A 124,468-nucleotide genomic window follows, 5' to 3' on the forward strand; every position below is an offset into this window, starting at 1 on the left:
TCTGCCGGACTAGGTACAACTATAAGTTTGAATTTTTTACTGTCGAGTTATAAAACTGTTAAAACCAAGAAAAAAGTTAGTCAAAAGATTGAGTCGGGTCAGGTTACGAGATAAAATTATAGAACAGTATGTTTGAATGTGAACGAAGCAAGGAGCGTGTGCCGAGACTTATGGCAGTCTATCCTCTCTGCCTATCTCTGCGAGGAAACGGTGCAATGGTTAGACAATGGTAAACCTATGAGGAACATATTAAATTATTTTGATTTGAATACCGAACAAAAGTTCTAACTGACCTGCATATTGTTAGTATTACTGTAAATGATTTGTTCATATTAATAACATATTTTTTTTTAATATCATATGAATAATATATTTTTTATCTGAATAAAATTACCACTAGCATTTAGTCTCTTTACGAAAGTGGAAATCATAAGTATAACACAAATAACAAACAAGTGGTTTACACGAGAAATTAAAATAATGATTGACAAAAACGTTAGCTAAACGTTAAAATATATATTTTTATAAATAGTCTTGTCTTCATGTGATAAGACTACATTTAATCGACAGTTAATCCATCAACTACTTATATAATGTATAAAATATAAAGAAAAAATATGTAAGAAGTGCTGTAGGAGAAAAAAAGTATTCGATACTTGGGATAACAGCAATTATATTTTCACTTTTCTGCCATGTTTAACAAGATATTTCTGCATCACGCTTCCCAATTTTGGAATTTTACAATTCCACTGGCTCCGATAGTACTGTCGTCATAAGCAAAAAGGCATCGAGAAATTTTCAAAAGCCGCATTCTGACATACAAGACTATTCACCTGTTATAATAAAAAGTACATCAGCATGCAACTTTTGTAAAATCTTAGCTGCCTTTTTGCTTTGTGACGGCAGAGTAGCCGCTCTATCCTACCGACTTATTTCGGATGTGCTCGGAATGAACCATCTACGGGTCAGGAGGGAAGAACACATTGGTACACATTCTTTCAGACTGATTCGTGGATTGTTTGAAAACTCGGTAATAATAAAAGGCATTCATTTCTATGGTTATCTCCGTCACCCACAGCATAGAGTGTTCTATCTCTCAGCCTACAGGACAAACTTGCCAATGGTCATACCGGTGCGGAGAGCAATCTTACTGTTGATCAGAATTGTTAGATCTGTATTGGGTAAGGCACACTGTAGGAATTTTTTTAAGAACCACTAATACTGAATTACCATTTTTAAGTTTGTTATAGTTAAGCGCACTTGAAGTGAAATGACACTAAACTGCGCTATATAAATGTAATTTTATTATTATTATTATTCGTACAAACAGGTCTCCAACTCGTCTTGGAAGGAGTTTATAAATAAATGGTTCTTTTAAATTAATCCGGGATTTATTATTACACCGCGTAATATAATGGTGACTCGATAGTCGACCTAACTAGAAGCTGGCTAATTGGAATCTAAAAAAGTAAGTTTCTCTGAGAGCCTTCCCACTGGCCCTGGCGACTACTAGCCACAGGCTCCATCTTGCGGACTTCCACGCAAGCTCTATGCACTGCCATCTGTGCGTGCATCTATGAAGCTCTTACTTTCCAACAAAAAATCAATTCCGATATCGACATGTAGGCATCAATGAAGCTTCCTTTTAAAGGCAAGCTCTGTTATTATTAGTATATTTGATCTATTTACTAATAGTAATAATTACTAATTTACTCACCTGTCTATATTTATTGAGAATTTTCCTTAACAAATGTATTTACAAACTGATTATAATGATCAATTTTGTTATGTTTGTAAAATTAGTAAATAAATGAATTGAATTAAGAACTCAAGCAGTTTTGAATATATTTGAAAATTAAAGTTGAGTATTTCATACGACTAAAATTGAACTTTTTATTGCAATATCTGATAAAATAATAATTGCAATAAGATTATAAGATTTGTTTTACACGGTACTATTCGTAAAATATCACCTCCTTAGGTTCTTTAAAGACAAAAAAAAACTTTTTTAAATAAATTAATAGTTTAACAAACGCATCGCGTATATTATGACTTTCTATCGTTGTTTTTTTTTATCGTAAGCGGTCTGATAGTTCTAAAAGTGCCTTTTCAGTAGTTTTAAGCACATATAAGACACAGGAATATTGTTTTAGTGATCACTTGTATTTTTAACATATATGCCCCGTTGTTGCGATTTTTTACAAAAACACACATGTTAAAACGCTCCGAATATTTATCAGTATTATTATTTTAAATCGAGTGTTTCGATTATAATGTGTGATAACGCGCGACATCACTAGACGAATCGCAAATGGCCGCCGAGCGAGACGGGTGATGGCATTGTTGCGCGTGCGAGCGAGACAGAGAGAGCGCGCCGTGAATTATGGCCCCTGCTCCCGTGTCATGAGAAGTGGGCATTCTTTCAGACCGTTTTACAGAGCGCTAATTCTATCAATAATAATATTAATAATACACGTAGATTATTCCGTGATATCTGCCCGAACAGCGCACAATCCGGCGGGCGGCAAACGTGGCAGAATAACCGCAAATGTACGATATATAAGGTGGAATATTATTGCAAAACGACAAACGAAAAGTGTTTCGAGTCCGTATCAGCAGTGCTGAAACGCCGCTAAGTGTAGGCTTTATATTTGTTAAAACGCCGCTAAATTCAGTGTTTTACCGTTCGTAAATAAGTTTTTCGCGATAAACCGTCTTTTATCTACGATAATCATGTAAAAACATCAGTGTTTTTATTGAATTTTGTTTGGTTTCGATCGATTTTGTACGCGAGTGTTTTTTTCGTGGGGCAAATTTTTCATCGATTTTTTGTGTTCTGTGTGACAAGTGTTTTTTGAAAAATATTATTGTGTTTGTGGGTTTTTTTTTGGTTTGATGGGGCCCCGGGCCGCGGGAGCCCTGCGAAGCGGCGGGAGACAGCACTAGAGGTGGGCCCCCCTTACTTCCAATTGTATTAATGTGTTTATTTCATCTAATCACTGAGGGAAAACCTAACCTCAAATGCTGTACTGATATGGCCGCCTTTTTGACAGTGTTACCAATTGAAGGGTATACATAGTTTATTATTACTAATTATACTCTCAAGAATCGCCCTTTTCATGTGAATATGGCTCAGGAGTCAACTGTCTGGAACCACTGGGTCTATGACATACCCAATTCGGGTATATTGTGAGCTGAAGGCAAAAATATGGAAAAATGAATATTTGATCGCTGAACACCGATCATTTTTAGCAACGTTTCGAGTCGAATGGTATTCTTTCACCAGGGCTACCGCTCTGTTATGATATTGTTCAAATCATTTAAATAACTATGTCTGGAACTGGTAAATCTTACATTGTTTATCGTTAATATTTTTATAAAAAAATTACACTCTTAACTGTAATAATCCTGGTTGTATGACGATTTGGATAGTAAAAATCATTTTTGAACAATAATTGTCATAAGAAGCGAAGCTAGCAGTCCATAATGGTCTGGAGTGCCGGTACCTACCCTGAAGTACGGCAGTGAGGTCATGGAACTGACTAGATGCTGTAGGAATAAGATCCCTAAGGCGTACGTAACGTAAAACCATGCATATAGGATCCTGCGAGAAATGTGCAGATGGGATACTGGGGGCACATAAGGTGGGGAAGTACCTGGCTATATCTGGTCACCAAACACAGCCAAAGTCATTTCAAGCAATGTTTCAATTCTGAATGTCAGCGTAATGAGGAGTAAGATTATGAAAGGGACGCTTAGATGGTTTGGGCATGTAGAGCAAATGAACGAAGAGAGGAGTGACACGATCAAGTGAACCAAATATTTATGTCGGGTCAGTAAAAGAAGGGTATCTGTGAGACGATGTATGAATGTGAATGAATGAGGACTTGTGTCACATCCTCTCTGCCCATCCCTGCGGGGAAAGGGCGTGAATGTTAGTTGGTCAGTGCATCTGACACTTCAAATATTGCGAATTCTAACGGAGTTAACTTATGATACTTTCAGTATTGCCCATGTGAAACACCACCATTCCATATTATTATCATCACCCAAACGATGTTTTATTGAAATACTGGAAAGACATATACACAATAAATGCCTTCCTTGAAGATTTGAATGGAAATCAATGTCGCCACTGTTTTAATACCTGTTGGTTGTTGCCCATTTAACGCGCGCTCTTTAACTTGTCTGACATCGTATATCACCACCATGATAAAGCACGGTACGTATTTGTGTATTGGAAATTTAAGGCCCGATTGACCAGAGATTTCGATGACAAAACTCGCCCACTTTTGCATTTCTTGTGTTATTATAAGTGTTGAAATTTGTTAAAAAATGTTCTTAAATGTACTCCCTTTTTGGAGAATTGTTGGAGAACTCCAGAAGTTGACGTGTATCTTTAAATATTATATGCATCAAATGTTGGGCTGCCTCCCCGTTCTTACTTGCATTGAAGGCGATTCAGATGTTGGCCTGCTCCCCTCTTTAAACTTGCACACAAGGCGCATTAAATGTTGGCTTGCCTCCCCGCTCAAACTTGCACTCAATGCCCATCAAATGTTTGCTGCCCCCCTGTCAAAACTTGCTCTGAAGGTGGATCCGATGTTTGCCTGCCTCCCCGTTCAAACTTGCAGTCAAGGCGCATTCGATGTTTGCCTGCCTCCCCGTTCAAACTTGCACTCAATGCCCATCAAATGTTTGCCTGCCTCCCCGTTCAAGCATGCATTCGAGGCCCATCAAATGTTTGCCTGCCTCCATATTGAAACTTGCTCTGACGGCGCATCCGATGTTTGCCTGCCTACCCGTTCAAACTTGCACTCGAGACCCATCAAATGTTTGTCTGCCTCCCTGTTAAAACTTGCTCTGAAGGCGGATCCGATGTTTGCCTGCCTCCCCATTAAAACTAGCACTCAATGCCCATCAAACGTTTGCCTGCCTCTCCATTCAAACTTGCACTCAAGGCCCATCAAATGTTTGCCTGCCTCCCCGTTCAAACTTGCACTCAATGCCCATCAAACGTTTGCCTGCCTCTCCATTCAAACTTGCACTCAAGGCCCATCAAATGTTTGCCTGCCTCCCCGTTCAAACTTGCACTCAATGCCCATCAAATGTTTGCTGCCCCCCTGTCAAAACTTGCTCTGAAGGTGGATCCGATGTTTGCCTGCCTCCCCGTTCAAACTTGCAGTCAAGGCGCATTCGATGTTTGCCTGCCTCCCCGTTCAAACTTGCACTCAATGCCCATCAAATGTTTGCCTGCCTCCCCGTTCAAGCATGCACTCGAGGCCCATCAAATGTTTGCCTGCCTCCATATTGAAACTTGCTCTGACGGCGCATCCGATGTTTGCCTGCCTACCCGTTCAAACTTGCACTCGAGACCCATCAAATGTTTGTCTGCCTCCCTGTTAAAACTTGCTCTGAAGGCGGATCCGATGTTTGCCTGCCTCCCCATTAAAACTAGCACTCAATGCCCATCAAACGTTTGCCTGCCTCTCCATTCAAACTTGCACTCAAGGCCCATCAAATGTTTGCCTGCCTCCCCGTTCAAACTTGCACTCAATGCCCATCAAACGTTTGCCTGCCTCTCCATTCAAACTTGCACTCAAGGCCCATCAAATGTTTGCCTGCCTCCCCGTTCAAACATGCACTCAATGCGCATTCATTGTTGGCCTGCTTCCCCGCTCAAACTTGCACTCAATACCCATCAAATGTTTGCATGCCTCCCTTTTAAAACTTGCTCTGAAGGCGTATCCGATGTTTGCTTGCCTCCCCGTTCAAACTTGCACTCAAGGCGCATCAGATGTTGGCTTGCCTCACCGTTCAAACTTGTACTGAAGGCCCATCAAACGTTTGCTTGCCTCTCCTTTCAAACTTGCATTGAAGGCGCGTCAGATGTTGGCATAACCCCCCGTTCAAACATACACTCGAGGCCCATCAAATATTTGCCTGCCTCCCTGTTAAAAGTTGCACTCGAGGCACATCAAATGTTGGCCTGCCTCTCCGTTAAAACATGCTCTCAATCGAAGCGTCAATGACGCAAATTGACGTTACTGATTGACGGTGTTTTAGCAGGGTGATGCTCAGTCTGGGATTGTGTATGTCGTAAGGCTGAATAGAGTTGGGAGGGGAAGGAGATAAGTATGAGGAAAGTTAGGAATTCTTGACTATTTTTTAAACATATTTCTAAAGCCAATTCAAGCCATGTTACGATTCTGATTGGTAGTCCGTCACCAGGGCTATACTGCGAGTCTACCACTGTGCTATCAATCTATGTCGATTCACCGACATGCTAGTGTCGATTTTTATAAATGTTTTTTGCGGCGTACCGCAGAGATCGTGGTGGAGCGATATCGTTCGAAAATAGCGTTATTGTATAAACATCACCACTCAAATGCTAAACACGGCTTTTGTACAACAGAATCATTATAAGTGTGTCAATAATTATCCTTGAAAACACAGAGAGGATAGACTGACAGGAACGTTAACAAATCCCATGATAATGCATGAAAACAAACCGCTTTTTTCTCTTTTTTTTTGGCACCGCACTGCTCCTAAATTGTTGGAGACAGTGAGACTAAGGCATCCCCAATTGGGGTGTGTCGTTAGGTAGAAGTTAGGTAGCCGGGTGGGGTAGGAGATGCATAGAGGGAGGTGGAAGGATCTAGCTATTCAAATTTGATCAACAAGTAGGGCTGAATCTCTACAAATGTTATCTGTACCAGGGGTAATAGATTCTAGGTCTGTAGCCAGTAAAACTAAGGCATCAGGGACTAAGTCATAACTCCGGTAAACCACGAATGAATGTGAATAAAGCAAGAAGTGTGTGCTAAGACGGTGTTGTGACTATGAAGACTTGGTCAATCATCTCTGGCTACTTATCTGTTAGTTAGTCTCCGAACCACGAGTCTGAGCAGTAAAATAAGAGAACGAACTATTTAGATACATACAATATACAAGTATCTCTTTAAGGCGATGCCATAGTCGTGTAATATTTTGAATCGAGCCGCCATCAATAACACTCCTTACGTAGATGGCGATAAGGTTTAAATTCCCGCTTAACACCATCCAGCTGTTTTGATTTAGGCAAGAAAAAAACATGGCCAAAAAGTGCCTTTTATTTTATTTTGTGGTTGTTCAGGCATAAATATTTAAATGTTTTCCGATAATTTTATAAATAACTTAATTTGCCACATTATACAATAAAATCATAACCGAAAATGGGTTCGTAAGTAGGAGATTTTGAACTTTAAAGCAGTTTTCATAGGCCTTTACATTATTTTTTTCTGGGCTTATAAAAAGACTTATCTAAAAAATACTCGATTATTTCAAAGGCCAAGATGTATTCTACTCGCAGTATTTAATTAAAGCATCTGAAACATTTCTAGGCGACCAAATTTTCAAACCAAAAACACATGATTTTGCATTACTACGTAGTGCATCGCCTTAAACATTTTATTTATGAACTTTTACAGGTTAATAACAATACATTTTACTGCCTCCGTGGTCGAGGGGTAAGGCTCTCGATTAGCAAGCCGGAGGTCGCGGGTTAAATTTTATTTGACTAATTTGTGTTATTTAAAAAATTTATTCATTTTAAATAATGTATTTGCGGCATGTTTCAGAGTGGAATATACTCTCAGTATCGCCCTTGTGTAAGACCACCATTCAGAATTGAAACGTCGCTTGAAATGGCTTTAGCCGTGTTTGGGTGACGAGATCTGAATAGAATTCCTCTTACCTTATCTCTTCCCTTTCTCACTAACTTCAGCCTCGCAACATACCACAACTGGGGATGCCATAGTCTCACTGGCTCCAGACTATTGGGAGCAGTTGGGACTCTTGTGCGGTATTCACATTAAAACAGAAAATTATAATAATTACGTTATACCTATCTATAAATATTTAATATTTATGTAGGTTTTAGAAACACTACATAAACGTACATTTATCTATTTGAAATACTTTTTTGTTTTCTTGAATGAAGCAAATCTTTAAAGCGGTAAATAACCCACTTCCCGACGTCCGATTGAGCTGAAACTTCTCAGATAGACTCGTTGTCGATGACAATGCATTCTTGCCAATTTTGGTGGTATTCACGCATATACACGCGGAGATATACGCATTTCTATGAAATGGGATGACATTACAGCAGTTAATTTATGAAACATATGTCGGTCCTACCCAATTGGGATTAGGCTGAGTTGTTAGAGCAGTTGATTTCAGTCCATGGGGAGGGAGGTTCGATCCTCATTCAAACCATTTTTAATTTTTTTTAAATACATCCATTAATAAAAATAAGTTTATTACAGTAAACAAAATCTTTGTTTTTTCGTGTTGATTTTTTTAATAGCGAATTTAATTATTATAAAGCTTTATAAACAAAATTAATAATAAATTAATAACAATCTTAGTGATACGTATTTTTTAAATCGTCGATCGGCTTGAAGACAATAATCGTACTTCGCGAATTTCTTAAAATTAAAGACGTTTTAGTAGCAACGAGTGACAGTGATAGTAGAGTAGGTTCGACGGACCAAAGAACTGTGTCGCGCCCCAAATAGTAAAGTTGTAAAGTATATCGCGTTTGTTGACGAACTTTCTTCAGCGTTGTTACTTACTCTACATTTTCAAAACGTCTTGGGTTTTGTGCATTATGCGGTAGACATTGAAGTGGCTTTAGAGGTGAATGGGCTGGTACTCCGACTGATGGAGGATGCCGTGGTTCCATGGTTCCTGCCAGGTCGGAATTCTTGCAATATTCGGTATGATACTATTTTACCGACGTTTTTTTTTTAAATATCGCAGTTTGCTTTTCAAAAGAAACTTCTAAAAAGATCTTAATCATGTTACAAACATAAATATTCCACACATCTAAATAAAAATATTCATTTTTTTTTTTGTTATTTGTTTTTGGGGTGTTATGCCGTGTCGCGCTAACTCCTACTTTAGCCAACGTTTCGGACAGCATTGCAGTGTCCATCATCAGGCAGGACACCTCTGCCCTTATGATGGACACTGCAATGCTGTCCGAAACGTTGGCTAAATACCCACTTTACATTCCAAATTATCTTCAAATATCCCACTTTTCATTGCAAATATCCCACTCTATTCTGAATATCCCGCTTATATTCTAAATTATCCTGAAATATCCCACTTTACAATTCAAATTATCTTCAAATATCCCACTCCTCATTCCAAATATCCCACTCTATTCTGAATATCCCACGTATATTCTAAATTATCTTGAAATATCCCACTTTACATTCCAAATTATCTTCAAATATCCCACTTTACATTTTAAATTATCTTCAAATATCCCACTTAACATTCCAAATTATCTTCAAATATCCCACTCTATTCTGAATATCCCGCGTATATTCTAAATTATCTTGAAATATCCCACTTTACATTCCAAATTATCTTCAAATATCCCACTTTACATTCCAAATTATCTTCAAATATCCCACTTTACATCCCAAATTATCTTCAAATATCCCTCTTGACATTGCAAATTATCTTCAAATATCCCACTTTACATTCCAAATTATCTTCCAATATCCCACTTTACGTTACAAATTATCTCAAATATCCCACTTTACATTCCAAATTATCTTCAAATATCCCACTTGTCATTTCAAATTATCGTCAAATATCCCATTTTACATTCCAAATTATCTTCAAATATCCCACTATATTCCGAAAATCCTACTTATATTCTAAATTATCCTCAAATATCCCTCTTTATTCCGAATTGCCTCCGAAAATCCCACTTTACATTTCAAATTATCTTCAAATATCCAACTCTATTCAGAAAATCCTACTTATATTCTAAATTATCCTCAAATATCCCACTCTATTCCGAATTGCTTCCGAATATCCCACTTATATTCTAAATTATCCTCAAATATCCCACTCTATTCCGAATTGCCTCCGAATATCCCACTTATATTCTAAATTATCCTCAAATATCCCACTCTATTCCGAATTGCCTCCGAATATCTCACTAATATTGTAAATTATCCTCAAATATCCCACTCTATTCCAAATTGCTTCCAAATATCCCACTTATATTTTAAATTACCCTCAAATATCCCACTCATACTCCAAGCAACTTATTTTTAAAATCCTCAATATTTACAAGCTGTTCGTAATTTGGTTCAGACCTAAATGCACCAAACCAAGCGACGTTCGGTTTGCATTATAAATGATACACTAACATAATTATAGTTATATGATAGCTATTCGCAAGCATTCTCCAAATAACTATGCGAATGCAAGGCGCTGCACTCTCTACTTACCAACTATATACTTTATTATACCAGACACGGTGACTCCGAAAGGGTACGCAGTACGCAAATGTGAGAAAACGCCAAAAGATATTTGCAATACGGACTAAATCACCATTTGTTTTTAATCTCACGGTTTTCCAGAGGTTTATGAGAAACCTGTGTTCAAAATTTTTGATTTCCGGACACCCTAAGGAGGAAAAAGTCACGAAACGTTCCAAGGAGATATTTAAGAAAGGGACTCTTAGATGGTTACGTATTGGAGTGATTTTGTATGTTATATAAGTCCCAGCTTCCCGGAGCTAATGGGACTATGGTATCCTCGATTGAAGGAGACGAAGGGGGAAGGTTGGGAAGTGCGTGCATATTCAGATCCGGTCACTAAACACGGCTAAAGACATTTCAAGCAGATTTTGAGATTATTTGCCGCTCTGACGGAGGAACAAGTGGGGGAATTGAAATGTTGCTCAAATGGCTTTAACCGTGTTTGGTGACCAGATTTGAATGGCCAGGCCAACACCTTCATCTTCCCCATTTCCTTCACTTACCCACTACCTACAGCCTCACAACATACCCCAATTGGGGTCTCATTGGCTCCATTCGGCTGGAAACAGATGCTACTCTTATGCCAGTATTAAAAATAAAGATACCCCAGGATGGCGTGATCAGGCAGAAATTATAAAATAATTGTAAGCAACACTTACAAAGAAATGTTTGTCAGGAGTCAAGGTGCGCGAGGTAATGGTAAAAATAGTCGGGGACGCACTAGTAGAAGTACTTTAATTATATTTTTCACAGGTAAAATAAACATGTTTGCGAGTGACGAAACAACAAGTTAGAATGATATCAAGATACGTTACTTCCTTGCCAAGGGAATTAAATATATTTTAGTATGCCGGGAACATTTTATATTCATCTGTTTTATCATTGAAGGAGAAGATAAACGTGAAATAGAACAAGACACAGAAAAATAAAAAGAGAACGGTCACAACTAGTAGGAATTGAACCCAGGATCTCTTGTTACATGTTTAGTTTAGATTTGTTAGCATTATCTTCATGTTCAATGATATACAGGGTGTACTTCCAAAGCTAGTGCACTTTACCCCCGGACACCCTGTATTGCATTGATGGGTAATATTGATGGATAATTCAAAAAAAGATATAACATATTTTAATTTAGATTTTGTTTTCTTGAATACATACATAAAATTAAATCTTTGAAGTGGAAATTAACCCTCTTTCCGACAACCGATGGAGCTGAAAGTCGGCAGATAGACTCGTTGTCGATGTCAATCCATTCAATCAAATCACTCACTGAAATTGGATGACATCATAGACATATGAATATTAGTAGACCTGCCCTAAGTGATTAAAAGCGTATTATTACCCACTCCCCATACCGGTTCCATTGGAGCCGGCTGGGCTCGCGTATGGCTTCCCGTGAATCTTGAGAATGTGACGTCATCATTCTTGTTCGAACTAGCGTCGAGCTATGGTCGAGGCATTTTACGAAATAACACGGCAAAATGGTTGCTTGTGATATGAAAACTTGTAAAAATAGATGTGAAAAAGAGAATAAACCCAATTGTCGTATTACATTCCATAAGTAAGCATTATTTTACTTTATTTTAAGCTTATTCACACCGTATTATATGGATCAGTTTTAGAAACATATACTATCACATCACAATGTAGCGATTCTCAAGTGTGCTCATCGTTGTTTACTGGGGTAAGTAAATTATGAAACATTTGTAAAAGTGTCTTAACTAAATACTCTGAAACTAACTACGACTCTGAAAATAGAAGATATTTACTTTGCCGAATTTGGACTTCGCAAATTAGTTCATAACGTGGCGAGTAATTTGCGCTCCCATGTAAAAATGTCTATTCATTCAAAAGCAGATTTTACTTTTAAGAACTAAATGGTGATATTATAATGCGAGATGCCTATTTACTGTCAGATTGATTTATTGACGAATCACAGTCAGCTTTACCCCCTTCGTTCTTCAACAGTTGATTTTACCCCTCACCTTTAATTTCTAGTCTATAATATTCTTATGTCTGTGGATGACATTATACAAAGTTACAGCAGTTAATATACGAAATAAATCTCGATACCATCCAATTAGGATTTGGCGATAATGATAGCGCGATTCACTCATTTTAGTCAGTCCCTGGGGAGGAAGATTCAATTCTCAGTCGAATCTAATTTTTATGTTTTAAAAGTTCACAGCAAATAACTTTGTTTATGTTTCAAAATGTTGAATCGAGGCAAGTGTGGTGAGCAACTAGAAAATCCACAAGCAATTTTGAATGTAAAGTAGAATATTTGAAGATAATTTGGAATGTAAAGTGGGATATTTGAAGATAATTTAATAATAATAATAATTGGATGACTTGTATAGCACAGTTTTTGTGCAAAATCACCTCAAGGGCGCTGTACAAACTTATAATACATTTCTACCACAGACATAGGAATTAATAGACGAGAAGATAATGGCGAGGGGTAAAATCAACTGTTGAAGAACGAAGGGAGTAAGGCTGACTGTGATTCGTCAATAAATCAATCTGACAGTAAATAGGCATCTCGCATTATAATATCACCATTTACTTCTTAAAAGTAAAATCTGCGTTTGAATGAAAAGACATTTTTACATGGGAGCGCAAATTACTCGCCACGTTATGAACTAATTTGCGAAGTCCAAATTCGGCAAAGTAAGGCAGCTTCTATTTTCAGAGTCGTAGTTAGTTTCAGAGTATTTAGTTAAGACACTTTTACAAATGTCTCATAATTTACTTACCCCAGTAAACAACGATGAGCACACTTGAGAATCGCTACATTGTGATGTGATAGTATATGTTTCTAAAACTGATACATATAATACGGTGTGAATAAGCTTAAAATAAAGTAAAATAATGCTTACTTATGGAATGTAATACGACAATTGGGTTTATTCTCTTTTTCACATCTATTTTTACAAGTTTTCATATCAAAAGTCAACATTTTGCCGTGTTATTTCGTAAAATGAACCGATGATGCCTCGACCATAGTTCGCACAAGAATGATGACGTCACGTTTTCAAATTTCACTTGAGGCCATATGCGAGCCCAGCCGGCTCAATGGAACCGGTATGGGGAGTGGGGATAATACGCTTTTAATCACTTAGGGCAGGTCTACTAATATTCATATGTCTATGATTTCTACAGTGATCTATGTTATTACTTAACTATTTATGGAGATAATATACAGTACAATACTTACCTGGTAGGTCACTTGAGATTAACACTTAATTAACACTATCTAATTGTTTATTAGCGAAATTTAGATACAGGATTTAGGACATAATTGTAAAATTGGATAAAGTGGACTTTATCTCAGGAATGGTATATTTAATTTAAGGGTATGACAGCTTAAAAAGGTATGTTTTTAGTTTAGACCTGAATTCTGTTGGACTTGTTATGGATCTTAGTTCCGGAGGGAGTTTATTCCAAGCCTTCGGCCCAGATACTCTGAAAGCGCGATCACTAAACTTAGTATTTGGCTTGCGCTTAGGTTCTATCAGTTTGCCTACAGTTGAATTTGGAATGTAAAGTGGGATATTTGAAGATAATTTAGAATGCAAAGTGAGATATTTGAAGATAATTTGGAATATAAAGTGGGATATTTGAAGATAATTTGGAACGTAAAGTGGGATATTTGAAGATAATTTGGAGTGAGCAACTAGAAAATCCACGATGGATTCTAGGGGTGGCACTTTAGGGGTTAATTAGTAATGAGTACGGAGGGATGGAAGCCTAAACAAATAGGCAAATAATAATACTTTGCTTTTATAAACGGCTTCTTACCAACCCTCACCGAGTGACGTCAAACTGCCTTGTAATACAAATTGTATAATTATTTAATTACGTTAACTAATTGATTTAATAAACCGAATCGTATCAATTGATTGCTAGTACTAGACGCCCTTAATACATACGTATATATTTGGAACAGGTGAATTTAGTTTGTTTATTTGAGAAGTTTTAATTTATTTTTATAGTTACTACTAGCAGACTTGTACCCGGCGTTGCCTTGGGTTATCCTTATGAGATAGACATATACCATCAAGGACTTTTTTATAGTCCTTTTTAAGATGTACAATTCCGTAGTACATTATTTTGATGTATCTCTTAAGGTTTAGCCAGCGTTAGCAATGTAAGCGCACGAAAATAATTTTTTTACAACTTGATTACAAAACCTCGAATTTTCTCTACTTTTTATAACTATAATAAACATGTATTGTATATGTAAACCTTCCGAAAGAAATTCTCTAAATGATAGTGAAAACCATATCAAAATCCGTCGTATAGTTTAGAAGAACTAAGCGCACAAACAGATAGAGGATATATTTAGAGATTTAAACATTGTACATACAAAATATGATAAGTGAATTTATGCATAATAAATTGTATTTCTTAGGCCCGGTTTAAAACTCGGCTTGGTTGAAATGTAGAGCTTAGCGCGGCTTGGAAGATGATGTATTTTCTATGCTGCGTGAGACATATATTGGAAGTATATTATATCATACCTTCTGTTAATTATTATTTGATTAATTGGAACGTGGCATGTCTGCCATTTTCATATATTATGTGTTTTCCTTATACTCCGTTCTTCGCCTATCCGCTCTTCGTTTACAAATCAACTAAGTGTCATATTCTTAGTCTTGTTCATTGCGCTTTCTTCAGTCATGCATTCTTTGATCTCCACATTAATTTGTAATACGGTCATACATGGTTGTACACACATGAAAATGTATTTCCATAACTGAAAGAAAAACAATTTAGATAGAAAACTGTGTATGTCTACACCTGAAAGATAAACATGTATTTCTATATCTGAAATAAACTAACTAACCGTCACGCCGTTTCCGCAGGGGTAGGCAGAGAGGATGGACCGCCGAATAACTGTATATTGCCACACACTCCTTGCCTCATTCACATTCATATACCGTCTCGTACATACTCTTCTGTTATTCTAACCTTTTTACATGACACAACTTTGTCATCAAGTATTTAGTATCAATTATCTGAGAGAAAAAACTATGTACGTATATTTCTGCATCTGACAAAAAACTGTGCATTTCTATATCTGTAAGAAAAACTATGTACATATATTTCTGCATCTGACAGAAAACTGTGTATTTCTATATCTGAAAAAAAAAATGTACACACATTCCTGCATCTGACACAAAACTGTGTATTTCTATATCTGAAAGAAAAAATATGTGCATATATTTCTGAATCTGACAGAAAACTGTGTATTTATATCTGAAAAAAAAAACTATGTACACACATTTCTGCATCTGACAGAAAACTGTGCATTTAATTGCATCTGTAAGAAAAACTATTTACATATATTTCTGCATCTGACAGAAATCTGTGCATTTCTATACCTGAAAGAAAAACTATGTACACACATTCCTGCATCGGATACAAAACTGTGTATTTCTATATCTGAAAGAAAAACTATGTACATATATTTCTGCATCTGACAGAAAAAAAAACTATGTATGTCCATATCTTTTTTTTTATGTTCTTTATTCAGTAAAGTTTATACATTACAGTAAACGGGTAAATTTTTGGCCACCACACTAGGCACATGCCCGTGTTGTAGTGGTCAATTTTATGTTAAGTATAATAATACAAATTGAAAGAAAAATCTTAGTAGATATTTCCTTATCTGACAGAAAACTGTGAAAAAATAACCTATATTTGTGCATCGAAAAAAGCTATGTTATATCTATTTAAAAAAAAACTTAAGTATTTCCGTACGTACCTAAATGATTTTAAAAGTTCTTTTCGTCGACTGGCCACAAATTATTGTTAAATTGTACTAGCTATGAAAATAATACAACACCTGCAAAGTTATTCCCGTCAAGTTGCAAAATGACCGCATGAAAAATAAAAATTTTCTATCTGAAAATTTTGGCGCCAGGATAGTCCTACTACCCTGTCTTGTAAATGTGACGTTTCGCCCGAACTTCAAACACAGATCGCGTCGGCAACGAAGATTTCCCCGTCGGTAAAACAGCTGGCCCAGTCGGCAAAGCAGATTATGACCACAAAACCGGCCGCGCGCGGCGCTAGTGTTCCAAACTGACGCTTAAAATTTCAGTTTCAAAAACTGCTCTCGCGGAGCGGACGCTTGTGCTCGCCGTGAATACCTAACCTAACCAAAGCAATACTTTAAACTCGCGTACGCAACTAATGTGCCGGATAAGTGCTCAAAAACTATCACAAATTACTTAGTAAAGTGTGTACTTGTTCTTTAATCTATAATTTGTTCAGTTCCGTTTGTTTGAATAGTGTTTTTTTGTTGTTATTGTTGGTTCGCCGGCTTGTGAAGTAAACTTGGCTGTGATATTATTTATTGTATTGTAAAGAATGAACGCGGGAACGAAACTATGAGGCAAGGACGAGGTGGACAACGCAAAACCAAATGTAAACGTTTTTTTCTCCGATTTTTACACATTGAATGCATGATATGTATAAGCTGTATTTTACTAATTGCAACCATGATTAATACCAGGCCTAGGAAATTTTGGGTAAATTCGTGATAAAAGTTATGTCCCAAAGTCTTGTAAAATGTCTTTTTTATTCAAGTTTATTTGTGGATATTTACGTCGATTTTTACACAAATCGCGTTGTAGTATAACTGAATTTACGAAATTAGTTGCTGTATTTTTATAATGATGCAAATTACAAACATGTCTGAAATGTTGAGTTACAACCGTGTAAAATTCTCGTCTTTTCTCCGGGTAAATCATTCATATGTCTATGGGGTAAATTCATGTAAAAAGTTCTCTGAACAATCTTTCAAAATATGTTGGATATTTTCTTTGATTTTTAAACATTAAATGCGTGAAAGTATAAAATTATTTACTGTATTTTTTTATAATAATACAAACACGTCTGGAATATTTTGTTAATTTCGTGTGAAATTTTTGTCCTTTTCTCCGTGTATTACAATATTGAAATTATGAAAATTTTAGCGAAGTCTTAATGTTAAAAGATGTCTAAAATATTTGGTGAAATTCGTAAAAAAATAATCGATATTTGTTTATTTTTGTTTGTTTGTGGATATTTTTTGAGCCATTTAATTCAACGGTTTTTACACATCCAACCCACGATATTGTAAATTATGTTTTACACACAAACTGTAAGCTAGTGAGAATTCATAAATTTTTGAATATTTGGTACAATTCGTGTAAAAACTCTCAGAACGAAAATAATTATTTTTGTGTGTGCATAAATATACTGTCGTTTTTTTTCTCTAATCGAATACGTGATTTTGTAAACTATGTTTTGACGTTTGTGTAAAAGATATCTGAACAGAAGTTTTGTAAAATTGTTGGTAAAGATATTTATTTGTAATTTTTTCTCTACTTTTTACAAATATTTATTTTTGTTTTGACCATTGAGAGTAGGATAACGTAAATACAATTAGACTTATACTTAGCGCCCTTGAGGTGATTTTGCACAAAAACGCGCTATGCAAATCATCCAAATATTATTATTTTATTACGTCCCTGACATATTACATAAACTTTGTTTAACCCTTCAAGCTAATGTTTATCTCTAAAGAGTACAAAACAAAATCACTATCCGCGTCTGTCTGTTTGTGCGCTTAGTTCTTCTAACCTATGCGACGGATTTTGATATGGTTTTCACTATCATTTAAAGAATTTCTTCCGGAATGTTTATATATATAAAACATGCGTATTATATTTAATGAAAGTGGATAAAAGTTGTGCAACTCCGGGAACACATCACCTAGTTTCTAAAAAATAATAAAACTCAAAAATAATGTTCAATTTTCGGATACGTTCAGAAATAATCCGACCTTCCGACAAATATGTCCTAGAATATGAGAAGTTTAAACAACTCTAAAATGAAGACTTGTAATAATGATGATAAAATATGGCTAATTTATATAGCGCCGTTTTCGTTCAAAATCACCTCAAGGGCCGTGTTAAGAGGAAGCTACAAGCCAAAAATGTGTATATTCTTGGTATACCTAATATTGTAAGTAATAAGCATTAAAATCGCGTGACAAAGGGAGTCTAGAAACGTTCGATTTCAAACACAAAACTGGATTTTATTTATTTTGTAAATAATTTTATAAGAAAGCAAAAAAGTTAGTCAAGTGAAACTGTGACAGATAATCTTAGCTATAATACTGTATTTTTAAAAAGTTGTTTCCTTTACGCGTTCACACTTTTCTATTGAAAAAATATTTTTTTAGTAGTTTGCATTTATATTTTTTATTGAGTAATTTATTATTTTATTTGTATTCTACTCAAGCGAAACGATAGGAAAACCTTCAATTTATCTAAAGCATATTTTTTGGTATTCATATTGTGCACCAATTCGTTATAAAGATTAATCAAAATAGTGATTTAGCATTAAGTTTCGCCTTAACCCCTGTGACCGGCCGTCCGTATTTTATAAAAGTATTTTTTTCTTTCTATGATGCGGAAATGCGTAATTTTTTTGACGTTAGAAAGAGAAATAATAATTCTTTCCAGTTTGCCTCGAATATTTATACTCGATGCCATTAATAAAATCCTAAAAATAGTCAAATTTAATAATAATTCATATTTCGCGTTGCTATTGTAACAATCGGTTTGACTTTAGATAAAATATTTAGATTTTTTTTTATTATATGAACGAGATAAAAGTGAAGATACAGTTTTCTTACGATGCACTTCGTAGTAATGCATAATCATGTGTTTTTGGTTTGAAAATTTGGTCGCCTAGAAATGTTTCAGATGCTTTAATTAAATACTGCGAGTAGAATACATCTTGGCCTTTGAAATAATCGAGTATTTTTTTGGATAAGTGTTTTTATAAGCCCAGAAAAAAATAATGTATAAGGCCTATGAATACAGCTTTAAAGTTCAAAATCTCCTACTTACGAATCCATTTTGGGTTATGGTTTTATTGTATAATGTGGCAAATTAAGTTATTTATAAAATGATCGAAAAACATTTAAATATTTGTGCCTGAACATCCACAAAATAAAATAAAAGACACTTTTTGGCCATGTTTTTTTCTTGCATAAATCAAAACAGGTGGATGGTGTTAAGCGGGAATTTAAGCCTTATCGCCATCTACGTAAGGTGTGTTATTGATAGCGGCTCAATTTAAAATATTACACGACGTAGTGCATCGCCTTAAAAATTCCCCAAACAAAAAGAATGTGTTTTCGAAATATCGAGTTCTCTCTATTTTTCTACGATTGGAGTAAAAAAATTATGTAAAAATGTGGTTAGTGTTTTTGACAAGTTTGACCTAATTATTTTTTATATGTCATTTTTACAATGATCTATGTTATTACTAACTATATATAGAGATAATATACAGTACCATACTTACCTGGTAGGTCACTTGAGATTAACACTTAATTAACATTAACTAATTGTTTATTAGCGAAATTTAGATACAAGATTTAGGAAATAATTAGATATAACTGGACTTTCTCTCAGGAATGTTATATTTAATTTAAGGGTATGACAGCTTAAAAAGGTAAGTTTTTAGTTTAGACCTGAATTCTGTTGGACTTGTTATGGATCTTAGTTCCGGAGGGAGTTTATTCCAAGCCTTCGGCCCAGATACTCCGAAAGCGCGATCACCAAACTTAGTATTTGGCTTGCGCTTAGGTTCCATCAGTCTGCCTACAGCTGATGATGTTATTGTTGGAAACTTGCAGTGAAACGTATAAGTAACGGGATGTTATGCTCAAAAATAGGTACAAACTTGATGTATAGAGTTGATGTACTTTGAAATTTTGCATTTATCGTAATGGTTCAACAATTTTACGTGTATTCGTTCTTGCATCTATCGATAAAGGTTTTAAAATTTCGGTTAACTCGTCATCGTTCCCGAGCACGACTGCAGATCGACAAAGAACAGACGAGTTCGCATCGACTAAATAACATGTCTGCATGCTTAATTTAGTTGATTTGTTAACGTATGTTAAAAATCCAACCATTCAGAATTGAAACTTTGCTTGAAATGTCGCGTTTGGTGACCAGAACTGAATAGCCAGGTACTTCCCAACCTTCTTATTTCCCGTCTCCTTCCATTAAACCTTACAACACGTGCCAATCGTGGATGACATTGTCACTGGGATCTCGTGAAAGACCATCACTCAGAATAGAGACGATGCTTGAGATGGCTTTCTCAGTGTGTTTGGTCATTAGATCTGACTGTCCAGGTACTTCCCAACCTTCCTATTTCCCATCTCCTTCATCTCCAACTATCTTTCGCCTCGCAGCATACCCGAATCGAGGATGCCAAAGGCCAACTGGTTCCGGGCAGCTGTGAATCTTGCGCGGGATTCATATTAAAGTAAGTTAGTTTGGTGATTTAGTGAGCCCATCTAGTATACGTTTATCCCGTGGTGGGAAGTAATTGCCTGGTATGAATGGCCAGTCGCTTGCAGGAACAATGCATACGGAGTGTATTATGTATCAAGGTGGACCCGACAAAGTTAAACCCCTCGGGTATTTTGTCGGGTTCGCCTTGATGCATCCAGGGCGTGTATCAAGGTGAACCCGTCAGATTTAATCCCCTCGGTTATTTTGTCGGGTTCGCCTTGATGCATCCTGGGCGTGTATCAAGGTGAACCCGACAGATTTAAACCCCTCGGGTATTTTGTCGGGTTCGCCTTGATGCATTCTGGGCTTGTATCAAGGTGAACGCGACATACTTAAACATACAATTAGTTTTCACTGCTTTTGATTTTTTAATGTTCCTCTTCTACAGAAGCTGGCGCTTGTGTCTAGAAGAGTGGTGAGCATCAAGATTAAAAATATTTAGTGTTTGTAATTATGGATATTAAAATTTATAATTAATTACAAAGATAGTTTCTTCATTTTGGTATTTTTACATTGAACTTCTCTTTGATTGTTTTTAGTAGGTGTTTATCGTTTTCTATTGTTCTGATATTTTCAGGTAGGCTGTTGAAGTTTTTTTTTCCCTAGATATATGTAATGATGTTGAGCAAAAGTGGTGTTAAACCCCTCGGGTATTTTGTCGGGTTCGCCTTGATGCATCCAGGTTGTATGTATCAAGGCGAACCCGACAAACTTAAACATCTCGGGTATTTTGTCGGGTTCGCCTTGATGCATCCAGGGTGTGTATCAAGGTGAACCCAACAGACTTAAACATCTCGGGTATTTTGTCGGGTTCGCCTTGATGCATAGAAGCTGACATAGGTCCCGCGTTAGGTTGTAAATCTAAAAATTAAATTAGTTGTCATTAAACTAACTGACAAACATACAATACTGATGTATATATAAATACATATTTCTACGTTAGGGATTATAAGGGATTTCTGGGAAGAACAGCGGTTTATTGGAAATATGTTTAGAATCGGATTAAAAGATAAATGTAAATTAATATTTTATAAACAGCATTTTAAATCACTTTTTAAATGTGTGTTGAATTGCCACCGGTCGAGTTGTCATATATCCGTGTCAGATTTTTGTTGATGTTCTTTTGAAAAAAATAATTCAATTTGGCTCACAAATATCGATACACCCTGTATATCTTAAATTATATTACCGCTTGGAATGGTTGACGTTCGCACCGGAGAATTCTCGGCGGGTTTCGCGCGCTTTTCTGACAGCCGCTGTCAGAACCACGTGGCACGTGGCCGCGATTGCGGAACAAATAAATAAATATACAATTCGAGATAGATTATCGGGATATTTTATTGATTTATTGTTTTTATTATTAGACCTGCTGTACCCCGCCACGCGTTTCTGCGGCTCACTCTGTCTGGGCGGGTAGAGCAACAATAGCGCGTTTTGCTTGTATGTTATTTATTTATTACACGCCCCCCTATTGGGCTTTTCTTTAAAAAAAATACAAGCATTTTGTATCAGAGTAAACACTTAAAAATTAATACAATTAAGAAGAATGTAAACATAATGGCAAAAATGAATCCTCACGCATATAATTGAATTTAAAAGATTTAACAAAACAAAATAGTAGAAGCGGATAAGTTATATGGGTACATAGGTCTATTTGTGTCTAGAAGAATAAAAGTGATAGAATATACAACATTTATACTGATTAGTTTTCAAATGAAATATATCACCCAGATCAGAAAGACTGTGAAGTCTCGGAATCGGAGAATTTTGGTAAGCTTGTGTCCCGGTGTTATTGAAGTAAAAAGGTAAGAAATGTCAGCATAATTTTTTGGGAACATGGATATTGATACATTGAAGTAATTCAGGACAGTCAATTTTAAAATGTAGTATTCTTTGTAACAGTATTAAATCTGTGCTTAATCTTCTTTCTGAATGTTTCAATAGAGACATTTTATCCAAGAGGTAATTGTAATTTATGTTTGGTATAGGAATATGCAATTTATAATTTATAAACCTTGTAAACTTCCGTTGAATCTTTTCAATGTTATCGAATGAATATTGAAAAATGGAGACCATAACAGATTTCAATAAAATCCTGTTTTTAATTGTCACATGTGACATCTATATAATATAGGTATATAAAAACACACGCGTATTCGAATGCAACATTGTGTCAAAATTTCAAAGCAATCGATGAAGAACTTTTGGAGATTTTTAACAAATGAACATTTACAATTTTGTTTATATATATATATATGTTTAGTTACCCGGCTTTGAACGAGTTTTATTACTGTTTTTCTTATTGAAGAAACTAACTGATTCCCAGCAGGATGGATATCCAAACAAGTCGGTCTTGGCACAAACTCCTTGTCTCATTCACATTCATGTATATTCTTACGTTATTATAACTATTAAAATGTCCCGACTCTATATACAGGGTGTATCGGCACGTACCCGACAAACTTTAACCAGCTATTCCTTGGCACATTTGGAGTAAAAAATGTTATGGTCACTTTGCTGTCTGGTAACATTTTTTTTTAATAAAAAATTTATTATTCATATTTTCACCACATGTCACCAATGTTTTATCCTTTGTCAAAGTTTGAAAACCCATCTATTTATTATTATTATTTATTGGATGATTTTTATAGCGCCGCTTTTGCGAAATATCACCTCATCTGGCAATATTTTGTTCGTGTTTCGTTGAATAATGTACGTACGTACCTACGTTGGCGCGCTTTTACAATCACAACGAAATGGCACGGCACCATTCGTCTCATTTTTAACTATTATTATTTAGTGTGTACGAAAGAGTGAGGACGCTTTTTGACACACTTGCTAATAACAGCTACTGAACACGAGAAACAATGCAAATGACAGTGACGGAGTGTGGATTTTTTATTTATTTTTTGTTTTTAATGGGAAAAAAATGTTACCGGACAGCAAAGCGCCCATAACATTTTTTACTCCAAATGTGCTAAGGAATAGCTGGTTAAAGTTTGTCGGGTTAGTGCCGATACATCCTGTATATGGTTCACTCGATCGTGCCACGTCTTCCTAAGGCTTCCCTGACTTTAAAACCATTTACTTTGTCGTCTCCGTGGTCGAGCAGTAAGTGAGGCTCTCGTCTAGCAAGTCGAAGGACGCGGTTTCAAATTCCGGCGAGCACAAGTTAATTTTTGTTGTTTCACAATAATATACACAGAATTCAAACGTTGCTTCAAATCAGAGGTTCCCAAAGTGGTCTATATAGACCCCCAGGGGTCGATATCGGCTTGCTGGGGGTCTATGTCAGCGAGAAAAAATTTTGGGGGTCCACGAGATTCAAATGGGGGTACATACGAGTGGACCCCCATTTACTTCAAGTCAACATTTAGGAGTTCCGTAAATGACACAATAGACCTAACGCAGATATAATAGACTGAGAAATTACTTATTTGATATTTGTATTTTTATATTTCGTGAAGTTGTTTATTGAGGTTTATAAATAGAGTCTACGTTCCTTTTCTCGTCAGAATTAATATATTCAAGCAAAACATTGCACATTGGAAGCCGCGAATTTTCCTAGTTCCCCGACTTGTTTTCGAATCGGATATCATGTGACAAGAAGAACTGACCGGAATAAGCACTGACAAAGAACTTAAGGGGCAGTTCTGTAGGGCCAGCTACAGAAAGAAACTCCCGTTGCTTATCCTGCTCCATTTTCATTTGGTGTAATACTTCACAAGGGTGCCCCTGTCTGCACAATGTAAAGACAGAGGAACTATACCGCCACCCGGTTGTTGGACAGGCAAGGGAAGGGAATCTTTTTACGAAAAAAAATAAATGATTATCACATGGGACGTTAATAGTTTTAGGGAAATTCAAAAGAACCTCTGCTTTAAATGGCTTTAGCCGTGTTTCCTTCCCCTCCCCACTAACTTCTTCCTTACAAGATACCCCATATAGGGATGCCATAGTCTCACTGGCTGGGAGCAGTTAGAACTCTTGTGCGGTATTCGCATTAAATTATTATTTAAAGAATATTATTTATTAACTTGGCGTTATTGAGGATTTAGCGCCCGGTTTCGCACACGTCTTTTTGCCTGAGAATTTGTGAATACATCGAACGCCTTTTACAATAAATTGGCAGTTCTTTTCTCTCTTTATGCTAGCCTAGACTCGTGAAAAATCACGGGATCAGAATTTAAAAAATTAAAATGGTTACAACCAACTGCTTGGTAGGCAACTATATTGAACGGCACATAATATTTCAAGAACGGCGGCATGTATTCATTTATGCACTGAGAATAATAATAACAATTCATTTTTGTTTTGTTTGACTCCTCCAGCATTTTAGGGTCATATATGACCGGGCGTCCATATTTTATATGGTCATATATGACCGGGCGTCCATATTTTATAAGGTCATATATGACCGGGTGTCCATATTTTATAGGGTCATATATGACCGGGCGTCCATATTTTATAGCGTCATATATGACCGGGCGTCCATATTTTATAAGGTCATATATGACCGGGTGTCCATATTTTATATGGTCATATATGACCGGGCGTCCATATTTTATAAGGTCATATATGACCGGGTGTCCATATTTTATAGGGTCATATATGACCGGGCGTCCATATTTTATAGCGTCATATATGACCGGGCGTCCATATTTTATAGCGTCATATATGACCGGGCGTCCATATTTTATAGCGTCATATATGACCGGGCGTCCATATTTTATAGCGTCATATATGACCGGGCGTCCATATTTTATAGCGTCATATATGACCGGGCGTCCATATGTTATAGCGTCATATATGACCGGGCGTCCATATTTTAGTGGGTCATATATGACCGGGCGTCCATATTTTATAGCGTCATATATGACCGGGCGTCCATATTTTATAGCGTCATATATGACCGGGCGTCCATATGTTATAGCGTCATATATGACCGGGCGTCCATATTTTAGTGGGTCATATATGACCGGGCGTCCATATTTTAGTGGGTCATATATGATCGGGCGTCCATATTTTATAGCGTCATATATGACCGGGCGTCCATATTTTAGTGGGTCATATATGACCGGGCGTCCATATTTTATAGCGTCATATATGACCGGGCGTCCATATGTTATTGCGTCATATATGACCGGGCGTCCATATTTTAGTGGGTCATATATAACCGGGCGTCCATATTTTAGTGGGTCATATATGACCGGGCGTCCATATTTTATAGCGTCATATATGACCGGGCGTCCATATTTTATAGCGTCATATATGACCGGGCGTCCATATGTTATAGCGTCATATATGACCGGGCGTCCATATTTTAGTGGGTCATATATGACCGGGCGTCCATATTTTAGTGGGTCATATATGACCAGGCGTCCATATTTTATAGCGTCATATATGACCGGGCGTCCATATTTTATAGCGTCATATATGACCGGGCGTCCATATTTTATAGCGTCATATATGACCGGGCGTCCATATTTTATAGCGTCATATATGACCGGGCGTCCATATGTTATAGCGTCAGATATGACCGGGCGTCCACATATTAGTGGGTCATATATGACCGGGCGTCCATATTTTAGTGGGTCATATATGACCAGGCGTCCATATTTTATAGCGTCATATATGACCGGGCGTCCATATTTTATAGCGTCATATATGACCGGGCGTCCATATTTTATAGCGTCATATATGACCGGGCGTCCATATTTTATAGCGTCATATATGACCGGGCGTCCATATTTTATAGCGTCATATATGACCGGGCGTCCTTATTTTATAGGGTCCTATATGACCGGGCGACCATATTTTATAGGGTCATATATGACCGGGCGTCCATATTTTATAAAAATATTTTAATCTTTTTTTCTACCATTCGGAAAAATGTTAATTTTTTGACATTAGAAAAAGTATGCCATTGATAAAATCATAAATATTGCCAAAATGAATAATAAATCATATTTCGCGTCGCCATTGTAACAATCAGTTCAACTACAAAGTAATTGGATCACAAACAGACCGCACGTCAAATTTCGCTCTTCTGAAATCACCTTAATTAAACTATACAATACACAGTTATCCAAGCAATTCACCGGTAAACGTGTTCCTAAAAACCAATAAAGTGAATTTTCTACTTTAGTGAACTATAAAAATTCGGTTTTACTCTCATTTTAAGTGTTTTAATATTTTGTGTTGTGACAGAAGTGTTGTTGCCTAAAACAAAAAATCATCATTATCGGATTCACCAAATAATAACAAGAGTGAGCAAGTTAATATTACTCTTAGTTGTCGAGTAGCTGTAACCGGTTCGTGGTCTAGTGGTTAGAACGCTCGGATAGCTACCAGTCTATATTGCATTCGCCCAGACATCCGAAGGACCCCGGAACGATCCCAACTGCCGCCAAAGATTTTTATTTTTATATTATTTATTTTTCCTTGTGCACAACTGAAATTAATAACAAGAAAGAGAACGGGATACCATTACTCAGACGCAAGACAAAAATAAATCGAACTACAATGAATTGTGAAGCCTGCTTGAACATTATCTCCAAAAATGACCATGCACTTACGTGCGCCATCTGCAACATTGCCTTTCATATTAACTGCCTAAATATCTCTGATACCAGCTTTAAAAAAATGGCATCTAAAAATAAACAAACATGGAAATGCCCAAAATGTAAAAGCCGGCCGAGCTCACCTGCTCCGTCGGCCTCAACATTAGGTTCAGAAGCCGATATATTATTTGATCGCCTCACTAAACATTTTGACAACAAAATAAGTGAAATGAAAAAACTGTTTGAGGTAGAAATCAGCGATCTTAAGAAAAGCACTAACTTTATTTGCAACCAGTATGATGACCTGATCACACGCTTTAAAGATTTGGAGGAGGGCCTCAAAGGTATAAAATTATTAAAAGAAGAGAATGAAAAAAAAAACACAAGAATCTCATCCCTGGAAAGCCGTCTTGCAGATCTAGAGCAAGTGAAGCTCTCCGACAGCTTGGAAATGGCGGGCGTGGAATTGCGGCCGGGAGAACAAGCCTCGGAAGCAGTACTTCGAGTAGCCAACTCACTGGGACTGCCCTTGCAACCACAAGATATACGCATGGTGACCAGGACTCAAGATCGAAGACAAAACACCCCAGACAAACTCCACATCACCTTCTATAATCAAAAAACAAGGGAATCTATGCTCTCAAAAAAAAATGCGGCCAAAACCATAGACTCAAATTCTCCCATTTTCATCAGCGAGGTGCTCTCACCGTACTTTAAGGAACTTCTGTGGAAAACTAAGCAGACGGCTAAAGAAACCCACTACCAATACGTGTGGTTTAAATCAAATAAATTGCTTGTCCGCAAAGCAACTGGCGATAAAATCTTCCAAATAAAACACGAAAATGACCTAAAAAAAATGGGGAAACAAACTTAGACGACTTATCCACCTAAAGTAAATTAAATACATTGCTAATAATTTAATATGGCCGAATTACTAAATACTATCCACTCAACTAGCACTCACTCACATTATTCAACCAATAATACAAAACTATGCGATTCAATATTTAGCACCCCAGGCACCCTTACTCTATTAAACCAAAACATAAGATCCCTTAACAAAAACTACGACGAACTAGACATACTCTTGTCTTCCTTTAAAATAGACTTCAATATTATTATACTAACAGAATGCTGGATCCCAACCTCTTTTACTGTAAAACACAAAAATAACTACTCCTCATATTTCACAACAAAATACCAAAACCAAAATGATGGAGTTGTCGTTTACATAAAAGATAATCTTAACGTATCTGTCTCAGAATTCACCCTAGAAAACTCAAATTGTTTACAAATAATCGCTGACCCAGATACGTGCATACTCGCTATTTACAGATCACCTTCATCACACAACATTACGCCCTTTCTAACAGCTCTCGACACTCATATAAAAAAAATTACCCACTTCAAAAACATCATCGTAACTGGTGACCTCAACATAAATATACTTCCACAAGGCCATCCCCAGAATATCGAATACCAACTGATGCTCCTGGAACATGGCATAATAAGCGCCATCAACACTCCAACCAGAGTTACCAGAGACTCGGAATCATGCTTAGACCACATAATGATCAAATCCAAAAACAAATTCTGTAGCGTAGTATTTGAATCCACAATCACAGACCACTACACAACAATGATAGGACTGACCACACAGACATTGAACCCAACAATTCAAAACAATATCACAAAATTTGAAACTGACTACGTGAACCTAAAAAAATGCCTAGAAAAACAAACGTGGGAACACCTTAAAAAAATTAACAACACTGAAGAAGCCTGGAATTACTTAATAACATACCTACAAACGCTCATCACTCAAAACACCACAAAAACATTCAAATCTTTCACGCACCGCAAAATAAGACTAAAAAAATGGATTACTCAAAGCATAATAAATTGCATTAAAAAACGGGATAAACTACACAAACAAGTCACACGCAACCCAAATGATACTTTTCTGAACTCTTTCTATAAAAGGTACAGAAATACTTGTTCTCTAATTATACGAAAAGCCAAAGAATTGTATTACAGAAACAAACTGATTACTGCTAACTTTGACCCGAAAAGCGTTTGGTCTATTCTGAGGGAAAGTACAAATACACAAAAAAACAAAGATGATGAAATAAAAAAAATACTTATCAACGACGAAGAAGTCGACTTCCACAAAAATCCTACACTTATCCTTAATTACATAAACAGACATTACACAAATATCGGAGCAAGCCTAGCCGAAAATATAAAACAAAAGTCGTCTAGTAACGATAATCAAGAACCTCAAAAAATTCCGACTCAGTGCAAACACAAAAATAGTGTCAGTCTTTTCAAATTACATAGAGTAACTCTGGAAGACACCAAAAAATTAATACATTCCCTAAAGAATAACACAACATCAGGTCCTGACGGAATAGACTCTAAAACAATAATAACACTAAGCGAACAACTACTTACTCCACTAACATACGTTATTAATCTTAGCCTGAAAGAAGGAATTTTTCCGAGCATCCTAAAAAAGGGTCTGGTTATTCCTATTCATAAATCAGGACCTAAAAATAGTGTAAACAACTTTAGACCCATTACACTATTAAACACGTTGTCAAAAATTCTTGAAAAAGCAATAAAAGAACAGCTGCAACATTATCTGGAAAACATGCAAATACTCTCAGTTAACCAACACGGCTTTAGAAAAAATAGGAATACAGAAAACGCAATTGCCACTGTAACCGAGTTTATTACACATAATTTAGATGCCAAAAAAAAAGTAATTTCAATCTATTTGGACTTATCTAAAGCCTTCGATACAATTTCGCACAAACAACTTTTCAAGAAGCTAAAAAACATTGGCATTAATGGAGTAGAATTGGAATTAATGAAAAGTTTCATGTCTGACAGAACACAACAAGTCAAAATTGACAACAAGACAAGTGAACCACTTTTAATCACGTACGGAGTCCCACAGGGGAGTGTACTTGGCCCACTAATATTCCTCATATACATTAACGAATTATGTGACATTGAAATTGATGGTAAAATCGTGACCTTCGCTGACGATACAGTTCTTCTGTGTCAAGCAGCCACATGGAAAGATTTATTCACAACAGCTGAAAAAAGTTTGTCAATTGTCATAAAATGGCTAAACAGAAATACTCTTACCGTTAACACAGTCAAAACAAAATACATCACACATAGTATAACACAAAGAGGTCAACCTCCTTCTAACTTGAACTTGTTTTTGCATGACTGTAAACAAACATCATCCTATTGCCTATGCGAACACATCGAAAGGGTAAAACAAATAAAATACCTAGGAGTTATTATTGATACACACTTACAATGGACTGAACACATTAATTTTATCACGAATAAACTAAAACGAGTCTTGCACCTAATAAAATCCATCAAAAACATTTTTCCACTAACAATACTCAGATCAATATATTTTGCACTGTGTCAATCCATTGCCACTTATGGAATATTAGCTTGGGGAAGCGCTACAAACATAACAATTGACCCAATTCAAAAAGTTCAGAAGGCAATAATAAAACTCATACTGCAAGTACCATTCTACACAGACTCAAACAAAATTTTCAAAACTCTAGACGTCATGTCAATAAGACAACTTTACGCCAAAACTGCTCTCCTACATCTCATCCATAATAATCTTCATATTACAAATCAACCAAAAGCCATAATAAAAACCAGGTCATCAACAAATAAAACACTGAACATTCCGATAACACACACCACACACGGACAAAGACACTTTCAATACTACGCAACCAAACTTTTTAACAGTATGCCCATTACTTTGAAACAACTAATGACTACAAATACATCTACAAACTTTCTCAAAAAACATATCGTAGCCTGGATAAAAAATCAAGATATTCACTTTATTCAAAAGATTATAATTCCAAACCAAACATAACCAAAATATGATAAATAAAATTAAATATTATACACGTTCTTTAAGAATTATCCAAAAATTACATACACGCACATATATATGTGTGTTTTCATGTTTCAATATGTCTGTGAAAAAAATAAAATAAATAAATAACTTTCTACCACAACACATAAATACCTGTCACACTTAATCACAAACACGTAAACACCTCAGCACAGGTTCTCCTAGTGAGGTGTTCACGTAACATACAATATCAACCACACACAGTTTTACCTACATCAACCTATGTTCTTTATTTTTTATACCTATTTTTCTGTACTACAATATAAACCACTGTAAAAAATTGTAAAATGTGTATTCAAGAATAGACATAAATAAATAAATAAATAAATAAAAATAAACTTTAAAAAATAATTCCCCAAACAAAATTTGTTTACGATTGGAGTAAAAAATTGAGTAAAAATGTGTTAACGTTTTTGACAACATTTTTCATGTTTATTTTATTACAAATTATTATAAGCATTTATTACTCGCCTGAAATATCTATATAAATTGAATATTTATCTATATTAGTATCTTTATTTTTATCTCGACGCCATCTAGAGGGAAATTCAGCACTAACAAAGCCATTGTTACAAAAATAAAGTTGGTTGTTTACAGGTGGAAAAAATATAAAAAGCAATAATTGTCGATTGAAGTACTAGTACATATTGAACTATTTGGCTTGTTGGAAATAAGCCGATGTGGCTCAGTGGTCCAGAGCACCTGACCGGACATCAGAAGGCGCGGGTTCAATTCGGGAGATATTTTCAATTTGTATAGATATTTCAGGCGACTAATTATTGCTTATAATAATTTGTTATCCTTTGTGCTATGCATAAAAAACCTTGCCTTATAAACATTACTTTATCATTAAGGCGAAGCTTAATGCCAAATCACTATTTTGATTAATCTTTATAACGAATTGGTGTACATTATGAAAACCAAAAAATATGCTTTAGATAAATTGAAGGTTTTCCTATCGTTTCGCTTGAGTAGAATACAAATAAAATAAAAATACTCAATAAAAAATATAAATGCAAACTACTAAAAAAATATTTTTTCAATAGAAATGTATGAACGCATAAAGGAAACAACTTTTAAAAAATACAGTTTTATAGCTAAGAATATCTGTGACAGTTTCACTTGATTAACTTTTTTGCTTTCTTATAAAATTATTTACAAAATAAATAATAACCAGTTTTTTGCTTGAAATCGAACGTTTCTAGACTCTGTTTTTCAAGCGATTTGTATGCCTATTACCTACAATATAAGGTATACCAAGTATATACACATTTTGGCTTGTAGCTTCCTCTTAAAAAATAATAAAATGTTGTTATTTAGAAATAGTAATGTTTATTTTAAATGCATATTTAAAATTCATTTTCATTTTAATTGCATGAAAATTAGAAAATCAGATGTATATAGCGCATTTGAGATTTGCGTAATATTTAAGACACGTTTATTAGTAAAGCCCTCAGAATGCTATGTAAGCAGAACTGAAATGATAGTGTTATATGTTTAATTTTAATATTTGTTTTTTTTCTTTATACTGAAATACAAAAAAAAATGCAAAGAATTATAATAATTTCCATTTAAAAAAAAAAATATCTCCTTAAGGGCGCTGTACAATTTTTACTTAGTAGGCTTTATCTTATCGTGTACAAACAATCATGTCGAACCTTCCCAAACTTATTCACTGCTGGGAATACAGCTAGATGCAAATATAAACTGGAAAGAACATGTATCTAAAGTTGTTGCAAAAATCAGTAGCTTTTCTTTTGTTCTAGGCACCCTTAAAAATATCTTAAACATCGAGTCAGTAATCACCGCATACTATGGATACGTATAGTCAATGATAAAATACGGAATAGTTTTTTGGGGAAACTCAGTAAACGCCAAAGATGTTTTTATCATCCAAAAGAGGTGCCTACGAAAAATTACAAACTTCTAGTGACGGACATATACAGGGTGTATCGGCACGTACCCGACAAACTTTAACCAGCTATTACTTAGCACATTTGGAGTAAAAAATGTTATGGGCACTTTGCTGTCCGGTAACATTTTTTTTTTTAATAAAAAAATTATCATTCATATTTTCACCACATGTCATCACTGTTTTATCCTTTGTCAAAGTTTGAAAACCCATCTGGCAATATTTTATTCGAGTTTCGTTGAATAATGCACGCGTGTACCTATATTGGCGCACTTTTACAATTACAACGAAATAGCACGGCACCATTCGTCTCATTTTTAACTATTATTATTTAGTGTGTACGAAAGAGCGAGGACGCTTTTTGACACAATTGCTAATAACAGCTGTTGAACGCGAGAAACAACGCAAATGTTTTTTTTTGTTTTTAATGGAAAAAAAATGTTACCGGACAGCAAAGTGCCCATAACATTTTTTACTCCAAATGTGCTCAGGAATAGCTGGTTAAAGTTTGTAGGGTACGTGCCGATACACCCTGTATACACACACGCGTAATTTAACTCTCGTAAAGGTTATATATCGTATAAATATGTATATGTGTTTTACAGTGTTTTAATCAATGTTGCAGGCATAATTACTCATGATTATGTTACATATGTATGTATACAAAAACTAATAAAAAAAATAAAAAACGTAAAAAAAAAAAAAAATATATATACAGGGTGTATCGGCACTAACCCGACAAACTTTAACCAGCTATTCCTTAGCACATTTGGAGTAAAAAATGTTATGGGCACTTTGCTGTCCGGTAGCATTTTTTTTTCAATTAAAAACAAAAAAATTTAAAATTTCCACACTACATCACTGTCATTGGCATTGCGTTTCTTGTTAAACAGCTGTTATAAGCAAGTATGTCAAAAAGTGTCTTCGCTCTTTCGCACACACTAAATAATAATAGTTAAAAATGAGACGAATGGTGCCGTGCTATTTCGTTGTGACTGTAAACGTGCGCCAATATAGGTACACACGTGCATTATTCAACGGAATTCGAATAAAATATTTGCCAGATGGGTTTTCAAACATTGTCAAAGGATAAAACAGTGGTGACATGTGGTGAAAATATGAATAATAAAATTTTTATTAAAAAAAAACGTTACCGGACAGCAAAGTGCACATAAGATTTTTTACTCCAAATATGCTAAGGAATAGCTGGTTAAAGTTTGTCGGGTACGTGCCGATACACCCTGTATATATATATAATGAAGTTATGCCTGTTAGTACGATCATCTCCAGAAAAGTTCCCACAAAAAAACCCAACACATAAATTCTCGTTTTCTCGTTTCCCGCAAAGAATGTGTTAAATTGATTTTAATCTGTTTTTTGTGCTTGTTGTATATGTATAATAATTCAATGTCTGTATTGGGAATATTCCAAAGCATGTATGTATTGTTTGATGGGCAGACATGAATTAACCTGTACAGATGTCCGTAGGCCTGAGCCGCCGGGGGGCCGCCGCCCTGGAGGAGCCGGCCGCCTGGAAAGGCGCCGTGGCGGCCGCCGCCCAGGCCGCCCAGCAGGCCGCCGCCGCCGCCAGCCAGCAGCAGCCCCCGTCCGAGGGGGCCGGGCTCCTCGCGCAGGCCGCGGCGCCCTACGGCAGCCCGGCGGCCGCCTACAGCCCGGCGCCCAGCGGGGCCAGTACGCCGGGCCCCCCGCCCCAGCAGCAGCCCTACCACCAGCCCTTCGGCCGTCCCGCTAGTGGTGAGCACACTCAAACAACACAACTTCATTCAATACATACACTTGATCATCAGCATCAGCGAAAGAAAGTATTGTAAGCCGAACTGCCGCACAGTGGGCCGAAAATATTCACTAGAATCACTGACTTCAAAAACGTAAATACCCTTAGAACTCTTTACTGCTCCTTGGTTCGCCCCCATCTTGAATATGCTTGTGTTATTTGGTCTCCTTTTTATGCTGTTCACATTCGACGCATTGAATCTGTTCAACGTCGGTTCTTAAGAGGGATTGCTAGGAGGCTAGGTTTAGAAAAAGGCAAATACTCATATGATGAAATTGAACTAACTCTAAACCTCTCTCCTTTGGAAGTCCGTCGGGAAAGAAATGACCTCATTTGCTTCTTCAAAATTATAAATGGTATTATTGATTCACCTACTCTACTGCAACTCATTCCCTTCAATATCCCCTCGCACAGACTCAGAAATAATGAACTGCTCTTCCTCAAACATCATTCGACAAATTATGGATATTATTCACCATTGTCCAGAATGTGTAGACTGGTCAACTCAAGTCAAAACCTTAACTTTTTTGGGATAAGTCTGAATGATTTTTGCCAGTCGCTAAACAAGTGACGGAATATTATAAGTGTCCTGTGGTCCTGACCCACGGCGTATTCTTGACTTGATTCGACTTGTCACTTTATTTTCTTATATTATATCTGCCATATGTCTTTGCCTTCATGTACCTTTGTCTACTCCTGTATTTTTATTTTTACTTTATTCGTGTTATTATTTTGTAATTTGGACGATGTCCGTTAATAAAAAAATAAAATCGCCTTTCATAGACATAGAGCCTTGAATTTTCAATGGTATTTTTTTTGGCTAGAAATGGATTCTGCTGATCATTCATATGCTATAAAATTTCGAAGCAATTGCGTGTACAAATAAAGGAGTTATCATTTTTTTAAGAAAAATTGTATGGCACTGACATTAAAAAATTAAATTTAAAGCAGCTTTATCAATCTTAGTTAAACAGGGTAATATTTCTCACTAAACATCTTTTCACATTAGGTAAATTGATTATAGTAATAAATAAATATTGTTTTTTTCTTTGGTGTGCCTCTAAAATTTCTTGATTTGATAGGTGTACCTTGAACACAAAAAGTTTGCGGAACACTGGTGTAAACAAGGACAGGACAATGAACCAACTGGATGGAATTTCTCCACTGGATGGTGTCTGACCGTCACACAGTGGGCTGAAAATCGCCTTTCATAGACATAGAGACTTGAATTTTCAATGGTATTTTTTTTGGCTAGAAATGGATTCTGCTGATTATTACTATGCTATAAAATTTCGTATGAAGCAATACAATATTTTATTTACACTGCAAGCCTACTTACATGTAAAGCTTTTAAGCATTAAAATGAATCATCAACATTAATAAGTGTTTTTTTCAAATTTGAAGATTTAAAATTAAAAAAAATCGCAAGTTGCGCCACAATACGAAGTATGTCAAAAAATACAAATAAATAGTGGTATATCTGTGTGTAAGGATATAATGGCCAACCTTATGATTCCAGAGATAGCCTCATTTTTAATGTCAGTGCCATACAATGCAGCAGAATCCATTTCTAGCCAAAAAAATACCCTTGAAAATTCAAGTCTCTATGTCTATGAAAGGCGATATTCAGCCCACTGTGCGGTACACCAGTGTGCCGCGGCACACGCTTTGCGGAACACTGGTTTACACCATGACAATGCGCCCGGAGCTGGAACAAAACAGTATTGAACTATCCTCTTGTGTTTCCTGCATTAAAGATGGTCATCCGTGTTGCTTTCAGCTCGTCGCAATGATAACCAGATTTTAGGTTAGGGCGCTACGCAACTCTGTGCGTGATGTGCGCGTGATCCCCTCTCACTCTGTCAGTCTGTTACCCCCCAGGCGGGCAGCCGTACGGGCCGCCGCCCCCGCACTACGGAGGGGGCTACCCGCCCCACGGGGGCCCCAGCCCGCACCCCCAGCAGCACGGACAGCCGCCGCAGCAGCAGCACGGGCCCCCGCATCACCAGTTCGCGATGCCGCCCTTCGGACAGCCTGGACACGGGCCCCCGCACGGACATCCCCACCTGCTGCCACCACCCCCACAAGACCGAATGGTGGATCGGATGGTTGACCAGGGGTAAGTCAACTAACTTAACATAGTATAGTGTACCTAAATATCTTCACAATAAGGAAGTTGAGTCCATTTTTTTTTTAAATATATTTGATAAACCCACAGACATAGGAATTAATAGACGAGAAGATAAAGGCGAGGGGTAAAATCAACTGTTGAAGAACGAAGGGAGTGAAGATGACTGTGATTCGTCAATAAATCAATCTGACAGTAAATAGGCATCTCGCATTATAATATCACCATTTACTTCTTAAAAGTAAAATCTGCTTTGAATGAATAGACATTTTTACATGGGAGCGCAAATTACTTGCCACGTTATGAACAAATTTGCGAAGTCCAAATTCGGCAAAAAAATTCGGTTGCATTCTCAGAGTCGAATATTTCGTTTAAGTATTTAGTTAAGACACTTTTATAAATGTTCATAATTTACTTCCCAGCAACCAACCAGCTTTGTGATTCGCGTCCAGACGTTTCTCGATGTGATAGTAACAACTGATTCATATTATACGATGTGAATATGCTTAAAATAAAATAAAATAATGCTTATATATGGAATGTAATACGACAATTGGGTTTATTCTCTTTTTTCGCATCTATTTTTACCAGTTTTCATAGTACAAGTAAACATTTTGCCGTGTTATTTCGTAAAATGAACCGATGATGCCTCGACCATAGTTCGCACAAGAATGATGACGTCACGTTTTCAAATATCACTTGAGGCCATACGCGAGCCCAGCCGGCTCAATGGAACCGGTATGGGGAGTGGGGATAATACGCTTTTAATCACTTAGGGCAGGTCTACTAATATTCATATGTCTATGGATAAACCCAAATAAACGTTTGGCCTATACACCTCTCTCATCTAAACCGACCATCTCTCATGTAATGGAAAGAGATGCACCATAGGTGTTCCGTTGTACGTACAAGTCACGACACATGTGACGTCAGAATTCTTTCGACCAATCGTGGAGCGTATACACTCTATTGCTATTGAATGCTTTTTCAAGAACGTTTAACTAATTCTAAGAATAATAATATAGAAATATATTTATATATTTAGAATCGATATTTTTTGATCTACATGAACATATTATAAGTCAAAATATTTTTCACTCAACTTCCTTATTGTATTATTGACTGACCGGTGCTTCGGTTAAGAGGAAGCTACAAGCCAAAAATGTGTAAATTCTTGGTATACCTTATATTGTAGGTAATAGGCATTCAAATCACTTGACAAACGGAGTCTAGAAACGTTCGATTTCAAGCACAAAACCTGTTTTTATTTATTTTGTAAATAATTTTATAAGAAAGCAAAAAAGTTATTCAAGTGAAATTGTCACAGATAATCTTAGCTATAATGCTGTATTTTTTAAAGTTGTTTACTTTACGCGTTCATACATCTCTATTGAATAAATATTTTTTATAGGAGTTTACATTTATATTTTTTATTTAGTAATTTAATTTTTCATTTGTCTTTTACTGAACGATAGGAAAACCTTCAATTTAATATGTTTTGGGCATGAAAAAATCACAGTGTATCTTTAAATGCAAGTAAATCATTTGTCTAGAGATTTTTTGCTGTATTTCAAACGAGTCGTGTTTTATCAAATATTTACACCATTTTCGCTTAATTATTACCATTTTTTTTATATTAACGCTCTCAATCTGACATTCGTATTAAGAGGAAGCTACAAGCCAAAAATGTGTATATTCTTTGTATACCTTATATTGTAGGTAATAGGCATTAAAATCGCTTGACAAACCGAGTCTAAAAACGTTCGATGTCAAGCAAAAAACTGTTTTTTTATTTATTTTCTAAATATTTTTATAAGAAAGCAAATAAGTTAATCAAGTGAAACTGTCACAAATAATCTAAGCTATAATACTGTATTTTTTAAAAGTTGTTTCCTTTACGCGTTCATACATTTCTATTGAAAAAATATTTTTTTTTGTTGTTTACATTTATATTTTTTATTACGTAATTAATATTTTTATTTGTATTCTACTCAAGCGAAACGATAGGAAAACCTTCAATTTGTCTAAAGCATATTTTTTGGTTTTCATAATGTACACCGATTCGTTATAAAGATTAATCAAAATAGTATATAAATTTGGATTGTTTTTCAAAATGTATTCATTTAATTTTGCATAGTGAAAGATTCTCTCAATTGGCTGGCGCTATGGTGAAAGACCAACCACCATTCAGAATTTAAACGTTACTTGAAATGGCTTTAGCCATGTTTGGTGACCAGATCTGAATAGCTAGCTACTTTCCCACCTTCCTTTTCCCCATATCCTCAACACATCCAATTAAGGATGCCATAGTTGTTTGGAAGCAGTTGGGACTCTTGTGCTATTTCAAATATTTTTTCCTAGTTTATTTTTCCTCTCCCCTCGTGAAAGTTCGCCTATCTGTTAAGTTTAAAAAAAAAATGAACACGTTTTTCGTTGTACCAGTGTTAATAGATCAATTAGAATATCATTTTTATCTTAAATATGTTTGTCGGTCTATCCACTCCGCCTACCCCTGCGGAGAAACGGTGTGACGTTTAGTTAGATAGTTAAAATTATACGTTAAAACACTACTAAACTTCATTTTTGACAAAAAAAAAATTTCAACATACAAAAAATAACACCAACAGACCAGTTAGACAAGCGTACAAAGAAAACATAAAAACTCCGACAGTAAATTCAAGCTTTGGATAAAGACACTACCAATACCATGTTATAAAAGCTTTCAACAGTGTAAAACTTGAAATTAAAATTGAGGAAAGTAAAAATAAATTCACACACAAAATTACAAAATGGATTAAAGAACAAAAAAAGACAATATTACCAAAATGTCATAGCATAAAATAAAAATAAAACTTACACGTAACACACAAAACTAATATAAACACACAAGATTATATTTTAAATGTATTATTTTCTCTTTAAATGTATTATGTAGATTATATTTTCATATTATAAAATGAAGGCCTCAGCACTGGCAAGCCACCCAGTGAGGCCAACATTACTGGAAAACTGTGAAATGTAAAAATTATTGTACCAAATAAAAAATAAAAAAAATAGTTTCACTTTTAAATTCAACGCACTTATAATAATACACAGCCGAACATTTGTCAATCTCTTATAATATAGCTACACTTGTATGATAGCCACCCCCTCCCCATCCCCTGTTAACATCCCCCCACCTCCCCACGTCCTCTGCATGCCCCCACGGGGTCCCCGCTCGAGTAAGGCAGCTACAGAGAATTGATTTTTCATTTGCATAAGAACTACCGCTGGAAACACTGGTAACTCGTGGATTCAATTAGATTAAAAATTTAATAGGAATCATTTGATGACGCATCTAACATACTTACGTACATCCAAATTTAGGAGAAAAGTTACTGATATAAAAAACTAACTGATGTGTACCCGGAGTTCTTGGGGGTTATCCTATAATTTTTAAGATACCCAATTCCGTAGTACAGGATTTTCCAATAAGAGGTGTTATTTTGATATTCAATCGTAAAAGATCAAATGGTTTCGTTGCTTGTGTGGCACGCAGCGTCGTCTTGTTGAAAGTAAACGTTGTCCAGATCAATACCATCCAATTCCGGCCATAAAAAATCATCAATCATCTCTCGATAGCGCAATCCATTCACCGTAACTGTTGCTCCAGCCTCAGTTTCGAAAAATAAGGTCCAATGACTCCGCCGGATCATAAACCGCACCAAACAGTCACACGTTGAGAATAGAGAGGCTTTTCAACAATAAGTTTTGGGTTTTCCGAGCCCCAGATGCGACAATTTTGTTTGTTGACGAAGCCACCGAGGTGGAAATGGGCCTCATCACTCAAGATGATTTGCATTTGATTCACTCAAGTGAATTTTAATAATTTCAATGCGTTGTTGAAGCGTGTATCGTTCCATTTTTATTAATGGCGCAGTTTCTACTTGTCAAATGTCAAAAAATGACAGCTTCAAAAGTAACATCTACCGAAATAGCGGGCTTTTCAAAAATAACACCTCTTATTGGAAAACCCTGTACATCATTTTGGTGTATCTCATAAGGTTTAGCCAGCGTTAACAATGTAAGCGCCCAAAAATATAATTTTTACCATTTTGATTACAAAACATCTACTTTTCTCTACTTTCTGTAAATATAATATGCATGTATTATATATGTAAACCTTCGGGATGAAATTTTCTAAATGATAGTGAAAACCATATCAAAATCAGTTGCGTAGTTTAGAAGAACTAAGCGCACAAACACACGGACACGGATAGTGACTTTATTTTATGCTATTATTGCAGACCCTTGACGAATGGAATTTTTTATCTTACGTGTACTTAAAAATCCTAATATTTTCGCATTTCGTCATTATATATAACTAGCCTACGTGTACCCGGCGTAGCTCGGGGTTGTGAATGCTTTGAATTTAAGTTTACTGTTAACTCTTTAAGTTCCAAAAAAAAGTTATTTTCAAGATAATATCTATACATTTGTTATTCCCTCTATAGAAAAACATCGCAAAGTAAGCTCCGAAAATGCATGAAAAAATTCACAGTGTATCTTTAAATGCAACTAAAACATTTGTCGATAGATTTTTGCTCTATTTGAAACGAGTCTATCTCTATCATATATCTTCATATCCCCCTTTCAAACCATCTTTGAACGCTTCCTATGGGATCTCTCTTGAAACATTTGAGATTTTTCGTAATACGTTCATCAGAAATAATTAAAACAAACCCCGCGGAAAGATCGATTTTCTAGGCCTGCTAGGGCAAAGTCGACCGTAGGTCCATACATTACGAACACCGCGCGCCAAATATTGATTTTACACGACTTCATCACTTACGCCGTTAAGATTCCCACTTAAATTTAAAGATTTGATGAGGCAAACTCAATCGCAGATCTGTCCAATGCACCAGGGTGACGCATAGCATATTTTTGTACACGGTTGCTTCACTTACGTCGTTAAGATACTGGATTTATATTATTAATTTTCGGGAAATCGACAGTTTACATTTATTTCAGTTTGTACAAAAGTATTATGTTTTTTATTTTTGAATTACAAACAATACAAAACAAAATGAACCTTTGTCTGTCCAACTGGGAAGGATTCCCGTTTCAGGACAGCCAAATTGTGTATTTAGTACATAATATTCTAACAATGGAATGGCGATGCTGTCAAAACAAATTTTGAGAACATTGTTGATTGCATTCGAAGTGACAGGATGGTTTCTTTATCCTTGAAAGAATTGCAAAGATGTAATTTATTACAAGGATCAATTTGGATAACATTAGTAATTGCATTCAGAACAGATGAATGGTTTCTTTCGGGATATCACAAGTCTGAGATTCTTTCCAGGGCATTTTGGAGAACATTTACAATTGTATAGTTAGAATTTCCACATTTATAAATCAGTATAAGACATATGAATCCATATGTCTTATACTGATAACATATGTATAGCCAAAACCAATTATGGATTTCCTCCTGTGACTTCACCTCTACTGAGACAGAATATGAATTGAAAAAATTATACACAATACATTTATAGCCATGGAGAGAGGTTGTAGATATAAATCAAATCATAATAAACAATATAGACAACATTATTCACAAACTATCAGAGAAATAATCTTTTATGGACCTCTTGTATTTGTGTAAGTTCGCAACTGAAAATATCAACCTTGGATAATTCGCTTTGGAATTATTGCATAGTCTGTTCAGGCAAGAATTCTGCTTAGAGTTCGTTTTGCATTGATCCACCCTGAACAGGACAGTATATACAGAGAGAAGAATGAATTTGTTTAGTACGTTTTCTGATTAGTCCCGTTTGACTACGCCACTGGTCGGATTGTCTCCCCTCGGCACATTGAGGGGGTTATTAGCGTCGGGGGGTGTCTCTTCCCCCGGTGGGGTCGGGCCGGGAGGGGGGTTGGGGAGGTGCGCGCGCAGGCCGCAGCACGTGTTCTGGGATCATTACCGAGCCGTCATCGGAGATCGGACCCGTGACCCAACTTAATACACACTGGTGGGAGATATACTCGAGGTATCACCATTGGTGAAATATCACAACCTTTGGGGTTGCTGTGTGAGGGGTATTTTTGACAAGAGGATGGACTGATCATACCGGGTCCTTGAGAACACCCGTGTTGTATGAGGGAGGATAAAACAGAGGCCTGCAAATCGTTCCACAGCCGAGCTGTTAAACTTAAGAACGAATCGTAAAAGCGACCTGTTCTCATGTACATAAAATCAAACTTGTACAAAAGTTGACGATGTCACCGATGACGCTCGATGCATCTTCCATTGAAATACCGGTAAAACAACTTTAACCGTGTTAGGTCTGAATATCCAGATACCAGCCAACCATCCTCTTCTCTCTCTCCGTCCCTTCCCCACTACCTTCAGCCTCACAATACACCCCAATAATCAGGAATGCCATAGAACCACTGGCTTTCAGATTGTAACGAGCAGTTGGTACTCTTGTGCTGTATTCACATAGGAAGATAATTTTTTGGTTTTTTTGACTCGTTCAAAGTTTCTAAATCAATCGTGGAATTTAGATACTGTCATTTTAAAAATTGGAACTGATTGTGTCAAGAATTCAGACAAGCGATAAACTACTCAAACTTAGTACTGGTTGGTTTACAGAATTTGAAACTATTCATCAGTTTTGTGTAAGTCCTTTTCAAGTTCTGTTATTATCAAACTACTGTGAAAACGGCCCATGGTGAAATATTAACAGAACTTGAAATTCGATGAATTGTTCAAATTCTGCGATATGACCCGTCGTATACTATAATATATTAAGAGGAAGCTACAAGCCAAAAATGTGTATATTCTTGGTATACCTTATATTGTAGGTAATAGACATTAAAATCACTTGCCAAGCGGAGTCTAGAAACGTTCGATTTTAAGCAAAAAACTGGTTTTTATTTATTTTGTAAATAATTTTAAAAGAAAGCAAAAAAGTTAATCAAGTGAAACTGTCACATATAATTTTAGTTAAAAAGTTGTTTCCTTCACGCGTTCATACATTTCTATTGAAAAAATATTTTTTATTGAGTAATTTATTTTTTTATTTGTATTCTACTCAAGCGAAACGATAGGAAAACCTTCAATTTACCTAAAGCATATTTTTTGGTATTCATAATGTACACCAATTCGTTATAAAGATTAATCAAAATAGTGATTTGGCGTTAAGCCTTTAGAAAATTCGTCTCGACTAGCAATCGCCAAATTTAATTTGATGAATTTTTGTTATGTCACAACTTATTCATTCAAAGTAATATATATTATACTTGCGGCAAGTTCCAGACTGGAAGTTACTCTCAGTATCGCCATGGTGTAAGAACACCATTCAGAATTGTAATGTCGCTTGGAATGTCACTTTTCTCTTCCCCTCCCACAAAATACACAAATTGAGGATGCCATAGTCTCACTGGCTCCAGACGGCTGAGAGCAGTTCGGACTCTCGTGCTGTATTGACATTTAAAAAAATTGGAACTGATTTTTCGAGAATTTAGACCAACTATAGACGGATCCGCGCTAGTACATAATGTATCAATATTTGTCAAACCTAAAGTGTAACTTTAATATGACACGCAATATACAGCGCCCTTGAGGTGATTTTTCACAAAAACGGCGCTCTACAAATTATCCAATTATTATTATTATTATTGAAAAAGTCAGAGACGCTCGAAGAAGACATGGCACGAACAAGTGAATCGAATAAAAGCAGTATTGGGATGGGTGTTTCATATAATTTGAACAATTTATCAAAATTTAACGTTCATTTGCGAGTTCTGTGAATGTTCTATTCAAGTTCTGTTATCATATGATTATAGAAATCTTTCTACAGAAGCAACAAAACTACTTATCAACTCTTACGTAGTCTCACGTCTCGATTACTGCAACGGCATTTATGCCAGCCTTCCAAAATATCAAATTGACAAACTTCAATCAGTGTTTAATGCAGCAGCACGGCTCATAACCATATATAACACCTTCGTAACCTTCACTGGCTCAAGTGCCCTGAAAGAATCCAGTACAAACTGTGCTGGATGGTGTTTAAATCCATCAATGAAATGGCCCCACCCTACATCTCTGAACTATGCGTCCCGGAAAACACTGGTCTGAGGCAGTCAACTCTTAGATCAGCAACATCATCAGCTGTAGGCAGACTGATGGAACCTAAGCGCAAGCCAAATACTAAGTTTGGTGATCGCGCTTTCGGAGTATCTGGGCCGAAGGCTTGGAATAAACTCCCTCCGGAACTAAGATCCATAACAAGTCCAACAGAATTCAGGTCTAAACTAAAAACTTACCTTTTTAAGCTGTCATACCCTTAAATTAAATATACCATTCCTGAGAGAAAGTCCAGTTATATCAAATTTTTAAATTTTGTCCTAAATCCTGTATCTAAATTTCGCTAATAAACAATTAGTTAATGTTAATTAAGTGTTAATCTCAAGTGACCTACCAGGTAAGTATTGTCCTGTATATTATCTCCATATATAGTTAGTAATAACCAGAGATGTACTTTATTTCAAATAAATCCATTTCAAATGGAAATGCAAAATGCAAAATGGGTATTTTCCATTTTGCATTTTAAATGCTTTTCTAAAAACCATTTTGCATTTTAAATGCTTTTCTCAATGCATTTCCATTTTAAATGCTTTTTTGCAACATTATTCCTACTATCTCCACTCATCTTTTTTTCATAAGCCCCAAATATCAGTTGGTCGTCAACCTCGCTATGAGAGATAATTTACATTTGTCAAGTTGCTCCCTGGTAGGAGCCCTGGCAATTGAGTGATACCATTACAAAAAATACTGAACATGGGGCCATGACGCTGTAATATTAAATGTAAGATAGCAGTTTCTATGTTTTTACGTTGGCAACATTTGTCCCGCGCAAATTTTTTGTGCTTCATAATCCGTAGTCGTGGCATTTTTTGATTTACTATCATGTAATATGTTTGTTCTACATTGATGTCCATTATTAAATGACAAAACTGTTTGATTGACCTGAGAAACCATTTTGCATTTTCAATGCATTTTGAAAATAGGTATTTTGCATTTGAAATGCTTTTCTAAAAACCATTTTGCATTTTCAAATGGAAAAGTTTTGACCCATTTCCATTTTGCATTTCAAATGGTTTTGGGTACCCATTATGCACATCTCTGGTAATAACATAGATCATAGTAAAGTGTATTATTGTATATTTGTACAGCGCCCTTGAGGTGATTCTGCACAAAAACGGCGCTATACAAATCATCTAATTATTACTATTATTATAAGCTAGTTGCTTGAAAGAACTGATATAATAACAGAACTTGAAAATTAACTTTGAAATTTTAAAAATTGTTCAACCCCATTCCTTTAAGAAACAAATTACGAAATGGATCCTTACACACGGAATACATTACAACTACAATACCCATTCATTTTACACTCTATCAATTTAATCACCTTTCAGACAAAACATAATATATATCCTTATTCCCTAACTTAGCGGTATAGTATGCACATAATTAATTAGTGTGATCTATTTACTAATAATTTATAATTTTTTTATAATTCTCTAACTTCTCCATCTTTCTTGCAACCCAAACTAGTTATACATCATTTTTCTTTTTTATATTATAGTAATGTATAGATTCTATGTCCGCTAACTGTAAAATTCACCCGCCATAACAGAGGGTCATCCCTAGCATGGAGGGTGAAATATCACAAAAAACCACATCTCTAAATCATGTATCAAAAAAATAAAATTAAATATTATTTCAATCAGAGAAAACACTCAAGATTTCACGACCTCAAAACTTCCTTCAACACATCCATGAGATGGTGTATAATATATTTTTAATAATATTTCTCGAACATGCGGCCTGTCAAAAATCACGTGGATGTCCTGCACTGTCATGTTTAAAGCAGGTACACTGTCTGCACACGCTCAAAAACTACGAAACCGGCTGGTAAAATCAACACGCAACCTTATAAAAAGTTCCTCACGTTTGTACGTATACGATTTTTTCATTGCTTCAACGATTGTACCACATTTTTACTAAGGTGATTATTACTGGAATTTTTTATACTACATCGAAATTCTTTAAAACTGCTAGCAAATTTTACACGCAGCTTGTAAAAAAGTCGTCGCATTTGTGTAAACATCGTAAAATTACTACAGTTATTTTGACTACGTGCCAAAATTGCTAGAATTTTATACCATCTTTTCGGGACGCTTTTGTATACTGAGTGCAAATGCTTAAAATCTATACAAACTGGTAGCAATTTTTACACACATTTATAAAAAAAGGTAGTACTATTTGTATGTACGCTGTTTATTTTTGTTGTATCGATTGTAAAACCTTGTTACTAAGTGCCGAAGTTGCTTGTAATTTTGTTTGTAATTCTGCAGACGATTTTTTATCTAGTAAGGAAGGTTCGACTGTGTTGAAAAATGAACATCGTTTTTCTCTTTGATAAAAAGGTATTATGCATTTGTTTGAAGGAGTTTCTCTTTTTGTGTTTTGTTGCAACGCTTTTTAACAATGTTGCAAGTTTTATAAGCAGCTTGTAAGCATTTGAAGGTAATAATACACTCTCATACGTTCGGCGGTTGCATGAAAAAAAATTAGTTTGTACCGCGACGTTGCCGGATGTTTTTGATAATTATTATTTATTAATCGTAGCGTACGTGTGTGACATTTTCAAAATTGGAACTGATGTTGTGGCACAACATCCTTACTTCATTCACAATCATACCTCTCGAGGGATTTTAATTTCTACTGTATACAGACTCTGTATAGTCCCAATGAAAGACCTGTATTCAGAATCGAAATGTTTCTTTAAATGCTCTTTGGTGATCATATCTGAATAGCCAGGTACTGCCCCACCTTCATCTTCCAAAGCTACCTAATAAAAATTACGCGTAGCATTATTTTGGCGGGAAAATTCACGCCTTTAAATTTTGAATGTAATTTCAATCCGAAACAATATATTTTGAGAGACCGGACGTCCCTAATTTACTAAAACTAATATAACAAGAAATATCTAGGGATTCTCTGAATTATAAACGTGTCAGTTCCAATTTTTAAAATGAAAATTAATACACATTTCTCTTAAAACAATGTATTATAAATTGGTTCTTTGTCGCTCGTCTGAAGTTTTGGCACAATCAGTTCCAATTTTTAAAATGCTGAAAAAAATATTTGTATCACTGATATATCGCTTTTTTGATTTCTTCACACAGTCAGTAGCTCCAATTTTGATAGCAAAATCATGTATTTTTGGTTTGAAAATTTGGTCGCCTAGAAATGTTTCAGATGCTTTAATTAAATACTGCGAGTAGAATACATCTTGGCCTTTGAAATTATCGAGTATTTTTTAGATAAGTCTTTTAATAAGCCCAGAAAAAAATAATGTATAGGTCTATGAAAACTGCTTTAAAGTTAAAAATCTTCCTACTTACGAACCCATTTTCTGTTATGATTTTATTGTATAATGTGGCAAATTAAGTTATTTATAAAATGATCGGAAAAAAAATTAATATTTGTGCCTGAACATCCACAAAATAAAATAAAAGGCACTTTTTGGCCATGTTTTTTTCTTGCATAAATCAAAACAGGCGGATGGTGTTAAGCGGGAATTTAAACCTTATCGCCATCTACGTAAGGGGTGTTATTGATAGCGGCTCAATTTAAAATATTACACGACGTAGTGCATCGCCTTGAGAAAAAAAATCATTGTTTCATTGTTAGGTCGGAAACTTTTCAGACCACCCTCGCAGTGTCAGCCGGTTAACGGAGGGTCATTGGCATTTATAACTCCCAGCATCCTAAGGGTTAAAATTATATTATTATTTTTCATTGTAATTTTTATTTGACAAGTTTGTCACGCGAGAATTTACACAAACTCTGTGCTATCTGATTGTATTATTTACTATCGTGTTATCTGTTTGTGTGTAGTTCGTGTGATAGAGACTTGCGATAACGTTTATCTAGTGCCACAATCACAATCTCGTACCCGAATGGATATGCAGATAATATTAGTAGTAATACTGTCACAATCAAACATAGGTTACGGGTCTGTTTGTGAGTTATTGTAACTAACAACAATACTCCTTATGCAAGGTTCAAATAACCCGCCTAAGGTTAAATGTAACGTACGTTATAATCAACGTATTACTAGATGGCGTTATTTTTTTTATTAAAATACACTTTTTAAATATTTTTTAGAATATATGACGCAAATGTGAAAGGTAGCAGTAGTCGGGGGCGCCTGGTGAAGACAACGCACGTCCAAGTGAATCACATACTTGAGTCGGGCCATGTATGATTGTGAATGAGGCAATGAGTGTGTGGTGTGATCGAGTTGTTTGGCCGTCCGTCCTCTCTGCCTACCCGTGCGGTGAAAAGGCGTGATGGTTAGTTAGTTAAGAGGATGCTACAAGCCAAAAATGTGTATATTCTTGGTATACCTTATATCGTAGGTAATAGGCATTAAATCGCTTGACAAACGCAATCTAGAAACGTTCGATTTCAAGTACAAAACTGGTTTTTATTTATTTTGTAAACAATTTTATAAGAAAGCAAAAAAGTTAATCAAGTGAAACTGTCACAGATAATCTTAGCTATAACACTGTACTTTTTAAAAGTTGTTTCCTTTACGCGTTCATACATTTCTATTGAAAAAAATTTTTTTTTTGTACTTTACATTTATATATTTTATTGAGTAACAATTTTTTTAATGTATATTCTACTCAAGGAAAACGATAGGAAAACCTTCAATTTATCTAAAGCATATTTTTTGGTAATCATAATGTACACCAATTCGTTATAAAGATTAATCAAAATAGTGATTTAGCATTAAGCTTCGCATTAAGGCGATGCACTACGTAGTAATGCAAAATCGTGTGTTTTTGGTTTGAAAATTTGGTCGCCTTGAAATGTTTCAGATGCTTTAATTAAATACTGCGAGTAGAATACATCTTGCCCTTTGAAATAATCGAGTATTTTTTAGATAAGTCTTTTTATAAGCCCAGAAAAAAATAATGTATAAGGCCTATGAAAACTGCTTTAAAGTTCAAAATCTCCTACTTACGAACCCATTTTCGGTTATAGTTTTATTGTATAATGTGGCAAATTAATTTATTTAAAAAATGTTCATGCATAAATATTTATGCATGAACATCCACAAAATAAAATAAATGGCACTTTTTGGCCATGTTTTTTTCTTCCATAAATCAAAACAGGCGGATGGTGTTAAGCGGGAATTCAAACCTTATCGCCATCCACGTAAGGTGTGTTATTGATAGCGGCTCGATTCAAAATATTACACGACGTAGTGCATCGCCTTAAACGCATTTCTCTGAAATCGAATGATATTACAGTATTTGTCAACGCGGTTTATCCCACTTCCCAGGGAAGAAGGTTCAATCCTCAGTCAAATAAAAAAATATAAATTAAATAACAATAGATTTTTAAATTTTAATTTTTTTTTTCTTACGAATTTATCAGCGACCAGCTTTCATACTGGGTACCTATATTAATTAATAATTTATTTAATTATATAAGAATATTGTTATTTCAAATGGCAATATCGCATCAGGTTTGTCTTTTTATAACCTGCGATAGCAACGTTGCCGGCTGCGTTCCGTTCGCAGCTTTATCTCAGCACTGTACAATTATTATTATTGTAGGCTCTCACTCTCTCTCGAAGAAGAAAGTACACCTGTATACTATCTCACTTGCAAGTAATGCGTTCCAAACGAAGCTGCCAGCAAAATTATTGGTTATTATCAAAAAAAAGGTTTTAAAATTGAATTTTAAATTGTGGAAGTTAACCCACTTCCCGACGTCCGATCGGGCTGAAACTCTGCAAATATACTCGTTGTCGATCACAATGCATTCTATCAAGTTTTGGTGACAATCACGCATACACACGCGGAAATATAAGCATTTCTCTTAAATTGTATGACGATTTAAATGTAGGTCCTACCCAATTGAGATTTGGCCCAGTTGTTAGCGCGGTTGATTCCAGTCCCTGGGGAGAAAACTTTAATCCTCAAATTTATCCTCTATTTAAAAAAAATTAAAAGACATTTTTAAAGTTCGCAGCAGTTTAAGAGCCAGTCCCTGGGGAGGTAGGTTCAATACTGGGTCTAACCGTTTTTGTTTTAAAAGACATTTTAAAAGTTCACAGAAATTTAGGATTCTGTCCTTGGGAGGAAATTATTATATATAATATAACTAAAAAAGTTGTTTTTTTTTTCTCCTTGGTTCATACATATAATATACTATCGCAAACCCTTGAAAAATCACGAGATATTTGTGAAGCTGAAAATATGTGCCTTTAAAAATAACTTAATTTCCCCATTAGTCCAGTCAGTGGGGGATAAAAAAGGGCTCCACCTTGCAAAAGGTTAGGTAGTAGCGATTTTCACATATGTTGTTAAGATTGGGACTCTAAAGAAAAAAAAAAGTTTTCGACCTTGGGGGGGTCGAGCTCGATCCGCCATCTTGGATTGAAGGTGCCAAAATTTGGTTTTTTCAAAATAATTATGAATTGGTTGATTTTACAACCAAATTGTTGAAGGCAAACTTAAAGACAACTAAATTACCTACATTTTTTGAATTAAGTTTTTTTTTGTAAGTTTAATAAGTAACGAGTTACAGCGGTTGAAAGAAGAAAATTTTGACAAAAAATTGTAAAATCCCAATTTTCTTTATAAATTTTGTACAAACAAATTACACAATATCATTTTAACGTATTTCTACGTTACAATATACTTATATAGCATCATCCGTGTGCTCGATGACGTTGATTTGTTATAGTGGGATCCTAGTCTACAGCTGACTTGGCAACACTGATTGAGTCCTGGTTACAGGACGTTGCCTAGATGCTCATGTCTGCAGATGTTCTTTTCGGTGAAACAATGCCAGTTCAAGTTTCACAAGAACGATTTTTAGCCAATGAAAATAACAAAGTCCGTCTGATTTCGATGCTTACAAAGCAATTTATACAGGATGATTTTACAGTTAAGCAGGCTGAAGAAGATGCTGATGAGTTGATTGTCAATACTGCGATTTCCTTGTGTTCATCATATGACGCTGTTTTCATTATTGGCGAAGACGTTGATCTCCTAGTTCTGTTGACAGCATTAGCACCACCCAAAAGTAGTATATATCTTCGAAAACCCGGGAGAGGCAAAACTTTTGAAAGACTGTATTCCGCGAATAGAGTGAAATACAAAGAGGCGGCTGAGAATATTCTGTTTCTTCATGCCTTTAGCGGCTGCGATACAACATCGTCCTTCTTCAACTAAGGAAAAACAAAATTTTGTTCGCTTGTGCAAAACGACACAAGACTCAATGCCATGATAGGAATCTTCAAACAACATGATGCAACACCAGAAGACATAGCAGTTGCAGGAACACGCTTTCTTGTTGCTTGTACAGGGGTGACATGGATAAGGAAACCTTGGAAGAAGTCCGCTACAAACGTTTCGCAAAGTCGACAACAAAAAGCAAATTCAATCTTGCCTCTTTGCCACCAACGAACGACACTGCACGGTACCATGCATTTAGAACGTACCATCAAGTCCAAAAATGGTATGGAATCCAAAAAAATCCAGAAACTGGGGCTGGAAACGTGACACCAACGGGCTTATTCCAGTAAGAATGACAAAGAAACCAGCACCCGAGACTTTATTAAAATTTATTTCATGCAATTGTAAAAAAGGATGCGGTGTTGCATGTAGCTGCAGGAAAGCTGGATTGAAGTGTTCTATTGTATGTGGGTGCTGTAATGGTCAAACATGCCGAAATTCGCCAGAGGACGTCGAGGACGAAGAAGAAGAGATTTTGTCAATGGAAGGCCAGAATCTCAGTATCACAGGCAATGAGTTAGATGATGACATTGATGACGAAGACTGTTATTAAGTAACATAATTTATAGTAACATAATTCATAGTAATGTAACATAATTTAGAAATCTACCATCGCTGGTATATCTGTGGAGTAGACCTACTGGGGATATCACAATAAAAAATGCCCATGTTCCCTACCTCATGGTGGTTTGGAAATGAATTAACAAAATTATTATAATTATGTAATGAATAACCCGAAAAAATTACAAAGTTGGGAATTTCATCATTTTTCAGAAAAATATTCACATTTCCGCCACTGTAACTCGTTACCTATTAGACTTACAAAAAAAAACTTTCTACAAAAAATGTAGGTAATTTAGTTGTCTTTAAGTTTGTCTTGAACAATTTGGTTGTAAAAACGACCACTTCACAATTATTTTGAAAAAAAAAATTTTTGGCACCTTCAATCCAAGATGGCGGGTCGAGCTCGACCCTCCCAAGGTCGAAAACTTTTTTTTTTCCTTAGAGTCCCAATCTTAACAACATATATCAAAATCGCTACTACCTAACCTTTTGCAAGGTAAAACTCCCCACTGACTGGACTACATCGAATGATGACATTATAAAATAAATTCAAGACGAAAGAATATGTATATATGAACGGGCCGCTAAGGCATGTCCACTAGACCTAATTCAGTTACGTGTCTTAACTCTATTAATTCATCTTAGCATCTGTCGAGCATTTTAACAAAAGAAATACATTTTTAACAAATAATATTTTTTTTATAAAAAAATTAAAAGTTACGCATTACGTAGAATATCATCACATCACCGACATCCGAAATTGGTATGTTTAATTATGCATATTTCTGTTCGTTCTTATCTATTTGATACTCGTGAACGTGCAATGTGTTCCTAGAGCAGTTTCAACTTAAATTTACATCCATGTTATAAATTCTTCTGGTCCATTTTACTGTCATTTAAAGTGCTTCTTGTACATTGATGGAGGACTTGTCGAGCCGAGGAATTGAACCCACGACGGCTGTGTGTGCGAATCCGACGCATTTGACAAATCAGTCACCGACCAGTCGACATCTTGTTCTTTAAGGCGATGCCATACGTATTAATGCAAAATCATGTGTTTTTGGTTTGAAAATTTGGTCGCCTAGAAATGTTTCAGATGCTTTAATTAAATAATGCGAGTATAATACATCTTGGCCTTTGAAATAATCGAGTATTTTTTAGATAAGTCTTTTTATAAGCCCAGAAAAAAATAATGTATAGGCCTATGAAAATTGATTTAAAATTCAAAATCTCCTACTTACGAACCCATTTTCGGTTATGATTGTATTGTATAATGTGGCAAATTAAGTTATTTATAAAATGATCGGAAAAAATTAAATATTTATGCCTGAACATCCACAAAATAAAATAAAAGGCACTTTTTGGCCATGTTTTTTTTCTTGCATAAATCAAAACAGGCGGATGGTGTTAAGCGGGAATTTAAACCTTATCGCCATCTACGTAAGGGGTGTTATTGATAGCGGCTCAATTTAAAATATTACACGACGTAGTGCATCGCCTTAACTCACAGATAAACTCCTTAACTGGTCAATATGCCTCTTCCAAGTCAACGGAGTACCACAGATCCTACCGGCTGCGCCAATTTTTATATCTGTCTTACTTTGCAGATTTAAGTGTTGGGAACTCTTTGTTAAAAGTAAACGGTTCTACTCATGTTCTACTTATAATTGTGTTTATTTACGTTACAAATAATAGGTCTGGATTTAGCTACACTGTTCATCACCCGAGGGTTGGTAATTCTCTGGTTCGAGAAGCTTGTTCCCTGTCAATCTGATCTCACAAGTAATTGCTACACTCTAGCGACATCTGTCGGACTCTGGAGTAAGCTTTGTGACTAGCGCCATCTATCGCTTAAATACTCAACTTGTTACCATACATTACATTTACTTTTACGTCGATCGTGGGATCTTATTTTTACTGCACTCCGTCCTTTACGTCACTGCCATACCTACATCATCAGTGTTGGTATCAGCACTCCACCGAGAACTGCCAGCCTCACTAACGTTAATAAATAACTTTCCTCTATTATTATAATTATATATTTTTTGTTATTTGTAATTTTTACAAATTGATTTGATCGTGTTTGAGAACCGAATCAGCTTCGACTGCACAATGAAGTGTCCTTCTCCCTCTAACACGCTGCTCACTACCGTCATCGCTTTCTTCCCCCCAATGTCACCCCCCGTCTCCCCCTAGTCACCCACGCGCACGTGTTCAGGCCAACATTCTCGACTTGCAGATAAAAAATAATATTATATTTTTTCAAATAATTTCAAAATAATTTTTTTTTAGAACTACCAACATTATTTACATTTTCTCAACGCACATTTTGACAAGATTTGACAGATAAATTGAAATTTTTTGAATAACTGATAATCTCAAATAGTAATATTTAATTATTGAAGACGATAATTCGTCCTGCAGTTACGGAGCAAATGTCAAATAACATGACCATAGAATTCGACATTCTCACAGACATAGGAATTAATAGACGAGAAGATAATGGCGAGGGGTAAAATCAACTGTTGAAGAACGAAGGGGGTGAAGCTGACTGTGATTCGTCAATAAATCAATCTGACAGTAAATAGGCATCTCGCATTATAATATCACCATTTACTTCTTAAAAGTAAAACCTGCTTTTGAATGAATAGACATTTTTACATGGGAGCGCAAATTACTCGCCACGTTATGAACAAATTTGCGAAGTCCAAATTCGGCAAAAAAATTCGGTTCCATTTTCAGAGTCGAATATTTCGTTTAAGTATTTAGTTAAGACACTTTTATAAGTGTTCATAATTTACTTCCCAGCAACCAACCAGCTTTGTGTTTCGCGTCCAGACGTTTCTCGATGTGATAGTAACAACTGATTCATATTATACGATGTGAATATGCTTAAAATAAAGTAAAATAATCCTTATATATGGAATGTAATACGACAATTGGGTTTATTCTCTTTTTCACATCTATTTTTACAAGTTTTCATAGTACAAGTCAACATTTTGCCGTGTTATTTCGTAAAATGAACCGATGATGCCTCGACCATAGTTCGCACAAGAATGATGACGTCACGTTTTCAAATTTCACTTGAGGCCATACGCGAGCACAGCCGGCTCCAATGGAACCGGTATGGGGAGTGGGGATAATACGCTTTTAATCACTTAGGGCAGGTCTACTAATATTCATATGTCTATGGACATTCTATATTTTATCAGTTTGTACATAGGATAACCAAAATATAACCGACTTGTACTTGGCGTTGCTAGAGGTTATCCTTATGAGATAGATATATACCATCACAGACTTTTCTGTAGGCCTTTTTAAGATATACAATTCCTTAGTACATTATTACGATGTATCTCATAAGGTTTAGCCAGTGTTAGTAATGTAAGCAACCGAAATTTTTTATGACTTGATTACAAAACATCGACTTTTCTCTACTTTCTATAAATATAATATGCATGTATTATATATGTAAACCTTTCGGAAGAAATTCTCTAAATGATAGTGAAAACCCTATCAAAATCCGTTGCATAGTTTAGAAGAACTAAGCGCACAAACAGACAGACGCGGATAGCGATTTTGTTTTATATTATTTAGAGATTATGGATTTCAAACCCCTGATAAGACAACATAATAAGAATTAGAACAAAAAATATATTGACTCTCGAATAGCAACCTGGAGGTCGCGGGTTCAAATTCGGCGTGCGCAAGTAAATTTTATTTGATGAATTTGTTTTATTCACAAATAATTCATTTTAAATAATTTATAGTATACTTTCGGCACGTTACAGAGTGGATTATACTCTCAGTATCGCCCTGATGTAAGACCACCAATCATAATTGAAACGTTGCTTGAAATGGCTTTAGCCGTTTTTGGTGACCAGATATGAATAGACTGGTACTTATCACCTTTCTCCTCCTCATCGCCCCGATCTGGGGATGCCATAATCTCACTGGCTTCAGACGGTTGGGAGCAGTTGGGACTCTTGTACGGTATCGAGTGAAAAAAACAAAATAATAGGTTTGTGTTTATTTGTTTTCGTTCAGGCAACATTTAAGAGCAACCCACCTATCGCGCGTGTGTCTGTCCCGCTCTTTCACGCGGGTTTTCTTATCAACCATCTTGCCGTCTCTGTCTGTCCAATGACGCCAGGCGGCTATAAATACGAGCGGTTAGGGCAAGAATGTCGGTGAGGCAGGTTGCCGGCTTACCGGTTACCGGCGCCGGTTCACGTGACAGTTCTTCGCGCAGTTTTTGACAGATCGGACTAAATATTTGACAATTAAATACATTTAGTAAATATACAGACAATATGAACATGATTAATATGTCAATTTGATTTAAAAAATACTTTGCAGTGGTTAAGATAATAATGAAAAGTAAGGATTTCAGTTTACAGAGATAGGAAATAAGGCATTTTAATAGTGTACAAATTTACTTTAGTAATTTTTTTTCTTTTTCTTCTCTTATTTAAATCAAAATATTAACTTATGACCTAAAATAGGTTCTTAGGTTGTCAGTTTGGTTTTAAATTAAACAAAAAACTAACTAACCATCACGCCGTTTCTCCGCAGGGATAGGCAGAGAGGACGGACCGCCTAACAACTCGGTCTTGGCCTCAATCACATTCATACATGCTCTTCTGTTATTCTGACTCTTGACATGGCCCGACTCAAAGTATCTGATTCACTTGATGTGCCATGTCTTCCTCGGGTGTCCCCGACTTCTGCTACCATCCACATTTGCATCGTATATTGATAAATAAATAAAAAAAAACGTTTTAAAATTATTATGTAAAAACATGGCGTTAATAAAATACGTCAAATTTTCAGTCTACGAAAAAGCTACAAATAAATTTGAAAAATCTAAATTTTAAGGAAGTACCTGGATATTCATATTCATATCTGGTCACCAAAAACGGCTAAAGGTATTTCGAGCAACGATTCATTCAATTTACAAAAAAATTATAAAAACTAAATTTTTTGAAAGTTAAATACTTAATTTTCTTTTTTATCTAACCTGATACACAGTGGTTTTTATCTATCCTGATACACAGTGGTTTTTATCTATCCTGATACACAGTGGTTTTTATCTAACCTGATACACAGTGATTTTTATCTATCCTGATACACAGTGGTTTTTATCTATCCTGATACACAGTGGTTTTTATCTAACCTGATACACAGTGATTTTTATCTATCCTGATACACAGTGGTTTTTATATATCCTGATACACAGTGGTTTTTATCTAACCTGATACACAGTGATTTTTATCTATCCTGATACACAGTGGTTTTTATCTATCCTGATACACAGTGGTTTTTATCTATCCTGATACACAGTGGTTTTTATCTAACCTGATACACAGTGATTTTTATCTATCCTGATACACAGTGATTTTTATCTATCCTGATACACAGTGATTTTTATCTATCCTGATACACAGTGGTTTTTATCTAACCTGATACACAGTGATTTTTATCTATCCTGATACACAGTGGTTTTTATCTATCCTGATACACAGTGGTTTTTATCTATCCTGATACACAGTGGTTTTTATCTAACCTGATACACAGTGATTTTTATCTATCCTGATACACAGTGATTTTTATCTATCCTGATACACAGTGATTTTTATCTATCCTGATACACAGTGGTTTTTATCTAACCTGATACACAGTGATTTTTATCTATCCTGATACACAGTGGTTTTTATCTAACCTGATACACAGTGGTTTTTCTATTAAAACTACTAATTAATTGTGTCCCTTATTTTGTTTATAATAACCATACATTTAATAAAAAAATGTTTTCATTTTGAATGCAAATCTATACATATAATATATAACATCATTGACCGACATAAATCTACTGTGCGAAATGTGTATTGTATACATTTTGAAATACCGAAATTCTTTATTGAATACACATACAATAGCATTGACCTGTCTGGGGCCTAGGAGTCGAAGGAGTCGAATTGACGACACCGATTTTCTTTTAAATCTCCCTTTTAAATATTATACAAATACCTGGTTAAACCTTGGCTTTATATATTTTTATAAAATCTTTTTGAACACGTGGTACCAACAATAATAATAATGTTTGGATAATTTATATAGCGCCGTTTTCGTGAAAAATCACCTCAAGGGCGCTGTACAAATATATTTCCTAAATAATTTATACTAGAACTACTGACTTTCATCTAATACCTTTATCTAGTGACTTACGACTAAGGCCTATATAATAACATATATACTTACAAATGTAGAAACTTACAACTAACATTAAAGTTGCGTCTTTTTTGTAAAGCGATTATTTTTAATCTCCACAAATTATCATATGAATGACCTTTTAAGCTGAAAATATATAGTTGCGCTGGCCTATAATTTGAAGACAGAATATGGTGTGCAAATTTCATAATGCCAGGGCTCACCGTTGGTGACTTTTTAGTGAGTGAATAGATTTGTTGGTTTGTAATAGAGATTGATAGCTTTGCCTGTGATTACTAATAATTTGTATAGCGCTGATTTGTGAAAAATCGCCCCGAGAGCGCTGTACGAATAGAGTGGGAATATTGACAATTGATTACCTGGCTATTCAGATCTGGTCACCAAACACAACTAAATCCGTCTAAAGCAACGTTTTGTTTCTGATTGGGTGGTTTTGCAACAGGGCGATACTAACAGTATCTTACACTCAGGCACTAAATATGTATTGCTTTGTCATAAATAACTGTTTTTTTCTATACTGCTGTAAAATACAAGATACCACACGACAGTACAGATGTTGTAGCACAGCATAATATGACGAGAGGAATGGATTTTCTAAAACTATTCTTTGTATAATAAATTTATCAAATTTATCGTTATCATCTATAACCGAACTGTTTTAATTGCTTGAAACTGCTTTAGCCATGTTTAGTAACCAGATATGACTAGCCAGACACTTTCCAACCCTCATCTCCTTCCCATTCCCTTCAATTTAACGACATAACCAAGTTTGTTGAGACTTCCAAGAGTGGGGGCTTGCCCCCGAAGTCAAATGGCCACCGACCACCCAAAAACATACGACAACAATTTTATTATTATTTATTAACAATAAGAAACTAATATATAAAAATAAAATTAAAAAAACGGACAACACAATAATAATAAATTAATTAATTATAAGTCCAGTCTTGTGGGGAGCCGCCTCTGTTTCCACTATCTCCGGAAAGTTCAAATCAATAACAATTTTTGTACGACTTTTTACACATATTATTTTATTGTAATATATTATTAAATTTTTTATATAATTTTTTTGTAATATTTTCTTGCCGCATTTTACCGGTAAGCTGTTACCTGCTTTTGTCTCAAATGCACCCCTACTTCGTTCCTTCTCGCACTTGTAGAAATAACGTTCCGCATTTGAGTCGACTAGCTTCGAATGGCGCTAGTATTTTATTTTATTTTTTAATTAAAAATGGTTGTTTTCAAAAGTGGTGGAAAAAAATGTGGAAATCACCCATTTCGCTCTTAAAATTTCGGCTGTATTTATACGGTGACACCGGATCACAATGATAATTCATCACATCTTTGAAAAGTTATAAAAAGTCATGGAAAGTGATGAAACAAAAACTTTATTAAATGGGTTAAGTAGGTTAATTTTTTTTTTCATCGTTTCTAATGACTTTATATCACTTTTTAAAAGTGTGTTGAATTGTCACTGTGTTGAGTTATCATGGAACCATTTATACATTTGGAATGAATGAGTTAATCAGAATCTTTCTGTTTACCTTTTTTTGTGTGAAAGTTCGCACTTGAATCTTGACGTGTGCTCAAGTATTTGATTTACTTGATCGTGCCTTGTCTATCAGCATTCCGATTTTTTATTCATTCGTTCTACGTTCCTGCATCAAATTAAGCTTTATTTATTTTTCGAAATACTCATGCGGTCGTAAATGGTAATACCATATCGAAGTTTCAAGGATTTCATTTCTACGAAAAAAGTCCAAATCCGTCTGTTTTGATCACTCCTCTGCCAGTTCTATGCTCAACTTTGACTCGTGGGGCGTCTCCAATTCTTATTCCATTCGCTGACTAACTAAGCTAACCATCGCACCGTTTCTCCTAAGAGGTAGGCAGAGAGGATGGACCATCAAACGACTCTGTATTTTGCACACACTCATTGCTTTATTCACATTCATATATCGTTTTATCCATACCCATCTTACTGACTATTGACGTGGCCCGACTCAAGTGCATATTTAGAACACCTGTTCGTATCATATATTCTTCGTGAGTCCCCGAATACTTTTACAATTTATATGGTTTACGTGGTTTTTTTACCATTCATACGCTTGATCTTATTTCTACAGCATTTTGTCTAAATTAATTCTTCCTCTGGTAATTCCATGTCTGACTGCCGTACAACAGTGTAGGTATCAGCACCCCATTGTTGATTGCCAGCTTCGCTTCTTTAGACAATTTCTGCTGACCATTGGCGAACACGTCATATATGAAAGTTTCTCCACGCTACTATCTTTAATCAAACTTTAACCCAACAAATCACTTTTAAATTTGATAAGGATCAATTTATTGTACAATTTGTATAGCGCCGCTTTTGTGAGATATCACCTCAGGGGCGCTAGTTTCGACTGTTAAATGGTAGTTGGCAACGGAGTGATCCGAAGGTTCGCACCCAGGTGTTTCAGGACACTACTCCGTCTTTGCAAAAATAAGATTTTAATGTATTTACTATAATAGAAGCATTTTTTTAAATGTGAATACTGCACTAGAGTCCCAAATGCTCCCGACCCTCTGGAGACAGTGAGACTATGGCATCTCCAATTGTGTAATGTTGTGAGGCTGAAGGTAGTGGGGAAGGAGCGGTGATGATAAAGAGGAAGAAGATGGTGAAAAAGAAGGAGATGGTGAAGAGCAACGTTGAATATTTTTTTAATCTTTCGTCCTATATATCCCTGGGGGAAATGGTTTTCCATCAGATCCTCTGTCCTTTTAAACCAGATAAAAGAGAACATGATAAAATAAAATAATGGCTTATGTTACGTTAGATATATATTTTTCTTTAATGATCTGTATTGTCGTGGTTCCGTCATCTTTTCAGTTTCTGTATGGTTTTTTTTGAAGAAATGAATGGGTCTCGACGAGAACCGTGTTGTTTGTAGGTAGGAGGGAGGAAACACACAGGCCGGCAGACAATTCCACAGCCGTCTCTAATTCGTGACGCCCTTGATCGCTATGTCCGGTGACGCGATGCGGCCGTCGCTCAATATCTTGTAAACTTTATGAAATCGTCTAGAAAATGTTGGCCTAAATAACAGGTGTAGGTATATTAGTTTTCGCTCTTTTGGCACACTGCCAGAATATTTGTAACAAATAAAAATACTTGATTTATATCGTCTGGGTGAAAGTCTTGCTGCATACGTCAGTGCGTACTCTCACCCCGTGTATGCGGAGGGTAAGCAGAGAGGATTGAAAGACACAACTCGTTTCTGGATTTCTTCGTATCTGACGATTTGCTAATTACACCGTTTTTGATCGAATTTTATCAACATGTTAAATGATTTTTTCGTACATATCTTTATCATTTGACCACCTCGAATGATGTACCTTTTTATCTTGAATGTATCTTGTAACTCTATACGAGATTCAGGCTCTGCGGAAAATATTTTCCCTCAGTTCTTGTCATCTTTAGGAATGCTGTGAGGAAAGTGTTTTAAAGAAAGGAAGGAGAAAAAGTTCTGAAAAAGAAAGTATGGAATCTGTTAATCGGTGTGTCCAGGAGTGGTGGATGGGTCGAGAGAGTCCGTTAATTTTACACCTCGTTCCAGATTGAATATACCTTCACTCCTTTTTCCCCGTAGGGGTAGACGGAGTAGATGCATCGCCACAAAACTGTATCCTCGCTTCATTTACATTCGTTCATTTATCGTTTTATACATACTTTTTTGTTATTTTGACTGCTGACATGACCCGATTCATGTATTTGATTCACTTGGTCATGCCAGGTCTTTCTCGGACACCACAATCTTGTTTGACAGTTACTTTCGCCGTGCCTTAATGTCGTATATCACGGTTGGTATCAGATTTCCATTATGGATTGGTCCAGTCTCACATCCTTTGTTCGGGCACTAAACCTTCATTTCCATCCCAGCAAATACACGAACTAGTTGGAACGATTACACCTTCGACAACTATTTACCCCACATTCGCCTTGGGGATCTCGCTTTTTCTTTTCACTTGTTTGTTTTTAATCCATACTCAACGGTCTAAAGACTGCTTCACTAAGTACAATAATGTTGCATCAAATTAAAATGTAAATATATATTTTTTCTAAATATTGTTTAAAAAAATATTTTATGTGAGACATGTCGCTTTTTGCTCTAAACGCTTGATTCGGTTTCGCCTCTCGCTCGCACCTGTGGCATGCTGTGAGACGGCGATATTCGCGTATGTGCCTCTCGCTCGCACTCGGCGCGCTCAGACGGCGGCGGGCAGGCCGTCTCGCTCGCACTAATGGTTAGGCAGATATAAGGATAGGCTACTCGTTTCTCTCTGTTGGGTGGGAAAGCAACTCGCAGTCGAGTTGCCCTTTACGAATATATATTTTTGTTAAAATTGAAAAGTTGATAATTATGAAAGAATTTTTTTTTTAAAGATAGGTGGTTTTTTTATGCAAACGGCAATTAGTTATTAATATTTTAAAGTGACATTGCGTTTTTGCCTAATTTTTTAGGTTTACCTAATTTCATTATGCTAAAATCAGGAAGACTTAAATAATAATAATATTTGGATGATTTGTATGGCGCCGTTTTTGTGCAAAATCACCTCAAGGGCGCTTTACAAATATTATTGATCTTGTTTGTCTTTCATGTGATTTCAGTTTAAATTAGTTTTGTTTTTGCCTTGGATACCTGTAGTTAGTGGCTAATTTATAAAGTTTTTTTTATATACCGTTAAATACTAATGGAGGCAATCGTCGCTAGCAAAAAAAAGTCCATGGAAGCGAAGCTAGCAGTCAACAGTGGAGTGCTGATACCTACCCTGATGTATGGTCGTAGAAGGATAAAAGTAAACCGAATGCTGTAGAAATGAAATCCCCGAAGTGTATATGTGGTAGAAACACGTATTATTGTATGAGAACCATGTATTATCGTGTGAGAACCATGTATTATAATGTGAGATGTGGATATTCGCAAAGAATGCAAGGCTAACGTAAGCGTAATGAGTAAGATTAGGAAAAGGGGCGCTTAGATGGTTTGGCTATATAGAGCGAACGCAAATGTGATGGTAGATGAATTCGAGAACGCTTCAGGATGACTTGGTTATCAAACGATCCGAATATTTGATTCGGGCCGTGTTAAGAGTCATAGTAACAGAAGGGTGTGGTTGTTACGATTTATGAGTGTGGATGAGGCAAGGCGTGTGTGCTGAGACCGAGTTGTTTAGCGGTCCGTCCTCTCTGCCCACCGCTCGAAGAAAGGGTCTAATTTTTAGTTAGTTAACTATTCAAAAATGGTTTTAAAATATGGTTGAAATACGTTATTTTACTGCACTCTTTAGACGACCAAAAAGGGGTCTAACAAACGAACTATTTTTAAAATCCAAAGATTTTGTGTTTACAAAATCAACACTAGCGACCCCACCTTACCAAGACTGTAGAGTTAAAGTATCAAACTGTACTTGATTAATTTTAGCGTCATCGTTTGAGTGGATGAATAGCAGTGGGCTCATAACAGATCCTTGGGGTACTCGAGATGAATGCGTATTTAATAACACATGTTCTTCTCGGTAACTTGATAAAACAGAACTGATACGAAAGCGAACACGATGTATGCAATAATAACAGGTTAGGTTAGTTTTTAACTTTCTTCATTGTTTTGTTTTGTCATGAAACATTTATTCTCACCTTCACCCACACTCTGAAATCGGTTATGTACGATGTCAGCCATTTATTGGTGCTACAGTTTAAGATTTCTTCGAATAATATGATCAATGTGGTCGTCGTGGCAAAAGCGGCACTCATGTGTTATAATAAGTCGATGTTCTGAATACATTCCTAATTAGTTAATTTATCTTTTACATGGGAGCGACAAAATGTGTGTATTTATACATTCGAAAGAAACTATTTTCCAACACTCGTCAACTGCAATGTTTGTTTTCACCTACATTACTTCATTCAAAATTCCAAATTGTGAAATTACAGGACATCCAAACACCCGATAAAACACCGGTAAACTTCATTAAAAGGATTTCCCAGGTAATAGTAATTTGTAACATGTGAGATAGCACAATGGGCCTATGGCCTGTGAATGCTTATCAGAGCTATGCAGACCATCTTCCAAAAATTATAATAGGTCATGATTGTTGATTTCTGGGATAATAATCTCTAATTTAAGTGTTCGTAATACACAAACGGATTTTATTACAAATATAACTAAATACACGAGAGATTAGACGAGGTTAAGTCCAATAAGTTTCTTATGCTAATGTTGGTTAGAGATTGGAGTTTTATTTTACATTAAACTAACAAGAAGGCAAATAGAAAAATAATATAGGATGGGGAGTAGGAGATGCTCTCGATATACTCGCGCATTCATTTGTGATTGCACGCTTTACTTCGAAAATAATATTAAATTATGAAGAATATTATTAAATTATGTCTTATACTGCCCACATATATCGTCACCTTAAAGCAATAGTGGGATATCTTCGAAAAATACACTTTTGAGATAAGTATGCAGTTCGATGTAAAATTTTGAGCTCTACATGATGCATTACTGGGATATTTTGTAAAAAAAAAATTGCCAGTGTTACAAGTAAAATCTCAGTATTGAAATGTTCGGTCACTCAGAGCAACACTGAGATATTGATGTTGTCCCACTGTTGCTTTCAAAAGGTCGTTTAAAATACTGAAATAAATTTACTGTCTCATTGTAGCTCTATAGTTTTCAACAAGTTGGGTGATCTTGGAAGAGAAACATAAATAATCTGAAGGTGAATACTGGTCTAGAGTATGTAGCAAAGTCAGGAAAAATACGCAGAGCAAAACAAATTAAGCCTGTACTGTGTACTAATTGTAAATACAAATGTTCTGAATCTGTTTTGGAAGTTGATCGATTAAAATATTTTAATATTTATGATTCCATGAATGCTAGCTAATAGTGGTTATTATTTTGAGAGAGATGGACATAACATACGTATGTGTAAGATTGTTTTTATGGCAACCTTAGATATAAGCAATAATACCATAAGCACTGCATTAAAAAATAAAACAGACAGCTTCCTGCAAAAGGATGATTTAGTTGATGGTGTTATGAATCACATCAACAGCTTTAGTAGAGTGGAATCGCACTATTATCGTGCAGGATCATCTCGGATCTCCAAATATCCAAAAGATGTACAATTTGTACAAATAGAAGTGTGTCTCGGTATGTAATCTCTAGGTTACACACTCTGCATACAATTCAATACCAAATTCAATATATATTTTTTTTAACCAAAAAAAAACCTTTGTGGATTTTGTGTATAATACAACTATAGTACTGCAAATGAGATATTAGAAAAAATAATAATATTCTGAACACATTCAGAATGTAAAGCTATCTCGACAAGAAAAAGATAAAAACATTACCAAGACCACTGATGATACTGTAGTTGCCATTTATGACTTTCAAGCTGTTATGCCGTTGCCAAATGGCAATATATCTATTTTTTTATAAGAGCAAGTTAAACGTTATAACTTCTGTATTTACAATACCAAACACGACAGGGCCATTGTTACATGCGGCATGAGGGTGTAGCTAAAAGATGCGCAGTTGAAATATCTACCTGCGTGTACACATTTTTAAAAGACCTTTGCCAAGGGAAATGGGAAGTGATCTTTTATTCTGATAACTGTGTGGCACAGGATAAAAACAATTTATTTATTTTCTATGTACATGCATGCACTATGAACACTTGATATTCAAATCATTACCCATATATACCTAATTGTTGGGCACTCAGAGAACAAAGGAGACTCCATTCATTATTGCATCGACAGAGAAAAGGTCAGGGTTTTAAAACAAGGCCTAATATTTATTCCAACGGAGTTAGCGATGATCATAAAGTGTTCCAAGAAGAATGAACCTCGTTATAAGTTAACAGTAATGGAAACAACGGACTTCATTGACTGGAAGAAGGTATGTGAGAAGACTGGAAAAAATTTCTCAATAAACATGGACAAAAATAAATGTATTTGGAATAAAGTTAAGATTTTACAGATCGCTAAAGACGAATCGTTATCAAATACAAAAGCACCTACACCGAGGATCCATTTAATCAGAGCATTAATGTGAGAGAGCGACTAAAGAATGTTCGGAATGAGAATAGTATAATTCTAGGACCAGCTTATACACTATACAGTTCCACCTACAATTCCACCGAATAAAAATCGTGATTTTTTATTTGTTTGCCAAAGTGGTGTTATACCAAAAAAACCTCATAATTTGTTTTGAATTAATTAATACTGCTAATACAGACTGCGATGTACAAGAAGAAAATAACGATGAAGGTTCATTGTAGGTTTCCAGGGAATCAACACATATTTGTTTTATTTTTTTGTTCTTAAAGTTTTCTGTAAAAAAAATTACATACTTTTTATTCTAAAGGTTTTCTGTTATTTTTGAGTGAGTGGGTGTGTACTGTTGAAAATGTATTTATGATTATAAACATCATGGAAAAACATGCAGAAATAAGAATTATTAATTATTTTAACCAATTATTAATTATTTTAAGCAATTATTAATTATTTTAAGCAATTATTAATTATTTAAAGCAATTATTAGCCTGAAACAGTCGTACACATTGAAAAAAACTCCCGAGGAACAATTATTAATTCATTTATCCATCTAAACTCGTAATATTATTACTATGCTACACTGAGATAATTTGAGATGATTACCAAACACTCCACGCAACAGTGAGATATTTCCAGATTTACGTATACTTTGTCAAAATTAGTATGAAAAAATTAATTATTTTTCTATTATTACAATTTTGTGTTGATGTTAAATAATTTACCTCTCTTATACTAAATCATTAATCTGCAAGATTAGTTAATTTGATGCTGCTAGAGCTCACGCAAACCTAAAAGTCCTATTATCTCAGAACAGCATTTTTCAAGATATCCCACTATTGCTTTAAGGTGACGATATGGTGAATTGCCCCAAGGTTAGTTTTGCATGAGGGCAAATGAAAAAAAGTCGGTTTGGTCTTGATGCCACCCGGAATTTTATAGAATTGTTAAGCTCAGGCGAATCCTGGCCATAATTCAGATTTTTAAATAGGATTTGATCAAATATTAAACCTCTTGTTTGAAGGAAGTTTAAGTTGTAGAATTAAATGTATTCGGTGTTATTGTAAAATTTATAATCTATGTGTTAAAAATGCTGTAAATTTTTTTCGTTTAATTCTTTCAAGTATAATGTCATTATAATAATTTTTCCAGGCTCTTCGTAGCTGCAATGCATATTTTTGTACGATCCGTACTTTTATTGTTATTTTAAGCTAAATAAAGTAATGATACACTTTCTTTATTTATGGCTTGATACCTGTCAAAGTATTTATTTAATTATAATCACTATTAACAGTAGATCACATTATATTTTATCAGCTGACGTGTACCCAGCGTTGCTGGGGGTTATCCTTAGGTATAGATATACCATCGCGTACTTTTCTGTGGGCCTGTTCAAGATATACAATTCCGTATTACTTTACTTTGTAAGCACCCGAAAATATTTTTTTACGACTTGATTACAAAACAGACTTTTCTCTCCTTTCTATAAATATAATTTGCATGTATTATATATTTCAACCTTCCTAAAGGATATTGAAAACCCTATCAAAATCCGTTGTGTAGTTTAGAAGAACTAAGCGCACAAACAGACATAAACGAATAGCGACTTTATTTTATACTATTTAGAGATATTTGGTTAACTATGTTTCAATAAATGTAGATCGTTTTAGTACTTTTGTTATTGGTAGATTGATCTATAGTTTTATATATTTGTGTTTCATTTTAAACAATGACTATCTAACCTTGTTTTAAGCTTCCTTGAGGTGTCATTTCACAAAATAATATGCGCTATGTAAATTTTCAAACTATCATTGGAAATAATGATAATATAATATATACATTTAGGTCATGAACACCTCAGCACAAGTTCTACTGGTGAGGTTGAAGTACAGCTAGTATTATATAAATAATTTACGGTGCACATCATTCTTACTTTATACTATATAACATTATACACAATCTGTATAAGGAAATTTTTATATTATAATTAAAATAAATTGAAATATAGCTATGTACATGCAAAGTTTCAAAGTTCATTATGTTAGTTCGACGTATTATTATTTAGACTTACTGCGGTCTATTTGTGGGGAGCCGCTATATTTCCCTAAATACTGTTGATAATATTGTTATTTGTTTTTTGGGTGTTATGCCGTGTTGCGCTAACTCCTTCTTTAGCCAACGTTACGGACAGCATTGCAGTGTACATCATCAGAGCAGATGTGTTGATGATGGACATTGCAATGCTGTCCGAAACGTTGGCTAAAGAAGGAGTTAGCGCAACACGGCATACCACCCCAAAAACAAATAACAAAAATACTTTTGGCCGTGAAAATCTTAAATCATATTTGTTTATAATTCCATCTCATAAACCAAATAAATAAATACTGTACAATAATCCCAAAACTGAAATTAATTCTTAGTATTTTGTATTTTAAAATATGTCGGTGTAATAAAAGTGAACTCGACGGTGGGTTTGAGCTGTCTCGCGCGGCCCGAGGCCCCCTATGTACCGGCGCATATAGAACATAGCGCGCCCTATGTATACCGTATACCCGTTGCTTTGGTGTTGGTGTTGTCACGCACACCGGCGCGCTCGCTGTACTGTGGAGGAGTTGCGAGGTAAAAGGTGGCACGTACTAAATTATTATTTAAAAAAAAATTTACAATTGAAAGAAAATTAACCATCTCCAAGAATGTCAAAATAGAAATTGACAGAAATAAATGTTAAACTTTGACTCTATTGTTAAACTAACTAATTAACCAACAGGCCCTTTCAACGCATGGGTATGCAGAGAGGATGAACCGCCAAACAACTCGTTCTTGGCACACACACTCTTTGTTGGTATGGGCCGGCTCCAAAATTTTGTTCACTTGATCGTGCCATCCTCGGACGTCCCCGATTTCTCCTTTCAACCATTCGCATTCGCGTTATATTATATAATATAATTCTTATGCTTATTTCTTCGATCATTTGCTCTACATACCTAGACCATCTATGCGTCCCTTTCTTAATCTTCCTCATTACGCTTACATCAGCCTTGCATTATTTGCGTATCTTCAAATTTCTCACACGTTTTTTTACTCACATACGCCTTAGGGATCTTATTTCTACGGCATGCAGTCTATTTCAATCCTTACTCTGCCGGTTCAACGCCTTCCTGCCATACATCAGGGTAGGTACCAGCACTCTATTATGGACTGTTAGCTTCGCATCTTTGCACATTTTTGCTAGCGTCATCTCTATCATAAACAAATTCTAAAATTATCATTTATAGTATTTTTTGTTTGAGTTGAAACTGATAAAGGCTTAGCGAAAATGTTGTGTAATCGGACATTATAGTAATTTTTGCATATTTTTTACAAATGTGTTTACTGCTCAACTGTATGGAGCCTGTGCGACTATCCTTACGTATTGCTGACGCAAATTCTCGGAGGAACAACTATTCCGGTGCTTACCGATGACGTCATAAGAATCGCCGATCGATTTTGCATTCGGCTCGTCGGCTCTCTACGAAAATGCGAATGCTTAAGACGATGCACTACGTCGTGTAAAATTTTGAATCGAGCCGCTAACAATAACACCCCTTATGCAAATGGCGATAATGTTTAAACTCCCGCTTAACACAATCCGCCTGTTTAGATTTATTCAAGAAATAAACATCGCCAAAAAGTGCCTTTTATTTTATTTTGCGGACGTTCAGGCACAAATATTTTAATGTTTTACGATCATTTTACAAAAAACTTAATTTGCCACATTATACCATAAAACCTTAACCGAAAATGGGTTCGTAAGTAGGAGATTTTGAACTTTAAAGCCGTTTTTATTGGCCTGATACAATTTTTTTTGAGCTTGTAATAAGCGAAACCCTTGATTATTTCTGAGGCCAAGATGTGTTTTACTCGCTGTATTTAATGAAAGCATCTAAATTCGCACTAGATTTTGTACCATTAGGTTAGTGCGTTGCCTTAAGTTTGAAAATTGGATAGCAAATGACAATGACGTCGGCAATCCGTTAGGATCGGATCTGTCCGTTGCGCACGTTGCCAACCTGTGTTTACTTTGCTAAATATTATATCGATAGTCTATGTCATTTAAAAGGTCAGCGTACCTGATATTGAGGTTTTGTAAATATAACCAGCTGAGCAGTCACTTGTGGTCATCAAGCAGAATAAGATTGATCGGCAAATAATATCTACCCCTAACTCAACCTAACCTAACCTCGAATTGAGTCTGATATTTTTTCACTGCCAGCCAGATGATAATGAATGTTATTTCTTGCTTATCCAATATTTAAATGGCGAACCTTTGAATTACTTCTAAAATTGTCAAACGAACTTCCTTGGCGAAAAGATCGTTCGTAATCTGACTTTTGCAACGCCAAATTTTATTTCATTTACGCTTGTTATTATGCATATAATTTAAATGAAATAACATGTAAATACTCTCAGTATCACCCTTGTGAGAGACCAGCAATCGGAATCGTACTTTGCTTGAAGAGCTTTTTATGAAATTCAATAACTTTTCAGATTTTACATTTGCCCTGATGATAGACACTGTAATGCTGTCCGAAACATTGGCTAAAGAAGAAAGTAGCGCAACACAGCGTAATACCACAAAAATAAATTACTTCTTTTTGATAATATCACAATTTTAATAATTCCCAAAATTCAACATTTTTAAAATACAGAAAATATATTTTGGGGTTGCCACCTTTTAACTACGATGTGTATAACAGCAGTCACACACACCACCTCCCATGTGGAGAATAAGAAGCGCTCTAGTGTGCGTGTCCTATGTACGCACCAATACTCGCGCGCCCCTGATGGCTGACAGAGGTCGCAAACGTTTTATTATAGTTTTTTTTTATTTTTTTTATTTATAAAATATTTGTTGAATTTTATTAAATCTTGTAGGAAGTCAAATTTTTATTCTTTTTTACTTAGAGGAATCTGCAAATATGGTGAACGCATTCATTTTTGAACTGTGGAACGGTTTTTGCTTCTGCTCATAAAGAACACAAGTAATGCCATGTTTGCTTAAATTACATGTGAATCATTATGAAATTCAAATGGGATGGCTATATATACAATGTCAGGCACGTGTACGAGAGACAGAGAGCGTGCTAAATAGGCTAATACCAAAATGTACCAAGTCATGTGGAAGACATTTCTAGTGTTCTTATTTATTCTATGCCTCGTCTCTTGGCATTATGCATAATTTATTTGATTTTCTTGATCGTGCCATTTTGTCTTTCTAAGACCCGACCTCATTGCTAAACTAATTATTATGTTATGTACAAAATTTTTAATTAAAAATATATATTTTTATTCCGTTTTTACATGTATTCAAAGTATTAAAGGTCCCTTTCTTCAACATATTTGCAAAAATTCAATTTTGTATCTCACACTCTTTTGCATTGTCATAAAGCCTCTTTTAAATTATCTATAATCTATGGTAAAGTTATTTTTTAGCTACGTTAAGTGTTTTGTGAAATCAATATATATTATAAAAGTAAATGTACGATGTGAGTGCCGCTACAACTCAGAAACGAGTCCCGGTACGATCAAGGTAGTTATATGGTTTGGTAGCCCTCTATCCCCCATCCATGAAGAAGGTTCATATTTTTACTTGAAGGGCGTGCTTTTGAAGATTTAAGAGCTGGAAGTTTCACCCTCTACAAATTTCTAGAACGCAGTATTCTAGAATGTTCGGGAATAGTCGGGAACGTTCGGATTCATGTTAATATAAAAAATTAGCCTGATTATGTTTGTGATCGTAAAACTCGAAAAGTAATCCACCAACATCGGTGAAAAAAAAAAATAAAAAAAAAGTTTTTAAAAGTTTGTTCTTATTAGTGCCAGGAGTGTTTAGAGATGTTTAAATGGTAGAAGGAGTTGGGTATGCCCAAGGAATACTTAATGCAATATCTTTGCACCGTAATGAAATACGGAGTCGAATTTAAGTCAATGTATTGTAATTTTTTTACAGTAACACTGTGTTATACCGTAGTGAATGGTGGAAGAATTCAGAGGCGCCCGAGAAAGACATTAGCTACAGCTAAGCATTGAGGGGATGAACTAAATTAAATGAAGATTTAAAACTAACTATATAATGAAAATACTTTTAACAAAACTCAACCACAACAGATTTACAATGATTTTATATTTCCGCCGGTTAGTGGCCAAGTTGACTAATGCGTCGGTCTCTTACCAATCGTCGGTGGTCTATTTCCTCTGCTTGTCAGGTCCTCCCATCATTGTACAAGAAACATCTTCCACTTTTGATGATGGTATTAGAGGTTTTTTCAAATATTTTCATTGTTATTCGTAACTCGAAAATGTTTATATTTCATTAATAAAAACTGTTTGGTAATTTTTATTAACGCGTCCCGGAAAATACCGATCTGAGGCAGTCAACTCTTAGATCAGCAACATCATCAGCTGTAGGTCCACGATTGGCACATGTTGTGAAGTTTAATGGAAGGAGACGGGAAATAAGAAGGTTAGGAACTATTCAGATCTGGTCACCAAACACGGCATTTCAAGCAAAGTTTCAATTCTGAATGGTTGGATTTTTAACGTACGTTAACAAATCAACTAAATTAAGCAAGCAGACATATTATTTAGTCGATGCGAACTCGTCTGTTCTTTGGCGATCTGCAGTCGTGCTCGGGAACGATGACAAGATAACCGACATTTTAAAACCTTTATTGATAGATGCGAGAACGAATACACATAAAATTGTTGAACCATTACGATAAATGCAAAATTTCAAAGTACATCAACTCTATACATCAAGTTTGTACCTATTTTTGAGCATAACATCCCGTTACTTATACGTTTCACTGCAAGTTTCCAACAATAACATCATCAGCTGTAGGCAGACTGATGGAACCTAAGCGCAAGCCAAATACTAAGTTTGGTGATCGCGCTTTCGGAGCATCTGGGCCGAAGGCTTGGAATAAACTCCCTCCGGAACTAAGATCCATAACAAGTCCAACAGAATTCAGGTCTAAACTAAAAACTTACCTTTTTAAGCTGTCATACACTTAAATTAAATATACCATTCCTTAGAGAAACTCCAGTTATATTCAATTTTGCAATTATATCCTAAATCCTGTATCTAAATTTCGCTAATAAACAATTAGATAATGTTAATTAGGTTTTAAAATCAAGTGACCTACCAGGTAAGTATTGTACTGTATATTATCTCCATAAATAGTTAGTAATAACATGGATCACTGTAGAAATGTATTATAAATTTGTACAGCGCCCTTGCGGTGATTTTGCACAAAAACGGCGCTATACAAGTCATCCAATTATTAATAAAATTGTTTATTATTTTATCGTTAAAAAGGTTTACTACCCCCTCGCTTCTTCTTGCTATCACCGTCACCAATACCAACGCGCGGCGTAAACGGTATATGGTATACGTATACCCCAATACACACAGGCAGCGTTATAGCCGTGTATCTATAGCATAGCACTGTAGTATAGCTAGCTATAATAGCAGAGCATAGCAATAGTAGCTACATATACAACACGACACAGCATAGGTATGAAGTACCTACCGAATTGTACACACAGCACATAGCTAAAGCCACTGTTATAAAAAAAATAATATTACGTTCATATACATGTACTTACTATTTGCTATATAAGCTTTGTGTATTACTTTTGTAAGTTTGTTGGTAACTAAGTTACTTAAGGCGATGCCATACGTAGTAATGCAAAATCATGTGTTTTTGGTTTGAAAATTTGGTCTCCTAGAAATGTTTCAGATGCTTTAATTAAATACTGAGAGTAGAATACATCTTGGCCTTTGAAATAATCGAGTATTTTTTAGATTAGTCTTTTTATAAACCCAGAAAAAAATAATGTAAAGGCCTATGAAAACTGCTTTAAAGTTCAAAATCTCCTACTTACGAATCCATTTTCGGTTATGATTTTATTGTATAATGTGGCAAATTAAGTTATTTATAAAATGAGCTAAAAATAATTAAATATATATTCCTGAATATCCATAAAATAAAATAAAAGGTACTTTTTGGCCATATTTTTTTCTTGCATAAATCAAAACAGGCAGATGGTGTTAAGCGGGAATTTAAACCTTATCGCCATCTACGTAAGGGTTGTTATTGATAGCGGCTCAATTTAAAATATTACACGACGTAGTGCATCGCCTTAAAATGCTATCGCGACGTATTCGACACACTTCTTGCTTCATTCACGTTCATAAATCGAGTCTTGGCATCATCGACTCAAGCATTTTTTTTTTCATTGTGGTATAGCACAACAGTCCCAGCTGCCCGGAATCGATGGGACTGTGGCATCTCAAACTTGCCGTCGTAATGTTGTGATGCTAAAAAGAGAGGAAAGTTTGGAATTTTCAGCGTGCAACTTGATCGTGCCATGTTTTAATCGGGCGTCCCCGACTCTTTCTCCGTTCGCTTGATCACCTAAACAACATTTTACTTTTATGTGAGTACTGCGCAAGAGTCCCAACTGCTCTAAGTCGTCTGTGGCCCGTGTCACTACGGCATCCCAAATTGGGGGATGTTGTAAGGCTGAAGATAGTGGGGAAGATGAAGATGGAGATGGAAAAGTACCTGTTTATTCAGATTTGATCACCAAACAAGCAAAAGTTTCAATTTTCAATGGTGGACTTCCACCAGGGCGATACTGAAGTATATTATTAATATATTGTTTTGAATATATAACAGAAATTAATCAAATAAAATTTACTTGCGCACGCCGGCATTTGAACTCGCGACATCCGAATTCGTAGTGAAGGGCCTTGCCCCTCCCCACTAACTTCACAATTCTTGTCCCACTTCAAATGTGTACAGCATGACACATTTAACTTTGCAGTAGCTTTCGTCTCCGTGTTAAATTTTGTGAATATATAATATACAGGGTGTATCGGCACGTACCCGACAAACTTTAACCAGCTATTCCTTAGCATATTTGGAGTAAAAAATCTTATGTGCACTTTGCTGTCCGGTAACGTTTTTTTTTAATAAAAAATTTATTATTCATATTTTCACCACATGTCACCACTGTTTTATCCTTTGATAAAGTTTGAAAACCCATCTGGCAAATATTTTATTCGAATTCCGTTGAATAATGCACGTGTGTACCTATATTGGCGCACGTTTACAGTCACAACGAAATAGCACGGCACCATTCGTTTCATTTTTAACTATTATTATTTAGTGTGTGCGAAAGAGCGAAGACGCTTTTTGACACACTTGCTTATAACAGCTGTTTAACACGAAACGCAATGCCAATGACAGTGATGTAGTGCGGAAATTTTAAAAAAATTTGTTTTTAATTGAAAAAAAAATGCTACCGGACAGCAAAGTGCCCATAACATTTTTTACTCCAAATGTGCTAAGGAATAGCTGGTTAAAGTTTGTCGGGTTAGTGCCGATACACCCTGTATATATATATATGGACTAGCAATCTGGAAGTCGTGGGGCGAAACCCAGCGTGTGCATGTGATAATTAATTTAAAATAATAAATGGTATATTTGCGGCACGTTCCACCGTCGTTCAGAATTGAAACGTTGCTTGAATTGGCTTCAGCCGTGTTTGGTGACCAGATCTTAATAGCCAGGTACTTCCCAACCCTCCCCGCTACATTCCAGAGGGATGCCGTGGTGGTCACGGGGCTCCAGACGGTTGGGAGCAGTTGGGACTCTTGGGCGGGTTATCGCATAAATAAAATCTAACTGTACGTACTGTATTAGTTCATTCCTCCTTTGGTCGCCTGCAAAGTTAACCGTGTCAATGATGTATTATTTGGTTCCATGATATTTCATCAAAACGACAATTGAACATGAACATACGCCAAATCACCATTTTGATTAATCTTTATAACGAATTGGTGTACATTATGAATACCAAAAAATATGCTTTAGATAAATTGAAGGTTTTCCTATCGTTTCGCTTTAGAAGAATACAAATAAAAAAATAAATTACTCAATAAAAAATATAAATGCAAATTACAGGGTTTTCCAATAAGAGGTGTTATTTTGATATTCAATCGTAAAAGATCAATGGTTTCGTTGCTTGTGTGGCACGTAGCGTCGTCTTGTTGAAAGTAAACGTTGTCCAGATCAATACCATCCAATTCCGGCCATACAAAATCATTAATCATCAAAGATATACAAAATATATCATCTGCGGTAATTAAAACAACTGTAACGGATCATTTTGCATGTATATTTAAATATGACTACAAACATCAAAACCTCCCATTACCAACCACAACGGCCGTTAATAATACTGATAAATACAACTATAATATTAATATAAATTCTCTCACTAAAATATTAAGTAACGAAAAAGAATGGCAAGAAATATATCAATGTAACGATGTAGAAGAATGCTGCAAAATATTTGATAAAAAACTGAGTTTTCACATAAATGCTTGTAGAAATATTACATCTAACAAAACATCTTCAAAACTAAAGCCAATCAAACCATGGATAACTCATGGATTAATCATCTCAATTAGACACAAAGAAACACTCTACAAACAATATACAAAACAACCGGAAAATATAACATTACAAAAACATTTCAAAGCTTATAAAAAAAAACTTACATATCTAATAAAAAACACAAAGGATGACTACTACAAACAAAAACTTGAATTATCTGGAAATGACAGTAAAAGGATTTGGTCCATCATAAATGAAATTGTCGATAAAAAACATTTAAAAAATAAAACAATCAACAGTGTAAACCATAATGATTCAAAAATCTGCTGTAAAGATAAACCTCTAGAAGCCGCAAATGTATTTAACAATTTTTTTGCTAATGTAGGAAAAAACCTCGCTAAAAAAATCCAACAAGGCCTTACCCCAAATGACCCAAATACTACAGTAAATAATGAGCATAAATTTGAATTATTTCAACCGACAACACCAGAAGAAATTGAACAAATTATTTCAGGTATGAAAGGAGGTTCTGCCCCTGGTTTTGATGGGGTCACAATACAAACACTGAAATGTATAAAATCACAAGTATCAAAACCATTAACTCATATAATCAATACAAGTTTTCAAAGCGGAGTTTTTCCATCCATGTACAAACAATCTGTAATTATACCAATATTTAAAACCGGCAATCCGGAAGAACCAACCAATTACCGCCCTATTTCTTTACTATCAAACATTGCAAAAATATTTGAAAAAATTGCCAAAAAAAGAATAACTCAGTTCATAAAGATTAATAATATAATTCACGAAAACCAGTTTGGATTCATGGAAAACAAAAGCACAAAAGACGCCATTGCTAAATTATCTAGTACCATACAAGACGCTTTAGACAAATCTTTAAAATGTGTTGGTATTTTTGTTGATCTCCAAAAAGCCTTCGACAGCATATCTCATGTCAAACTAATACAAAAATTAAAGATCGTGGGTTTTAATGACACAGCATTAAGTTGGCTAAAAAGTTATCTTCACCAAAGAACACAAGTAGTAAAAATTAATCACGCATCTAGTCTACCACTCACAAGTGATTTTGGGATACCACAAGGTACTGTTTTGGGTCCATTACTTTTTATCATGTACGTAAACGACATTTTTAAACAAAACCTCAGTGGAACAGTTATATCTTACGCAGATGATACAATTATCATAATTAAGGGTAATGACTGGAAAATTGTAAATGAAAATGCAAATAATGACATCCAAATCCTAAAAAACTGGTTCGATACAAACCTACTTACAATTAACGCAAAAAAAACAGTTTATATACCATTCACAATAAATAAATTCAAAACTTACCCCAACATTCATATAATAATACACAACAAAAAATGTAACAAAGATGTTTGTAATAAATCATGTACCACACTAAACCAAACAACTGAAGTAAAGTACCTCGGTGTAATTGTAGACCAACATATGAAATGGAACAGACACATATGTGAACTTGTCAAGCGCATTAGAAAATGTATCTATATATTCATTAAATTAAGAAATGTTCTCAAGCTAAACAACCTGAAAAAAGTCTATTACGCACTAGTCCAATCATTACTTCAGTATGGAATCATTGGGTGGGGAGGTGCATATGAAAAAATTTTAAGCTCTGTAAAAGTGGTACAAAAACTAATTATAAAAGTAATTTTGAAAAAAAAACCAACATTCTCTTCAGCATCACTGTTCAAAATTTTCGAAGTACCAACAATTGAAGACCTCTATAAAAAAGATGCAATATTACAAATATATAAAGAAACTGTAATAAAAAAACTTAAATTTAACTCATCCTTAAGGCATAATTTTAACATCCAAATTCCTCTATTTTCAACACAACAAATGCACAATAATTACATTTACAAAGGCATAAGATATTTTAATAGTCTTCCCGAAGAAGTGAAAAAAATACCAGATTTTATTTTATTCAAAAAGAAGGTCAAATTTATCTTTAAAAAAAATTAATATCACCTATCAAATGTTATAACTTCAATTCATGTTACAACCAAAATTAACGTCACAATCCTCTTTTAAGTTTATATTTATTGTACCGTATTTATGTTAATTAGTGATATAAACATGAAATAATTGTCAAATAACTCCTACGCCAAGCTCAAGAGCTAGCACTCTTCATTGGAGTAGAAATTCAATAACTTATGTTTTTCACTATTACCTATGATCATCTAATTTTATGTAAAATGTAACAATGTTATAAGTTAAACAATAAAAAAAAAAAAAAAAAAAAAAAAAATCTCTCGATAGCGCAATCCATTCACCGTAACTGTTGCTCCAGCCTCATTTTCGAAAAATTAAGATCCAATGACTCCGCCGGACCATAAATCGCACCAAACAGTCACACGTTGAGGATAGAGAGGCTTTTCAACAATAACTCTTGGGTTTTCCGAGCCCCAGATGCGACAATTTTGCTTGTTGACGAAGCCACCGAGGTGGAAATGGGCCTCATCACTCAAGATGATTTGCATTTGATTCACTCAAATGAATTTTAATAATTTCAATGCGTTGTTGATGCGTGTATCGTTTCATTTTTATTGATGGCGTAGTTTCTACTTGTCAAATGTCAAAAAATTACATCTTCAAAAGTAACATCTACCGAAATAGCGGGCTATTCAAAATAACACCTCTTATTGGAAAACCCTGTACTACAAAAAATATTTTTTCAATAGAAATGTACGAACGCGTAAAGGAAACAACTTTTAAAAAATACAGTATTATAGCTAAGATTATCTGTGACAGTTTCACTTGATTAACTTTTTTGCTTTCTTATAAAATTATTTACAAAATGAGTAAAAACCAGTTTTTTGCTTGAAATCGAATGTTTGTTAATTGATTTTAATGCCTATTACCTACAATATACGGTATACCAAGAATATGCACATTTTTGGCTTGTAGCTTCCTCTTAAAAAGTGATATAGAGTCATTAAAAGTGATGAAACAAAAACTAGGTTAAATAGTTACCTATGTAACCTATTTAACCTAGTTTTTGTTTCATTACTTTATATCACATTTTGATGAGATTCCCGGTCACCGTATTATTTTTGTCACCGATTCATTTAGTCTTGTTTTGAATGCACCATTGTTGAATGACCTCATGTAGGTTGGGCTTGCTGCTGACAAAGCCGTTAACAAATGATACCACTGCCTGCGTGAGTGACAATGTAAAATGGGTTATCTCCGTGGTCTGGCAGTTGCAATACCTGACTCTCGGTTAGAAGGTAGAGCGCAATCGTAAACATATACTTGCACCAAAATCAATTCATTAGTTATTCAAAACTTACGATGGTGTGTATGAATGTGAATTAAGCAAGGGGTGTATCTCTACCCACTGAGCAGAATTGCATTCCTTGCAGATATGACATGGTTAGTTAGTTAGTTAGTTCTGTTTACTATATGATTAACTAACTAAGTAACCATCACGCTGTTTCCCTGCGCGGGTAGGCGGAGAGGACGGGCCACCAAACAACTCGGTCATACTTCTATTATTCTGACTCTTGACTCGAGTATCTGATATTGAGTCTTCCTCGGGCGTCCCCGACTTCTGCTACCATTCACATTTGAATCGTATATTCTCCTTACACTCCTTTCTTTGCTCATTCGCGCAAGATGCCCAAACCATCTAAGCGTTCCTTTCTTGATCTTACTCATTACGCTTACATCTCATTTCTACATTGTTCAGTCTACTTGCATCCTTTCTCTGCCAGTTCCATGCCTCACTTCCGTACATCAGGGTAGGTACCAACAATCCATTGTGGACTGCTTGCTTCGCTTCTTTGGACAATTTTTTGTTAGCGCCAACTGCGTTCAGTCCTCCATTAATGGAGTTACCTGTTTAAATACAGATATACACAAAAGCTAAGCCTGAAGTCCACAATGGAGTGCTGGTACCTTCCCTGATGCGTCGCAGTGACGCATGGAACTGGCAGATGAAGGATGAAAGTAGACTGAATGATGTAGAAATGAGATCCCTGAGGCGCTTGTGTTGTATAACCATGCATCATCGTGTGAGAAATGTGGAGATTCGCAAAGAATGGAAGGGTGATGTTAAAAAAAACCTCTACACCACCGTTACTTTTTTTTTGCGTGAAAACGCCTTTCGTTCTTCACTGGGCACCTCAAGATCTACACGACGACGCACAAATACCTTTCCATCGTGGGGTTATGACTGATTATTTTTCTGCGACTGATTATTTGATGCAACGATCGCTATGTTCGAGTGCGTTGTAAGAAGTAAGTTGAAGTGTGCTAGTTGATAATCTAGTCTCCTTCAACGGAAGCAATCTTCCGAACAGGCCTTCCATTGATATGCTTGGTGTAACTATAAGTGACCAGCTCAGGTACGGGGGCTCCATCGAAGCCAGAGTAAAGTTGGCCTCTCAGAAGCTGGGCGTACTGTACAGGGCCCGCAGATACTTTAATAGTACACAACTGCTCACCCTGTACAAATCGCAAGTGCGCCCTACTGTCGAATTTGGCAGCCATCTCTGGTCCGGAGACCCTAAATACCTGAAAAAAACCCTTGACTCTGTGCAAAAACGGGCGGTCCGTTTGATAGATTCCCCAATCTTAACAAACGGACTGCAATCTTTAGAGCACAGGCGTCAGGTAGGTATGCTGTCCTTGTTCTATCGGTATTACAATGGAAGATGCTCTGAGGAACTAGCGTCATTGATCCCTTCGGCACCGGTGCGTAGTCGGGATACACGCCAAACGCGCGCCCAACATTTGTACACGGTTGACATTTGTCACATGAGAACGGGTCGCTTCTACGATTCGTTCTTAAGTTCAACAGCTCGGCTGTGGAACGAACTGCCGGCCTCTGTGTTTCCTCCCTCCTACAACATGGGACTCTTCAAGACCCATGTTCACTCCTTCCTCTCCACAAAAAGACCCTCCACACAGCATCCCCAAAGATGACATAGGCCCTGAGGGAAATTATTTTCTTCAGGGCCTCCTGTGTGGAGTTTAATATAAAAAAAAGTGGGGTGTGAACTCCACATCAAATTAAATGTATAAATTTGCTGGAACAAATCCTCAGATATGTCTATATGTGGATGCATGGAACTTATCCGAGGTTCATGCACCATATAGACTTACTCGAGACAGCAAATAGATTATGCAAATCTTGCAATACTTATTTTTAATATAATTCATAACTTCATTGATAACCCATCCCTTTTGGTAGTAGCACTAGTGCTTGCGTAGTCGTCGCCATTACTTGTTCAAGATACCACACGGCAGAACAGAAGTATTAGCACAACATAGCATGACACGAGGAATGGTATTTGGAATTGAATGAAATTTCTGAAACAATGTATTTAATTTCTCTTAAAACCCTTGACACTTTTTGCATAATTATCTTCCAAGATGTTAACACTATATGGTTGGACATTTTACCGCCAAATTGGGGGCGAAGTGCGGGTGTTTTTTTAAATTTTAGCGCCAAAATTAGACTTTCCGCAAAATATTCATATCTTGTTCGATGAAACTTTCAGTGTTTTACTTTAAAAATATGTCTCTATTTATTTACTTAGCAATGTATGTGTAATTCCTTTTTTTATGAACAAAAACTTTCTACTTTCTTGGGAATCATAGAAAAAAGAGTATTTCACAATCGAAATAACATATCGAAATTTATTCATACAAAATTATTTAGAAATTTTCAATACATATAAAAAAAACTATAACCTAATAGTGCTTCAATGTGTGATAGCGTTCGAAACACTTTCCTTTATGCAGGGGCACATTGCAAAACTTGCATATGTACCGCGTTTCACTGCGTAGTTTGTGAGCGGAACATACGCGACAATGATTTTAAATTTTTTTATTGTGTTTCAAACTCATTGTATTGACAGGTAGATAGATCGGGTACCGCCGACAATAGAAAACACATGACCCCGCACCCATTTAGAACCCCTTGTTTACAAGTTTCCCGCTCCTTACTGCTTTGCGCAACAAAACGAGTAAACTCGTCTCCCGCGTCTTACTGTAAAAAGACGTATGACGAGTTTTCTCGTTTCCCGCAAAGAATGTGTTAAGAGCGACAGAATGAGAAGAGTGTACTGTTATTGATATTATATATATTTTCGTCATCTGCTGTAATTTCCCGGCTTCCCAGTGAGCCTGACGGTCCCCATCTTGTCTTACCCTCGTGTGTATGTCTTACAGATCTGTGCCTGTTCCCAGGAGACACACGCCCTACTTCGGCCAGCCCGACTACCGAGTCTACGAGCTCAACAAGAGACTGCAGCAGAGGACCGAGGTGAGTCCCATCCACATAACAAACGCTTATCTACATTTATTGATGTTTTTTTTTTTAATGTAAAAAATCACAGGTCTCTAGGGTCCCCCATACACTGCGTATAATCATGTGACGTAAAAATATGTCACTCATCTTTTTACGTGTGTTAAATATAAGTACAGCATGAAGCAAATTAAAGTTAGAATTTTTGGATCAAGACGATAATGTTTTCAGTCAGAGGGTGAGAATTTCTTCTCCTTGATTAATGAAGTATAAAATAAGGACAAAGGCTTCTAACGTCTATCAATATATTTAGCATGTAAAACCAGGGAGAGAGAGAAAACGAAAGGAATTTGGTGATAATCTGGCTTGTAAATAGCACAGACCATCAGGGAATATTTTAATTCATTCATTCATTTAAGTCATTGAATTCACTCTGCAGGAGAAGCAACACTTATAAACCAGCCACCAAAATACATATAAACAGAAAGACTCACCAGAAAATAGCACTTGCAAGGAAGATATAAATGCAATTATTGACTGGAGTATTGACAGCAAACTCGGTTTCAACTTCCAAAAATGCTCAGTTATGTGTTCTACGAGGTCACAAAAGATCGTATATTTTAATTACAAAATGAAAGATACATCACTGAAGCATACGGTGACTTATAAGGACTTAGGAATTGTGTATGACGCTCGCTTAACATTTCACGCTCACATTGAAAAGATCTGTAAATCAGCTACAAGAATGTTAGGTTTTGTCATACACAATTCAAAGGAACTGACAAACCTTGCAGTCATTAGGCTGCTTTACTTTAGCTTAGTGCGTAGCATTCTCGAGAGTGGATCTCAGGTATGGGGGCCAGAGAACACTGTCTACGTACTAATGGTCGAGAAAATACAGATACCTCTATATGAGAGAGTTTGGTTTTTACCCATGGCTGTTTCCAACAGCATTTATTTCGGGAATGCTGAATATCTGCTGCCTTAGTTCCAGACGGGACGTCGCATTATTGTTGATGGCTTACAAGCTTCTGAATGGTTTACTATCAATTCCAGACATTCTGTCAAAAATAGGACTTTATGTCCCGGATAATTTGACGAGAGGCCGCCAACACAGGCTTTTAATTCTTCCCAGGTCCAGAACTAACTTACCAATGGTGATGCCCCTGGGAAGACTCACTAGGTTAATTAACTCCCTTCCAGCTAACTTGGATATTTTCCATATGTCCTACAACGACTTTAAGCAAGAAATATTGTATTTGTTTTAACTGTATACTTATGTATAAATTTTTTTTTCCATATTTTGTTTACCGCTTTTGCATATGTTTTAACTGTATACTTATGTATAAAATTTTCTTCCATAATTTGTTTACCGCTTTTGCAATGTATTGGTTTTTGTACTGTTTTTGCAAAAAAAAAAAAATAAATAAATAAATAAGTCGTGGCATCTGTACAGAGAATATGTGCAACACTTTTTTAACGTCTCGTACTCGGAAAATTGTTGTCAGATAAGAGGTCGTTAAATGTAAATTTATATATATATTTAGATTCAATTGATATCGACATCGTTTGGGTTAGATGTATTGCTTCGGGAAACTTCTGTGTTTTTTGTGACGCCGATTGTTTGTGTATTTGTGTTAACTAGCAGTAAATGATAACGGTTTGATGGTCTGTTTCAGGAATCTGATAATTTATGGTGGGACGCCTTTGCAACGGAGTTCTTTGAAGATGATGCCACCCTCACGCTGACCTTCTGCCTCGAAGACGGACCCAAGAGATACAGTGAGTACACCCGTTCGCCTCAATCATCATAACACATTAATGTAAATCCTACGAAACTCTCATCCCCAAGAAATCTACAAATCGGGCATGCCTGGTTTGGATCATATTTTTAACTATGACGGTAAGGAAGACATAACACAAATTTCTATTCCCATATCACATTAATAAAAATATATTCACGCAAAAATGAGATTCGTGAACTTGGGGTGATCTTAGAAGGAAATCTCTCTTTCAAATCCCATATATCTGACATTGTCTCCCGCGCCAACAAAATGCTTGAATTTGTTCTTCGTAATGCCAGATCATTTACTAATGGAATTGCAATACGGAGAACATATGAAGCACTTCTCCGCAGCATCCTGGAATACAGCTCCATTATTTGGGCCCCTTCTGAACAAAACCATATCTTAGAAATAGAAAAAGTACAAAAAAGGTTTATGCGTTACCTGTATATGAGGGAATATACATACTATCCGTTCCTGTATCCATCCTTGTTCTTAACAGGAATGCTCGATTTCAATACATTAGAATAATATTTTTAGGCAAACACTTTTTGAAGTTAATCTCTGGTACAATACACAATCCGCCTATGTTGAAAGAGGTTAACTAACAATTATACTCGAGGGAGATCCCATGCACTCTTATATGCTCCGAAAGCGAGGACTTCTGCCTATCAGAACGCGCCAATAAACAGAGCGACTCAACTGCTTAACGATTCTGCATTAGCCATCAACATTTTCAATGTCACCTACAGACAATTCAGTAACTATCGCATAACACATGTCACAAAATAGTAAAACTGCCTCTGGAAACTTTTTAATTTGTAATCTTCTCCATGATATATTGGTGTATAACCGTTTTATGGAGAACATGAAAAAATAAATAAATAAATAAATAAATAAACAACGATTTCTATCAGACCATATGAGCTGTTTCCAAAAGTTAACAAATTAGCCTGAAAGGTTAATGTTTATGTGCTCACTTTTATTATTTTACATTAGCTCCATACAGGGAGCTTTGGGGATGCTGTGTGGGGGGTTTTTTTTAATGAAAGGTAGGAGAGGAAGATCTGGGAAGGAAAATGGTATGAGGGGTGTGTAGGAACTAGCGGTTAATGTGTCCAGGAGTGAATCCATCTCTCCCAATGAGATGCAAGACGATGGGTCGAGAGAAAGTCTGCATGGAGAGTGCCAAGACATAGACAAACCTCAACCCCATGAACCTGGGCACCCTGCTAACTGCAAACCACTTGGGGTGACCATGGCATGGGGGAGATCAATAAATGGTTCCCGGGGCGCCGGTAACCTCACTACAGTCAAATTAAATGTTTTACAGCCAAAATCTCAGATGTCACTTTTTCATACAATGCCGTGGTTCCGCATAAGGGCTCAATTATATTAAATGTAATAAATAATGTTATTTAACTCTGCACGCGGCCGTATCAACTGTTGTTACGGCAAAAAGTCTATACTCACACGCGGCTGTATCAACAGTTGATACGGAAACTTTGACGGCCGATATTCCAGCGCTCTTTCGTCATAAATGTATTTCTTGCTCACTTGGACATTCGTAGAACTATCACGATGCTGACATCTACAAGAATTTCTCAAAAATAAAATTGTATTTCATAAAAAAAGATCGATAATCAAGTGCGCCTTTTAGTCCTTTAGTTTACATTTTTGTCAACGGATGGCGTTAGTACTAGTATGTCATTCATAACTAAAAATGATAAGTGATCATGGTGTCCCACTTGTGTCTATCACCTAAGTACACACACGCCGAGTGAATGGCGGGACCACACTCAAAAGATACGGTACGTCTTTGTATGAAATTTTATGTTTTTGTTTTTATAAACATCTAAGAGTGTTGACACACGAGGATTTGTTTTCATATTGTGGAGAATAATCTGTTCTGTCTATACACGGTGTCCGGAAACTCGTAGTACAAGCGGGAAACTGGAGAATCTACACCACATGGGGAACCCAAAAAAACATAAAGTTTTTTGATTTGAGCATTTTCAAAAAAAAAAAAAAAACCAAAAAAAAATATTTTTCGGCTATTTTAGGGTTAAAGTTTTTTCTGGTGTTTAGGGTTGAATAACAGATGTTTTAACCCTGCACAGCAGAAATATTTTATGATTACACCGGGTTAAATGAAGGGTGATTTCAAAATAATGCTTTAAATCCGAGTTTCTTCATTTGTTTTACTTTCAAATAGTTTTAATTAGTTGGGTACTTTGATCTTCAGTAATAATTTATAAGAATTTGATTAAAAAAAAAATTTAAAAAATCAACTTCAAACTCGATTTACTCGATAACGAAAGCTCAAATAAAAAAAAAATATACTACAAAATCGACTCCAAATGTGATGTAGATTCACCAGTTTACCGCTTGTACTACGAGTTTCCGGACACCCTGTATAGTCCAATAAATCATGCCAGAATGCTATAATTTGACATTTAATTGCGTGCATAGGTATTTGAAAATATGTACCGCGTACGGGTATAGATAAAACGGAGCAAATTAACGCGTTCAAAAGGTTAATGCAATACTGTTATTTTCGTACAAGCAGATCTCCAACTCGTCTTGGAAGGAGTTTATAAATAATAGGTTCTTTTAGATTAATCAGGGATTTATTATTACTTCTCGTATTATAATGGTGACTCGATAGTCGACCCAACTAGAAGCTTGCTAATTGGAATCTGAAACAGTAAGTTTCTCTGGGATCCTTCCCACTGACCCTGGCGACTACTGGCCACTACTGGCCACTAGCTCCGCAAGCTCTATGTACTGCCATCTGTGCGTGCATGTATGAAGCTCTTACTTCCCAACAAATACTGACTGTTTGTTTTGCGTCTGTTTCCAGCGATAGGAAGGACGCTAATCCCGCGTTATTTCCGCTCCATATTCGAGGGCGGCGTAACGGAACTGTACTACAACATGAAGCATCCCAAGGAGTCCTTTCATAATACCTCCATCACGCTGGACTGCGATCAGTGCACGATGGTCACGCACCACGGCAAGCCCATGTTCACCAAGGTGAGTAACTTAACCTAACCTAGCCTGACCTTAAACTAATGGACAGAAAAAACAAAACAATTCACATTTTCCTAAGACATAAGAAACATATATAAAATAAAACAATATATTTTGCACTTTGCCAATCAATTATAGAATATGGAATTATTCTTTGGGGAGGAGCAACAAACTCGGCTATCGATTACATATAAATCGTACAGAAAACGATCTCAAGAGGAAGCTACAAGCCAAAAATGTGTATATTCTTGGTATACCTTATATCGTAGGTAATAGGCATTAAAATCGCTTGACAAACGGAGTCTAGAAACATTCGATTTCAAGCAAAAAACTGGTTTTTATTTATTTTGTAAATAATTTTATAAAAAAGCAAAAAAGTTAATCAAGTGAAACTATCACAGATAATCTTAGCTATAATACTGTATTTTTTTAAAGTTGTTTCCTTTACGCGTTCATACATTTCTATTGAAAAAATATTTTTTTAGTATTTTGCATTTATATTTTATATTGAGTAATTTATTTTTTTATTTGTATTCTACTCAAGCGAAGCGAAAGGAAAACCTTCAATTTATCTAAAGCATATTTTTTGGTATTCATAATGTACACCAATTCGTTGTAAAGATTAATCAAAATAGTGATTTGGAATTAAGCTTCGCCTTAAAGGTAATACTAAAAAAACATAGACCGACTGATACAGACCAAATATTCAACAGCTGTGACGTACTAGATAAGCGCCAATTATACGTTACACTACTAAACTACATTTTTGACAAAAAAAAAACAAATTTCAACATACACAAAATATCACTAACAGATCAGTTAAACAAGCGTACAAAGAAAACATAAAAACTCTGACAGTAAATACAAGCTTTGGACAAGGATACTACCAATACCATGCTATAAAAGCATTCAACAGTGTAAAACTTGAAATTAAAATTGAGGAAAACAAAAATAAATTCAGACACAAAATTACAAAATGGATTAAAGAACAAAAAAGACAATATTACCAAAATTTCATAGCATAAAATCAAAAAAAAATCACTCACAAACACACAAGATTATATTTCAAATGTATTATTTTCTCTGTAAAGGCCTCAGCACGGGGAAGCCACCCAGTGAGGCCAACATTACTGGATAACTCAGAAATGTAAAAAATATTTTACCAAATTTAAAAAAATATATATGCGCGAAACTGCATTACATGCAGAATCCAAAAAGGTCAACTGGAATTTTTTTTTTCTGGTAACTTTATAGTTATTGGAATCTACAGTTTTATTCCAAGATCGATGAAATTTTGCACACTTTCAGGAAGGACATTAGTCTACATCTGATTTTGAAAAATATAATATAATAAATTTGAATAGAATCTTCTGTGTTAGTACCTTTTGGTTCTAGCCCATTTCGTTCGCCCTCTCTCTCTTACACTTGCCAGACATTGCATCGCCATGTAATGTCATGGTATGTCATGTCATTGTCATGCAATGTATTTGAATTTCATAATCATGTTTTTTTAATTTTATTTTTATTTGAAAACTGCACAATAGTTCCAACTTTGTACAGCCAATGAGATTACGTCAACTCCTGGGGGAAACTGAGAAGATCTTCTACTGTAGAACGTGCCGCAAATATACTACAGGGTTTTCCAATAAGAGGTGTTATTTTGAATAGCCCGCTATTTTGGTAGATGTCGCTTTTGAAGTTGTCGTTTTTTGACATTTGACAAGTAGAAACTACGCCATTAATAAAAATGGAACGATACACGCTTCAACAACGCATTGAAATTATTAAAATTCACTTGAGTGAATCAAATGCAAATCATCTTGAGTGATAAGGCCCATTTCCACCGCGGTGACTTCGTCAACAAGCAAAATTGTCGCATCTGGGGCTCGGAAAACCCAAGAGTTATTGTTGAAAAGCCTCTCTATCCTCAACGCGTGACTGTTTGGTGCGGTTTATGGTCCGGCGGAGTCATTGGACCTTACTTTTTCGAAAATGAGGCTGGAGCAACAGTTACGGTGAATGGATTGCGCTATCGAGAGATGATTAATGATTTTTTATGGCCGGAATTGGATGGTATTGATCTGGACAACGTTTACTTTCAACAAGACGGCGCTACGTGCCACACAAGCAACGAAACCACTGATCTTTTACGATTGAATATCAAAGTAACACCTCTTATTGGAAAACCCTGTATATATAATATGAAACACAGCTGTGCAATGAAATTTTAGGTTCCATTATTACCTATTAGTGATATACGTATACGTAACTTATTTAACCTAGTTTTTGTTTCATCACTTTTAATAACTTTATAGCACTTTTTATAAGTGTGTTGAGTTGTCATTTTGATTAGTTATCCGTTCACCGAAATTTTTACACCTTTGCAAGTTTTTGTCACGTGTTGTCCCTAGTCATTATTATAATTCAAACTTTTACGTGTGTAATTTTAGGTGTGCACGGAGGGTCGGCTGATCCTGGAGTTCACGTTCGACGACCTGATGCGCGTCAAGTCGTGGCACCTCGCCGTGCGCTCGCACCGGGAGCTGATCCCGCGCTCCGTCGTGGGGCCGGACCACGCCGTTCTGGACCAGCTGGCCAAGAACATCACGCGCCAGGGCATTACCAACTCCACGCTCAACTATCTCCGGGTATGTACGCACTTGTAACTTGCTATCTCCCTTAATAATAATAATTGGATGACTTGTATAGTGCCATTTTTGTGCAAAATCACCTCAAGGGCGCTGTACAAACTTATAATACATTTCTACAGTGATCTATGTTATTATTAACTATATATGGAGATAATATACAGTACAATACTTACCTGGTAGGTCACTTGAGATTAACACTTAAGGCGATGTACTACGTCGTGTAATATTTTAAATTGAGCCGCTATCAATAACAACCCTTACGTAGATGGCGATAAGGTTTAAATTCCCGCCTAACACCATCCGCCTGTTTGGATTTATGCAAGAAAAAAACATGGCCAAAAAGTGCCTTTTATTTTATTTTGTGGATGTTCAGGCATAAATAATTAATTTTTTTTCGATCATTTTATAAATAACTTAATTTGACACATTATACAATAAAATCATAACCGAAAATGGGTTCGTAAGTAGGAGATTTTGAACTTTAAAGCCGTTTTCATAGGCCTTTACATTATTTTTTTCTGGGCTTATAAAAATACTTATCTAAAAAATACTCTAATATTTCAAAGGCCAAGATGTATTCTACTCGCAGTATTTAATTAAAGTATCTGAAACATTTCTAGGCGACCAAATTTTCAAATCAAAAACACATGATTTTGCATTACAACGTATGGCATTGCCTTAATTAACATTATCTAATTGTTTATTAGCGAAATTTAGATACAGGATTTAGGACATAATTGGATATAACTGGACTTTCTCTCAGGAATGGTATATTTAATTTAAGGGTACGACAGCTTAAAAAGGTAAGTTTTTAGTTTAGACCTGAATTCTGTTGGACTTGTTATGGATCTTAGTTCCGGAGGGAGTTTATTCCAAGCCTTCGGCCCAGATACCCCGAAAGCGCACAGTATTGTCATCCCTGTGATACTCTTCAAAAGGGTGGTTATTGGTCTTTATCTGGTACCCACCCCAGCATTATCGATCAACCCTTAACCACTCAGAACATTAGAACGTCAAAAGACGTAAATATGATAATAGCGGTCAAGACATTAGAACGTCTTTTCACGTAAACGCGCGAGATTTTACAAAAATCGATTTATTTCCATCACTAGTATACGGATTGCCATGATTTAAAAAACAGAGTATCGATAATGAATAACGCTACGCGTCTGTATTCAAGAATATCTATGGAACGTAGAGTTGCATTATCTAAGCCGATTGAATCTGTCATCTTGTTCGTTCATAATTTATTGCGTTTCTAAATAATTTATTAAAAATATTTTAGTTTGGACGGTCAATATTTTGAGGTGACTAACAGTTTTTAATTATATTTCTTCAATATATAAAGTGTTATTTATTTATGATACTCAGAAAAAAGTACATTTTTCAAGGCTTTGAAATAATTGTAAGCGATTTTTACATATTTTTGACGTTTTCATAAAATGTATATTTAGAAACGCAAATATTTACGTATAACAACACAATGATATAGTGGATTTCATAATCTTTCCAAAACATTTTTTAGAATGAGGCTACGTTTCCCAAAACGTGAGTTATGATGCTTTTAGCAAAACTCGTAAATAACACAAAAATTATCACGTTTTGACAGTTCTCAAAGGAACACATAGTAGATAAAAGTCTTTGTCTGAGAGGTTAAAACCTCCATAAAATGGTTCTACACCAATACAACAATACTCTCCATGGCTATAAATGTATTGATAAATGTTTTGAATTCATATTCCTTTCTTACAAATTTAAATGACTTATTCCTTATTATGCTGTCTCAGTAGAGGTAAAGTCTAAACTAACTAACTAACCATCACGCCGTTTCCCCGCATAGTAGGCAGAGAGGACGGACCGCCAAACAATTCGGTCTTGGCACACACTCCTTGCCTCATTCACATTCATACATCGTCTCATACATACTCTTCTATTATTCTGACTCTTGACATGGCCCGACTCGAGTATCTGATTCACTTGATCGTGCCATGTGTTCCTCGGGCGTCCCCGACTTCTGCTACCATTCACATTTGCAACGTATATTCTCCTCACACTCCTTTCTTCGCTCACTCGCTCTACATGCCCAAACCATCTAAGCGTCCCTTTTTTGATCTTACTCATTACGCTTACATCAGCCTTGCACTCATACATGGTTTTACCACACATACGCCTCAGGGATCTCATTTCAACAGCGTTCAGTCTACTTTCATCCTTTGTCAGTTGTTTTTAGAGGTAAAGTCACAAGGAGGAAATCCATAATTGGCGTTGAAAATGTCGATGGTCAATGCAGAATAGTTGAGTCGTTCTGTTGATTGGCGTGTTCTGACAGGCAGAAGTCTTTGGTTATTAGACGGGGTTAGGAGGTGCGTTCTAGCACGGTCAATTATTGATGTAAAATATACCGACAGCCGGTAGACAAATATTCACTAATTAAGCGCAGTATTTTAGCTTCCACTGATCTTCGGTCGACTGTCAATATACACAACTTTAAATGTTATGCGAAATTACTGGCTGGAGGCAAACTAACGAAGCTCGTGGAATTATTATTATTATTAATACTATGTGCAGAGCAGGCAGCATTCTACTGATGCGCTCATATCTGATTTGACAACAAGTTTGCCAGTAATTGAGTTGTTTTAAGTTTGAACTAAGTCCTTTCTTCTCTCCAAATGTGAATCCAATAGAGCTTTGAATTGATTTATATTTGTTGCATGGATGACATGTTGTGGGAGTTTGTTCCAAGCATCCACTACTCTATTTGCAAGGAAGTGTTTTCTAGGATTAGATGCAAAAGGCGTTTTGGTAATAGTGTCCACGGAGATTTATATTTTTATTAGTAGTGAAGATTTGTTGGATGCTAGGGCAACTGTAATGTCCAGATAAAAGTCTCCATCAAGTCACCCCTTTCTCTTCTTTCTTGTAAGGTTGGTAATCTTAGTTCCTTGAGTCTATCTTCGTATCGTAGATCTTTCAGAGCTCTTGGTATTTTGTCTCTGTACTCTCTCTAACAGATTTATATCCTTTGCGAATAAATGCGAATTGAAAGACATTGCATATTGTGGTCTACTCACCATTGCATTTGGATGTGTGGTGATTCGGGGATTTACTTAGCTTCGTGAACACGTGCCGCGCGTAATCGTGTAGTGACTTTCTACATGTCAACGGATCTGAGTAGCTTTATTAACAAAAAACAATAATTTGATTCGTAGAAGAAAATATCCGGCAAAAAAATGGTTAGTCAAAAGACTTAAAGTTTAGCCACATCGCAAGGGAATAGCGTAGCAGATTTCACTCTCTGAACGCACGGAGTAAAATTACTAATCTTGAATATTGCTAATTTATTAAGAATCTCTTCAAATTATTGATCATCCGGTTAAAAACGGGATTGCAGGATTTTAACGAATGAATTGATAGATTTCCTAATAAAATTTTGAAAACTAAATAAAAATCAGAATATTTCTGCATTTCGTCATTGTATTATGAAGGCAAGCGCAGGTGCATGAACACGTATTCCAATTTGTTAGGATTTTACTAATAGTTTATCAGGAAACGGTCTGCAATACTGTTTTTAACCGGATTACCAATGTACGTGTTCCAATGTTTTAAAATTATTTTTGTAATTAAATATGTAAGTAATATTAATCGTACAACAAAAAATTAACTAGGTCCAATTTACTTGTAAGAAAAGGTGTATAGTTTGCTTTTGGCTTTTCTTTGTAAACGTATGTTCTCATGTTATCAATTTTTTTTAAAGTTTATCTTTGTAATTCAAATAATCTTTGTGGAAAATATACAACAAGCACCGAAGGCCTTTGTAGAGTAAATAATAATAATTATAGGTCACTAGTAGCTGATGATCGCGCGAAATGCTCCCGTAATGATGAATGATGTGTTCGAATCCATCTATCGCACTGCGGTGAGAGGCGATGCTCCGAGAAAGACTTCTTGGAGAGGTCAAAAGATCTCCCTGTAGTGTTGAAATGTTGATCCATAGACAAATTGTGTTGTTATCTTAGCTCAGGAAATCAGTTTAGCCTATCGATCTGATATTTTGTTAAGTTATCTAATTTTGACCGTGCTAAACCCACTGATGTCTATATGTATAAGTCTGTAATAATATGTAAAATGTTTGTATATTGCAGTTATGCGTGATCCTGGAGCCAATGCAGGAGTTGATGTCGCGCCACAAGGCGTACGCCCTGTCGCCGCGCGACTGCCTGAAGACCACCCTGTTCCAGAAGTGGCAGCGGATGGTGGCGCCGCCAGGTAACAACGCCGCCACCAGTACGTCCACCCGCCGAGCCGCCAAACTTACGCCACTTACACACGGCGATGGCTGCTAACTACACATGCATTACTGGGGAGGGCATGCCAGTTAGTGGGGAGTGTCGTAGTGGAGAGTGTCACAGTTGAGTGGCTGTGCGAAGGGTGTTTGTCACACTAGAGAGTGACTGTGGAGGGAGGTGGAATGATGGAGATTGGATATCTCAATAGGGAGTGTCTTGATGGAGGGTGTGTGTCACACTAGAGAGTGACTGTGTGGAGGGAGGTGTAATGATGGAGATTAGATATCTCAATAGGGAGTGAGTGCCTTAATAGAGGGTGAGTGTTACAGAGAGTCGTTGTGTGAAGGGGAGTGTGAAGATTGAGATTAGATGTCTTCAGGGGGAGTGTTATAGTTGAATGTCACATTGGAGAGAGTGTGTGTGTCACACTAGAGTCGTTGTGTGAAGGGGAGTGTGAAGATTGAGATTAGATGTCTTCAGGGGGAGTGTTATAGTTGAATGTCACATTGGAGAGAGTGTGTGTGTCACACTAGAGTCGTTGTGTGAAGGGGGGTTCAACAATGTATGTATCTATGTTCAACGATGTATCTATGGAGAATGTCACAATGCAGAATGACTGTGCGGAGGATGTTTGTCACACTAGAGAGTGACTGTGTGGAGGTGTAATGGAGGAGAATAGATGTATCTACGAAAAGTGTCACAATGTAGAGTGACTGTGTGGAGTGTGTGTGTCACACTAGAGATTGTGTGAAAGATATTGTAATGATAGATCTATTCAGGAGGAGTGTCATATAGCAAATGTTAACAAAGTAACCGTGATTATTAGCCAATGGGTGTCACATTAGAGAATGTTTGAAGTGTCATATTAGAGAGTGGGATTAAAGTAAGTGAAAATTGATAATGCGTGAATGATTACACATTGACTTATTGAGGGAATAAACAAATTAACTATTGGGTAAAGTAACGCAGAACTAGATGGCTTAGCACGTATTAAAACCCAGAAACTCACAAACTAGCACTAATTATAACTAACACAACGTAGAACGGTGACAGACTTGCCGCTAAATCTCTGTGATTCACATCCAAATGCTCTTTTCTCTGCTCATTCATTCATTCAATAACTTACATTTATTCATTCAATAACTTACATTTATGAAATACATACAAATACAAAAACTTCCAGAAATAGTTTATTTTATAAATATATATATACAGGGTGTATCTGAAAGATTTTAATCCACTATTCCCGAGCATTAATTTTTATGTGATACGCGCTCTGTCTCGTCTGTACAGCGATAATGGAATGAGACGGAGTGCATATCACGTGATGCGTTAGGTTATAACCAGTGGCAATATGTTTTAAAAAAATATATATATATCATCAGACAAAGAAATGACGCGTACATTTTAAACTCCAAATATGCTCAGGAATCAATCACTGGGTACGCGTTGTTACACCCTGTATATTATTATCCTTGTGGATAATTTAAATTTTTGAATACATATCATTTCCAATGAGCATTAAAAATGGGTATACGCACTAAATTGGATATTAACTTGTCGCCCTAGTAATAAATAACAACATTAGAATTGACAGTATTTAGTAAACTATTTAGTCCACTAAGTATCGTAGTGACGGTAGTTTAAAATGACAATTTTCTGGCATGATCAAGAAGAAGAAAAAAACTAACTTTAAAAAATTTTTTAAAACTTAATTAAATGCGTTCAATTCCCATCAAATTTTCACTTAAGGCGAAGCTTAATGCCAAATTACTATTTTGATTAATCTTTATAACGAATTGGTGTACATTATGAATACCAAAATATATGCTTTAGATAAATTGAAGGTTTTCCTATCGTTTCGCTTGAGTAGAATACAAATAAATATATAAATTACTCAATAAAAAATATAAATGAAAAATACTAAAAACAAATTTTTTCAATAGAAATGTATGAACGCGTAAAGGAAACAACTTAAAAAAAATACAGTATTATGGCCAAGATTATCTGTGACAGTTTCACTTGAATAACTTTTTTGCTTTCTTATAAAATTATTTACAAAATAAATAAAAAACCTTTTTTTGCTTGATATCGAACATTTCTAGACTCCGTTTGTCAAGCTATTTTAATGCCTATTACCTACAATATAAGGTATACCAAGAATATGCACATTTTTGGCTTGTAGCTTCCTCTTAAGATAAGCACTCGAAAATGCCACCTGTAATTCATTTAATTATCATAATACAAAATCCAATGACGTTACAACATATTTAGATGCGCTGTAAGAAAATGTTGCTTGTGTTGTGATGGGGGACTTGCCTGCCGTGGAATTGAACACACTACGCCCGGGTGGGACCCAAACGCGATGCCAACTCAGCCACCGGCCGGTCTATTGTTTAAATTGTAGCAATACATATGTATAAGGATATAAACTAATGGTTGTCTCGTACAGTATTCCGTGTTCGTCTTATAGTGCAAGCGAGTAAGCTTATCTCGTTATCTCAGTCACACCTGTGGTGTAGAATGTAGTATTCGACGCAAATACAAAAACACCGTATTCTTTGAATTAAGAATTTACTGGCAACATAAAGAGTTTATGAGACAATAGTAAGTTTAGATGTATTGTAACGTCATTGCCGACATCTGTAAATTCTATTTGGTTTGTTAGGAAAATGTCGAAAGTTATATTTATTTCCACTGAATACAGAATGTTTTTATAAGCCTAGAAAAAAAATAAGTATCAGGTCTATTAAAAAAAGTTTTGAAGTGGAAAATCTCCTACTTTCGAACCTCTTTTCTTAAACAGTTTTCTTGTATAATATGGAAAATGAAGTTCCTTAGATTGTGATTGAAATTTTTTTTTAATATTAGCGCCTGAACTTCACAAAATAAATTAAAACGTGAATTTTGACTATGTGTTTTTTGGATATGTCAAAATAGGCAGCCAGTGTTAAGCGAGAATTTCAAACTTATCGCCATCTGCGTAAGGAGTACGTGATTTTGCCGGATTCAAAATGTTTTACGCTGAGGTGCTACGCATTAGCCCGTCGTCACACGACGTGAGAAATCGTCATTAACCTTTCCTTATCTGTGGTGTGTATTTACTACACATTGCTTCTAATAACTTTAATAACTCTATAAATATAATAAATTCTGGGTTCAGATTTTAGGTATTCCTCCGTTATACATTTATGCACTGAATTAAAAAATAATATTTTACACAGTTTTCAAATTCAATTAAAAATCAGAGATTTTTGTTAAAAATCGGAAACAAATACACCAATACAATCAACCGCGTGACAATGCTACGCAAAGAGTGTGCGAGGAAATGACACGCTATTGATGTCCCGCTTTAGTTCGCTATGCGGGAACATGAGAAATCCACACGTCCGCAGTTGTATTTCGATTTAGACCATCGATACCTACGACCGCATAGCATCCAGCGCCAGTCGGTCGCGGGCCGTCGTTAGATGTGGACCCCTCGAACGTTTCTTTAGCATCTGCCGATGGTTTTTTCATGTTTTCATCAGTTAAATTACAATTATTATCACTTTTGATATAAAATATAATAAACATAAGCGATTAGCTATGAATATTCATATTTTTCCGATATTAAATCGCTTATGTTGAGATGTGTATTGACTACCGAGCACCGGAACGCGTGGATTTTTTTAGCTCAGTAAAGGAAAGGTTAACCAGATGCAGTAACGTTCTGCGCAAAAAAGTCCCACGCTGAACTGCGCTGTATACCGTTAGTATCGTTATACCTTAACGAACTTAATTTTCTGCGCATGGTCGTAACAGCACTCGGTTTATCTAATCTTAAATTATATGAAAAACATGCCAAAATTAAAAATTAATGTTTTTCATATAGAATTTAGCAGCTTACAAATCTAAGAAATTTTGTCCCTAGAAACGTTATATATTTTCCTAACGACAACTTATATAGAAATTACAGATAAATCATTTGTAGAATATCTTTCGTTCGCAGATTACAAAGTGTGCATTTTCGGGTGAAGCTTGCTACAGCGGTTCCAGGACAAAACAGAACTCGGAACAAATAAAACTCATTTAACCTAACTTTAATTAAGCCACCAATAGGTAATACACAACAAATTACCTCCATGTAGATATGAATGGCAACTGATGTCTCCACTTAGTTGGTAACAGTTGGTTCTAGCCTATTTGGCATGTGCTCTGATCTATCCCATTTTAATTGGAAAATTAAGACCTCAGGCCTCTGGCATATTGACCGTTTTTTAAAAATACTGTCGGATATTCTTGAGAATTTGTGGGTATTTCCACTTCAAATCCAAATAAATGGAATATTTCTAAACATATCCGAAAACTAAAAACTGTTTTTGAAAGGTAATGAAATACGCTTTCAAATTGTATTATTAGAAATAAAAAAAATATTTTTTTTAGTATTCAAATTTTGAAATAAAACAAAAAAAAGTTTTAAAAATGGTTCACCTTAACACGGAATTAAAATTACTGCTAGTGAAAAGAAACACATTATTTTATTAGACAAATGTACTATAAACATTACTGCCACCTCAATTTTTTGTCATTTCTTATAAAAATAATTAGTAAAAAATTTCATAAATTTATCTCAAATTGCGGTCACAAATTTTTGTCTGTCGTTAACTTTTAGGTTTGAATATAAAGCACGATGTTTTCTCTTTCTAAAACCGTTTGATTCATATTATAACTACAACGTTAAGGTAGTTACAAGGATTTTTGTAAGACCATATGAGCTGTTCCGAAAAACGAACAAATTGTCTCTCTGAGGTAATGGCTTTTTGTGCGTAAAATTGAATAAATTAGCGTGTATTAATATGTTCTGTTTTGTCCGGTTCCGCATCTTGCCACTTAATCCCCAGTTAAAATATTTGCCATCATATTTGGAGCCAGCTTTGAATAGCGATAAGTTGTTACTGTTGTGTTATTGTTAGTTTGTTTTTGTTATTGTGTTGTTGCTGAGCGTTTTGGCGATGGGTCGGTTGCAGAATCGCAGCGGCCGGCCAACAAGCGGAGAAAACGGAAGGGCTCCAATAGCGGTGCCAACAACGTGCCGCCCGTTCCCAGCAAGAAGCGATCGCCGGGGCCCAACTTCTCGCTAGCCTCACAGGTTCGTACCCAACCACTTATCCACTAAAACTGAAACATATGAACTGCTTACTGTGGTTTAATGAATTCACCTATATTTCACTGTTAATCTGATGCACTCAACAAGACATAATTTAGAATATTCAATGAGGATCATTATTGACATGTTTTGGTATTCGATAGAAGCTAAATCAAGCTAGTGACTAACCATATTTGCTGGTTGCGGGAAGCTCAACATAAATTCACACTATGTGGTAAGTTAGACGTCCATTTTATTATATATTATGATTTCTTTTCATTCGAAACGAACGTCGATCGATAAATGCACCCCAGATGTTTTCAACGGAATTCTCGGAAACTCTGAAGGGCCTAGCAAGTGTTAGTAAGCTAAGCCCAGGGTAATTTATTATCCCGACCGTCGCCTTTTACTGCGGGCAGAATGCACTGCTTCAATAATCACTAGGACGGACTCGCCGAACGTCTATTTGAGGAGGCAGCGCTTTATTAGCAGCAGAAAAATTCCTGGACGGATGATGAACCTCGTGCTGGCACTGTTGGTGGACGCGGTGGACTCTCTAACTGCAGCAGCTGGTCCAGTTTCTTCACCACCTAGGATTCATGCTGCAGAGTCTCCATCTTCTATCTTCGTCGAAGGTCACAGCGGTGCTGCCAAGGTCTGGTATCTGTGAGAGGACATTCTATCAGCGCTTTATTAGCAGCAGACACATACCTGGACGGATGACGAACCTCGTGCTGGCACTGTTGGTGGACGCGGTGGACTCGTTCGCTGCAGCAGCTGGTCCAGTTTCTTCACCACCTAGGGTTCTTGCTGCAGAGTCTCCATCTTCTATCTTCGTCGAACGTCACAGCGGTGCTGCCAAGGTCTGGTATCTGTGAGAGGATATTCTATCAGCGCTTTATTAGCAGTAGACATATACCTGGACGGATGACGAACCTCGTGCTGGCACTGTTGGTGGACGCGGTGGACTCTTTCGCTGCAGCAGCTGGTCCAGTTTCTTCACCACCTAGGATTCTTGCTGCAGAGTCTCCATCTTCTATCTTCGTGTCACCTGTTTCTGTACTTCATTTTACTTAACTTAACTTTATTTTTGTAATATTTATATATTTTGTAATACCTGCAGCAACTGTAAAGCGCCCCTGAGGTGATATCTCACAAAAGCTGCGCTATACAAATTGTCCAATAAATAAATACACAATCGTCTGATTGTCCATCTCCGAACAGTTGGACGATCGATTAACGGTGGTTCTGTCAAGATGGCCACGAATCGTTCTACAACTCGCACGAAGCTGCCCTCTACACAGTTTGATATTACTTCCCGTTGGTATTATTATTAATGCGAGAGTGGAATAACGATTCGATATTATTATTTTTGGTGCTTTACGAAGCGGAACCGATATTGCAGAACCCTAATTGTTAGCACTTTCAATATACAGCGTGGAAGCAGTTATTACTGACGTTCGCCAGGATAATGAATGTTTATAATAATTTGTAAGAATACGTTTGTTTGGTTCCAGGACGTGATGGTGGTGGGTGAGCCGTCCCTGATGGGCGGAGAGTTCGGCGACGAGGACGAGCGTCTCATCACCCGGCTGGAGAACACGCAGTACGACGGGGGCGACGGCGGCGCGGGGGGCGTGTTCGGGGACAGCGGGGGCCCGGTGGGGGGAGTGGGACCCTGGCACGCGCCCCCCGGCCCTCCGCCGCCCGCCCCGCCGCCTGACGCGCCCTCCAAGAGCCCGCACTAGCGGCACCAGCAGCGCCACACCGGCGGCAGGCCCCCCCCCGCCTGAGAGTACGCCCGCCTGCTGCTGCAGAGGGCCATGCGCCCGCAGCTGTAGGGGGCACCACTTTACAGGCGTCATGGACGGTGGTCAAACTTGTGCTGGAGGCATCATCAACCTGGATCAGCCTTGGAACTGCTTCAGAGTTGTTTTGAAAGCATCATGAACGTGGACGCATCAAGAACTTGTGGTCAATAATAAGGAGGCGTCAAGGACCTGGAGCAGAGTTGTTCTGAAGGCATCAAGGACTTGTTCCGAAGTCGTTAAGGAAGTGGGTCACTTGTTGCGCTCTGTTCTAAAGTGTTGCTCTGGAGATATCAAGGACGGGTCAAGTAAGAGTTGAAGTTCTGTTCCATAGGCATCAAGAACTTGTGTCACGTGCGTTGCGCTCTGTTCTTATGTGTTGTCCTAAAGGTATCATGGATATTGAACCATCAAGAAGTGTCGAGAACTTTGTTCAAAGTTGCGCTCTGTTCCGAAGTGTCTGAACGGTTCAATTGGAGAAAAAACCGAAGCAATAAAACACTCGTCAAATGTAATTTAACCAACAAAGAAAGCAGCGCCCATTTGAAGGTTTACAAATAGAGAGTCAGTCTGAATCGAAGGTACACATCCGACGCTAGAAGGACTTCCAATCAGGAACCTTCAAGTTCCCCAGCAAAGTAATGAAACTTAATTCTAGAATAATTACGACCAAAAAGTCACAGATGTGTGAATAAAAGAAAGGCCACATAAATAACAGTAAATCGTGTGAAAAAGACACAAATAGGTGAATTCAAATAAATTTTAACAACATTAAAATTAAAAACGCTTTCGAGTGAATTAATCAGTATTTTTTTGACTGTTTTGAAAATTGGTGAATATTTTTTTTTTTTTTTCGTTGTTTTCAAATCAGCGACGACAACTGCGGTTTTATTTCATTTCATTATTGTTTATATATATATTATATATAAATTAAATATTGTGTATTGTGTATAATGCCGACGGCGGTGGTGAGGTTTCATCGTCTGGGACCTTTTAGTGAATTGAGACGATGAAAAGTAACAATTTTGATGAAATTAATATATATGTATCATATAGACAATTAAAGGGGTGTATTATTCATATTATTATATTATAAATAAATATAGTTTTAACGGTGATTCTAATTATTAAATGAAATGGGGAATTTCTAATGAAAAAATGTTTTTATTTTTATTTTATGATGAGGAATTTGCAAAAGGTTGGTCGCCTCTGTTTTTTGTGATTTTCTAACTAACTTAACCATCACACCGTTTCCCTGTAGGGGTAGGCAGAGAGGATAGAATGCCATAACTGTTGGCGCACTCTGCTTCTCGCTTCATTCATTTTTTCTCATATATATGCGTTATTCTGACTCGTGACATGACCCGACTCAAGTATTTGATTCACTTGATCGTGCCGTGTCTTTCAGAGGTGTCACCGAATTCATCTACCATTTACTTTTGCATCTTTTACACCAGATTCCGTTGAAAGTTATGAAATAAAGTGTCGATGATTGATTTATGAATCACACTGTTGAAATATAATAGTTTATACGATTTATACATATATACATCACACTTTTCAATTACAATTGATTCATACATCTTACCATTGAATTATGATTGATACAAACATCACTCATTTGAATTACAATTGATTCACACTTCTTATCATTTATACAAACATCACGCATTGGAATTACAATTGATTCGTTCATCTTACCATCGAATTATGATTGATAATAACATCATGCATTTGAATTACAGTTGATTCGTTCATCTTACCATCGAATTTTGATTGATACTAACATCATGCAATTGAATTACAATTGATTTGTTATTGAATTATGATTGATACTAATGTCTTATCATTGATATAAACATCACGCATTGGAATTACAATTGATTCATACATCTTACCATTCAATTATGATTGATACAAACATCACTCATTTGAATTACAATTGATTCACACTTCTTATCATTTATACAAACATCACGCATTGGAATTACAATTGATTCGTTCATCTTACCATCGAATTATGATTGATCATGCATTTGAATTACAATTGATTTGTTCATCTTACCATTGAATTATGATTGATACAAACGTCTTATCATTGATATAAACATCACGCATTGGAATTACAATTGATTCATTCATCTTACCACTGAATTGTGATTGATACAAACATCACTCAATTGAATTAAAATTGATTCACATGTCATATCATTGATACAAACATCATGCATTTGAATTACCATTGATTTAAGCGTCTTATCATTGATACAAACATCACGCATTAGAATTACGTTATTCACACATCACTCTGGCGAATTACGATTGATTCAAACATAACACTAACGTTGCGGAATTCACACATAAATTGTTGAATTACAAATACAAAACACAAATAACTAAGAAAACTAAAAAACTTGGGCAAATAGGAATAAATGCAGGGGCAACCAACCTACGGCGTTCCCTGTCTTAAAATACTTTCAAATTAGTGATAGTTTGTTAATGAAAATAAATTTAAATAAAAAAATGACATTCCGAAAAGAATATATTAAAAGTGAGAAGTTTTTTAAACGTATTTATTGTGAAACCGTTCCATTTAAAAAATATTAAAAAAATAAAACTAAATCCAAAAAATGCAGAACAAAACAAAATAATTAAAACGTTTTATACAAAATTAATTTTTAAATTGTGTTTTTTTTTATTATTGATTTGTTCTGCCATTTTTGGTTACACGTTTTAAAATTTCAAATAAATAATTTTTCTACATTATATCACTGTGAAATTTTGTGTGTTGTGTTGCAATTATTTCACTGCTTGTCCTCTCTGATACTTTGCTAGAAGTGTTCAAACCACAAAAAAATAAATTATTGTAATTTTTTTTACTGTGTTTAAAATGTTTTTTTTGTGTTCCGTTGGGTGTATTTGTAATTCATACAAAAAAAAATCTTTCATTCTATAGAAGCAAACTTAAAAGTTGAATAATTTAATATGAACTGGTTTAGTCGCAGCGAAAGCTCATGGAGACAACATTCTTCCTCTTCCTACCGACAAGATTTTAGAACGATGACGTCATGTACAATCTCTCGCTGGGACTAGCATGTTTATGTTGAAAATCCAGATCCTGAGGAAAACGTGATCTTTGGTGATGCTTTGTGGATGAAAATATACCCGCATAGTTACTGTTCACGGAGAAAGAAATCATTTTAAAATACAAATTAATTTAAAAAAATATCTGTCATGGGTTTAGTGCAATCAATTTTACCGACTCTTATTTTCGTAAGCTCATGCTTTGTTTGTTCTACCGGTATTTAATTGGAAGGTTCTTCGAAGAACTACACTGATGCAATGCGCCAAACGCTGGCCCAACATTCGTAGACAGTTGACATTTGTAAAAATTAATTTTATCGCAAAATGCGTAATAAATTATTACTTGTTGCAAAACACACAAACACTGGAGCGTTTTTGGTCACATTTATAGATGAGGCCAATTCAAAGAGATATTTTAAAACATTTATTTATTTTTTAAATGATTTCAACTCTGTGAACAAAGTTTAGCCCAAAATATCAAAAAAAATTTAATATAATTTATTAATAAAATAACTTCTAAGTTCGCTCCTGTAAAGTTTAAGATTTAAAAAATATTTATTATATTCAGTCTGTATTGATCCATCAACAAGGCAAAAAAATTAATTTAGCATTATCGTCAGTTGATCATCTGCGAAGACAAATGCGACAACCTGTAAAAATTACATTGTCAAACTGTGCAGTGTGTTTTACACGGTGTCCGGAAACTGATGGTACAAGCGCGGACAACTGGTTAATAAGAACTAAAAAAAAATAATTTTGAATCCGTTTCTTCACTACGCCGCCTTTTAAAAGACTAGCAATCCGAAGATCGCGGTTTCAAATTGCGGCGAGCGCAAGCAAAATTAATTTGTGTACTATTCAGAATTGAAACGTTGCTTGAAATGGCTTTAACCGTGTTTGGTGACCAAATCTGAATTGCCCGTCTCACAGATTTCATACGTTTGGTAATTTTGTGCGTTATTTTTACTAAAATAAAATTTACCTCCTATCTACTAATTCTTTTCAAATTTAACCTAAAAAATTCCATCTTCAGACTCGATTTAGTCAAAAATGTTGTACCACAAAATCTACTGCAAATGTGACGTAGATTTACCAGTTTTGTACTAACGCTTGTACCATTAGTTTCGGACGTTGTGTATGTTTTTTTTTTACATACCCAACTGAACTTAAAAAAACAATCTCCAATAAACAAAATCTCTTAAAATCAGTAATTTTTTATATAAATTTCAAATCTGTAAGGACGGGTTGTTTCGGAGTATTTGAACAATTCATCAAATTTCAACGTTCATTTCTGGGATCTGTGAAAGTCCAATTCAAGTTCTGTGATTATATCATTATAGGCTAGTTGCTTGACAAAACTGAAATAAAAACAGAACTTGAAAAAATCCTTCACAGAACTTGAAAATGAACGTTGAAATTTGATGAATTGTTCAAATACTCCGAAACAACCCGTCCTTAGACTTTGATCCAAAATATTGTTGCTCTAGAGTTTTAAGCCACTGTCAGTATTGCCCCGTGAGAGACAGTTATTTCATAATTACAATCTTCCTCTTTTCATCTCTTTTACACACTTCCACCTCACAATGCTTCTCAAAATTGTGGAAACGTTTTTGGGAATGTTGTTAGATTGAAAACGAAAAGAAACGAGAAAGGAAAAATAATGTTTCCATGTTCCGTCTCACTTCTGATTACTAAACATAGCTAAAGTCATTTCAAGCAACTTTCCAATTCTGAATGGTGGTCTCGACAGGGCGATCTACGACTAAAAAATGCCGCAAAAATTTAATAATTTTTTTTTTGCTTATTTCAAACAACAGATAAAAATTAAATTAATATTTATTTGCCTGTGTCAAGGATTGAGTCAAAGAGTTTACTGCTTTGCCACAACAGGGATCATTGATTCTTTATTATTTTGTAAAATATCAGAACAAAACTTGATTTTTATGTTATGTAATCAATTTTCCAGTATTGAATATACAGGGTGTATCGGCAAGTACCCGACAAACTTTAACCAGCTATTCCTTAGCACATTTGGAGTAAAAAATGTTATGGGCACTTTGCTGTCTGGTAGCATTTTTTTTCCATTAAAAACAAAAAATAAATAAAAAATCCACACTCCGTCACTGTCATTTGCATTGTTTCTCGTGTTCAACAGCTGTTATTAGCAAGTGTGTCAAAAAGTGTCCTCGCTCTTTCGTACACACTAAATAATAATAGTTAAAAATGAGACGAATGGTGCCGTGCCATTTCGTTGTGATTGTAAAAGCGCGCCAACGTAGGTACGTACGTACATTATTCAACGAAACTCGAACAAAATATTTGCCAGATGGGTTTTCAAACTTTGACAAAGGATAAAACATTGGTGACATGTGGTGAAAATATGAATAGTAAATTTTTTATTAAAAAAAAATGTTACCGGACAGCAAAGTGCTCATAACATTTTTTACTCCAAATGTGCTTAGGAATAACTGGTTAAAGTTTGCACCCTGTATATAGAAAATGCTCTCAAATTTTTTTCAACATGAACTAATATCGCCCTAGTGAAAAACCATAATTTGTTGCTCGTAATGGCTTTAGCCGTGTTTGGTGACCAGGTCTGAATAGCCAGGTATTTTCCATATATCTTCCTTTCTTGTTAATGCCAAAGTTCCTAGGGTTTCGACAGTAGGGACTTGTGCATAATATAATAAATGATTTCTAGTTTCGATTCAATTCTGGGCAATTTTTTAACAATGGTTTTCTTAATTTATAAAAACGGTTTCACTTAAAAATACTTTTTTATAATAATGTTTGGCTGTCTGAATTATTATTTATATCTGATGTGGTTCTGTTCGTGATTTAATGTATTTGTTTCTGATGTCTATCGAAAAAAAAGCAATAATTCATGATGATTAAATTTATCCTAACCTAACCTCAAATAATTGTTTCTCGTATTACAAATATGCTTTAATATTGATTTGTTTGGCGGGATGACTCGTAGACGCAGCAGCTTAGTTGTTGGAGCATTTGCCAGGTCAATTTTGTGATTATCACAAAATTAACTCAAAATAATGAAAAATTGTGATTTGAAAATCTAATCAAAAATCATCGTTGTTTATTGTACAATACCGCAAATGTGACAATTTTTCCAAAAGGCATAACCTAAGTTGTAGTGTAAAATAGATAATGATTGCCCGCTCAAAAGTAAATTTTTTGCTTTTAAATGGGTGTGGGTTTGGTTCTATCCACCATATTACAAAATAATAAACAGTTGCATAAAATTTAATTAATTACTTGTCAAATCCTTCCATCATTGATTATATTGCACCGTAATTAACAAAAAAGTTTGGTAAATGTATAGTAACTGCCACTTGTTCATAGTGATTGCCCGCCATAGTGATTCGATGAAAATCTTTATTAATAAAACCTGAAGATTGTACACATTTTTTATTATTATCAATAATAATAGGTAAAAAAAACTTCAAGCGTTTCTGCCGATGTTGCAGCTTGTCGATTCACTTTGAACTAATAAAGACATATATTCTGTTAACCCCTCAGACCTCGGGCATATTCTGTTCGAAGGTTGGAGTATTTTCGCTTTGAAATGAAATCCAAATAAATGGAAAAATACTTAACGTATCTGAAAAACTAAAAACTGTTTTTGAAATATTCAAATTTTTATTGAAAACGTAAAATTTTTTTTAAATGGTTCATCTTACGTTTTTTCGTCCAAATACTGAACTAAAATAATGACTTGTAACGAAAACACACACATTTCATTAGACTAATGTACTATAAAAATAAAGTGCATTGTTTTCTCTTTCTCACACTGTTTTGATCATATTTCTAATCATGATAGGTCAGTGGCTGAGTTGGCATTGCGTTTGTATTCCACCCAGGCGTAGTGTGTTCAATTCCTCGGCTGGCTAAGTCCTCCATCACAAGAAAAGCAACATTTTCCGCTTACTGTGGTGGTAGTAGGAGATTTTTATATATTGTCAGGTTATTCGTAACCCGGGAATTTTTGTCTTTCTTAAAAACAATAAAAAAAAGGGTGTCAAAAGCAGAAACTAAGTATTCAAAATATTGTCTTCATTCTACGCAATGTGTGCGATGCTCGTTTAACGATTCGTTTATGAGAAGGTCGTACCTTTTGGTACAAATAACAATGAGGAGAAACGATTTTTACCAAGATTTACCAAGAGCGAACAAATTAGGCCTGGGAGTTTGAGCTTTCGGTTAAATATTTACATACGTTAGTGGAAAAAGGGCAATCAAAGTGAGAGTGGGCAATCTCTAAGTGCGGGCAATCATACCCTAGTTTACCCTATTTATTTGGACAACATGTAACACAGCCTCCAACAACAATACTATATTTGTGTTGTGCTTCTCTGTTTTATCAACCATTTGTTTAATATCACATTCTGATCATTGCAAGGACTGAGGATTGAATCTTCCTCCAATTTCAGATATGCATATAAGTTTACATGTGTGTACTTGATTGCCACCAACCAAAAGTTGAAAGAATGCATTGTCATCGTCAACGAGTCTTATCTGCTGAGTTTCAACTCAACAAAATTTAAATTCAAGTAGATGTTTTTAGAAGTGTGCGAATTATGAACAGACCAGACTGAATAAATTAACTGAAAGAAGTGTTTAAATGGCCCAAAGAAAGAAAATAGATTTTTGAAAATTTTCGATCAATTCTACTCAAATTAAGGGCAAAATGAGCTTACTCCGAATACGCCCGCAACACACTTCTATCGGTTATTCTGTTCAGTGGCAGATGGCAGCCTTTCGTTATTATGAAAATTGCAATTATTAGTGGGATTTTGAATGTATTTAAATATTATTTTCATATTTAAAATTTCACGCGCAATGTCCTTTGAATGTTTATTTACGTGAGAAATTATAAAAATATTAATTTATATTAAAATGTTTTAATATTTGAAAGATCTCCTCTGCTGTGTTTTGTAGACCACATATGAAGCGATATTGAACGATATCAAGAAAGGGACACCTGCTGATTATACAATGTAATTTGTTTGCAAATAATATCCAACAATTATTTTTATTTTTGTCGTAAATTATCCTAAAATATAGAAATTTATAATAATTTGAGGATTGATTATTACAAAACTTCAAATGCTGCGGAAGGTACTCTCAGTATCGCCCTGCTGGCAGGCTGCCATTCAGAATCGATTCGTTGCTCTAAATGCCTTTAGCCGTTTTTAGTCACGAGATCTGTAATTTTATAAATAAAAAATAAATTTTGTAATTCTACTGGATATAATTAACGCAATTAGCGCATACGTCGGGATAACCTACAAAAATTCCAAAATGAAGTTAACAATCAAATAGAATTGAATAGATCATTTAAAAAAATGTATTTATCTGGTTACGACACTTCTGCATTGACTGCCGTTCAATTATGAGTACATTTGATAGCTATTTCGCCTTTCCAACGCATTGTTGAACTGCGATGAATACTAAATCAGGTTAAAAAACTTTTAAGTTGCTATAAATCCCTACGGTAGGCGAAACAGCTGTCTCATGTAGAAATAGCCATACAGAAGAACTTTCAAAATTATTGGTTGATGATTTTAAACCTTAATTAACTTTTTATATCATCGTCGCTTTAGTACGTTAATTGACACAATTAATTTACGTTAATTAATGAATTGGTTTATCATTAATTAACACTTTATATCGTTATTTTACGCTTTATACAGTCAATCAAAACATGGCAGAGAGCGATACAAACAGGCGATCAATGGAGGGTGTTTATATATATATTATAATTCGTGAATGGAACGCGGCGAACCCATTTTAGGATCCCCCGCCCAAAATGTTGACAAGGAATTGTGTTTTTTGTAAAGACAAAATGATGTAAATGTAAAAAGATGACATTTTCAATAAAACGAAATTATGAAAATCTTATTTTGCAATTTATTTAAACCTTTTTCCATTATTTTTTTGTTATGTTATTTTACTGATCCCAATGAAGAATAAACCAACAGGAATGTGTTGTGCGTCTGTGAGTGTCGGAATTTAGCTCAATTGTTCCTTACTTTTAGGTAAAATTAATGACACATTTTCAATTATTGCTCCTATTATGTAGAAAATAATACACGCGGCGGTAAGCGTTATCATAAGACATTGCCTAATTGTATATAGATACGAGATACCTTCCTGCAAATAATAGTCGTAAACATCCATATAGTTGGCTGATGAATCCATCAGAACTGCATCAACTCTTAGATCAGCAACATCATCAGCTGTAGGCAGACTGATAGAACCTAAGCGCAAGCCAAATACTAAGTTTGGTGATCGCGCTTTCGGAGTATCTGGGCCGAAGGCTTGGAATAAACTCCCTCCGGAACTAAGATCCATAACAAATCCAACAGAATTCAGGTCTAAACTAAAAACTTACTTTTTTAAGCTGTCGTACCCTTAAATTAAATATACCATTCCTGAGAGAAAGTCCAGTTATATCCAATTATGCCCTAAATCCTGTATCTAAAAATTAGTTAATGTTAATTAAGTGTTAATCTGAAGTGACCTACCAGGTAAGTATTGTACTGTATATTATCTCTATATATAGTTAGTAATAACATAGATCATTGTAGAAATGTCTTATATATTTGTACAGCGTCCTTGAGGTGATTTTGCACAAAAACGGCGCTATACAAATCATCCAAATATTATTATTATATTAACCAATAACTAAAGAAAATACCCTAAGGACGGTTTGTTTCAGAAAATATGAACAATTTTTCAAATTTCAAAGATAATTTATAAGTTCTGTTATTATTTTAATTCTGTCAAGTAACATATATAACAACATTATATATTGGACAAACATGCTTTTTTTTAAACAGTGCCATCTGTTGGACGTAAAAGCAACATGCGCTATTGTTTCTCTATCTGCACGGGCAGACTGAGCCACAGCAACGCGTGACAGGGAACAGCCAGTAACCTAATAAACGTAATCATACCGACATATATAGGGTTTTCCAATAAGAGGTGTTATTTTGATATTCAAAGAAAAATGCAATTTTTTAATATATAAATGATTGAATGTTTATTTCATTATAAAGAGGAAGGTATGCCGTTAATTGTGAAAAATAACATTAGTCAAATGAGCACCACGACCACGCCTACAGGACCATATCCTTTTCATGAAATTTTCCATAACCAAATCGCTGCTGTGGCTGCCTTATGTCCTCGATAGCCTCACGAATTCCATCTTTGAGGTCTCGAATCGACGCTGGGCTGTTGGCGTAGACCTTCTCTTTCACGTGGCCCCAAAGGAAGAAGTCGCAAGGTGTTAAATCACAAGTTCTCGGTGGCCAATTGTGATCACCTCTTCGAGAGATAACACGGTCCGGAAACTTTTCCCGTAAAAGATCAATGGTTTCGTTGCATGTGTGGCACGTAGAGCCGTCTTGTTGAAATTAAACGTTGTCCAGATCAATACCATCCAATTCCGGCCATAAAAAATCATTAATTCCTTAATTAATATTCAAAATAACACCTCTTATTGGAAAACCCTATATAATGTTGTGGGCACTGATTCATCTATCGAGTTACATTCAATGTTCTCTTGACAAAACGTTCTTCAAAATGTGTTGAACATAGAGTTCTCGGTTGACTTTCAACCCTCAGGTCTCATAGCTTTGAATCGCCTTGTTTTTCACTGCTACGGACACCACTTGGAAACCTGAAAAGTGCACTTATATCCAGAGTTCCTTGGTACGTGCATTTGTGCATTGCACTGCTTGTCTTCAGTCTTCACATTACAACTTACAACGACTTCTGTGTCCCACTCATCGATGTACAAAAGTACGCTCCAGTCGTAATTCCCACGAGGTCATTATTTGAGCTTCCAGTACAAGACTCCGGCGCAAGAGCAAGCGGGCTACAAAAAGGGGGCATCAAGAAGTACTCAGTCAGTCATCATTTAGCAGTTGCGACAGTGAGAAAACTGTGGGCCCTGCGAACGCCCGCTGCCTACTGATTTCCTCGGGATCGCATCAGCCCCCTGCCCCCGGATATCATCTCTGGCATGTGCTTCTCACGCGCCTAGACCCTGCGACACCTTTGCTGGTCTGCTCCTCGGCCTCGCAGCATCGTCACCGGCCTGCATCTCCCGCACATCTGCCGACCAGGTTCATCACACCTTCAGCTACCCTGTTCACACTGCAGTACCCGGAAGACTCCACGTCATTCCCAGTGCTGAACACATCCTCGATTGCGTTCTCCACCAACATGGTGACCCACTGACTACCGCCTTGACCACTCACTCACCTTGCATCTCACAACTGCGCTACTGACTCACCCAAAATAAATGCTGTGATAACAACCAGTATCTTTCATTATTTCACTACCAAATTCCCAAACTATTAACAATGGCGTCACCACGATGACAGACCTTTGAAATTTGGCAATGTAGTTTTAAAAAAACGAATGTAGGCGATGAAACTATTCTAAATTCTAGTACAAGTCTAACAAGGGATGCGCGATGACAAGAGAAGAGTGCAAGTATGCGATGCTAATAGGTAATTTATTTATTTTCTCTCTGTATTATTAGAGCATTTCCTGTTATTCCATATTCAATGATTAGAACAATTGAATTTTTGATATAGTGGCATACAGAGCTTCGGGCCAAAATGGCCCCTTTCTCGTTCATCATAACTTTAAATTGGTTGTTGAAAAATAAGATTTAGTTTTTTGTGAAAATTTATTGGCAATGAATTGTTTTAGTTTCTCATTTACGTCGTACTGGGCGAGACAACTGATGGATGGGAAGCATCTTACTTGTGTCTGGATTTTTTCCGTGGTGGAACGCAATCAATTTCGTCTTCTTCGGGTTGTACATCATAATATGCAGTTTTCCATATTCTTCACAAATATTTAGGAGTAATCTTAATCCCTTGATCGACGGAGCTAGGAGGATCATGTCGTCCGCGTAGCTTATATGGTTAAAAACCGACTACATACCTTCTGATAGTGTGATAATTGATTAAAAAGGCTTTAAAAATGCTTGGCTTCCTTTACAGAACTTTAACTGATTTCAAAGTCCATAGATTGTATGAGAACCCTCTATATTTCATTAGTCAGAAGTCAATTGGAGTATAATTCACCTATTTGGTCCCCTTTATATAAAGTTCACTCCAATAATATAGAAAGAGTTCAGCACAAATTTCTTAAGATCAGAATTTCTATTGTTACATTAATTATGTCAATTCGATGAATCAATTGCATCTAATAACACTGTCTGACAGGAGAATTATTTCAGACCTGGTTGTGTTACACAGAGTCATTAACAACTTAATTGATAGTCCTGCCATCGTTGCCACTATTAAATTCCATTCGCCGACTAGGAATACAAGACAAAATATAACATTCTTCTGCAATACATACACAACCAACTATCAGACACACTCACTGACCAATAGGATGCATGATCTTAGCAACAAGTTTGGGGGTGCTATTGATTTATTTATTGACTCCATTTATAGAATTCAGCATAATCTATACCAACTCTTTGTCGAATCCTACAAATTAGAGTAGCGTTGGTAAATTAGTTTGTTTAATGTGTTTTAATATGTAGTGTTGTTGTAATTTCTTTTATACTTTATGTTACTCTTACGTTTTACTAATATTGCTTCATATTTAGTTATTTCTTAATATTTTGTCATTATACTTGTAATCACAATTTTACAATTGTGTATTTTGTACCTTCTTTACAATGGATTACATCTATTTACTGTCAGTATCTCCTGTATAATACAGATATTCTCCTATGTACACTGCAACATGTACCACTTTTATGTAAAAGCCTTTTTAGGCGTATATACAGGGTGTCCGGAAACTCGTAGTACAAACGGGAAACTGGTGAATCTACATCACATTTGGAGTCGATTTTGTAGTATATTTTTTTTTTATTTGAGCTTTCGTTATCGAGTAAATCGAGTTTGAAGTTGATTTTTATTTTTTTTTTTTAAATTTTTTTTTAATCAAATTCTTATAAATTATTACTGAAGATCAAAGTACCCAACTAATTAAAACTATTTGAAAGTAAAACAAATGAAGAAACTCGGATTTGAAGCATTATTTTGAAATCACCCTTCATTTAACCCGGTGTAATCATAAAATATTTCTGCTCTGCAGGGTTAAAACATCTGTTATTTAACCCTAAACACCAGAAAAAACTTTAACCATAAAATAGCCGAAAAATATTTTTTTTTTGTTTTTTTTTTTTTTTTTTGAAAATGCTCAAATCAAAAAACTTTATGTTTTTTTGGGTTCCCCATGTGGTGTAGATTCTCCAGTTTCCCGCTTGTACTACGAGTTTCCGGACACCGTGTATATATATAAATAAAAATATAAACCAGTTCGGACGTTGTATTTAAATAAATAAATTTGCATGTTAAAAATATACTTTCCATTATTCTAAAAACAAGTAACTATGAAAAAAACTCAATCAAAATCGTGGGAAATAACAAATCGTGAGACATGACATTGGGTGAATTTTGCACCCATTTTCTAAAATTAATTATAGAACTTTCTTCTTCTTCTTCTGGCGCTAGTAAAATTAGAAAGAGTATTTATCCATGTATTTTTAAATGTAAGTATTTTATCTGTAAGTTTCTACATATGTAAATTTATACGAGGGTGGTCTGAAAAGTTTCCGACCTAACAATGAAACAAGGTTTTTTTTTCCTAAGTTTTTTATTTATTTTTCTACATAGTCTCATTGTAACTCTACACACTTCTCCCAGCGATGCTCCCATCTCTCTAACCCGTCCAAATAGTACTCGGCGTTTTAATCTGCAAAATACTTGTTCACAAAGGTGTTTGGGAATAAAAAGAAGTCGCTTGGGGCTAGATCTGGTGAGTAAGGCGGATGGTCAAGCAGTTCAAACCTTAATTCGTGGATTTTTGCCATGGCAACCGACGAGGTGTGAGACGGCGCGTTGTCTTGGTGAAACAGGATTTTCTTTTTCTGCAAATGTGGCCATTTTTCCGCAATTTCTGCCTTCAGCTTGTCAAGTAATGATGCGTAGTATGCTCCTGTAATAGTTTTTCCTTTTTGGAGATAATCAATTAAGATAACTTCTTGACTATCCCAAAAAACAGTCACCATCACTTTCCCAGCCGAGAAAGCAGTTTTTACTTTTTTTGGAGCCGGTTCCCCCTTTGCAGTCCACTGTTTTGACTGTATTTTTGTTTTGGGCGTATAATGGTGTATCCAAGTTTCATCTACAGTGATCAATCGGCGCCAAAACTCGGATTTATTGCGCCAACAACAATAATGAACACGTTTTTGGTCTAACGTGAGCAAACGTGGCACCCAACGCGCCGACAGCTTTCTCATATCTAAATCTTGATTTAATTTGTGACAGACACATTCTTTGGACATTTTCATAACCTCTGCTATCTCTCTCATTTTAATTCGGCGCTCGTCTAACACTATTAGTGAAGTTTAGCAATGTTATCGTCAGTAATTGTAGTTTTTGGACGTCTCGAACGTTCATCGTCTCCCAAGCTCTTACGGCCACGTTTAAATTCAACTGCCCAAAATTTCACTTTTTTAAATGATGGTGCAGAGTCCCCATACACAGATACCAACTCATCTTTGATTTGGACGGGCGTATTGCCTTTCAAAAACAAAAATTTAATAACAGCTCGATACTCAATTTTTCCACTTTCACAAAAACACACACATCGACTCACTCAAATGACTGTCAACTAAAAGCTGCGCGTCCAAAATGGCCGAAACCTTGGTGAGTAACTGTCAAAAGATGCACAAATACATTCACTAGCTTTTATTGACGAGTACTGCCATCTTTGCGTTGAGGTCGGAAACTTTTCAGACCACCCTCGTATGTCATTAAGACGGTAGTTATAGGCCTTAGTCGTAAGTCACTAGACATAAGTCTGAGACGTAAGTCACTAGTTTTAATATTTATTACTATTATAAAAGCGCAATGAAGAAACTTTAGCGAAAATGCTCATATCTGCAAAGTGTTTTCATTGCATTTGGAGAATTTGAGAATAACAACAAAACATTTTCATTAAGATTATTGTATATTTTTTCAATCTTATTTACATTAATATTTACAAACCATTTTAATGTTATAACAATACAATTAGTGAAAAAATACAAACTGAGGTAAGAATGTAGAGGCTACTCTAATATTTGAATTCCTCCTAACTACCATCACTCTATAGTGGTAAAATATTGCTTGTGCAGTGATGGAGGACTTAGATAGAGGAGGAATCGGACACATTTGACGCATTTGTCAACTCGGCCACTAACCGGAGGTGATTTTTGTACAAATTGAGATAAATTCTGTCAATAACTAGACTACAAGTTAATTGTATTGGTTTTGTTATCTGATAAATCCATTTTACTCTGTTCACCGAGAGGAAATCATTTAAAAAAAGAAATAAAACGAATTGACCCGAGTCTTAAAGAGACCCACAAATTGTTCTACAGTTACAATTCACTCTCTTTCGGCAAATGTAAGCTGTGTACAAAATGTTGAGTATGCATTTTTTTAAGCACCGTCCAAAGAAATAATGGTACAACAAACACAGCATTCTGACACAATGCTTATGTTAGTTACCCTAAGGATTGTGTAGTGAATACTGCACAAGAGTCCCAACTGCTCTCGACTGATCGGAGCCGACGGGAATGCAGCATCCCCAATCGGGGTATGTTGCGAGGCTGAAAGGAAGAAGATGGGCAAGAGGAAGGTTGGGAAGTACCTGGCTAAACCCATTTCAAGCAACGTTTCAATTCTGAATGGTGGTCTTTCACCAAGGCGATACTGAGAGTATCTCCCACGCTATCGTAAGTGTAACAGTGTATTGGTGCATACAACGTTAATTAATTGGCAATAAAAATAATGTTGGACCTAAAATTGATCCCTGTGGGACCCCCCCAGCAAATTTTTATTTTCAGTTCCTTGCAACAATTATGGTTTAAACTTATGCATACATATTGCAAGAATTATATCACATTTCTTTAGTTCCTTTTATGGGATTGATTTGTTTCTTCTCAATGAACAAAGAACATACACATTAGTTATTATAAATATGTGATTATTGTCAATAGACCTAAACTAAAACAAATTCATATATGATTACATTGGTAGGTAAAAATTGACACACTAAGAGTAGGGTCTGATGTGCATCAGCGCCATTTTGTTTTTATATATTTTAAATGTCTTCTTAATCGACGATTCTAGGTCCGTTACAGCTTTTGAACAAATTGTGATCAGCAGAAAAGCACAACTGTCATGTTGTTATGCTTGTCAGCTGACCAGAATTTGTTTAAAAGCTGAGACGAACCTAGAATCAGCGTTTGATGGGGATCTTTTAAATGTAAAACAAGACAAGAATTCTGTACAAAAGCTATTTTTTTTTTTTATAAATATTTTCTGATTAAAATAATTTATACAATTATTGGTAAGTTTTAAAAATTGCAATTACTTTGATTTTTCCCGGTCAATTTATAAAATCCTTTATTTTACAATGACATTACAAAATTACAGACACGTGATTATTACAAAATTAACACAAAATGTGAAAAGTGACAAAGTCTCCTAAATTTCCAGTGAATTCTTAATTCATACATTGGTTATGCATGACAAAGATAGACAATCAAAGAATATGTGGGAATGATTGAAATAGATATAGGACCGGGCAGCGTTTATGTATTTAAAAGTTGCGCTGAAATCTACATTCTACATCACGGGTGTGATTGAGATGACCATACGGCTTACTCGCTTACAGTAAGTAGAATATGGAACGCTGTGAGACAACCTACTGCCAGTAGGTTGTCCTTATACAGGGTTTTCCAATAAGAGGTGTTATTTTGATATTCAATCGTAAAAGATCAATGGTTTCGTTGCTTGTGTGGCACGTAGCGCCGTCTTGTTGAAAGTAAACGTTGTCCAGATCAATACCATCCAATTCCGGCCATAAAAAATCATTAATCATCTCTCGATAGCGCAATCCATTCACCGTAACTGTTGCTCCAGCCTCATTTTCGAAAAAGTAAGGTCCAATGACTCCGCCGGACCATAAACCGCACCAAACAGTCACACGTTGAGGATAGAGAGACTTTTCAACAATAACTCTTGGGTTTTCCGAGCCCCAGATGCGACAATTTTGCTTGTTGACGAAGCTACCGAGGTGGAAATGGGCCTCATCACTCAAGTTGATTTGCATTTGATTCACTCAAGTGAATTTTAATAATTTCAATGCGTTGTTGAAGCGTGTATCGTTTCATTTTTATTAATGGCGTAGTTTCTACTTGTCAAATGTCAAAAAATGACAGCTTCAAAAGTAACATCTACCGAAATAGCGGGCTATTCAAAATAACACCTCTTATTGGAAAACCCTTTACTTATGTGATGCTAAATTCGTTATCTCACTTTCTCTAATGATGCTTAAATCTCCGCGAATTAATCAAAATAATTGTTTTGTTTGTAGTAATATAAGTAATTTGTGTGTATTTACGAATGAAATGCTGCAATTAGTGTTTGCCGTGTAATGGAAACGCATTCTCATCACGCACGAGTGCATGCGTTACAGTTTAATACTAAATCGAAACTACCGCAATTACCGTATCTTTTGCTTGCAACTTTGTGATCTCTACAACATGTCTATAAGTTTGTAATGTCACTGACAACTTCACAATAGAAATATGAACTGATACAATTGTGCTGTAGTGGGCGTGTCCACTTAATTGCCTGAATTAAGTTCAATTTTTCCTTAATTTTAACCCCTTATGCAAATGCTGTCAGAAGGTTGAATATTTGCAATTTGCAATAAAATCCAAATATGTAAATTGACCAATTCTTATTGAATCCAAAAACTAAAAGCTGTTTTAGAGAAGGTCCATGATATAGGTTTTAAAATTTTATTGTTATATAATATTTTAATGCAAACATAACAAAGTTTTAAAAACGGCTCACTTTACGGTTTTTTTTGTCTAAACACTGAACTAAAATTACTGATAACAAAAAAACACACATTTTATTAGACATTATATATTACAAACATTACAGTCACCTAATTTTTTTATTCATATAAGAATAATTCACAAAGATTCACATTTTTTCTCAATTTGGAACTTTTGGTTTCATAGAAGTGTACATTTTAATTCTTCTGTGGTTTTAATTTGAATATACAGCGTGGTGTTTTAATTTGAATATACAGCGTGGTGTTTTAATTTAAATATACAGCGTGGTGTTTTAATTTGAATATACAGCGTGGTGTTTTAATTTGAATATACAGCGTGGTGTTTTAATTTGAATATACAGCGTGGTGTTTTCTCTTTCTAACACCGATCATGACAGTAAGGGAGACACAACGGTGTCCATATGACGTCTACGAGGCTATATTACATATATGAGTCCATATACGAGCCTATATGACTTTTGAGGTTTAGTTTATGAGGCCATATGAAGTCTATGAGGCCATATAACGCCTATGAGGCCACCAGGTCTATGAGGCCATTACGTCAATGAGGCCATTACGTCAATGAGGCCATTACGTCAATGACGCCATTAGGTCAATCAGGCCATAACGTCTATGAGGCCATTACGTCAATGAGGTCATTACGTCTATGAGTCCATTACGTCTATGAGGCCATATAACGCCTATGAGGCCATATAACGTCAATGACGCCATTACGTATATGAGGCCATATGACGTATTTGAGGCCATATGACGTATTTGAGGCCATATGACGTATTTGAGGCCATATGACGTATTTGAGGCCATATGACGTATTTGAGGCCATATGACGTATTTGAGGCCATACGACGTCTATGAGGCCATGAAAAACGTCCAGGGATAATGACGTTCAACATTTTAATGCACTTCACACAAACTTCAAAACTTAGTTTGAGGCATAGACATATGAATATTAGTAGACCTGCCCTAAGTGATTAAAAGCGTATTATCCCCACTCCCCATACCGGTTCCATTGGAGCCGGCTGGGCTCGCGTATGGCCTCAAGTGAAATTTGAAAACGTGACGTCATCATTCTTGTGCGAACTATGGTCGAGGCATCATCGGTTCATTTTACGAAATAACACGGAAAAATTTTGACTTGTGATATGAAAACTTGTAAAAATAGATGTGAAAAAGAGAATAAACCCAATTGTCGTATTACATTCCATAATTAAGCATTATTTTACTTTATTTTAAGCTTATTCACACCGTATTATATGGATCAGTTTTAGAAACATATACTATCACATCACAATGTAGCGATTCTCAAGTGTGCTCATCGTTGTTTACTGGGGTAGGTAAATTATGAAACATTTGTAAAAGTGTCTTAACTAAATACTCTGAAACTAACTACGACTCTGCAAACAGAAGAAATTTACTTTGCCGAATTTGGACTTCGCAAATTAGTTCATAACGTGGCGAGTTATTTGCGCTCCCATGTAAAAAAGTCTATTCATTCAAAAGCAGATTTTACTTTTAAGAACTAAATGGTGATATTATAATGCGAGATGCCTATTTACTGTCAGATTGATTTATTGACGAATCACAGTCAGCTTAACCCCCTTCGTTCTTCAACAGTTGATTTTACCCCTCGCCATTATCTTCTCGTCTATTAATTCCTATGTCTGTGGTTTGAGGACATTTTGACTGTGGAAATGGAACGTTGAAGAATCGGATATCATGTGATGAGAAGAACTGACCGGAATAAGCACTGACAAAGAACTTAAGGGGCAGTTCTGTAGGGCCAGCTACAGAAATAAATTCCCGTTGCTTATCCTGCTCCATTTTCATTTGGTGTAATACCTCACAAGGGTGCCCCTGTCTGCACAATGTAAAGACAGAGGAACTATACCGCCACCCGGTTGTTGGACAGGCAAGGGAAGGGAATCTTCTTACGAAATAAATAAATGATTATCACATAGTATGTTAATAGTTTTAGGAAAATTCAATATTCGGCAGAATTCTACGGAAAAAATAATTTTTGGCAAGTGGTCTACAGGGCTAAAAAGTTTGGGAACCTCTGATCTAAACGGTGTTAGAAAGAGAAAACACTACACTTTATATTCAAATCTAGAAGTTAACAACAGAAGAATTAAAATGTGCACTCCTGGAATGACAAAAAAAATTGAGGCGACAGTAATATTTGTGATAAATTTTAGATGAAAAAACGCAATGTGAGTAATTTTTTAAAATTTTTTTTTTGATTAAAAAAATTTAACATTTCAAAAACAATTTTTAATTTTTTCGATACGTTCATAAATATTCATTAATTTAGATTTTATTGCAAAAGCAGAAACACACAAATTTTCCGACCTTCTGAAAAGCGTCTCTAAGAAATATAATGGTAAATATGTCAGAGGCCTGAGGGGGTAAGAAGTGCCTTACAGTTTCTTTATCAAATTACTTAAAATTAGCCTTTTAATTTATAAACCTAAAAATAATATTCGAAAGCCTCAAAATTTAATATAACCCAAGTACAGATTGACACTCTCAACTTTGCAGGCGGCCAAAATAACCATTTTTTTTATAAATCTTCAAATCCGACTGCAAAGTTAAATATGTCAATGATAATATATATGCATATTAATTTCTTAATCTAGAATTGCCAAAATCCTGCTGACCTATAAATTATTTTATAGACTAAAATTAGAACTAACCTATGAATAACAGAGGTGGGTTTCGATACCGCCACCCCGGGAACTATTCATTGTATAACCAACACCTCTGACATAGGTCATCTCGGATGATAAGCTGCGTTAGGTGACTTAGCAGGGGCGTCCAGGTTCATGGGGTGAGGTTTGTCCAGGTCTTGGTGGCGAATGCGTCTACCCATCAGCTGCGTAGCGGGCCGAATCGGGAGAATCCGGTTGAAGGAGACCCTTTGACTACACTCGACCTTGCACCACAGTGGAGGGGATGAAAATACCCCTCATAACTTTTTTCTTCCCAGAACTTCCTTTAATTAAAAAATACCCCCTACACAGCATCTCCAAAGATAAAAGCTGTGAGGGAATTTTTTTTCCGCAGGATCTCTTGTGCGGAGTTAAAGTAAAAAAAAAAAGACAATATGGCATTTAGTGCCAACTAACGCCGTGCTACGATCAAACTGCACGAACCATCAAAGCAGCTGCGCAATGAACGTTATGCGTTTGATATGTAGGTAGAAACAAAGGCGGGGCAGAGCCATGTTTCATGGCTCATCTCCCTTAAATTTTTCAGAATTGCAACTTTATTTTAAACTAGCAACTTTAACAATAACGCGTGTTGCTTTTACATCTAACAGATGGCGCTGTTTAAAAAAAAAAGCATTTTTTTATCTGTCACAGGTCACAGGTGATATCTATATAATATAGGCATATAAAAACACACGCGTATTTGTATGTAACGTTGTGTCAAAATTTCAAAGCAATTCGTGAAATACTTTGGTAGATTTAAAATTATGAACAAACAAACATTTACATTTTGTGCGATGATTTCATATCTGCATACCCTTAAGGGACAAGATATTAAATGTTTGTACACATGAAAGTTTTTCCAGCCACAGTATGCTTAACTTCTGTATACTT

At 35.7% G+C, this 124,468-nt stretch overlaps 1 protein-coding gene across 5 annotated transcripts; it reads left to right on the forward strand.

Annotated features, from left to right (window-relative positions):
• The first annotated feature begins 2,412 nt into the window (after positions 1–2,412).
• LOC149414156 (LIM domain-binding protein 2-like) lies at positions 2,413–104,574 on the forward strand. 5 transcript variants are annotated; one of them, XM_089644243.1, is made up of 10 exons: positions 2,413–2,948; positions 34,631–34,907; positions 36,814–37,066; positions 84,035–84,128; positions 85,790–85,892; positions 88,758–88,930; positions 91,378–91,575; positions 95,721–95,844; positions 100,874–100,995; positions 102,510–104,574. In XM_089644243.1, the coding sequence occupies exons 2-10, from the start codon at positions 34,631–34,633 to the stop codon at positions 102,738–102,740; spliced, it is 1,575 nt and encodes a 524-aa protein (XP_089500369.1). In that variant the 5' UTR covers positions 2,413–2,948; the 3' UTR covers positions 102,741–104,574. The 5 variants fall into 5 exon arrangements, with proteins under 5 accessions (XP_089500369.1, XP_089500370.1, XP_089500366.1 ...); XM_089644244.1 differs by lacking the exon at positions 2,413–2,948 and adding an exon at positions 16,491–16,763; XM_089644240.1 differs by lacking the exon at positions 2,413–2,948 and adding an exon at positions 16,491–16,763 and having other exon boundaries at positions 34,641–34,907.
• Positions 104,575–124,468: the final 19,894 nt, after the last annotated feature.

Source organism: Hesperophylax consimilis, chromosome 20 (genome assembly GCF_061612785.1).
Source record: "Hesperophylax consimilis isolate HC1 chromosome 20, BYU_Hcon_1.0, whole genome shotgun sequence".
NCBI classification, from domain to species: domain Eukaryota; kingdom Metazoa; phylum Arthropoda; class Insecta; order Trichoptera; family Limnephilidae; genus Hesperophylax; species Hesperophylax consimilis.

What these genes read in the sequence shown, in the direction of transcription:
- LOC149414156 (XM_089644240.1), top strand. Translation starts at nt 16,727, where the DNA reads ATGAGGCAAGGACGAGGTGGACAACGCAAAACCAAAT. An exon ending in GATCGGATGGTTGACCAGGG is followed by an intron (nt 37,067 to 84,034) that starts GTAAGTCAACTA and finishes TATGTCTTACAG; the next exon opens with ATCTGTGCCTGTTCCCAGGA. An exon ending in GCGGATGGTGGCGCCGCCAG is followed by an intron (nt 95,845 to 100,873) that starts GTAACAACGCCG and finishes GGTCGGTTGCAG; the next exon opens with AATCGCAGCGGCCGGCCAAC.